The sequence below is a fragment of the Melospiza melodia genome, chromosome 1 (genome assembly GCF_035770615.1).
Source record: "Melospiza melodia melodia isolate bMelMel2 chromosome 1, bMelMel2.pri, whole genome shotgun sequence".
Classification (NCBI taxonomy): Eukaryota; Metazoa; Chordata; class Aves; order Passeriformes; family Passerellidae; genus Melospiza; species Melospiza melodia.
The window spans coordinates 34,316,015-34,453,673 of record NC_086194.1 but is presented as its reverse complement, the minus strand read 5'-3'; the positions used below and the strand labels follow the sequence as shown (position 1 = coordinate 34,453,673).

Here is a 137,659-nt window from a genome sequence, read left to right as displayed (position 1 = left end):
ACAAAAAAAAAACACCCCGCCGGTGTGGAGGATCGTAAGGGATTTCCTGAAGTATGCACTGTCTAGGCGATGGGGAAGAATAAAAATAAAATAGAGCAGATTGAAGGGGAGAGCGCGTGGTTGTCCCGGCCAAAAAGATCCTACGGGACAAGCCGCAGACCTGACGCATCCACGGTGGGAAGCCTGGCTCCCCTCCAGGGACGCGGGGGCTGCCCGGTGTCGTGCCCTCTGACTCCCAAACAAGTCTCCCGGTGGCAGGGAGGTGAGCACTCGGTCAGGAAAGAGATCACACACGCGCAGACACACACACCCCCGATTTCTTTGCCCCTCGCTCAGCTGGCGAGAGGAAAATCCCCTCCGGCAGCCCCCCCGCCCCACCAGTGCTGCCACCCAGCCCCGGAGCGGACGTGGGGCCGGAGGCTTGGGAAGGAGTTGGGTACCTTTGCTGTGCTGGTACTCGGCGCTCCCCGTGGCGCAGTCCGGGGTGCAGCTCACCTCGATTTCCTCATAGAAATCCGACTCGGTGTCCGAGCTGCTCTGCTGCCCTTTGCTGGAGGGGAGCTCCGGGACGGGGGGCTGCTGTCCGGCCGAAAGCAGTGCTGCCGCCGCCGAGCGGCTCTCCGGCACCGTCCCTGTCCCTGGCAGCACCTCCACCTCCTCTTCGTCTTCTCCTCCGCCACCTCCTCCTCCTCCTCTCTCCCGGGACGCCAAGGGGCCAGGTCTGGGGCTGATGCAGTTCCGATGGATCATCTTCTCCTGCGGCTCCGCAGCGGGGCTCCCCACTGCTTCGGACAAATTAGGCACCCTCTTGCCAACTAGAGCGCCAAGAGTAGTCCCCTCCAGAAACATCACCATCTCCTTCCTGGTTTCCATTGTGGCTTTGCTTAAGGGAGGGGAGAAAAAAACCCCAGATCTCTTCACCCCCCTCCCTGCTGCTCCCGCCCCAGCCTTGTACAAACCCAGCAACCCTCTCCTGCCAATGCAGAGGAGCCAGCGGTGAGATAGGGTGACCTTGTGATGCGAGCGCTCCACTCTGCTATGCTGCTCTGGGAGGGATCACCATTGCCCTCTTCTTTCTAAGCTGTCATCCTCAATGGTGCAGTCGTCATTACAGTACCACCGGTGACGCCACACATTGATTGCCAGTGGATAAATAGAAACGTCTGCCATTGGGAAGATGAAAGGAAGAGCCGGAGCGAATGGGCTAAATGCGTGATGCGCCAGGTGTAGGAGCCTGAGATGGAGAGGGAAGTGTGAAAAAGAGATGCATATGGAGCTGCAAAGATGTTGTAACATGCGGAGAGAGTTCCGCGGGGGGAAGCCTTGCCTGACAATTAAATAGCCCTTTGACTGCTTTAAGCCACAACCTTGATGTAGAATTGAGGCGAAGATCCTTAGCTGCATCCTGGAAGTGAGAAGATACGTACTCAAGCCTCTTCCTTGGATGCATTATTTATTGCTGGCAATCAGCTTCCGCCTAACTGCATATATAAGGCTTCTAAGAATCCTTTGCAAACTTGAGGATAAAGAAATGCGCTGCTGACATTTGAATGTAAAAATAGCTTTGATTTCTTGCTCTGGGTCAATATCGGTTCCTATCGGTATAATTGCCATTGCTTTCTGTTTGCTGAGATTAAAATGTTAGTTTACAATTTGGAAATGCGGTTATATATTTATTGCTTTTTACGTGTGAAAAGATACAACCTACTTCACTTGTAACTGTAGTTATTCCATCTATCTGCCGTTTATCGTTTGCTCTTATTTTTTTCCTTTGCTTTTCCCATTTTTCCATTATTCTTGCGTTTTTATCAGGGTTTTATGTCTCTTTTCCTTTCTTCTTTTTAACTAATTGCTTTGCACAAATTATTATCTATTTTCTTTGCGGGGGGGTAGGAAGGGGATGAAGAAGGTCTGCCAAGAGTAATTCAGGCTCAGAAAAATGCAAGTTATCAAGGCCAGAGCTTATGCTAGCTAGCAGATGTTGTTGAAACAGACATGACAAGGGCAACAATTTGGACAGCACTCGTCTGAAAATAAGGGACCTCGTTCCATAAATACAGTGGCACGTGTAATCTTTTTTTGCCTTTATGATATTTCTAATGAATGCGGTAAGGATCTCATCTTTAGTTAACATTGCCTCACATGTGTAATGTCAAGTCATTTTTCGCCATCTGTCGTAACTTGGTTGTTCTAAATTTTTTTTCTCGGAGTGTTATTGGCTAGTCAGGATACAGAAAACATTCAACCAATTACAATCCCAACCCGGTAAGGAATTTACTGGCATATCTGAGGTGACGTCGCTCCGGTGGGGACCAGGCAGCGCAATAGGAAACATGCTGTGATTTTCCGTCTAGCCCTGCGAGCAGGATGCAGAGAGACAAACAAACAAACAAACAAGCAAACAAGATTCCCGGTCTGTTGGATGCATGGATTAAGGAGTGCTCCTAGCAATAAGCATACTGTTTTCAGGGTGATAAACTACGAGTTTTCACAGGGCTGTAGCCACCATTATCCCTTTATCCCTGCATATACACGCACATATTTTTCCATGCAAACACACATCACGCACACATAACACACTCTGGACTGTGCTGCTTTCCACAGCACGTTGTGAAGCATGCACTGCTCCAAAGCTTGAAAAATTATGGGCAACTCATTGATAAATTCCTTTTCCCTTTTCTCCCCTGCCAGCCGCCAGACCGACGTGTGCCCTGTGAGGACCTGCTGCCCACTGCCCATCCCTGCCGCAGCCGGGCTCGGCTCTGCGGGCTGTGGGAGCGCGGAGTCGGGGAAGCAGGACCAGGTCCGGGGGATGGATGGATGGATGGATGGATGGATGGATGGATGGATGGATGGATGGATGGATGGATGGATGGATGGATGGATGGATGGATGGATGGATAAGGCAGTCCGTCTCCGGTGCTGAGCAGAGCACTGAAGGGCAGCGCTGATCCCTGAGCAGAGCGGTGCGGGCCGGAGCTGTGGGGCAAGGCCAGACAAGGCGAGGCGGGGGTGCTCGGGCAGCGCTCTTCCCGTGTCGCGCTGGTGCCGCTTCCCACGGCTGGTGGCGTCGTTTTTGCGCTTTGTTGGAATAGGCAGGGGATCTGTGTTTGTGTTCCTGGCACCTCTGGGGGGAGTGGGAAGGTTCAGCCTCCCCCTGGGCCCACGGCAGCCCCAGCTTCCCGAGAAAGCTCACTTCCAGCCTCCTTCCTAGCTCGGCCAAGCAGCCCTGTGGGAAGAAGCTGGCTGGTATCTGTGGCGGACAGATAGGATTTCCGCATCACAACGAGTTTGGTGGTAGTAAGAAGAGGGATATTCATGTCTGTTTCTAAATTAGACAGTAATCAGGAGCTGAATTCTGAGTGCAAGGGAGCTCTCCCACAGTGGGTGATGGAAAAGGTTGTGGGGAAGTTAATGGGAAATCCTCTCTCTGCCAGACCAGAGCCCTGGGGATAATTCCTGTGGATTATGCTGGCCGATCCCCAGGAATTTTATCATCTTCGTTTACGAGTCACCGCTGCCTCCTTCCTCAGTCCATTCTTAATGCGTTCCCACCAAGAAGTCACCCCTCTTGTACCCCGAGTCGGAGGTTTTGTTGAGCCCGAGACGATGGTCATTGCCACAGAAGGCTTGACGCAGCCCGCAGCGGCACAGGCTGTGGAACACCCCCGCACGGACAGACGGACAGCCCCCACACATCCACATGCGTTAATTTGCCAAGGGTAAACACAGAGAGTTAAAGGCCCGAGTGGAATCTAACAACGGGGAAAAAAAAAAAAAAAAAAAAAAAAAAAAAAAAAAAAAAAAAAAAAAAAAAAGTACTGGAAGTTTTGGGGTCAATTTAAATTGGATTGGTTAAGGCCTCTTAAAACGTCTGTTTTTCCATCTCCCAGGAAAAGTAGCGCCTCAAGAGCCCCTGGCACGCCAGCGAGGCGGTGGCGCGGCGGGCTGGAGCGAGGAGCCCGGTCCCGCTCCCCGCCGCCTCACCGGGAACGCGGGGTCCGGCGCGCTGCCTTCTGTCTAGTGTCTCTCTCAGATCTGTCATGCTCGATTTGGAAGGAGATTCCCTCATTTGGGATTAATTTCCAGGCAGATTGGAAAGTGTATCCCTATGGGTGTGGGTGGGTTTTTTTCCTGCACGTTCCAGACTGAGATTTAATACCCACTCTCTCTCTCTCGCTAGGTCACAGCCAGGATGCCATAAGCATGCTCAAAACTTTTCTAACTTATTTATTTCTCCGAGTTTGCAGCTCTCCTTGCTGGTATATGGCCAAGGCGGGATCAGGACGTCGAATCCCGCTTTAATGCTGTCTGAAATGTAGCCCCCCATACGAGAAACAAACGAAACGCACGCACACCCTTCCCAAAACGAGGAAGTAATAGGGGGACATTAAAACATTGCCAGAGTGATATGCTCATAAATCAGGCATTTTCCTTGAAAGCGCTAAGCCTGCAGAAGAAAAGGCGCATCACGCCCTCCTTCCCTGCGGGGTATTTATTTTTCTTAGCCGGTCAACAGGGTGTCAATAACTTTTGACCGATATTGCCCAGTTAGGACTGGGAACCCACGATCATTTTCTCTAAAAAAACCCTGAAGTCTTGTCGTCTTTTAAAAAGGAAGAAAGTTTTGACATACCGCTGAACGATTTAGTGCCGCAAAAAAGTGATACCAACTTCAAATGGGTGACCAAACCAGAAAACCTATTTTTAAATTTTTAATGGGTAGTGTTAACAATAATGGCGTAATTATCACTGTTTTATTAAGGCTATTTTTTACGACATCATTAGAGGTGGAAGCTTTTGAGAGAAAGCTTTTGAGAGAAGAGAATAATAGGCGCATTATTCTTGTGTGTAAAGACAAGCTGGTACAATGACAGCACGCAACACGTAAGTGGCGTTGAGGAGAGAGAGGACACAGCCGTGAGTGGGATGTGCCCAGGAAAGCATGTAATGGTATTTACAGGATGCGATCCAGGACATATTTCTGCCTCCCTGTACCTCTGAATGCCGGATCCCGGCACCTCTGCGGAGGGCATCTGTCTGTTCTGGATGGATTCTTTTGGGGTTTTTTGTTTTTAACTGTGGGCTGTCTGAAGCATCGCCTCACTGTCACCGCATGAGGTTCTGGAGATATTTACTTTGTTAGACCAAAACCTAGGGGAAGAGGTAATGGGGAGGGGGTGGAAAGTGCACGATTCCCTCTCATAGGACATTCAGGACAAGTTTGGCCGTGGAAACTAAATCTGCTGCTTTACTGATGACAGTGAGTAAATCGTGAGGAATTTGGGCTTTCGATTTCAATTCCTATCTCTCCCAGACTCGTCGAGAGCCATAAAACTGCGGCAGTCTTTTACTGATAGGATGAGCAGTAGAAACATGATCTGTGTGGCAAACTCTCTGATTTGAAAACATAAGGGTATTTAGGAGTGAATTTAATTCGGAGGAAGGCACAGGTAAATGAAAATCGACAGTATTTCAGTGCTTCTCGTGACTAGAGTTTGTTTTGTTGTTTTGTTTTTTTTTTTTTTGTTTTGTTTTTGTTTTTTTTTTTTTTTTTGGGGTTTTTTTTTTTTGGTTTTTTTTTTTTTTTGGTTTTTTTTTTTTTTTTTTTTTTTTTTTTTTGTTAAAGATTTGATTTAACGAGAACTGAGCTAGCAGCCCTTCGTGCTGTGCATTTTCGCGATTTCTCCGCCGCTGGTGACGGCGTCGCCTGAGACCTGGTGCATCTCTTACAGAAACACTGAGGAGTTTCAGGGGCTGCTCCGAGGAGGAGCCGGAATGGGGGATGTGGCATTATCGGGAGAAAACCGCAGGAATGCCAGAGGCGAACACACATTCTTTCACCGCATTTAGTATTTTGGTTTATCCTGCTTTATTAAAACAAACTGGAGGCCCAGAAGGGGCCGAGAGGAGCGGTGCTGCCTGCCGGGATGCCGCCCCGCAGGCTGCCCGCCCTCCCGTCCAGGGGCCGGTATCCCACCGCCGGATACACCCAGCTATTTCTGCCTTTGTCGCCCCCAGGCAGGCGGCAGTGTCCCCTAGGGACGGTCTCCGGGCCCTTCCCTGAAGGAAATGGTGTAAACGGGGGGGGGGGGTTTGCAGTGCGCTGAGTCTGCTGTGAGGAAGAAGCGCATGGCCAGAGCCAGAGGCTCTCTGCGCCCTCTTGCAGCCCTGTCGCTCCCCAGCGTTAGGCCTGGCTCTGCTCCACAGAGACCAGACCCTGGTAGCTTTACTGTGATGAAGATGTTTTTATATGGAGCCTCGTGAACAAGGGCAGAGAGGGGCATAGGTGGGGTCCAGAGCATTGGAGACTGATGCCAAGAGGTGGAAATTCTGCCTAGAGAAAGTGGTTGAAAAAGCCCTAGCTCCTATACTGGATCCTGGGGACCCTTTCCATCCCCGAGGAGGGTGTGAGAAATCCCGAAGGAAAGTTCCTTTGGAGATAAGGGTATCCAAGGGGTACAGGATCTGCTGGGACCTCTCACCACTAGGGAAGTGCCAGGAGAGGATATCTTACTCCAGAGACCCAGGAGTGTGTCTCTTGTAATGAAAGGGTGATTTCCTCCTAGATTTGAAAAGGAGCAGATTTGACCCCATGGGAACAGGCGTGTTGCCTCTTGTCTTCTCTTTACACACGTCATGGGACTCTGTTTAGAATGACAAGGAACAGAAAGCTGTATGCAAGACAAACAAATGAAAAGGAGGAAACGAAGAACAAAAAATAAAGGGAAGAAATGGAAAAGGAACATAAAGAGAAGGGGAAGAGAAAGGAGAAGGAAAGGGGGAAGGTGTAGGGGCAAGGGAAGGGGGGAGGAAAGAAAAAGAAAAAGGAAAGAAAAAGAAAAGAAAAAGGAAAAGGAAAGAAAAAGGAAAAGGAAAGAAAAAGGAAAACTCAGCCATATAGAGCAAGCATCTCAATGGAAATTCTCTCACTCCTCACTGAATCTGAGTGTCATAAAAAATAGCAGTTGTGCTGATGCAAAATGCTGGTTCAATTATGGGACATCACTGTCTCATTCAAACTCTCCCCAAAAGAAACACATATACAACTTCAAACAGGGGAATGGAAGGCATGCTGAATGAAAATTTTGCATAATTTTAACAATGAAGAGTGGAATGTTAACCCCTTAACTTCCAGTCCCACTTTCAAAGAATTTCATCTACAGCTAGCCAAGCTGAGATGGCATCATCTGTTCTCACAGTGCATCCTTAACAGCAGGTTTGGCTGCCTAGTTTACTTTTGGCTAGTACCTCTGTGCATGGCCCCCCAGGATGAGAATGTCAATCCAGAGGCTGGATTTGTTCCATAGAAACAAAATCTCCACCCTGACTCTCTGAGCAGCGGCCAAGCGCTTCAGCAGCACCACCTGAGGGAAATGCCCAGGTCTGTGCTTTGGGGACCAGAACCCCAGTGCCTGACCACTTTCTGTTTGTCCCCCACCTGTGAAATCCATGATCCCCTGGACAAGGACAGAGACAAGGTGAGCATGGAGCAGCAGGCAATGTGCACTGAGCAAAGCCAGAGATCTCGATGAGCTGTGCTGATGGGGATCCTTCTCCCTTGGCCCGTTGTTGCTCTCTGCACTCTCAAAGCACAGCTCTGGGCACACCATGTGTGTCATGTGAGAGAGCAATCAGGGCAAAAGCAGAGATGTAGAAAGATTTCATAGAAAGTCATGGGCTTCTGTCAGAGAGTTCATCCCAGGAACATGTAAGAAATTCTGAGTTTGTCTAAAAAACTTATGCCAAAGAAAATAAAATCCTTGGAAGCAGATAATTTATGATCCTTTCCCCCCATTTCTTGATGCATATTAAAGAAGAGCACAGAAATTTTGCTGACTACTGACTGACTTCTGATCCCATTTATCAGCATCAATAGTTTCCAAGAAACATTTCAGCTGAGCTTTTTTGGTCATCGAGGATCAGAAACGGTGAAAGGATTAAGTGGACAATGAAGCAACCTGAGTTAGCCCCCGCTGTAACAGAAGAGCATTAACCCTTGATGCACATGTAGCAGCAATGCCGAGTGTCACCTCGCGTGTCCTCTCTACTCCTGGGCACAGAGGCGCAGTGCCGGGGGGTGTTTGCACTCCTTGCCTAGGAGGGCTTGTCTTTCAGGCCTCCTGCTTGCAAGGCTGAGCTGAAGGAGGTAAAATCTTTCCTCATACGGATCCCGAGGTGGGCCCGACCTTGACCATGTTGTTTTCAGAATCTCAGAGAAAACTGCAGCCCGCACGGGCGCCCGGTGGGATGGATTTCTCCCCGGGTGACCGCACGGGATGCCCGGCATGCAGGGTGGGTGTGCTGATCAGTGGGAAAAGGCACTGCAGGGAGGCTGGGAGGGCATCCCCACTCTGCTGGGAACAGGGGTCGTACCTCCACGATATTGCGTGGAGACAAAAATCCGGTCGTGTTCGCGTGATTGCCTGTTGTGTTGCCTGAGAACTGCCGTGAGAAAAGATAACATTAGAGGCCAAGCCCAAGTGTCCAGGCTTAGCTGTTCCCAAAAGAGGAAGCGAGTACTGGGAAGACCCGGCAGAGAAAGGCAGGAGCTTGTTTGTCATGCAGGACAGGAGAAGGGCACGGAGTGGAGGCTGCAGCAGGTAGCCATGGCACACACACTGCCAGCTACTTGCTCGCTCCAGGCCTTCCCTGCGCTGCCAGGCCCGCGCTCTGCTGCTCTGCCGCCCTGTTACACGCTCCTTTAGGAGGTGATCCCGAATCCCAGGCAAGTCTCACAGACAAAGAAGACGAGAAGGGGACACGACACAGCCCCCGGGGAGGGGGCTCGATGGAGGACGGCGTCTCTGCCTTTCCCGGCCGGCTCGGGCCTGCGCACGGCCTCCCGTTCCCGCCGGCTACATCCTTCCTCCCCGCAAGGCCGGCCGCGGCATCTCCCCTCCCTCACTCCCTCCCTCCCTCCCTCGCCGACCGACGGCGGTCCCCGGCTGTGATCACCGCGGCCCTGCACTAACTGCTGTCTTCTTGCGCCCCCCACTGCTGATGGGCCGCAGAGATGAAAGGAGACAAGCCAGACCGCTCGCCCTCTCTCTCGCCTCCGGTTTTTTCTTTTTTTTTTTTTTTTTTTTTTTTTTTTTTTTTCTTTTTTTTTTTTCCCCTCCCCTTGTGCCACGAATGAGTAAATGAGAAGGAGCAAGAAAACCAGGCACCTCTTCCGACGGCTCCCTCCCTCCCGCAGGAGAGGAGGTTACCCCCGCCTTCCTCCCGCGGGCAGGGAGGAACCCACCGGAGCAGCGGCCGGGTGGCACCAGCGCCGCCCCGCTCTTACCCTGCCCAGGGCACGGCTCCGCAGCCCGCGGATAATTCACTGGTTCCTGCAGAAATTACGTCACCCTCACCATCAGCGTCCCTCGAGGTCAAGAACGTTTTGCCCAGACTGGCTTAAAACTCTCGGGAAACACGCCCAGGGAGAGAAGGCGCTGCTGCAGGTACAACAGGCGAGGAGCTCCAACAGGTCCTGCTGGGGCGGTGCCCGGGGAAATCGCGGCACACGGCAGCAGCCTGGCCGGACCTGCCGGGTACTCTCTGCTGCTTTCGGAGGGTCCCCTCGGAGGGAAAACCAACCTCTGTCACAAGCAGTCAAGGGTTTAGATGCCTGGAGCCAGAATACCACGAAATAAATATGCCTCCTTGCTTTGATCGCGTTCGTTGACTTCTTCTAGGACATGGTATGCTCTCCCCATTTAGATCCGTGGTGCGTGCTGTATGGCACATCTTACTCCATATGTACATACATAGATATACACGGACACATATTCATGGAATATCTGCCTCTGTTCTTCCCTCCCTTGTTCCTCCATTGAAATTCAGTTTCAAAGAAACTGCTCAAATCCAGAAAGATTGCGTCTATGCGCCGGTATATGCATGTCTTTTACTACGGTAACCTGTAGGGGTTTGTCATTCTCAGTCCACAAAACTCGTTTTGAATGCTTTTGGTCTTGCTGCCAACCAGCATAAAAAAAAAAAAAAAAAAAAAAGAAAAAAAAGAAAAAAAAAAGTATAAAAGTATAATTAATAATCAAAGCATGTGGAAGAAATCCCACGGGCTGCTCCTTTTTCATTTAGCACCTTTCCTGCAATACTTGTAGCCCTGTAGGAAGCGTAAATGACTTCTGGATGAACGTCCTGGGAGGATTCCGTGGGGAAAATTTTGAAACACCTTTATATTTGAGGGTTATTCTCAAATATAAAGGGGGTTGGTCACCCTCTATAGCTCTTCCCTCTAGAAGAGGACCACGGGATTCAGCCCCCATCCATGTTTGGGGAGAGTGAACGGCAAGCCCGGAGCCCTCAGGAAGCGGGATGCTCCCCTGGGTGATGGGGGTGATCCGAGGGAGGAAGGGCTATGGGTCCCCCAGGGGTGGGGGTGACATTTCAGACACTGCAGTTCTTCAGCAAAAGCCAGCCTATCCTATGGAATCGCTGTTTTTCTCGAGAAAAGAGCAAAAAGGCAAAACTGAGGAGAAGGAGAAGAGAGAAAGAGAGAAAGAGAGAGAGAAGATTAGAGAAGAGAAGAGAAGAGAAGAGAAGAGAAGAGAAGAGAAGAGAAGAGAAGAGAAGAGAAGAGAAGAGAAGAGAAGAGAAGAGAAGAGAAGAGAAGAGAAGAGAAGAGAAGAGAAGAGAAGAGAAGAGAAGAGAAGAGAAGAGAAGAGAAGAGAAGAGAAGAGAAGAGAAGAGAAGAGAAGAGAAGAGAGGAGAGGAGAGGAGAGGAGAGGAAAAGAAAAGAAAAGAAAAGAAAAGAAAAGAAAAGAAAAGAAAAGAAAAGAAAAGAAAAGAAAAGAAAAGAAAAGAAAAGAAAAGAAAAGAAAAGAAAAGAAAAGAAAAGAAAAGAAAAGAAAAGAAAAGAAAAGAAAGAAAAGAAAACCCTCACTACTCGGAGAGAAGCAGCAGAACAAAATGTTGCAAGGGAAACGTTTCCTGGCATCCAGGCTGGGTGCAGGAAAGTCACTGGAAAATTGAATAAAACTGAAAGCGTCTGCTCCAAATTACCCCCCAGCGCGGGGAAGGAACATGCCTGGGAATTACAGCGGGGAGAATCGACAGGTGGGAACTCGCAGTGGGAGCTCGCAGTTCGCCCTTTCACGGGCGGCCTCTTCCCATCGCGCGTGGATTTTGGACCAAGATATCAAACCTCAAATCATTTTGGCCGAATAGTAACGAGCTGCAGGCAGAGGGGGCTGAGCTCGCTGCTCGCGGTGCTCTGCAGGAAAACCTCTCCTGGAGCAGCGGGAAGGAGCCGCACGGCTTCGCGGGAGACGGGTTCATGTGCAGCAATTCACCCAGCAGAGACAACCAGATCGTTCGGATCTTGCCCCTGGCCTCGAAACTGGCGGGGTGTAGGCAGGAGGGTGCAATTAAGCCCCTGCCGTGCTTTTTCCCCCCGGGCTCCTCACAAACGCCCTGGGAAAGCGGCTGTGGCGGGCGAGGCGGGCTGAAGGCAGCGCCGCTGGCCCGGCCGGGAGGAGCGGGTGAGGAGCAGAGCCCACAGCATCTCACGGCGCTGTGCGGGGCGATCCATCCTCTTTGAACCCAGGGCCTCATCCTCTAGGCAGCGAGGGAAGCAAACCAACTCTGCAGTGGCCTTTGGATGGGGAATGGTAGGGAGAACTCTGTTCTCAGCCTTTGACCCCTGTCACCCAGCTGTTTCTGGAGCTATTTCCTGCACCAGTCCCCCATCCTGGCACCCAGGGGAGGATGTTTCTGGCTGTCCAGGGCCGTATCTGTCCAAATAGCTAGCACTCCTAGTGTAGAAAAAATATGCTGTTAATATAAGTAAACCTATCAAGGTCCCATTCCCCTGAAGCTATGGGAGAAGCTCTGGGCAGGGAGACAGGATTCAAAACATCTCCCTTTAATGAGATGCATGGCCTGCTTGGTTGGTCAGCAGCATCCTCTTGGCCCAGGAGCACCAAGGGCATTATTCCAAGGCCCAGGTTGTGCAGCTGGTCCCAGCACCCATTTGCCCAGAGCCTATATGGTCTCCATGGGATTTGGGTGTAGCAGCTGAGGTTACTTCTCCCTCCCAGAAGTCCCTCCCCAAATGCCAAAGACACCAAGTCAGAGCTGTTTTGCTTTACGCTGCCCAAGCAAAAGCTGATTTCCAGAACCCTGGTGGGGCTGGAAAAGTTTCTGCCCTTGGGTTGGCGTTCCCGAGCAGAGCGCAGAGTGGAGGTACCAAACCATGTGTCTGAGGTGGCTGCCACACGCAGCACAGAGCAGAACCACCATCCTCCCATTTCATGTTTTTTTTAAAGACAACATCACTGTGTGTGCTTGTATAAATCCTCAGTGATTTCACAGCTCCCCGTGGTAATATCACCAGGCTGACTCTTATGATTTCCTCCACGCCTGCACAGTTTTAGATTTATTGGTCTCTTACATACTCATTCACAGAAATAAAAAGGGTGGGAGTGGAGAGGACTTGATTTCTGGCTGCTCTCTGAGGTTTCCATGCCAGATCCGTGCAAGATTGAGGGCTTTGGAAATGTGGGTTTGTAAAACAACCCCTTAAATTACTGCACATGGGTTAGGGGGTTAGGCACACACCCACACCCACACACTCACACGCACACATGCACATACAAAGTAATGTCTTACAAAGGGTTAAAATCTATTAAAGTAAATGTTGAAAAAAAAGAAATTAAAAAAAAGACCCAAAGACCCTCAGAACCAAAAAACCTGAACACTCTTGAAAGAATCTCTGCATGGTAGATGCATTAATCCATCCAATAATCACTCCAGAGCCTCATAGGTCAAAACTCTTCCAGCTCGAGGAAATTTGAATTTTGTGCAAATTAGGATGAAATCAAATGGGTATATCAGAATGAAAACTGGACAGTGGAAGAGGAGCTGCTGAAAGGACCAAAGAGTCTGATTTTCCAAAGGTTAGGTCCTAATCCAGCCATAGAGAGCTGAAGGGATACCAAGGCATATCATGATGATGACAGAGAATCAGGAAAGAAGTGCCCTCAATTTGATAGTTCTTTGAGTAGGAGTGAATCCTCAGCTCATCTCTTTCCACAGGAATGTTACTTACTCTCTCTACTCCTTAACTCTGTCTATGTGAAGTGTTTTCCTACTGCTAGTACCACACTTAGAGATAACCTGTCTCTACCTCCCCTACAAGAAATGCTTCTGAAACAGATCTCCATGGGGTAAGTGCCCCAAAAGGTATCAAGTTTGTCTTCCTCAGACTTCTGACAGATAGAAGGAAGTCTGCATGTGTTCCAGTGAAAGCAATCTGGAACACAAGCCAGCTCCTCATTTCTGAGACTGGAGCATATGTATGAGATAGGGATGTTCCAGATGAAAATGCGGTATCTTCCAAGCCCTGCGGGGAAATAAGAGGCACCAACATTACATGAATGACAGATGCACTGTCCACAGGCTGTATTTTCCATGGCATCAAGCCTTCACACCAGTAAAAGATCGTTCCTAAAGCCCAGTAATTTCCTACCAATCTACCTGCAGAACTGGAGTTTCCAATGTGTAAGTACCAGATTTCAGATGCACTTTGGGTGCATTAATTAAAGGATTAAGCTGTTCTTCTCTCTCTGAAGCCTGTCTGGAAGTTTTTGCACACCCTTGGTAGAGTAGATGTTAACCAAATCAATTCTCATGATTTGTACACCTCATAGTAAACACGGTGGGCATTTTTATTGGGCTAACAGAGGGTTTGCATATGTAATGATTCCAGAGCAAGCATTGGTTGTCATAGACAAAACAGACAAAATAGAGAAGGTCGATTTGACCTATGAACCATGCAAGTTCACAGAGTAATTTGTACTTTGAAATATGTGGAACTTGGGTGACAGGGCATCAGCATGCAGACTGTTCTGGATGACTGGAGGGTAAAGACTTGCTCACACATGGAAATGCTTAACAATGTCCACACAGGACTCGTTGTTTCACCTCAGATCCACACCCATCTCAGCCCAAGGTGAATTTCCTGGTTAGACAAACCTGAGCTCCAATGGAGATATGGAAGAACACAGGAACTTGCTCAGAACAAGAATGTTCACGTTTGGAAGTACTCTGGGAGGGCCATTGTATTCTGCACTCAGATCCCATCTTAATTTGCATGAGCTTTCAAGAGGAGACGCTCATTAGTACAGTGTGATCCTTTCAATAACTTCCTAGTTCAGTGTGAGTGTCTTCTGTTGGTGTGCACTAAAGTCATCTAATCTAAATCTAAATCTAAATGTAATGAAATGAAACTAAACTGAATTTAGAGGGCTACCATAAATCTACATGCAGATTCTCATCTCAAACCTCAACCCAGACTACTTCTGCACAGGGGTTGGATATAAAGAGATAAAACTAATTCTTTTTGCAATCGAGGAGGCCTCACCTGAGCAGGAAAGAGCAAATCACCCCCACTGTTCCTGACAGGAAGTTTCAGGCACAATGATGCGTTCAGCTGTAAGTTATCACCTCTCAGCTGTGACAGCACAACTGATGGACACAGCACCTCTTGGTCCATTGCAATGAAATTGAAAATAAGATTATAGAAACCACTGTTGGAACACACTAATTAGTCTCTCTAATTCCTGAGCTCTGACAGCTTTGCTGACAAGGCAGAAGAACTAGCTACCTTCAACTGCTTCACTCACAAGCTACTATTATTAATTAACCTAACATGATTTCAGTTTAAATTAACCCACCAGGCTGAGGAATGGGCATCCCATTTTTTTACAGCTGGAATGAAAACAGTGATAACCTACTACAATATATGCATCAGCTAAATCCAAGATGAGTTATCAAACACATCCCTCAGTGAAATGCTGCATTTTGCGGATGTTCCTGCTTATATACTCGTGTCCACTTTTTTATCTCATTTCTGTATAAATAGGTTTTTAATCATCTGGAGGATAATAAATACATTGGGTTTATGACAGCCCAGGAATGGGCATGTCACACATTGAATTGTTGAACCAACCAGTGCTTGTCATTTTACCTATGAAGTTGGATCGACAGTGGTTAGTTGAAGCACCAGGGGGTTTTGCTTTAGTCAAGTCAGGGACCCCTTGATCCAAAATCCATTTCCATGTTGTGCATGCTCTGGCAGCCCTTGTTCTCCCACCATTTCTGGCTTGCACAATCCCACAGTGCAGTCCTTCCATGTATCCTGTTCTGGTTAGTTTATTGAGTAGAGGCCGTGGCTGTGGCGTCTCCCATTGTATCCTGTTGTGCAGGGTATGGCAAAGCTGCTCTGAAACATGTGAAATCACATTCCAGCAGTGCCTGATTTTATGGAGAGTATTTTGGGTGTAACTTCATGACATATTTTAACCATTTGAAAAATTGATATTTTTTTATCTCAGTGAAAAAAGTCCACTGTTTTGATGTCATTGGAGTGTGGATGATAAATTTAGGAGGAGAGTGGGAGCCAGGAAATCTGGAGCTTTCTTCCTGCCTGGCTGCTAGCTCTGTGGCCTTGGGCAAGCCCTAATCTTTCTGACTCCACTTCCTAGCCTGTAAAACTGGGCTAATATTAGTTACTTCATGGTGATGACTGCAGCAGTGATCAGTTATCAGGTTTTTAATGGAAAAACCCCCAACTTAGAATGTTACTGCCTGTAGTGTTTTAACGAACTATGTCTTTGTTACTCATATTGATTTTGAGGATTATAAGAACCACCCATCCCTTTAACCTGATCATCAGTTCATACAGTATTCCTCCAAGGGTCTCCCTTTGGAAGAGGGACAAATCCAGTTTGTAATCCAAATCATCTGCTTAGGAACATCCCAGGCATTATATAGCTGCTGTACAACATCTGAAGTGAAAACAACTCAGTTGTCATTACAGCAGATTTTAACTGGAAGAACAAATAATTATTTAATGGCAAGCTTAATGTTTTCCTCTTGCACTTCTATTTTGTAATAATTTCTTTTTCTCCCTTGTTTTGCTCTTGTTGAAACGTCTTCTTCCTCCCTTTCAGAAAATCAAAGTGGAAATCCCAAAACACCTATTTAAGAATTTCTCATGGAAAATTCTTGCTGTCAGCTCTGTTCCAAGTCACCTGTGCCCTCAAGCAGATGCTGCTCAGGTAAACTACTCTTGTGTTTCCAAGTCTTTAAGTGTTAACCTAGCTCTTCTTTCCCTACATGCAACTGGAAAACTCCGCCGGGCAGGGGGCATCTTGGTGTTCTCTGCTTTATCCACACTGCACATAGTCCTGTTTGCAGTGCCTAAGGAGTGACAGCAATAATAAAGATGAAAAGATACAATTAAGTGATCATTAGTCCTAATAATCCTCAACATTGGAGGAGTGACTGGAAGCCTCCTATTATCAGCCTGCACAAAAAAAGTCTGGATTTGCCTGATCCATATGGAGGATCAGGCCCATTCTGGAAGAGGAGTAGTGCAGGCATTCCTGACCACCCTAATTCTGGTATTTTGTGCAGCTGGGTGGGAATCAGAATCAAAGGGCTCAGCCATAGTTCTGATTCTAGAGGCAGCGAATATTTTCTGTCTGCAACACCACTGCTTGGCTCTGTAGCACTAAGTAAATCTAAAATATAACCCAAACTCTCTATAAAAGTAATGTAAACCTTCAAGATCTATAACCAATGCTTTGCACTCTCTAATGTTTTGTGGCAGATTTTATTGCAAGGCTTCATAGAAAGCCATTTACCTACACCCACATCCTGGGTAGGACAGTGTTGCCTAACAAGTGTCTGTCTAGAGGAAGCCACAGCAAAGCCATCATAGCCAACATTTTGTGGAAAACAGTCTTTCTTATTAATTCTGTAGTCTCTGGTTACTCCCATTCCATTTTCCTGATTCCAGGCCTTCCCTGTCATTGCTCCATGGTGCCCCTCTACACGAGCCAAGAGGCTGTAGCAGAGCTTGCAGATCTCATGTAGCAAGGAACTTCATGGCAAGGAATGACACAGCCCAAGTCTTTGCCTAGCTCTCCCACAGAACTCCTGACATTGGTTTCACAGCACCACGAGCATGGAAGGTCTGACCCTGCAATGCCCAGCCAAAAACCATACCATTTTACACTAACACAAGCCAATCGCTGCAGAAGGAAGGCAACAAAAATAACACATTTGGAAAACACATTGCAGTATTGGGATGTGGCGCACTGATATGTCTCTACCAGCGGGGAAAAGGAACCCTCCCAGGGACAGGAGGTGGGTGCAGAAAGGTGTTTGAGCCTTTGGCCATGACCCAGCTGTGTTACAGGCTGAGGGCAAACATGCAATCCATCCATCATCTCCGTGGCTGTGGCTGATCAGCGTTGCCAGGTTTGCGTTTTTAACAAGGCACACGCATGAGCTGAATATAAAATCGAGACAGGAGAAGAGACAAGCAGCTGCTGGAGCCGATGACCACTGATCCTTTCCATGTGAGGGGGTAACCTTTGGTAACCTTGGCCCCATGTCATGTGACAGGGCCAGGAAATAAACCCTGGGCTCTTACCAGCACTCCTGTGCATTACACCTTTATTGCAGTGATGACAGGTTGATGGCTACACTGAAAGGTTCTTTTCCTTTGGGGAGTCCTGTCCAATGTTCAGCTTTATCCGTCCATAAATGCTAAGTAGTGTAGGGTCGCTGGGAAAGGTTCCTGCCCCCCTTCAACCCCCGCATCTGAAGACTGAGACTGGGAAAGGGGCCCCTCACCTGCCTGTCAAAAGCCACTAATTCATTGTCATCATGGCTGGTTTTCTCCTGCCTGGAAGTGTAGAGAACTTACCTCTGAGGCACTCTTTCAGAAGGTTCTTCCTTCTCTCTCTCCCTTCCATACCTCATCCCAACCCAGTGTAGTAAAATAACGATTAATTTCTGTGGGATTTCCTTGGATGTCAGGATATGGCACAGATGCTCTCATTTTAGATAACTCCTCTGGCAGACAGAAGAATACTGTAAGAGTTTCTCTCCTTAACAATTTTGATAATTACATTAATAAGGGCTCTCAATGTGCTGCAGGCTTACAGGGAGAGCTGATGCCGAGGCATTGGAAACAGAGGAAATCAGAAGTTACCTGAAGAAAAAAATAAACTAGGAAGAATGCTAATCACAACTTGTGAGCTCGCCATTTTTTGAATGCTATTATTCCTTCTTTTACTCCACCCTCCACAGCCCCTAGCTCTCTTTTAATTACCATTCGTGGGAAAGGTAAGCTGACCGGTTTGATAATTCTCAGCACCACAACAAGTGGTACAAACGAGTTTAAACTGGAGATCCTAAAAGCTTTCTCTTTGCATAAGACAAATTTATAGCTTGGAAACTAAATATTTGTTCAAAGAACTGTTGAAGGTGTTTGAGCACACAGGAGAGATGAAATGGCAGATTAAATATTTCATTTACATGCGATATACATAACATTAAGTCCTATCTTAATTCTTCACCTGTTTTCTGAAATCCTTTGACAAACACAAGACATTTCACCTCACTCTTTTTATTTTGAGTGGCTTTCATGATCGTTTAACTATTTGGTGTTGCTGTGTGGAAATATCCTAGGAAGGGTGCAGACTCCAGTCCCTAACAGGAGTGGCACAGGCTGCAGGAGGGTTCATTCCTTCTTTAGCAGACATTTCCAACTTGCTGCTACTGAATAAGGATGCGATTTCACCCAGGAAACCAGATCTGACTCCATGGGGCATACAGATGCTCTGTGGATAAGCTCCATAGGAATGTTTTTAAATAGAACAAACAAGCAAGCAAACAAGCCAATGGCCCTCCTTACCATAGAAACTCAACAAAATTTCTTTGGTGAGAAAAGGAGTTCGGCAATTTTGGGGCTTCTAGGAGTTCAGTGCAGTGTTTACTTTTGCACAGCAAGCCATATGAGACAGTCTTTATCAGAGCCATTTCCACCTCTGTTGTTTGTTTTTGTTTGTTTGTTTGTTTGTTTGTTTGTTTGTTTGTTTGTTTTGGGGGGGGGTTGGCAGCTTGCTGAGCTACCATGAAACTGTGATCTGCAGCTCACTCAACCAAAGCTGCACAACAGGGTGGCAGAGATCCATCCCTCTTGTACACACACTTGTGCGCACACACACACACATGCACACCGTTTGCCCTTTCTCCTTCCCATCAGGACTGTAGAAGAGAGAACACTTGTGTGGGGATGGTGGTCTGATAATCTCCCACAGTCTGCTTTCAGGAGAAATACAGATATTTATCCACAGGTTCAGGTGATGACTTCGGCATACAAACTACTTGTAAACATGCAAATTTGTACTTCATCCGCAGCTTATTAGAGCAAAAGTTATTCCTTACTTGTACTTCTAATAGAAAATATTAAAACAGTACCAAATGTGAGCATAAGTGACTTTCAAAAGGGGTTTTTATTCTTTATGCCCTAGATGGCTAAACTTAACATTTTGACGTAGCACACAAGCTGTGATCATAAAACGAGTTTTACTGGGAAGCCATGTTTTCTTCTTGTGTATCAGACTTATTTTAATTCATTCTGGGTATGTTCCAAGCACTGTGTTAGAGATTAAAGGCAACTGTGCACCCCAATTAGCAGCCAGCCCTTTCTAAGTAAAAATATTTCTGAGGGGCGAGATGAAAGTGGAATAATTTCTGTTCATTAGCAGTAGAGAGCTAGGAGGGGTTTTTTTCACAAAACGGTTATACCTTGATTTTGAGCATCTCAAGGTTTAAAACGAGTGACCACGTAAAAATGAAACTCAGTGCAAAAATACCCCTCCAGGAATCGCTTTCGATAGCGCAGTGGAGCTCTGCAGTAAAAAGCATACTGACTAGTAAAACGTCGCGACTGCTCACGACTCCCAGCTCTCCGGCAGAAAATCTAGCTCTGGGGCACTAATCTCTCCTTTTTCTCATGCAAAACTTTTCAGCTGCAGTCGCTGTGCAGGCCGTAAAAACTAGGGCTTCTCTTGAACCAAGGCAGCAGAAAATTCACGCCGTTCCAGAGGGACAGTCGGCCGCGAAAAAAGTGGCGTTCGGAAGGACTTCACTACCTCTTTCAGGGTAGGATTCCTCTGCGCGAGTGCAAATCCTGCCTTGTGTGCCCTGTAAGAGAGAGAAGTTTTTCCCTTTGGAGTAATATGGAGTTTACCAACTAAAAAATCGAGCAAATAAATGTCTGTATTTCGGGGGTGTGTTTTACACCTGAAAGACTTGTTTTAATTTTCACATTTTCACAGAGGCCTATAAAGTGAAAAATTTCTTTTCACCTGCTTAACCTTCTGAAGAAGAAAAAAAAAAAAAAAAAAAAAAAAAAAAAAAAAAAAAAAAAGGAAGAAAAAATGAAAAAAAAAAAAAAAAAAGGGAGGAAAGAAAGAAAATAAATTAAAAGAGCGGCGTTAGCCACAGTTAAACAGCCGGGTGAACACAGCCCGCCCTGCCCTGACGCGGCGGCGATGGGCCGGGAAAGCTCCGCGGTGCTGCCCGGGCTCCGAGCGGGCAGGGGCTGGCAGGAGCGGGCAGGGGCTGGCAGGAGTTGGCTGGAACGGGCAGGGGCTGGCAGGAGCGGGCAGGAGCGGCTTGGAGCAGGCAGGAGCGGGCAGGGGCTGGCAGGAGCGGGCAGGAGCGGGAGGAGCGGGCAGGAGCGGGCTGGAGGGGGCAGGAGCGGGCAGCAGCGGGCAGGGGCTGGCAGGAGCGGGCAGGAGCTGGTTGGAGCGGGCAGGAGCGGGCAGGAGCGGGCTGAAGCGGGCTGAAGCGGGCTGAAGCGGGCAGGAGCAGGCAGGAGCGGGCAGGAGCGAGCAGGAGTTAGCAGGGGCTGGCAGGAGCGGGCAGCAGCGGGCAGCAGCGGGTTGGAGCGGGCAGGAGCGGGCAGGAGCAGGCAGGAGCGGGCAGGAGCGGGCAGGGCGTTGCCCGGCGCGGTGCCCACGGGCACTCCGGCCACCCGTAGCCTTTCTTGCCACACGGCTCTCCTAAAAGCCGAGCTCTCCCCCGTGCCTCGGCCTTGCCCATGGTATTCCCCCTCCTCCGCCATCTCGGGATAAAACGCCGGCACCTCCTGTTAACTTTCTAACGAGCAGATTCGGGAAGGAGAGTCATCCACTTCGGTTAAACCACCCCAGGATCCCGACAGGGACCCCGACGACTGATTTATTCTCTGCCATTGTTTTACTGGACAACATTCGCTTCCCTAGAAACCGGGCGTCTCGGCTTCATATTGTTTGGAAATATCTTTGAAAATACCCCATCTGCCCCTCGTTTCGCCAATCGTAACACCTCTTTGATTTGAAGGAGAGAAAGCTTAGATCCTGCTTTTTATTGAAACCAGCGGAGGACCCTGGGAGGAGGGGGCGGGAGGGAGGAGAAGATGGGAGGGGGAGCAGGGCTGGGGGCAGCCGTGGGTCGGCATTAATCACGCATCCATTTGTCGGGAGGAGATGGTGCCGATGCGTGCCGCGCACATGTTCCCGCGGCCGCGGTCCCGCATCACCTGCGGCCGGCAGCCGGGCCCGCCGGCAGGGAGCTGCCGCCCCCTGAGCGGCTCCGCGTCCCGCCCGAGCCGAGCAACACGCGGGATCACAGACCAGGATGAGCCTGTGGATGCAGGTTTACCTCCTGCACCCCGGGGCGGCTCGCTGCTCGGGCGGCCAGGGTGAAGTAAAGGGATGCAGACTGGTTTCTGGGCGGAAAGCCTCGCTTGTAGAGTTGAAGCTTCAACATTTCCCTGGAAACACTTCTTCACAAGACATCTTTACAAAGACACACAGAGCCCCTGCCATCTACAAACACATCTGTGGGTGTATAGGCATGTTGGCTTGGACACGTAAATTCGATAATATGCACATCTCTTCCTCGTGTAAGTGAACTTCCTGCTACCAGATTTCCCTTGTTCAGTTTGCCCTTCTCCTCGACATGCCAGGCTCTGCCTTTAAATATCCTCCACGACAGAGTTTTTTGGGGCGAAATCCGCGGGAGACGAATTTATTAATCTGAAGTAGTCCCTGCCCTCTGCACTGAAAATAACACAACGTAGTAATTGCGGGACTGTGGCTTCAGCACAAATCCGAGCTCAGAGCACAGCCCACATCCTGGTCCCTATTCCGGTGCCCCGTGAATCGGGCGTTTGTGTTGGCCTATGTGAGTGTTAGTTATTCCGGGCTGGACAAAAGTCTCCATCAGCTCCTGAAGGCGTAGCACTGGTGGGAGCAATGAAAACGCTTCCTTGTGGGCTCCCTCGCTATTGGTATGAAGGGTAAATTGTCTACCGCGGCGAGTCGCCTTGGCCGGGAAAGGGACGGAGAGACGGGAAGGATGGGCAGGAGACACGGGAGCGAGGATCGCGGTGGGACCCTGCGCCGCGGGTGTCTCGCTGCTCCCTGTGGGTGTACACCCGCAAATGTGGGCGCTGCAGTGCCCGCTCTCAGGACCTGGGCCGGGGATACCCTCTGGCATCCCTGGTCGGCCGGAGGGGCTGCCCTCGCCAACCCAGGCCCGTGCTCAGCAGGATGAGTGCATGTCACTGCCAACCAGGCTTTGCCCGGCCCCGCTTCCCCACCTCAACCGCGCAGCTTAAGTGGGAGAGGGGAAACAGGAGGTCCGACCACTCGACACAGCTAGCATAGAAACTAGCCGGTATATACATACATAATATACATATATATACATCTATATATATATACATATATATATATGTATATGTATATATATATATATATATATATATATATATATATATATATATATATATATATATTTCTTTCAAGGGTGTTGGGACGAGGCAGAAATGTTTGCCTCTTAAATTTTCCGAGCTTTCTCTTTTTTCAGTACTCTGTCCGTGACGGTGTGATCCGTCTTACCCTGATATAGAGAAAATAGCACTAAATTGCGTCTCTTTTCATGGCTTTTCAAATATCTGTCCTTCTTGTAGATTAAACCAGCGGCTGCTGGGAAAAAAAATCCCAACACTGTGAAAGGAATAAAACTCTTAAGTCCATAAAGATGAAATGTAACAAGTATGTTGAATACATAACGCTGCTATATAACAGTTTCAATTAGTTGAGTTAGTCCTCTGTAACGTCTTGTAAAGGTGTAAGGACACGTTTACAGTAAAAGCAACATAATGTTCTCAACTGTACGAGTTAATTATTTCCAGATCCTTTTTTTTTTTTTTTTTTTTTTTTTTTTTAAAGTGAGTTTCACAAGTAAAGGCTCTGTCCGGGTATAAAACAAGTGATGTATTTTTCCAGCATTAAACATCTTGAGTTCATAATGAGAAGCGGAGGAGAGAATGGACAGTTAAATAATTAGACTCGGGGATTTCAGAGACGGAAAAAAAAAAAACCAACAACAACAAAAAAAGAATAAAACAAAAGAACAGCTTTTTGTCTTTCGGGGAGCGGTGATTATGGCGACCGTGTCTCCTTCCCTCCTATTTATGTCTATTCAGTAGCAACAGTACATAAGGCAATAACGCTGCCTGGCACGGCCACTCACGGAAGGCAGTTGTGTGTAACCAGCGGCCGAGAGGGAGAGGGGAGCAGAGATTTCCTCCCATACAACTCACGAAATCCACAGAAAATTCGCGAAAATGCTCATCTCGAACTCAACCCCATCAAACTTCTGGAAACGGGCAGGGTAAAGTCTCAGGAGCGCCGCAAGGTCGTGCACGACCCCAGACCTCTGTGCCGGCAGCCTCGGCCCTCTCCAGCCCTCGGCGCCCCCCGCTCCGCCGTTCCTCCCGCGGGGGCCGTGGGGAGGTGGCACCTCCGCTGTCCCAGGGCTGGGACAGACCCCGGCAGGACAGTGTCCATGCCCGGTTCGGTTCCCTCCTGCCGCTCCTGCAGCGCGACTGTCTGTTCACCCTCACGGTTTTTGTGCTATAAAGGTCGCGACTACTTTGTTCACGAGGAATTGAACTTGCTCCCGCTCCCGAGTGGAGCCGAATTCCCACTTCTCCCCCCGTGATATTCAGTTCCCTAGCTGGACTCGTAAGCTTTTAAACAACACCCTCAAAACGAACTGCACGAACCCACCTCCCCCCTGCTAGTTTTCCCTTTAAATTTACCTCATATTTAACCATATTTTAATTTTCCTAGGTGTGGGTGTAAAGTCTCAGCCGGTCAAAGCGGACATGAAAGGGAAAAACAAAGGCAGATGGGATTTCCCATGCTTAGGCCTTTCCTGTGACTGAGTTCAGGACCTAAAACTCCATGCAAAAGGTTTGGCTTTAGGTCCCTGAGCTCCACAGCTTCCAAGACAAGCGTAAGATGAGGCTGACCAGGGATCCCTTGGTAAAAATCAAGGCAAAACTTAGTTGTCACTAATTTTTATTGGCAATTAAAAGGCCCACAAATTCCTCTCTTGTACGTGTTCACTCAAATTTGTCTGATTTAAAACCAGGTGCTAGTATCAAACAAAATAAAGCATTCCGGATTTCTCTTGAAGATACTTACATTATTTATTAGACTATTTTGTTCATGATGAACCAAATTCGTTTCGGGTTCTCACACTGCACCAAGACCAAAGAAAAAGTCTGCAGATTACCTCATTTTTTTTAAAGCAATCTGTTACAGTATCACTGCAGAAAAGGAACATACACACAAACATATATGTATATATAAAACTTGTCTAAGCTCCTGTAGAGCACATTATACACACACGTACTCCGGGAGAGGTAGAGCCGTGCTTAACAGCAATGAACATTTCCCCAGTCCTGTGGGAAGTCTGGAGGTGCCCGATAGAACTAGAATCCCAGGAGACTTGATTTTGGTGTCTGGTTTTCACTCCTTTTTTTTTTTTTTTTTTTTTTTTTTTTTTTTTTTTTTTTTTTTTTTTTTTTAATAAGGTAACAGGAGAGACGAATTTCCGATATCTGTAGGTAAACTATATTTGCTCTTCTAAGGATGAGAAAACTAGAAACGTCTCTCTGACCTACGACTGGGATCTCAGAACATACTGTTCTAAAGCAGAAATGTCAAAGTAAAGTAATTTACCACCTGGATGTCCTTGACTAGGATGATTAAAGTTCAATCCGAGGTGTGTGCACAGTTTTACCGTGTTATTTAAACGCATCAAAGGTCATAAAAGGATTCCAATAACATGAGTCGCAGACCAGAGAGCTTCCTCTGTGGAGAAATCCGTATTTTATTCTAGCCAAAACTCCAGCACACTCTTGAAAGAAAAAAGAAACAAAGAGAAGGAAAAAAACCCGGGATGTTAGGGGGGAAAGGGATTTAAATTCTCAAGGGGTTGGCAGACTTGCTGGAGGCTGGAGGGTCGGGCTCTGGGGGATACACCCGGGAAAGGACAGAGCTTTCGCCTCTCATTAGCTGTGCAGACATCTAGTGGGAAAGCCTGGCCACTGCAGCCCGGCCCCTCCGCCCCGCGGGAAGGCGCTTACCCGGCTGCCCGGACTCACGGTGCCCTCCTGTCCTCTCCTGTCCTCTCCGCTGGTGTCCCGGTTCGTGGCGAGCGCTCAGCCGCGGCCCCGCCGTGCAGCCACACCGGAGCGCCGGGCGGCGATGGCGGCGCCCCGCGGCGCGGCCCCCCGCGCCCCGATTGGAGGCTCCCGGTGCCAGCCCAGCCCCGCCCGGGTTCTGCTCCGGTGGGACCGGCCCCCGACCGATTTCGGTCCCACGGGGGCGACCCCACAACCTGCCGTGCTGCTCCGCCCGGTGCCTCGCTCCCTTTGGCACGGGCGGTGCTCGAAACCCAGGCGAGGCTACCCACACCCCGCAGCCTCTGGGGCTCTGTTTACACTTGCAAATCCCTGATGGTTATCGTCGGCAGGGGACGGGAGCCTGCCCCGGGGCCACCCGAGCAAGCCGGGACACGCGGGGCGCTGAGACCCGCGGCTCCGGCGGGGCGGCGGACACCCGAGCTTACCCCAAACACTTTTTGCTCCTTTCTGGGTCGCAGATCTCAGCAGGAGAAGGCAGAAAAGAGAGGAGGAGAGATGGGTAAAGCACACGTAGAGCTCGGCTCTAGGCTTCCCCAATGCCATGGCAGAAATTCATGTTCTCATTTACGCCGCGGGGAGAGGACGGAGTATCCGGGGAAGGTGGGGGAGGCGAGGGAGAGGCGTTGATCTTGAGTTTTAAAACATGTACCGGCACTATAGCGACCGATCATCCCCTGACCGGGGGTCCCAGACTGTCCCTGCCTAACAAACAGGTGGCTTCTCTTTGGGCACGACACGCGCTTCCAAGTTACAGTGAGGTCTAGTGCAAGGATTGCTCCTATTTTGCGGAATGTTGTGTGGGTATTTCCTTGACTGGGTGTTCTCCTTCAGTTCCACATTCCCTCTTTTTCTAAGGAGTTCAGAACATCCCAGCATCTTGGTTGCTACCTAATCACATTGCAGGTGAAATGTGGGAAGCCCCATCCCGTGCCCAAGGGATGAGGATGCTCGGACATCTCCGACTTGTGAATGCCTAAACTATTGTTCTTGCAGCCCACAGGTTTTTCTTGTTTTGTTCCTTTAGTGACCACAGATACCACACTTATATTTCCACACTAGGTATCAGAAATCTCTTCTGATCCTAAAAAGCCACCATCTTCCATAACCTTATTTTCTATTCTTTCCTTGACCCTTTCTGCCCCTCAAGTTGCCAGTCACCTGTCGTTCCCAAGGACTTCCCTGTATTACAGGAATGCTCCTCACCTCGGAAGCAAAACTGTCTCTTTGGATATCCAGCAAAGCAAAGAGACATCTTGCAATGTGCACACAGGTTTGAATTATTGGGCTGTAAATTTCGTACCGTGATAAAAGCTTCAGCCTGGTTGTTCAATATTAAAGCTTTTGGCAATAGCATCACTTGGGTTTTTTACTTCCTTCAACCCCCGCCTCAGACCTACATTCCCCTCTCACAGATTTCTGAGAAAATCTTTCATGTTTTGTTTTAATATCGCATATATACGTTTCAGGTTTCTTAGCTGGTGTACAAATAAGAACGGACATATGGCAAGAACATTTGATGTCTGAAAACGAGCAGAAGATACTTGCTAACCGATTTCCGCTGTGGAGTTATATGGGATTCTCTTTTTATATACAGGCAACTTTTATGTCAGCTAGGATATTCTTGCTCACAGTTTTTAAGGTTTCGATCCTGTGGTTGTTGTTAAAAAAAAAAATTAAAAAAAAATAGTACAATCGATAACACACACAACCCCCCAATGAAGGCAAATTAGTCTTAATTCTCTGATTAGGATACTTGTATACATAATTTCGTTTTTCCATCTAAGGGGGATTTGTTTCTCCACTTGACACGGCTGTGCCATTTAAAGAAAATTAGACTTTGATTGAAAGATAATTATGAATTTGCGATTACTTGATTAGCTAGGCTCTGCTCAAACTTCGCAGGAACCTCAGCATAAACTTCTGACCTCTCTTTTAGCGACTCCCAGAGTAGACACAGATCTACAACCCCACTCTCTCCAGAATCCCGCTGAAATTCATAGGTCAAGCAAGCTCCCTCTCCTTTATTTGCCAAATATTTACATCACACAAAGTGGTGATGACGTGTCTGTTCATGCCTCCATCAGCTCACAGTGACATTTTCCCTATGGTAAAACCTCCTGGCGGATTTGGGAGCTGGAGTGGAGCGTTCCCCCAGCAGCAGGTGGGCGGCCGGGCCGGGACAGCGGGATGCGCCCTCATCCTCTGGTCCTTGTACCAGCGGCCTGATCCATTCAACCTGTCCGGCCTCTCATGTCTGCACACAGAGGTTTCAGACAGGATCCACGTCCACACTGCGCGACGGACTTCTCGAGGGAGAGCCCCTGGGCTGAGAATTTGTTGACCTGGCAACAGCAAGAAGCAGCGTTCAGCGGATATAGATACCTCAGTGAGCAGAGGCGCACCAGCCTTTATGTTGCCTTTACAACACGACTTATGATATGTAGCTTTATGTTACTCCCAACTGTTTGAGGGGACGGGGGGGTCGGGTTCTTCTTTTCTCTTTTTCTTTTCTTTTTTATTTTTCTGTTTAGGAGGGCTGTGTGGCAGCGGGCCGCACCGGGAGATGACAGAGGATTTGACACATCCCCCACACGCATCAAGAGAAATTGCAGAGAAATACGGTCTTGTGAAAGTGGATGACAATTGGTAATTGCTGGCAGGCAGCGAGTATCTTCCCCACAATAGGAAGGAAGCGGCTCCGAGCGAGGATATTGGCTCGCTGGCACCAGGGCAGCTACATCTGCAGGAAAATGGCCTCGGGTTGCGTGCGAGGGGACGGGCAAATTTCTTCCTTTAGGTATCTGCCCTAGAGGACCAGGGGGCATGCTCGGCTAGAGATGAACCTTTATTGTTCAGCCGCTCGTTATTTTGCATGTCAGAGGAGTTGCTATGAAACCACTCCCTTTTCTCCGTACCATTATTGGACTAAATATACTTTGGCTCCCGGGACTTTGCGAATTGTCTTCGGAGCGTGGGAATCTTGGCGTGTGCCCTCAGCTCCCCTCCAGTCCCTTGGCACCAGCCTGGCTCCTTCTCCCCGGGCATCTCTGCAAAGGCTCCCAGGACTGCAATAGGGTTGCTTTCGCTGGGTTGGAACCATCCCCGCTCTTCCCCCGTCTCTCCGTCCATGGCGAGGGTGGAAGAGTTTACACCCCCACATCCACGCGTGGGAGCGGCTGTGGGGGCACAGGGTGGCAATGCCAGGCGGTGCCGGTGGTCTGGCTAGCGCCATCCTCAAGGGCTCCAAGCTGGCGTGCTCAGGCAGATGAAGTTCGAGCCCCAGATGAGAAGATCTAAGTCCAGGCGTGGGCAGATGTGAACCGCTGGACTCCGCTGTGTGCGGGTTAATTAGGGTCTGACTCCACTCCCGCCTTTCCTGGTGGCGACTCTCAGTTTTTAGCTGATTCCAGAGTAAATAACATCATGGAAGTACAGTCAGCTGTCGCGTATGTAAGAATGGGATTTAGCCTTCAACAGAGTCACATATGTAACTGCTTATCTAAAGAAGACATAAAATACAATAAGCTTTGGAAAAATTCATGATTCAGCAAAAAGGGAGTAATATGCTTACCCAGAGATGCAAGTTATCGACTAGTCTGCATTTGGCTGGTGTTATGTTTAAAGGAAAACACTGTATAATTCCTATTTAGAAAATGTGTTCACGGTATGGATACAAAGACATTAGTTCCATCTAACATGAAGAGTAGCAAATGTCTCTCGTCATGAAAGACAGCACGTATTATATGTACCTGAGAAATGTATTCTAGGCACTAGAACGCATTTTCTAGACCCCGGGTTTACTGGGATTTGACCAAATAAACTTTTAGCAAAAATGTGTGTGCTTGGTGAAATGTAAAGCTAATCAGAGAAGACGGGATCACATCACGGTATCGAGTAGCACTCTGCTGGTAGGTGGTTGGTTGGTACTGAGAGCACCCACGACATGGACGAAGGTCATTTTACCATGCTGAGGACTCAGCCGAATCCAGCTGCCTCTTCCTGCTCCAAAGTGATCACAGATCCGTGCAGACCTGTGCGTAGCTTTTTGTGAAACGTGTCCCCAGGGCTGTCCCTGCGGGGTCCCACCCACGCAAGAAGGCGGCTCTAGCCAAGCCAGAGGTGGGATGCGCTTAGGGGTGGGAGAGGACGCCTCTCCAGCAGAGGAATGAGCATAGGGCAATGGTGCCAAGGCGGGAGGCACGGGTGCGGTCACACCGACACACCAGCCAGGGCGAGGGGACACAGCGCTCGCTTCAGGTGTGCGCGCCTGCTGCCCGCGGGTGCGCCATTCCCCGCGGCACCGCGCACCTCCCGCCTCACCACTGCCGCTCCGTGCGCCCCCAGAGCAGAGACACCGAGCGCCAAAACCCACTGCCGTCCGCGCTCCAGGGCTGGAAGGGGCGATGAAGAGGGGCCGAGGCGGGACTCGGGGCTGCCCGGGGCAGGAGGCGGCGGCGCGGCCGGGCGCAGGTGCGGGAGCGCCGTGGGGCGAGCCGGGCCCAGGCCGGGCGGGCTCTCAGAGCGGCCGGGCCCTCCCTGCGGGCTGAGGGCATCGGGCTGAGGGCAGCGAGGGCCCCGAGGCCGCGCTGCAGCCGCCCGGCCTGCTGGAGGAGCCCGAGCGAAACGGGATGGCAGCCACGGCGCTTCTCCAGCGCCCGCTCCCGCCCCTCTCCGCAATATTTGACAAGACAGGGGTTTGCCAGATCCAGTGTTTTAGCTTCGGTGGTTGGTGTTGTTTGGGGATTTTTCCCCTCTCCACGGGCAGGATTTCCACTCGTGGCTCAGATACGTTCCAGCCAGAGCCACCCTCCCCTCCCGCCAGTGCGGTGAGTCCCTGTCCCTCTTAAGATATTTCTTGAGAGAGCCGGGAATACAGCCCCGAGTGTGTACAGTCTCAACGGAGCTAAGGGCTGAAAAAGAGCTGTAAGGCAGAGTTAGACATTAGAGATAAACTGCCTCCATCAAGTCAATGTTTTAATCACTCAAACCACTTCTGAAAAGGGAACCAAAAACCCTCTTGAAGAATGTATTCAAACAGCTGTCTTCCAGTAAAGGCGAACATGTCCAATGTTTCCTGTATGATTTTTTTTTTCCCCTCTCTCTCCTTCTTTTTTTTTTTTTTTCCTTTTTTTTTTTTTTTTTTCCTTTTTTTTTTTTTTTTTTTTTTTCTCCAGATACTGCGCACGGTCCTCTTTAACACTGAGAGCCAGACTGTTTCCCTCCCTAGGTGAAGATACGACTTCGAGGTCAGCGTGAATAAAATAAAATAAAATAAAATAAAATAAAATAAAATAAAATAAAATAAAATAAAATAAAATAAAATAAAATAAAATAAAATAAAATAAAATAAAATAAAATAAAATAAAGACTGTGCAGGTTCTTGCAGAGAGCAGCAGCGTCCACTTCTGCCCCTGAGCCCCCCAGGTCGGATGTAATGTGTAAATGTCACGCTATTACAAGAAAGTTATGGTGAGAAAGGGGTTTTGGAAACGCTTTCTCTCGCACTGTAAAGGAAAGAGAGACTTCGGCTTCTTTCCGACAGCTTTTCAAAGGGAAATAAAACAGCACAAAGTGGGCCTGAAGCTCAGGAAGAACTTTTTTTTTCCTTCCTCTAATGAAAAAGGTGGAGGGATAAGTTTAATTGTAATCAGGCTGCAACAATACACCATGTGATCATGTGGTAGCAATTATTACAAGCTCACAGCAGAAATAGAGAGGATATGTTATTGTAGTTTACTGTACCTTTTTCCTTTTTCCTTTCTTTTCTTTTCTTTTCTTTTCTTTTCTTTTCTTTTCTTTTCTTTTCTTTTCTTTTCTTTTCTTTTCTTTTCTTTTCTTTTCTTTTCTTTTCTTTTCTTTTCTTTTCTTTTCTGTGACCTACTGGTAGATAGGGTGAGAAAATAATTTACCCTCAAAATGCTAAATCTCGAGAACCGGAGGGTGAACCAAAGAATATCAAGGAAAAGTAACTTGAGTATAATTTTGTCATCTGCTGCTATCACACGTTCAGAACATTGCAACTAGATGATGGAATCGACCAGATAAAGTACTGCACGGCCAGCCAGGCCTCCTCCTTATCAGAATTTCCTAAGGGAAAAACAAAAACTTTCTCACCACCCTTGGTATGAAAAAGCAGATGTGATGGCAAATAAATCCGTCTCAGTTTGCATGGCAAAATTAATTGAAATTATAAGGGAGGGCTTTATCACTGTGTTCAAGCAGCCTGCGGCTGACAGAGAGACGGCAAAGGCTCCTCCTCATCAGTGCATTTACACGGCAGTGTAAGTAAAATATTTTCTGTGGGCTACTAACATCCAGTGCCAGACTTGAGCTGCTTCCACCCGCCACATATAAGCAGAAAGCTACCGCACACCCCTCTCCCCCGAAAATACTACGGAAAAAATATAAAGCAAAGCAAAACAAATCAGAAAACATACCTCGCCTGCGAGACAGATTTTAGGATCATTCCCATTTTAATTTTTAATCACATTAAATACCTCCAGCGTGTTTTCTGAAGATGAAATACGAAAAAAAAAATCATAAACAAAACACCAAACCCAAAAAGACCCACTGAGCGAAACGATCTTCTGAGACCTGGCTGCATTAAGATTAGCCCGTGTCCCACACTTGGGGTGAAAGTGGTGACATTGTTTTCCAGCACACCTTTTTCATAGGAGGTGCCGACTGAATCTTTGGATCGACTGAAATAGTTGGGTTCCTATCTCGTGTGCGCCTGACGATTTTTAGGACGCAAATTTCACAAAATTTCCCGAACTCTTCCCCTTTTGCATTTGCTGTTACAAATTCTTCTTATTTTATAATTATCACAGCACCCCCCTTAGCACGCAGTGGGAGGGAGAGAGTTAAGATGTCCTGCAAAACCCGCTCGTAAAGCTGCTTACTTCCATTAGAAACACATGAATATCCTGAAAGACACAGTGTATTTAAAACGGACTCAGGAATGTTTATCTCAATCCCTGATGCTTTAGAAATTGTGGAAGAAAACAGCCGTGACACTACTGCTCCAAATTACCCTTCTGGCAGGTAAATTTCATTTGCTCATGAAAATCAAATTCGATTAAGGCTCTTGGTCTTGCTATCACTTTACTCCCGCTTCTTCCAAGAATCCTGAACTCTGCAGGACGATTATTATTAGTGACTAAGATCACCCTCTAGCTCCTCCATTATCAGCTAAGATATTTTAGCGGGTTTAGAGGGATTTAACTCCGTGACAAACATATTTTCAGCAACCAGACGCGATTTTTTTTTTTCCTTCATGCTTATTTATTAGCTCTAAGCAGTGCATGGAAAAGTAAGAGTGGATTTCTTCGGGCAAAATTTGGGGTTGGGCTGGATTTTTTGGTGTCTTTTTCTGCATCCGTAGATTGTGATTAACCTACAAGAAATCAGCGTTCTCCTCAGCTGGGCATTCCCGCGGCAGGGCTGAGGAGGGTGCGTGTGTGTTATCGCACAAAGACGGGTCTGGGAGGGGGAAAAAAGCTTTTTAGATACTGAGCCGACAAATTCCGTGTTTTCAAAACTTGTCTTTCCACTGAAAGGACTTCTTCTGGTTTCTCTAAGAGAAATCTTAGGGCCTCTTTAGAAGTGAATGAGTGGCCATATTCCTATCACGTAGAAAGGTTTAAAAATACTTTATATTTTCATGTTTAAGGCCATATTGCTGCAGTCCTCACTGGCAAGACTATTCTTAGCTTCGTGGCGTCAGGAACACACACAGTGACCTGTTTTAAAGCACTTGTAAGGGCCAAATTCCGCTCTCACTTACACCTGCGAAGTGGGTGAAATGCTTCTGACCACTCTCGATGCAACGAGGTTAAAAAATGCCACCTCAGCACTTTATAATGCCTGAGACGAGCATGGCCATGAACCACGATGGGTGACTACCATCAGTTAGAAATTGCCTGCCTATGAAAAGATTCAGGACCTTTTAAAATCTTCCTACTGATCATGGTTGCTCATAGTCCCGCTCCCCGAGGAATTAATACTCTTTTTAGAGGAAACGATTCAACACATGTATTTCTCTCCAAGTTGTTTCACACTCTATATAAATGCAAAGCAGTTCGGAGGTTTGCATTAGTTCTCCTGGAAATCGCTATGGTTCTACCATGCGCTTGTATGTGCTCTATTTTAACATTATTTCACAAGAAAAGGACAAAAAAATTAATTGGAAGAAGCTTTGATTGGTCTGCTGGTTGCATGTATGGAAGAATTCGATTACCAATTAACTTTTCCAAAGACGCTCAAATCAAATACTGGCTTCAAGTAAACTCCTTGGTTTTGGTTAATTTATCCAGCTCATCCCAAGACTTAGATTGTGAAAAGTAAAAGCTCTTCCACAAGTGGTAGGGAATGGTATATGTTCAAGGCAAGGGGGGCAGGCTCGGGAGTGTTTTTATCCTTGGTGTTGATTACAAGGTCCGCGATTTTTGAAGAACATCTGTTCTGCCCGATGCCGTCAGTCCTCACGGTTCCTTTCTAATATTTAATGGCAGATACCCATTAAGGCAGGAAGAAATTATGGCTGAGGAATGAAAATTCGGTATCGGGGGCATCAAAAATATTTGACGAGACTTTTCTGTTCTCTCGGTGTCAATAATTTATTGAAAATAATCTAAATGAGGAAGGGAAAACAAAGCGCCGAGTCCCGTGTCCAACAACAGCTTTTCTGCACCCTGCAGATGTCATTTTTGCCTATTTTGAGGAAACAGTCCCCTTCCCGAAATCCTCCTCACGTCATGGCAAACAGGGAAAGAGAACTGTTGTATTACTGCTCTTATCATCAGTGACAAGCATGGCCTTCTTCCATAATTATTAAATAGACCTCTAGAGTAAGTAAGAGATGCGGAAAAGGGAGAAAAGTAAGCTCTCCAATCTAATCTCCCTTCTTCTTCTAGCGCACAGGGCCAGGAGGGTAAACAAAACCAAATAACAACCACCAAAAGTCAGCAGACCGGATGCTCCCCCTTGCCCCCCGCCCGGACACCCCACACCCACAGTTTGCACCGGGGCCGAAAGCTACGGCTTCACAAGGCTTCTCCCTCCTTATGGAGAGGAGCTTGAAAAGCAGAGGCAGATAAGCGAGAAACTCTCTGCGGCTGAGGGGAGTTTGGAGATGGGGGCGGGCTGGGGAGGGGGGCAGAGGAGAGCTGGAGACATTAGTGTTCTCATGGCTGCCCTCTTTTTAACAAATCAGACAGATCTTCGGGCTGTGAATGACAGTTCTCACATTGGCTAGACTGCAGCTTTCAACTTGACCTTGGCCTCTAGCCGCGTCTAACCCGTATGTAAAACAGCGCTGCCCCATAGAGCTGCCTCCCCTCCCCACTTCTCCTCCCTCGTCCTGCAAAGCGATTTTCAGAAGCAGCCTCGAGAAAACCGAGGGAAGCAAACCGAACCAACTCATGGCAGTCAAGCAATGTTTGGCCGGGGGAATCCACAGGTTTCAAAACTGGAGCCTGAAAGAAAAGGGAAAATATGCGTGGAATAAATATTTGCTTTTGGCCATGAGGAAAAATGCGGAAAGGAGTGTGCGAAGTTGAAAGTGGGAACATTTTACTGGCTACAATGAAGGAAAAAAGCGGCTAAATGCTGCCAAATTAGTAGGGGGATGACAGAGACTTCAGGTATCCCAACTCAGGGCACGGGAAAAGCACCTTGAAAAAATATCCTTGGGCGCCAAAGAGCTATTCCTCATGGCTGGCAGCTCTGCGCTAGGCAAGGAAAAGCCTGCTCGGTAACAATGTACGTCCCGGGATTGCTCTGCGCTTGTAGCCATGAGGGCAAAACAATGCTACAACGTCAATGGAAAGCACAATAGGATAATAAATACGCCGAGCTGTCAGACTCAAAACAAAGCAACACGCAAGTGGGGGAAAAAATTAGTTTTCAGGATGGGAGTATTTGTGGCTGTTTTGTGCACACGCGTGAGGGCTGAGAGCTGTTAACGATGAGACGAACGCCGCTTCAGGTCAAGTTTATTGATAGCTCAGTGATGGAGGGTTCTGGGTTCAAGGCTGTGGGCGAAAAGCTTGGGGGAGGACAGCATCCGCGCCGATGGGTGGTGGGAGGATGTTAAAAATTGAAATTATATCACCCTATGGAAAATTCATCCCGAAAAGAGGACGGAATTGTTGGGGTTTTTTTTTCTAGCATTCACTTGCAAAGCGGTACGGCCTTCAAAAAAAAACCCTATTTTTCAGCCGATAATCCATTTTGTTTTCCCAGCACACACATACACGCAAAAAGCGCCGTAAGTCTGTGCACACACCATGCAAGCCGACGTGATATTTTACAGCCGAAAAAGATTCAAGTCGAATCGTAGGCCCAGGGTTTTATTATTACGGCAACAAATAATACAGCTGTAACACGATGAATATCCAGTTAACTCTCCCGCTTCCCAAGACCTTCCTAAAAGATAATAATAAATAAAATGGGGATTTCCCGGTCAGTTCCTCTTATCTCACTTCTGAGACTTTGTGGCGAGAGGAGCGAGATGGGTCTTGGGCTTTCGACGGGCGGGAAGGAAGGAGGAAAACACCCAGAAAAGACCCCGGGAGGCTCCGTTTCGACAGCCTTATGCGTCCCAGCGTTGCGCGGAGGAACGATTCTCCTCCCTCGGCTTGCGGTGGGCTCTCCGCGTCACCCGGACGGGGCCCCGCCAGCGCTCCCCGGGGAGAGGCGGCGGCTCGGGCCGGCGGAGGAAGGGGTAGAAGGGGTGCGGCTCATCTTCCCCCCGAGACGAGGGGAGGCCTCCGGGCTTTCCGCGGCGCTCGGGGCGGGGAGGGCCGGAGGAAAGCGGCGCAAGGAGAAACCAGGCGGGGTGCCAAGGGGAGCCCCGCACCTCGGGGGGTGCGCCGCGGCAACAACGGGGCCAAGGAGTTCACGCCTCGGTGGCGAGGGAGGGCCGGAGGGAGGAAGGGAGGGAGGGAGGGAAGGAGAAGGGACGGGCCCCCCCCCCGCGGCGCCCTCGTCCCGCGCGGCGGCGGGACCGCGCCCGCACCCGTGCCCGCGCCCCGGGCCGGGACCCAGCCCCGCGCTGATTGCGTTATTTAATTATCTCCACTTTATTCCCTCAGATGTTTATCAGCTGCTTTGCATATCACGTGGGGGCGGGCGGGCCAATGAGGGCCGGCCTGGCGCGACGCTGGCGCGTCAGCCCTGGTCAAGTCCCGGAGATTGAGTATCTCTTTTTTCAGTCTTTGGGGCTTTTAAAAAAGAGCCACTAGTCTCAATGCGGAGCGGGCTATGACAGCCTCCGTGCTCCTCCACCCCCGCTGGATCGAGCCCGTCATGTTCCTCTACGACAACAGCCTGGATGAGATCAATAAGAACATGGACGGGTTTCACGCCGGCAGCAACTTCGCGGCGGCGGCGGCGGCCAACCCCTGCCGCAACCTGATGGCTCACCCCGCGCCCCTGGCCGCCCCCAGCGCCGCCGCCTACACCTCCAGCGAGGCCCCCGCCGCCGGCATGGCCGAGCCCGCTGTCAAGCAGTGCAGCCCCTGCTCCGCCGCCGTGCAGAGCTCCTCCGGCGCCGCGCTGCCCTACGGCTACTTCGGCAGCGGCTACTACCCCTGTCGCATGACCCACCACAACGCCATCAAGTCCTGCGCCCAGCCCGCCTCCAGCTTCGCCGACAAGTACATGGACACCTCGGTCTCCGGCGAGGAGTTCACGTCGCGGGCCAAGGAGTTCGCCTTCTACCAGGGCTACGCCGCCGGGCCCTACCAGCCGGTGCCCGGCTATCTGGATATGCCCGTGGTGCCCGCCATCGGCGGCCCCGGCGAGCCGCGCCACGACCCCCTTCTCCCCATGGACAGCTACCAGCCTTGGGCCATCACGAACGGGTGGAACGGGCAAGTGTACTGCCCCAAGGAGCAGAGCCAGCCGCCTCACCTCTGGAAATCCACTCTCCCGGGTAATACACCTGCATGGCTCCCCCTGTCTCTTCTTTTCATCCTGCCCCGCTCGCCTCTCCCGGGTGTCCCGCCGGCGGGTTCCGCGATAACCCGACCCGGGCCGGCCCTTCGCCGTCCCCGGCCCCATCCCGCCCCGGCCCGCACATGCCCTAGCGCGGCTGGAACGGCACCGGTGCCGCCCCCTGCCCCCCGCCGGCGCACGGCACATCCCGCCTCGCCTGGCCGGCCCCGGGAGAGGAAACAGCTGAAAAGGGCCGCGGGAAGGTCTGCGCTATTATTTTCCATAGACCACGAAGTACGCGAGCTCTGTAAATCTCTGTAGCCCCTCTCGATCCTTTCCAGAGTCCCTGGCCGAGCTGCATGGGGTTTGTTGTTATTTGTCTGTCTGACAGAAATGAGCCTTTCCCTGCCTAAAAGCTGCCTGCGGCGGCCAGGAGAGAGCAGTCCCCAGTGCTGAGCCGGGCTTTGGTAGCTAAATCGGAGCGGGGCAGGCGGAGGAGTGTGCTCTAACCCTAGTTCTTGTACCTCTTGAAGATGTCCTAACCCGTTCGAGCGATTTCCTAACGCTTCCCTCCACGCTTTTTCTGTTCCAGACGTCGTTTCTCATCCCTCGGATGCGAACTCGTACAGACGTGGAAGAAAGAAACGAGTGCCTTACACAAAGGTCCAGTTAAAAGAACTCGAAAGGGAATATGCTACAAATAAATTCATAACCAAAGACAAGAGGAGGAGGATATCGGCGACTACAAATCTATCAGAGAGACAGGTCACAATCTGGTTCCAAAACAGAAGGGTCAAAGAGAAAAAAGTGATCAACAAATTGAAGACTACCAGTTAATGGATTAAAAATGGAGAAGCAGCAATTCGAGAGTTTCAGAACTTTTTTTTTTTTTGGTGTGTGTGTTCAGATTAAAGTAATTATTAATAATAATTAAAAAGAGAAAAGACAATGAACCTCTTCTTTCAGAGCAAGAGATCTGTATCTTTGGAATTATAGCCTTTCTTTCTTCTTATTCTTTTTTTTTTTTTTTTTTTTTTTTTTTTTTTAATATTGCTGTAGCAAAATTGTGAAAACTGACAGTTCTCCTGAAATCCCAAACAGCCAGCCAGTATCACTGACAGACTGTACATCCCACAAGGCCAGCTCCGAGAGATACGCTTTCAATTAGACACGATTTTCTGAGAAACTTGTAAATACTTCTAGGACCCTGCTATTTGAAAGAAGACCCTTCGTGGCCACGATGCGAGAGCTGGTTAACGTGAGGAGGTCGATGTGGACACATGATCTGGTTTTCTTCCATTGCAATCCAAACTGTATGTTGAATGACTGCTCAGGTAAACCGTAGTGAAACAATTACAATTACTGTATGTTTTAAAGCAATGCATTTATTGTCAAAAAGTAATAATAAACCTCGAAGGTACTGAATAAGGATTTCAGAGACATCAGTAATGAAGGAAGTTCTGTGGAGGATCTGTCTTGATAGTAAATCTAAACATCGCAAATTAGCGAGGATAGAAAGGAAAATATTTGCTTGGAGATGTCTTTTGGTTTTATTTTTTGTTTTCCACAGATGAATTCTGGTCATCTAAACTGGGGTTATTTTGTCTGTTTGGGGGTTTTAATTTTTTTTATCCTGCAGACCATACAATAGATACATTTTAAAGGACTCTGCCTATTTTAAACCTGAAATAATCTTCAATAATTAATATTCTAAGTCCCCGAAATTTTTAAATATTTGAATATTGGCATTTCTTTACAGTAGAAAAAAAAATGGCCTGGGAAAAAATACTTTGAACTGTGAACTGAAATTACAAGAACTTTGAACTGAAATACATTTTTTTTCCCAGAAATATTTTGATTTATGTAATCGATATTTGATCTATAAGTAATTAGTCGTTTCTCCTTGTTTATTGTCTGTTATGAGGCCGCATTAGAATGTTTAGGGATTCTTTTTACAGCACCTTTTAATCCAATCAGTTATTTCAACCAGCACATTATTTTGTTTTTATTCACTATAAGAAGCTATCTTGTAAATAAAAAAAATCAGCGCACTGTGAAAATGTACTTATGCACCCTTTTTTTTTATATATTTCTACTGAAAAAAATGAAAACCCATGACGTGTAGAAGTATAGTAGTATTAATACTGTTAATAAAATAGTCACTGTAATAAAACCTGAAAGGAAAACTCTTTATTTTTTTTCCATTCCTACGCACACTTAATGGAAAAAATTATAACGTATCTGTCTTATGATTGTAATACCGTTGTCTTTCAGTATGTATCTTGTGTATAGATGGTGGATTTTGTTTTATTTTTCTTGGCGGTGTTTGTCTGCGGGCAGGCACGCCTGATAACCAGCGTTCCTAAACTATAAATGTTTCGGTAATGTTACACAGTGGTTTTGCAGCCGCGCTGGGGGACGGGGGGCGGCAGACCAGGATGATACGAGCGCAGCGCTGCGGCCCTCGCCGGGAAATGGAGGCCGGCGGCCGACCCCGGGGATGGGGGCGCGCTGCCCGGCCTGCCGATGCCTCCGCGGGGCGGTGGGGGGCTGCGTGGCGATGACAGCACGGGGAAGGCCCGGAACCTTGACCTTGAGGGGGAAAAAGCCGATTTGTGACCTTGACTTTTGACAGCTCCCGGCGCCGGCGGCATCCGCGGGCCGACAGCGCCACCTCGTGGCCAGCGCGGGGCGGCGCCCGCACCTGGCCGCGCCCGCGCAGCATCCCGCGCCCGGAGCGCCGGGAAAATGCCCGTGTAAAATGGCCCTGGAAGGGCCGGGCAGGGCGCGGAGCAGGCTGTGCTCCCTCTGTGCTCCCTCTGTCTCTGGCGGTGGCAGGGCTGAGCCGGGCTGACGCGGCGCCCAGCCGGTGCCCGGCCGAGGGATGCCTGTGCCGTGCGAGGAGCCGCAAGCAGGCCGGGATCGTGAGCGGAGGGCGAGCTGGTCGGGCACAAAGTTTGCCTCAGCCGCCTGTCTCCTGCGGTGGTCTGTAGCTCTAATTAGAGCTATTGGGGAACCTTTACGGTACATTTAGAGGGTATCATATACCGCGCTCGCTGTGCGCTTCTAGCCTTACATTTCTGAAATTCAAAAGGACCCACCTCTGCAGGGATCAGCGCAGAGCGATTTCCGTCCCTCAGATCTGACTGTAAGGCATTCGTGCGATAACTGACATGAAAACTACCTGCAGGAGCGGGATTTATTTTCCAGGAGGCTTTCGTGTCGGGGGCTTTGCCCTACACTCGGGATTTTAGCCTTCCCGCCGTGTGCGGCCGCGCAGGGGCTGTGAACCGCTGTGGTTTCTCGGGCTGCGAAGCCCTGTGGTTTCTCAGGCCGCGGGAAACCCGCGGCCGCGGAGCGTGGGAATTTTGGATGCATCCCTTCTGAGGCCAGTCAGGGAATTTCTGAGCGAGAAATCCCATCCTGCTGCGAAAATAGCCTAGGAGCGTCACATTATTGGCAGGCGGTTCCCAGAGCATGCAGTTCGGTTGTGCTTTGGGGTGACAGGGTGTCGGCCCCCTGTGACAAGCACCCGGCCTTCCAGCGGCCTGCGACACCGTGCGAGGGACCATGAGCAGAGACCCGCGGGCACAGACACATCCATCCATGGCGGGCAGGGCCCTGGGCTGCCCACGGGCGTGGGGAACCATGGGGGAATAGTCTCCAGGAGCTCCGTGGTAGCCCCGCGGCCTGGAATTTTCAGCGGAGCTGGAGCAGGCAGAAGACTCCGCGCTGGAGCTGTAGTAGCTGCGGGAAGCCCTGATAGCCCGCTCGAAGGTCCGGGGCTGTGGACTGGCGCCGGGGACCTGTCTCCCACCGGCTGTACCTGCTGCCCACGGGCTGTCTGCCTCGGCGGCAGGCACAGGACAGCGCCTTTCCACCCTCTACTTGCGACGTTTTCTGCTGAAGGAGAGAAATTGCCTGCAGAAGGCCACTGGTGAATTACACTTGTTCTTCCTCCCAGTGAATAATTTTGTTCATTTCGTTATATTTCCCAACCTATGTAATTTCGCAGCCTGTGTAATTAATGCACGAGACGCCGCAAATTATATTTACTTCAGGTCGGAGTTGGAGGCGATACAGAGGACTGAATCCTGCTTACCTTAATCAGGATCTTCTATTTTCAGACCTTGCCCCGGAGAGATATAATTCAGGGACGCCTTGAAAGTAGCCCACGATGAGAACATGGCCGACATTAGTATAATTGCAGTTTTTGGTTTTTTGTTTGTTTCTGGGGTTTTATTTTTTAAATTTTGTTGGGGGGGGGGGTTGTTTTGCTTTTGTTTTTTAAGGTAACTTTTAATCGGAGCTAGCGTTTGAAGATTATGTTTTCGCACTGAACTACCTACCGCTCAAATTTGCTAAGCATTTCAAGACTGACTGTGGATTAGCGAATTTAAATTCCCACTACTGTTCAAATAGCTCAGCCGCGTATATATTTCACAGGGTAAAAAGGGGAGCGTTTGACTCGCCATCGCTGGCAGGAGTAAGGTAACATTTTGGATCCGACCCCTGCTACCATGTAAGTCAGCATCGAGGCTCGTGGCTCTCGGAGGCTTCAGCAGGACGAGCAGGTCACGTTTCCCGGCCCCGCAGCGCAGAGTCCCCGTCAGGGAAGCAGGACCCCAGGCCGGGGACGGGGCCCTCCCCATCCCACCGGGCGTCTCCCCGAAGCCTCGGGCGGGCGGCGGAGGCTCCGCGCCCGGTGCCGCGGGGAGGCCGAGCCGCGGCTCCTCCTGGGCCCGGCTCGAGGCGCCTCTGGAGAAATATCCCACTGTGCGAGTGGCCGGATCAGGTGAGCAGGGACCTGAGGAAGCTCCGCGCCCCGCTCTCCAGGGCACCGGGAAGAGGGAGCGGAGGTGGCCGTGGGAGCGCTCCGCGGCCGTGCGGCGGCTCAGGGCACCAGCACGGTGGGGTCTGAGGTTTCCGAGCCACGAAAGGTTCGCTCTGCGCGGGCCTTGCGTGCGCTCCTGCCCTCGCTCCCGCCGTCCCGCGTGTCTGCCGACCCACGGCTGCACCCACGCAGCCCCCGCGCCTCCATCCCTCCATCTCCCTCGTCCCTCAGCCGGGTAGATGCGGCCTCGGAGCGCGGGGGAGAGCGGGCATGTAGGTGTGTGTGTGTTCGCGTTATTTATTACCTTCATTTACCGTCCAAAAGCTGTTGGCACATACATTTTCAAGTACAAATTGCTGTTGTACTACATATTCCCCTCTCACCAATCTGCCGCCAGAGTCCTAAAACACATCCCTAATACGTTTTACAAGTGAATATTATCACCAACGAAAATAATTAAGCAACGTGATGCATTAATTCACGACCTCCGTCCTTGCACATGATTCGAAGATAATTATTATTTATATTCCCCACGTTACAGAGAGTGTTTTAAAATGGTGGTAGGGAACTCACTGTGTCTGGGTTGCTGTGTAGAGTTACGGGTGCAAGGAGTTTTATTTGCAAACGTTAAGAAAATATGCCGGAAGAGGGATTTGGAAGGAAAAGGAACACAAAATTGAAAAACAAAATGTATGTAAACATAGTACAGTCTTTTATTTTCTCAGCTTCCCTTGAGTCAAGAAGGTTAGGTATAATATTTTAGCAAATGTGGAGAGAGATTCAAGGGACAGAGGATGCAAGCTATTGCTATTACTGTATATTTAGTGTATTTATCAGAGCACTAATATCAGAGCACCATTTTATTCCTAGCGCAAAATGCGCAATATAATTTAAGACAAATAAAAGTTCGGTTTCACTTCAATCTCCACGTAGTTCACTTTCAATCTTAGATTCAGAGGCATACATTTTAATTCCCAGTGTCTGGAAATGTTAGTTTATAATCGCCTGATTCTTGGCGTCGTGGGTCTCTCAGTTTTCCCATGAGCAGAAAACGTCCTTATGTCTTTGACGCGGACAGACAGGTATAACAAATGCTACACTTTTTCCCACCCAGCGAATAATCTGGTATTTCATCTATCCCCGCCTAGAGCACTTGGCAGTAGCAAAGGTGGTTTGCTATGGGAAATAAACCTTGACAGGAGCATATTTCCGAAAAAGAATAACTCTAAATCTAATTTTTTTTTCGACTGCCTTTTGCTCAGAAAGATTCCCGTTTAAAATATCCCGGAATGTTGTCCTCAATATTGAAATGTTAGGAAAATCGCCTGTTACTTCCAGAAAAACGAGTTTATACACACACACATATATATATATATGTGTGTGTGTCTGAGAGAGAACGGGTAAGAATCTCGGCCTCTAGCCTATACATTAAAAATATCTACGGCGTAAATAAAATCCCATTCCTGGTGCATTTCAGCATTCTCCGTGGGCAGCATTAGCAATAAAATCAAGACAGCGTTTAATACAAAAAAAATATTGGCAGGCGCTAAAAGGCCGTTTGTCGCCATTCATAACATTTAGATGCGTTTCAATGCACTTTCATGAGGGTCCGAAGAGATGTCCTGGCGCACTCTCGGCCCTTAGAGGAGTCCAAAGAGAGGAGGGGGAGTGAACCAGGGGTGGCATTCCCGGGCGGGCCGGGGGGAACGTGGGGCGGTGGGTGCCGGTGCGCCCCGGCCCCGGCCGCAGGGTCCGGCCGCGGGTGTTCGGCCACGCCGTGAGCCCTTCCCTGCCCCCTGGGCCCCCTCCCCCTTGAATGCAGTTGATTCATGAACTAGGGTACGAAATGCTAATGTTCATTAAGTCTATCCTCCTCCTTCCTCCCTTCGGCCTCCTTCCCGCCCCCGCACCCCCAAAAAGATTTTTTTTTTTCTCTCCAGTGGATGGCTTCAACATGGCGTACTGCAAGGCAGAAGCTTTGCCCGTTCCTAGATCTGAACTGTGATTAAACATCCCCAAAGAGAGCATCTCTCTTCCTCCCGCCGCTTCCCCCTCCCTTCCCTCCCCTTAGCGTAAAGCGCCCTCTTCTACGTAGGAAAGGTCAAGTCCTACAACGCACAACCCACGGTCATTACTGTACTGTGACCCGGGGTGTACTGGGGAGGAACGGCCGGGTGTCTCGTGATCAAAAACACTGGGACTTTTTCTTTTTTTTTTTTTTTTTTCCTTTTTTTTTTTTTTTTTTTTTTTTTTTTTTTTTTTTCTCCTACTCGTGCGATGGGATTCCGTGGAATTAGACAGCACTTTAGCCTCCTGCAACCACCTTGTGTGCAAATCGCCATCGGAAGTCCTAAGGGACCAGGAGAGAAACAGAGAGAGGGGGGAGAGAAAGAGGGCGGGGGGGAAGAGAGAGAGAGAGGGGGGAAAATAGCCATAATAGTAGTAGTAATAATAATAGCAATAATCGTCATTAGCCTGTGATATCGCTGCAGTTTGCCTGAAGCTGGCAGGAAGGACGATGTGCCCCCGTGGCTAGATTTCTCTCCATCTAAAGGCAAACCAACAACAACCAGAACAAAAAAAAAAAATATATAAACCCCCACATCAACAGCAACCCAAGATACTGAAAAATCGAGAAGGAATGTTTGGTGGACGGTGTATATTTAATCTGTGAGAGAGGAAACCAAAAATAAGCAATCCATCCTCAGTGAACTGGAGATCTACAGCCCAGCGCGGGATCCTAACTGTCAGTCTCCGTGGGGATATATTTTTGCACAGGCGAGAGACTTCTGGATGCTGGGGTAAGATTTTCGTGCTCTTCCTGGAGGCGGCTCAATGTTTCTCCTCTCTCCCTGCTCGGTGGTGAGCTAAGCAAACAAGGCAACAGCAAACACGCACCCGGTCCCCTCGCAGAAAGCCCCTGCATGACTGCAGCGGAGCCATTCGGGAGGCCTTTGTGGAGAGTTTCCCAGGCCCCTGCTCTCCCCCCAGCCCACCCACCCGCCCCGCTCCGCTTCTCCCACGGGGTTTGAGGCCGAAGTGCCGCTTCTCCTGCGGGGACCGGGTGGGCTGCCTGAGCTGATGCTATAATAGAGCCGAAAGTAAAAAAAGTGAGACTGTTTCTGCTAGCTTGGGTGCCGGCTCCACCTTCCCCAGGGATGCTGCTTTCCCCTCTAGCATAGGTGGGAAGCAAAGAGGTCTCTTGGCAGGAAAGTGCGCCAGGAGAGGCTGGGGTCAGAGCCCAGGACGAGAGCAGACTCGCAGATAGAGCTGCTGGTTGTTTGGCTTTGTGCAGCGCCGTGCTGTACCGCAGAGCTGGGTCAGGCTGCATGGAAAAGCGTCTCCTGGTTTTTATCTCCGGTTGTTTTATTCCCATGTACTCGCCTCTGAAATTATTTTAATCATTCAAGTGCCGGGGAGGAGGGTGGACGGCTGTGTGTGGAAGAAATATGGGGAAGGATGTTTAACCGGTCTGCTTTTCGCCATTGTTTGTGTGTATCTGGAGAGAAAAATGCCAGTCGGGCATTGTAACCTGTCAGTTTTAATTAATCTGAATTTCGTCGTAATCGCCTTGATTTGAACGCACTAAGCAAATTGCTTTCATTTATTCCTGATCGTATAAAACGACCTATATGGTCGGCTTGGGTGAGGGGTAATGGAAAAGCGGGTTATTTCCATCCTGGCTTCGAAATGCCTTCGGGTAGGATAAAAAAAAAAAGGGAAAAAAGGGAAAAAAATTTGATTTTTGATACTAAGCAATCTTGCATGGACTTCGTCTCCAGATAGTGGCTGGTTTATATTTAAATAAGTGAGGATTTCTAAGTACTGTGCTGCATGACCGCTTGATGGAAAAAATAAAACCGAAAGAGAAAGAACGATTAACACCCGCACTTCGCGTGGTCCCATTCTGGATGTTCTGCCCAAATTCACCCGGGCTCTGCTGCAATGCGGATCTGTCATGCTCACGAGACCCGGGTTCTGAAAGCACTGCTATTGGTACCATCATTTGCTGAAAAGTCGGGAAAGGGAAACAAGCGGGACAGAGAGCGGGCTTCCACCCGGGCATAGGCAAGAGCAGCCATATTAGGCTTAGAGGAAGAGCTGTTTTCATGGGTATCTTTGCTTTACATATGAGAGAGGAGACAAAAAACGATCCTTACGAGCTGGCTGAGTTGTACCCGGGCATATGATCGCATCCTGAATTGCAGCACGTACTTTAGGCTCGTGTTATACAAATAGCTTCCTATTAAAGTTGCACAAGTACAGGTATTTTAATTATAATACAATTCTGAGAGTCCATCAAAATATGAAGTTGGAGCTTTGAAGTCGTTGATTTGACAGTCCCGCTATAGTGATACTTCCTGAACCCGCCCCCTAAAGCAAGCATCGATGAAGAAATGTCTTTAGTTCGGGGGGTTTCACGATATGTGAATAAGGCTCTCCTATAAAGTTAGCAGCAGTACAGTAAAATCTGATGTGTTTCTTGGCGAGGTGGGCAAAATAATTAAATAAAAAATTGAAATACCTTTATAAATCATTGTTAAAATTTAATGTGCATTAGAGAGAACCTTATATCCTATAAAATTCAATTTAGCTTAGAATCCCAGTCAATTACCTTGACGTGAATTTCTGTGTCATAGTGTGGATCTCGGCATCTCAGAAACAGTCTAGCTACGACTGTCTGGTCTCGGCATTGAGGCATTTCACTTTCTGTGGCTTTCTGGACTTAATCTAGAGGGCACATTATATATCTCATAGCTCTTGTGCGTTGTTTATATCATGAACTGGTAGGCAGAAAATGCTTGTTTGCCAGAGGCAAACGCGATAGGATTATTTTTTCCTCTCGGTGAATATATTTCCTGGATTAACAAATCTAAGGTCAAGTTCAAGGCATCGATTCTAGCAATACTTTTAAATGTAAGTCGACACGGGAATGTTTTGGCGGACTTTTTTTTTTTTTTTTTTTTCCTTTTTTTTTTAATGTGTTGAGTAAAGCGGCACTCTCGGTTGCGGGTGAACTTTGCACGGGAACATCGCTTGGGATACGGCCGTCCGCAGGGACAACTGTCGATTACTAGCACCTCAATTTCAAGGGATCACTGGGGATGTTTCCCTAAACCGCTCTGCTTAATTCTTCATAAAATACATTGACACGAAAGGGGACTGGTACCTGCTCGCTACAAACGGTACTGAGGACACGGCGCTTTGGGGGTCTGGGTGGGAGTGGGTGGAAAGTGTCTCCTTTTCTGTACCTGCGCATTATAACCAAGGAAATTTGCTTTCGCCCCAGTTCAGAGCCCGCCGCTGGCTCTAGACACCCCTCTCCCGCAGACGAAGTTTGCTAGAAGTCCCTTGCACCTGTATCTGGACGGACGAGGGGGGAAATAAGTGACTGTGTGTATGTTTTCTTGCGCTGGGAGAGCCTCCGAGAGTGTTCAGGGCGAGAAAAAGAGACATTTATAGCAGCATCGTCAGTCAATCAATTTCTGGTACACTAGTTGGTCTGAGGAAATCTCTTCCTGCGACCGTCTGATTGCCAAACCCCGCAGCATTGTCTTTCGGGACTAGGCTCCGAGCCTAGTAAATGTAAACATTTTAGAGGTGTGCAGAGCCCCCAGACCCCGGAGCTCCGGGCTGGGAGACCGGGGGTGAGGAGACGCGACATTGCGAGAGACTCCCCGCGCGTTGGGAAGGCGCGGGAGGCTGTCAGAACAGCAAACCGCTCGTCTGCTGGTGAGCAAGAGAATAGCTGCCGAAACGCCAAGTTTTCTATCTAGAAGTAGCTTCCTCTCCTGAAAAAAAAAAAAAAGCCCGCAATATTTCGGCTACTTGCTGCTGTCAGAGAGCCCTCGGATGTTCTTCAGCTCAGAGGGATGCAAAATATCACGATTGGCGGCCAACAACGAGTATATCTCCGTAGGTCCGTAGTTGCTGAATCCTAAAATTCAAACTAGACGGGAAGCTTGGTAGGAAAAATACCCATTCACCCTCTTAATATCAGCAACTTAAAAAGACAGACAGAGGGTGACAGAGGAAAGGATTTTGCTAATTTATGTTAAAAATTAATCTAAAGTATTCTAGCCAGATGAGTGCAGCCTTTTGAGGTGTTCAAGCCCCTGAAATAATGTAATGTGGTAAAAATTAAAAAAAAAAAAAAAAAAAAAAAAAAGAGTCAGAATTAAACTGAATCCTCTTTACATCTGCTCGTTCTCTTTACACGTATTCTGCAGTTTCCTAGCAAAATCACAACCACGCCGCCTCACGTTTTGGAAAATAAAGAGCCATGTCACAGTACGGGGCTTCCACCTTATCGATATACACACATACACAAGTACATACAAGAATTCACCTATTATTTAAATTATTTAGCTAGCTATTGTAGCACTTCATTCTATTGCAATCTTATGGAAACATATTTAGTTAAAAGAAAGAAAAAAAAATAAGGAGAAGTATGCCTATAGCTTTTTTGCATAACAGACAAAATGGCAAACAGAAAATAAATGCCTTTTAAGAACTTCTGAGCCCGAGATATTTAAAATCCAAATAATTAACAGGTTTTTCTGAAGCTGCATTCCTGGCAAATTTTGCGACGAATTATCGCCTTGTGCCCCTATTTGCTTTGGTAAAGGAGGAAAGACGGTGCGCTTTTTTTTTTTTTTTTTTTTTTTTTTTTTGGCAGCGACATTTCAAATTCCCTAATGCTACGTTTTCTAATAAGCCTTTGTAGACTGTAATCAACCCTCAGTTTTACAAAACACTGCCCTAACTCCTTAGATATTTTCTCCTGCTCGAGTGGTAATACCCTTCACCCTCCCTGTGCGAGAGAAGCAGCAGAGATTGAAGCCAGCGATCCTGTAATATTTTAATTAGCTCCTCTTGACGCAAATTCCTTCTAGCACACGTTCCTCCTGTTAATTAGAGGCACCCACCCTACTGGCAAGGTAAATGGTCGGCTTCAAATATTTTCCAAGCAGAGCCCGGTACAGAAAGACAACAATTTAGATACAATAGAACTTGACCTTTTGGAGAAGCAGTAGCGAGTTAAACAGTTCCCCTTGCACACCATCTGTATATGAAAAAGCTAGACTATCGAGGCGTCCTAGTTCTGTTTATATTCCTCCCAAGAAGAAGAGATGTAGCTTTTTTCTCCTCCCTTTGTTTAGCTTAGCTATGGGTAAGAGTCTCCCCACCTCTTGGCCACGCTTCTCCTTTGCAAAACCGTCCTGCAGCAGAGGTTCCAAATTCAGAGCGGTTTTACCCTCTCTAATCCGGTCGAAATACATGGGAAGGCGTAACGAATGCATTTTGCTTCTCCAAACGAAATGCCTGCCTTTGTTTATGTTGTTCTCAGTGAGGTTAGCGAGGGGAAGGCTCGGTTTTCCCCCTTCCTCAACGCGGAAGTCCCAATTACTGTATTAAAAGAGCAATTCAACATTAGACCAAATAATCAACATTGATAATTGTGCTGAACACAGCAACTTAACAGCAGGCTCCCTGCAATTACCCACACATTCCGGGACTTTAGGCGTACATTATCTCTTGTTTCACTTAACAGCAAATAAAGCAGAGAACAGCCTGTGCCTTGGCTGTCTACTCGCTACCAGACGAGCTGTGCCCCCCTCGGTTTCCCCATCGCCCTTCCCGCTTGCTGTGCAGGCGGCACCCGGAGGCGTTTTGGGGTCCCCCTGCGTTACAAACCCGCTTGCAGAGAAACAGGCAGCTCGCTTTGGAGAGATGGGGGAGAGAGCCCGAGCGATCCAAAAGCAGGCATCGGGGCTGCACGTGTGCGTGCTGTGCAAGCACATATATGCCCAGACACACGCACACCCACGCACACACACACGCTCCTATTTCCAGTCGCCTTCTCGCCCTTCTTGCCTTAATTTCCCTTTGTTTCCCAGAGGCAGCCCCGACCTCTGGCACGGCGGAGCCTCGCACGGCGCCGCAGCCCCCGCTGCAGAGAGGAGCGGCAAAGAGCCCCATACAAACCTGTGCCAGCTCTGCTCCCCATTTCTAGCCCCAAGGTTTGAAATTTATTGAAATGCAAGAGGGCGGCTGCAGTGAGTCCGAGGAGGTGGCGTCCCGCGATTAAGTGTTGGGCAGCTCTGTCATGTCTGCTCTGGCACAAGCTGAAGTTGACTGCCAAAGTGCTATAAAACCGCAGGTCAGTCTAGAACTGTTTTCGGTTCCCCTAGACGCGCCGTGTTCAATTATAGCCTTAAAAGCCCTAATACAAGTGCAAGAATTTGTTTGCCATCACACAGAGGCGGGGCGAGGCTCGGCAATGGTGGCGCCTTTGTTATCTCAAAGTCACTGAAATCCTTATACATTCCTTTTTGTTCGAAGGGAGGAGTGTCTGCGTGTGTGCAGGGTGTGGGGAGAGGTTTTCATCGACGGAATTGAACGGTGCGGGTGTACAGGGGAAATAACCAATGCTCGGACACCAAAAGAGGGCTTCCGACCCCCCAGTCCACTCCACCCACCACCCCACCACGACCACCCCCTGCAAAAAACCGGGGGAAAGTAAATGCGAGCAAAATTACAGCGTTGAGGAAAAAGCCAACCAGAGCTCTGGCACACCCCTCCCCACCTCAAGTTAAAAAAAAAAAAAAAAAAAAAAAAAAGAAATTAAGAGGGAGAGAGAGGGAAAGCCCCCAAACCTCCCAAACCTTTTTACAATCCCTAAACGACATTGCAGTCTTCTGCTAGCGGTTTTGACGACATGCAATCCTTTTCCATCCACTTTCTAGCAAATATGTCAAGCTGGAAGATTAATTCATTAATTTCAAGTTCAGCTCACAGACGTGCAGTAAGCATAAGAAGTTCTTGCAGCAAACCAAAATAAAGAGTTCATTACAGGGATACGTGCGGAGCATTTGATTTGTGAAGGGTAACCCTTGTAAAATAAGAAAAAGGCATATAAACATTAATGCTAATAAATTAGTTTACTCCACTACAAAGTAATTACTTGATAATCTTGAATTTACAGCTTGAATTCAAACGCAATAGTTAACTATAATGTAGGGGAAATACATAATGAGAATATTTTCTCTCTGCATAACATGATTAGATTTGTTATTTAGTCGGTTGCGATAAGGCAAGCAATAAATAAACAAATCGATGTTGACATTTAAATACCGAGGATCTCCAGAATTTAGTAGAGAACTTTCTCCGGATATATAAATACTTCCACAGCACTGCAGAGGAAGGGGGGGGGGGGGAAATCCAAATATTATTTCCCTAACATTTTCGTTTCCCTTCCACTAGCCTCCCAAGTCCACGGGGGCACGGATCTTGAACTACGTCTGATTTCCTAAGAGTACCGACTTCACAATAGCCGTTTGCCACCCTGTTTTTCTATTTTGATAAAATCCAGCCGGAACTCAAATATTTCTTTTCTGAAATCGAACATCAGAAGAGCAAAAAAATACTTTTTCCGAGAGCTTAGGGATGTCCGTGCCTCAAAAGGTGCTGTATTCTTTGGCGTATTTCTGTGTTTTCTTTGGCTCTGCTCATTCGGAGGGGTGTGCATTTTTATTGGCAGAAAAAGTACTTTTTCGTCTCTGCCCTGTACAATCCGCTTTCTATATCATCCCTTTCATGCAACAATAGTAAAAGTTTAACCAGGTTTTTAAAATAGGTCTCCCTGGGTGTCAGCCTTCAGCGACGACACAAAGCTAAAAGGAAAGTATCTCGGTACGGCGAGTTTGTTCCTACGGGTTAACAGTATGTCAAATAATTTTAACTAGGCTTCTGGCAATTAAACTCGGAGTATTTGTCAAGCTGGGGTAGCCCAATATCCACTGGTTTTTCAAGCATTTAGTTGCAGAGTTGAGGCGGAGAGATCAGCAAACAGCCTTTAGCTCCGTGGTCTGCACTTTAAAGGGCTTGCTGGCTTTCTGGCGTTGCGACTGAGGCAAGGGATGGTTTGGAGAGGGTGAGGAGGGGAAACCTGCGTCCCGGGGACCCGACACTGTTAACTACCTCCAGTAAAGCTTGGCTGAAGCCGCGCGGGGTATTTGAGGTTAATATGTAAGTAAGGGAAGGAAGACACTAAGCGCTTCGGAAGTGAACATGAATGCAAGCATGTAATCTATTCACCATGAAAATCAGTAAAGACTTGACCCTGGCACATTCTTCCTCGTAAGGTTTCCAGAAAAACCCTGAAGAGTGAGGGCTTTTTTTCTTTTTTTTTTAGGGGGGGAGGAGGGAAAGCTTAAACCGATAAAAAAAAAAAAAAAAAAAAAAAAAAAAAAAAAAAAAAAAAGGAGAAAAAATAAAAAGGGGGGAAAAAAGGAGACGTTTTCTTCAGGAGCGTTTTCCTCCTCCTCGTAAGCGGCTTTCCACAAGAAAGCGTGCGTGCATCTCTACTACGGTGCCCTCCTTCTCGGAGCCTGCCGGCGAGCCGCCGAACGCCCCAGCAAGCCCACAAACAAACAGAAAGGTCTCACCTAACCCCGGGGGGAATTGATAAGCCTCTCTGCTGCAGAGCCAGAGGGTGCCAGGGCCCGGGCGGCTAAGCCGGGGCAGTGGCAGGGCGGCAGCGTGTCCCCCCGGGCTCCCCCCCGGCCCAGCGGCGCTCGGCTCGCCCCTGGGCGCTGGCGACGCGCTGTTGCTTTCCCCCGCGACGGCCACAAAGGCAGCGGGGCCCGGGCCCGCCGCTCGTCAATGTCAACGTCGGGCCACGTGACCGCACCTCCCTGCGCCGCCGGGAGAGCTCTCCACGTCAGCCTACGTCTCCCCATCCCTTACTTCACGGATCCGCTTCAAAGGGGCAGCTGCGCTAGAGAATCATGTTAAGCTCAGCTAATGCGGAGAAGCCGAGGTAGCCCTAATGATGGATTTTGATGAGCGTGTTCCTTGTTCCTCTAACATGTATTTGCCAAGTTGTACTTACTACGTCTCGGGTCCTGATTTTTCCAGCCTCCCTTCTTTTTTGCCCCAAACCCCGTCTTCTCGCCCTATGACATACTCCTACTCCTCCAACCTACCCCAGGTCCAACCTGTGAGAGAAGTTACCTTCAGGGAATATGCCATTGATCCCTCCAGTAAATGGCACCCCAGGAACAATCTGCCCCACTGCTACTCCGCAGAGGAGATCATGCACAGAGACTGCCTGCCTGCCACCAACACTGCTAGCATGGGCGAGATGTTCGGCAAAAACACAGCTAACGTCTACCACCCCAGCACCAACGTCTCCTCCAATTTCTATAGCACGGTGGGCAGGAACGGGGTCCTGCCCCAGGCTTTCGACCAATTTTTCGAGACGGCTTATGGCACGGCGGAAAACCTGGCCTCGGCGGACTACCCGGTAGACAAGAGTGGCGAGAAGGCGCCCGCGGCCGCCGGGGCGGCGGCGGCGGCAACTTCAAGTTCGGAGGGCGGCTGCGGCAGGGCGGCGGCGGCGGCGGCGGAGAAGGAGAGGAGGAGGCGGCCGGAGAGCAGCAGCAGCCCCGAGTCATCTTCCGGCAACAATGAGGAGAAATCCGGCAGTTCCAGTACGTATAAAGGCAGCGCCGGAGCGCTTTTAGCAAAGGCAGCTTGAAATCTAGCGCACCGCCGCTGTTAAATTTTTATATGCTGTTTTATAAGCATATAAGGTTTATGAAGGGCCTTTAGATTTCCCCCAACAAAACTTTGTTATAAAAGGCGAGATCACGTGTTTAGTGCTGAAATTGGCCGTGAAATACCCACCGGGCAATGGATGCCTAATTTTTTTTCCCCTTTTTCTTCTCCTTTTTTTTTTTTTTTTCTTTTTTCCTGCTTTTTTTTAAAAAATAATAATAAAAAACCAGTTCCGTGGTCAGCTCTTGAAAATATAATAACGTTCGTTCTGTGCCTGTAAATTCGGCAAAAAAGGAGATCCTGACTCCTTTGATATCAATGTAATCCAGTGATTTTATAAAAGCCATGTGTTGCACCAGAAGTCTAGTTAGGAGCTGAATTCAAAGCCCTCGCCGTTTTAACGATTGCGCTAGAATAGCGTTTAACAGATAAAGTAGCAGCCTGAACTGTAGCAATATATTAAAAGAAGCAAATTAACCTAAAGCTGGCCTTTTTGTCTAAAGGAAGCCATTTTACTAAGGCACTGTGGCAATTACGTGTTGCCTTCTGTCCAACAGTTTGTTACTTACAATTGTTATTCAATCTGTCAAAGTCTGATTTTTTTATGTGAGCTTTTTAAAAGGCAAAGCTAGTATACGGCCGGGGGGAAAAAATACCTCGACAATGAACTGTACCAGAAAAGGAAGTTTTTAAAGGGATAGCAGCTACGTTTAATGTAAAGAGCTCCTGAACCTTGAAACCTTTTATATTCTGCTTAATGAACTTTAAAACCGTAATGGCTAATCGAGAGGAGAATACCTCGATGCGGTGGAGAACGTGCTTGAAAATAGCCGGCTAGGGGGAGAGGGAGCAGCCTCAGCCTTGGGCTCGGGGGTTTTTCCCCTGCTCGGGACGCAGGACGGGATCAGGCCGGGCAGGAGGGCGAGGTGCGGGCGGGCAGGGGCTCGGGGCGGGCTGGGCGCGGGCCCCCCCGCCCGCTGCCGGCAGCCAGGTGATGGCCGCTCCCCGGGCAGCTCCCGTGCGGGGTGGCGCCGGGCCGAGCAGCCCACAAAGGCTTTCCTCCGGCTCGTGAAACCCGCGAGAGCCCCCCGCCACCGCTCCTTCCTCCAGCTGCCCTCCCCGCGGAGGAAGCGCGGCCGGATCGCGGCTCTCGGCGGGGGTTTCGCCCTGCGCGCTCCCGGGGCCGCGGCGCCGCAGGGGCCGGGCTGGGCCGGCGGCTCCGGGCCCGGCCGCACGCACCCGCCGCGGCGGAGGGCTGGCGCCAAGCCCCAGAGCCACCGGCTCCCACCCCGGAGCGGGCAAAACGCGTCTTTTCCACGTTAACGTGCTTTCCCTGGGAGCACCCCCGTCCCTCCTCAGCCCCCGCCGCCGGCCACCGCCGGGTCTCAAACGTTTCTGCCTTTTTTCGCTCCACAGGTGGACAACGTACGCGTAAAAAGAGATGCCCATACACCAAATACCAGATTAGAGAGTTAGAAAGGGAGTTCTTCTTCAGTGTCTACATAAACAAAGAGAAACGCCTCCAGCTCTCCCGAATGCTCAATCTGACCGACCGTCAAGTCAAAATATGGTTTCAGAACAGAAGAATGAAAGAAAAAAAAATTAACAGGGACCGATTACAATATTACTCAGCTAATCCACTACTTTAAAACTCATAGCGTTTTTCAAGACGAGATTAAATTCAGATTTCGCCCTTGACAAGGTCAAGCCACGGGGTTACGTGGAGGAAGGAGGTGTGTATCTGACGGGACTAGAAGAATCTAAGGTTTTACACGCACGTAAACCTTCTCTGGAACTGCGATGATGATTTTTTATATATGTATTTACATATCAACTGGAATCGATTTGATTTTGACACACATGGGATCCATTTCTAAACGTGCACGTCACCTCTGAGTGCAAAATCCATACCTCTTACCTTTCCAGGCACTGCGGCTCACCCTGCCACGGCTTTCGGCAGGCACGGGCGGGGACGGTCCTTCTCCATCCCCGGACTCGCCCATCCCCGGCCCTTCCTCGCCCCTGTGCTGCTGTGCAACATCTGTCTGGAGATCGCCAGGTCGAGCTCACCCAACCAGGACCACTGCAGAATATAAACTCTGAGAAATAATCTTTTGTTCTTCCTTAGGAAAATGTCTGGGTCAGAGGCAGTGTTCCATTGCTCATGGGTTTGAAATAAGATTTGAAGGACGGAGACACACACACACACACACACACACACACACACACACACACACACACACACATATACACACACATATACACACACACACATACAAACAGAACTAAAGAAAGGGGGGGATGTCATGTCCACACCTTCCTGGGGCCAACCGCGAGTAGTTGTAATATGGATGTAGTGATGGTTATAGTAGTGTTTCCTTTGGGGGTGTGGGATGGGATGGGGGCGAGGGGAAAAAAGACCGAAATGAAAAAAATTACTTATTTACTTTTAAAAATCAGGTATAAATTCGCCATATGTCGTAAAGAAACAATCACTAAAAATAAAATTAGAAAAATTTAATTAGCTCTTGTTTTATTTATGACAACAGACTATGCGTTGCCATCTTTTTGGAGACAAATCATATACAAATACTAAAAATAAATCGGCAAAAGAGTGTGAATTTCAGCGTTTTAAAAGAAACAGCTCCTTAAAGGAAACTAACCTTCTGGCTTCTGGCTCACAAACTTTCTTCAGGAAATACCTGTGGAGAACGACAGTTTAGCAAATACCACACAACACTTAATTGAAACTTGGAGTTGTGCAATGCACTAACATTGGATGATTAAAATAACTCTATTGCATGTTCGTTTAAAGGTGACTAGTGAGGAGTTTAAACAGAAGCCAAACAATGTAAATATGGTAATTTTGTTGTTGTCTACTTTAAATGTCATGAGCTCTACTTTGTCGCCCAGTCGACGTATGCAAAGAATGGAGAGTTGTTTGAACTTATTTTAAATATCTATAAATATATATATTTCCCTGCAGGAACCAAAGTGTGAAAAAATGCAATTAAAAAAAAAAAAAAAAACAAAAAAAAAGAGGAAAAAGAAAGGAAAATATTTAAAATTCTATATCAGTTTACAAAGGATACCGTGTTCTATCGTTGAGGTAATTTGCTGTTGAGAATATCTGAATGTATATTTCATACAGGAATGGTGTTTTACAAGACTTGTAAATAATTAAAAAAAAGAACCCATGACCTATTTTGTTCGAATGCCCTTTTTTTTTTCCCCCTGGTTGGTTTTTTTTTTCAGTGGTGGTTTTTTTGGGGTTTTTTTATTGTTCCTTTGGGGCTAAAGGGTGTGGGATTTCTTTACATGTGCAACAAAGTGGTGATAAGAATGTTTTTGACTAATAAATTTTACCAAATGGATGTAATTTCTTTGTCACAATTCACAAAATGCAATATCTTTTTATGACGTCACTGTTTTCAATCTGTATCATCTATATGTATATACAGTTTTCTTTTAATAAGCGCAAGTATTTGGTTGCATGTATACAGTGGAACAGCGCACAAGGAAAATAAAATTAAAAAAAAAAAAAAAAAAAGGAAACTTTATATTTTTACTCTGGTGTTACGTTACTGCATGTTCTTTTCTCCAATGTAACTCTGGGACCCGAAATTCCTCGTGACCTTCTTCGGCCATTTGGGGTGAATTACTCTTCTTTTGTGAACTTCATCGTTAAATCTTCAACTCTGGAGTTAACAAGTGAACCTGGGCTTGTTTGAGCATACTTCCAGCGGGTCACAGGAAAAGGAAAATTAAGTGTGTACATAGCTCGCTACGTGTTAGGCCTTCTCCTTCTCCTGCCAGCGCCGGCGGGGCAAGGTCCTGTGCTCCAGGGCTGGATGTGCCATTGCCGCTTGCTCCCCGCCGCGTGTGTCCAGGAGAAATGCCTGCCGGTAGCATTTGGGACGCGTTTTATAAGCTGGCACCAAAGGGAAGTTTCAAGCCAGCTGATGGATGTGGCCAGAATTTGAGAGCCCTAAGAAAATTGTTGTCTTTGGGGAAAAGAATCCGCATGGCAGCGTGGTGGAAATGGACTGTTTGAAATTGTCCTTGATCTCCAAGGCAGGGAGGGGGTGGACTGAGGCGGGCAGCGGGGGGAGGAGGGCTGGAGGGAGAAAGTTGGAGAGGGCAGGGGGGAGAAAACCCCAAACACCAAACAATAGCTGAGATAGGAATGTGTTTTGAGGAGAGTATTTGAATCTTTGATGTTGACCCTCATCCTAATCAGGAGAAGAAAGTGGATTCTGTTTTTGCATTGTTTACTGGCTTTGAACTTCTGTATTGCTTGGACATCACCCATAACCTTGAGGTGAAGGACTTACTGACTTCGGGCCTTTGTTGACCACCGCCACCCAGCCAGACAACGTTTACCCAAAGGGAATGTTGAAAAGTGAGGGGGAAAAGAGGGGACTTTGTTTGTTTGTTTGTCTAGTATGCAAGGGGAAATGCCAGTTAAAAGGAGACAGACAGATGGATGGACAGACGGTGAGAGAGGGATAGAGGGACGGATGGAGAGCTGAATGGCAATGAAAGTTAAGCCTGCGAGCTTCCTTTCCTGGTTAAAAATTAACTGGTATTCAGAGCCAATCCTAGAGACAGTAAAAACATGGAGTTTCTGTGGTCGGGGTTGGATTTCCTAGCCCAATAAAATCGCATCCTCTGTGTTGCTGTGACATTGCGGCCATAAAAACTGTCCGTGACTCGTCCGCTCGCCTGTACCAAAGGCATCGCTCTAAAGGCAGCCGAGGCGCGCCCGGAGGTTTTTACACCGGGAGGTGAGCCACCATCGCTCCCCGCCGCCGTCCGTCTGTCCGTGCCCCCGCCCGCCCGCCGTCCTGCCGCGGGGCCCCGGCGTGAGGGCGGGCGGGCAGACGGACGGACGGACGGACGGACGTCGGCCGCGGTTTAGGGGCTGCTTTGCCACAAGATGGCGATCTTCAGATCAATGTCAAAGCCGCCCGGGGCAAGGGGAGCAGCCCTGCAAAGGGAGAGGGAAAAAAAAAAAAAAAAAAAAAAAAAAGAAAGAAAATCTTGGCCTTTGTTCACTTTGCATCCCTGGAGCCACACGGGTAATTATTGCACTTACCGGGCTCCGCTGCACAAAAAGCCGCTCGGGATGCCGGGGGAGGGGGGAGACGCTGGGGCTTCTCGGTGGAGTTAAAGCCTCTGGGCTTTGGGTTAGGAAATGCGCGAAGGTAAGTGTTTTACACATCTATCCGGCATGGAGAGCGGCGAGGAGTGCGCGGTGACCGGAATGGTACCCTGCCATGCGGGGTGGCCCTTGCCCTCACGGCTGAGCACCGCGGAACAGAACCGCAGGGAGGGGAAAGGATGCAAAAAGTTGGTGATTAGGATGTGAAATAATATAGAAGGGACTTTCTAAGCTGCAGTTGACCTTTAATTTTCTCTTAGTTTTGGCCAGCCACGTGGAAAATCCACGTTATCTGGAAATATTTTTTCAGAGTAACTTGTAGCTTTCTTCCACTTATTAAAAAGAAAAAGAAAAAGAAAAAAAAAAGAAGAAGAAAAAAAAAAAGAGTGTAGCATTGGAAATATTATGAAACTTGACATTTATGTGTGGAACAGTAGGTGTCTTCAATCAAATAGATCTATGGCAACACAGTCTGCAAATGACAGACAATTCTGACGATCTTATTAGTCTTGAACTATAGTTTAGTTAGGGTCGTTTGGTAACTTTAAAGGGTAGTCTGCTTCCTTGCAGCTGGACACAGATTGTGGTAAACAACTTTTGACATACTTATGCTAAAAACTGTTTATGTGATTGCATATTAAGTCAATGTTCGTGCAAGACCAGATTTAGACTTCGATTCTTTTCTTTCTTTCTTTCTTTCTTTCTTTCTTTCTTTCTTTCTTTCTTTCTTTCTTTCTTTCTTTCTTTCTTTCTTTCTTTCTTTCTTTCTTTCTTTCTTTCTTTCTTTCTTTCTTTCTTTCTTTCTTTCTTTCTTTCTTTCTTTCTTTCTTTCTTTCTTTCTTTCTTTCTTTCTTTCTTTCTTTCTTTCTTTCTTTCTTTCTTTCTTTCTTTCTTTCTTTCTTTCTTTCTTTCTTTCTTTCTTTCTTTCTTTCTTTCTTTCTTTCTTTCTTTCTTTCCTAATCAGCACATGTGCTGTAAACAAACAATAGTCACTCATTCTCATGTGCTCGGGGCTGCTCTGGATTGTAGCTTTGAAACTCTATCCTCTCTACGAGTACCCCTAACTCCAGGTTACTTTTCATGCCCATAAAATTTTCACATGTTTTTCTTATGTCTCCATTTGAGAAGGGTGGGCGGGAAGGTGGTATTGTATGGAGAAGATACTGGTTTGTCTACATGCTTTAATACACATGTTTCTTAGGGCAGAGTTTAAAATATCTGTCCGAAAAAAAATTAAAATATGATTTTATCCTTTATCTTCTATGTATATAATGCCTGTTGCCTGCAGTATTTTTTAAACTGTGCTTCCAGGGGACTGTTGCAAGTGTAGTTAAGAGCACATGCTCAGTCGACAGAGAGCACTTTCAGATGATTATTGGAACCTATCGATTTCATCAAAGATGCTCCATTAAAAGCTCGGGGATGTTGATCCCTTTTGACTTCCCTCAGCAATGCCAGGACGCAAGAAGCCACGTGAGAAGCAGGGAGATTTGAGGGTCCCTTTGCAACATTTCATTTTACACCAGTCAAGTTAAACTCCACATATTTGATCAAATATTTATTTTTCCCCTTGTTGTTTCCCTGTCCCATTCAATACTTGGCTGAATAAATCAAAGGGACCCCAGCAGCAGTTAAAGCGCCCTCTGGTTACGAATTGTTTACTGACGGCCGCGGTCATAGGATAATATTTTAAAAAAACAAGCTTGTTTCTTACAATAACTGTTTATTATTTCACATTATTTGGGTTTGCGTGTTTTGGAGGGAAGAGGGGAAGCCAGCTCAGTGTCTACACTGTGTTTAATTAATCGTGTACTCAACTTCAGCTCACATACCACATCCAAACCCCTGGGAGGCTTTTTCATAAGCTCATTGGGTTTGTGTTTTGTTGTCTATATTTTTTTTTAATTTTTTTTGTTTGTTTGGGTCACAATCTTTTCATTAAATGTGCTGAAATCGAAACTTCTGGCCGACGTGTGTGTCTGACAGCCAAGCTATACCGCAACCAAAAAAAAAAAAAAATTTATATGGATTCAGATCTTCTTTAAAGGGAAGACAGCCACAAAAAAAAGGAGAAAGGCTACAGTTTCAAATGCTTAATAGAGCTGTGCGGTGCATCTCTGGCAATAGAAGGGGTGCACTTAAAAGACAGACTTGGGCATGGAATATTTTCCCCACACATATATAACCCGATACCGTTGTTGCTTCTGCATGGTGTTTGGGGCTCTCTGGACAATAGAAAGCCCCGTTGTTCTCGTCAGTGCCGGAAAACGGCGAGGAAATAAAGCCCAAATGAATTGGTTTGGGTGTATTTTGTCCTGCCGCACACCAGCATTTGAAACTCGTCAGAATTACTTGCAAAATATGTTCCTAATCCAAATAAGTAAAACGATACATGTATAATATAAAACATAGTTAGGCGAGCAAGCCTCCGGATGGCTGGAATAAAATTAAATCGCAGCCTAATTTTTAACGAGATAATCCGCCAAAACAAGCCAACCTCCCCAGCAGCACCACCAGCGTGAAAGAATTTCTAGTAAAGATAAAATTAGTGGGGCCGTCATTTGTCACCTAACTTGGCACAGACGCTGTTCCTAAACCTCCTGTCTGAAATCCGCCTTCTTTGGAGCAAATCCAGAAAAAAAAAAAAAAAAAAAAAAAAAAAAAAAAAAAAAAAAAAAAAAAAAAAAAAAAGGAAAAAAAAAGAAAAAAGAGGAATCTGGCACACACACACGTTCCAGGGAGCTGACAGTTCCAATATTAAATAACTATAGTCTGATCGCATTAATTTTTGGAGCTGTATAAAATGCAGTCCACGGCTGCACTCTCAGATAGGCGGCGCATGCACTCCCGCACAGACTGCAAGGCCGTTTACGTTTTCACAAATTGCAGCTTGCCCATGTCTACAAATAAAAGCATATTTTAATTAGCTCGCAAAATGCGTCTCTGGATTAACAGCGCTGATCTTTTGGGTTATACGGGCCAATAATAAAAAGATAAATCACGGTTTAACACGATACGTTTTGAGATTTCCAGTCAGAGTTTACTTAGGCTGAGCTGTCGGTTTTTATTTATTCCCTTTTTGTTTTTAATTTTAGTTCAACCAATAAAACGGCTTAACGACGCTATTAATGCATCTATTATATTTTTCTTAGATCAATAAAATTTTATTTTGATAGTATTGTCTATGTACGCCATGAATTTAGATTCTCCACGAAAACACCTTCTCGCTGGCTTTGATATTTATCAGAATTTTATTTGCTCGGTTTTATAGACCCTCGGATAGCTTTACTTACAGAAGTAGAATTAAAAAGAAAGTAATTCTCGTCCCCTGGCGTCCACAATATTCTTTAAAATTTCTTTTAAATAGGGGTTAAGTTCCAAGGGACACATTGTTAAGCGCTGGTAACGCAGTAGCTGCACTCAGCGCATGCCAAATTAGCTCAGTTTAGTCAGAATTGACCATTATCTTTTATAGTTACGAATCAAGTGAACATTATTAGTTTTACTTCGCTGGGTTTGATGATGCTGGTTACTATTTGCCTTGGCCTTGTTAGCGATTAAAGAAAGCGGAGATAATGCAGCGCCGAGCTGAGTTCATGATCTAGACGGGGCCGGTGCCTTGACCATCAAACCGGCTCCGTTTACTGCGGTCACCGCAGGAGCCCACGGCAGCTCCCGCGGGACCTGACACGGGGCTGGGGTAACCCACTGCTGCAAAACCCAAACGGGGAGGCCAAAGAACACCTTCCAAAATTCTCACCGGCCTCTGTGCTTTTTGTCTGACTCCCCTGCACTAGATCGCAGAGGGAGGAGAAGCCAACTCGCGTCTCATCGATGCACTCGCAGTCATTTCGGCTGACGAAGATTGCAGCGTACTTTTTATAGTACTTTCCTTCACTTTAATCCAATTTTTAAAAGGGAGCTGCTTATTTTAAAAACAGCTTTGGAATGATTTCAAGCGTTTCTCCTCGGTTCCGTATGGCTTTTAGATTTGCAATCCGTTTCTATTTAATTTGGCAAATGCAAAATAAACATACCGCAAGAGCAGACTTCCCCAGAGTAATTTTTATACCTGACTTGTGTAGAGAAATGTATTTGGAAGGCGGCGCTGGGGCTCACGTTTCTTTTTATTTAGATCTGTATTTATGAAGCTAAGCCTATTGATAATAGCCTTCCTGTATATCAGCCAATAAACCAGTTCCTTCTGTGGTATTAATTTTGTTAGTAATGATATGGCCCTCATAGGAATCTGATAAGGGTTCGTCCATCGCACATTAACACATCCGAAGTTAGTCGGGTTGGGAAATCACAAACAAAGTCACAGGAGGAAATGCGGGAAGGGAAAAAAAATCGAAGGGCTTCTACAGGCTGGGAGATCTGCCCCCGTCACCGCATCCCACGGGCCGGTCAGAAGGAAACCGCGATGTGATGCTCGCCCCACCACGCTGGAAAAATCAGGCGCCTTTCCACAGAGATTTGATGGGTGTTCCAAAGTTGTAGCATCCCCTGCCTGCCCTGGCGCTTCCCGGGGGCGCGGAGGGACGCTGGGGAGGGCCCCGCGGGAAGGGACACTGCCCTCCTGCCGCAGGGAATGTCACGCTGTGGAAAAAAGCTTTTCCCCGTGGCAGGCAAATATTGCGGGACAAGACCACGTGGGGCTTGACAGATCCGTGGGGCGAGGGGAAGAAGGGCTCCCTGGGGGTTTCGAAGGCCGAGGGTAGGGCCCGGGGAATTCGGGGCGCCGCGCCTGCTCCGGCACACCCCTCCCCGCAGGCAGCGGCCCCAGCACCGCCGCCGGTGCCCTCCCGGCCACGGCAGCCGGTGCCCGGCACGGACTCTGGTCCCGGCCGGTGGTGACGCCCGGTCGGCGGCCGCTCTCACCCGCCCGACCTGCTGGAAGCAGAAAGCGGCCGATGGCCGCTCATCCCGGCGGCGTGCGGGAGAGAGGAGCGAGTGATGCTCCTCAGGGATGGGCAGCGGGAACCGGGCAGCCTCAGGCTCCCCTTGAACTAAAGTGCCCTCGTTCCGCGGCCCAGGCAGTGAGGCGACTTCAAAATGGCATAAGCGAGAGATGATGGAAGTGAAAGCAAGTCATCATTAAGCATTTCATTACGAAATCTATCTGTCTCTCTGCCTGCGTCCCTGCCTGTCTGCTCTCTGTCTGCTACCTCCGCCACAATTACATATCGACTGGACCGGGCTGTCTAGTATCTCGGTATTTATCTAGCTACTCTTATTTCTATTATTTAGTGCATTGCTTAACGGAGACGATGCTTTTGAAGAGGCGAAAGTGAAAAGACCCAAATGGAGCGGGAGGGAGGGGAGATATAAAAATGATCGTCCAAATATAAACACATCAATAAACACGGTGCGCAGCATCCTGCGAGGATCCATTTGAACTGCTCGCGTCTGGATTCTTTCTGTGACATATGTCTGGCTTTATATTTTAAATGGTAATCAGACCTCACTAAGAATCCAGCGTTAACTAAAGCATTAGAAGCTGCAACCGCACAATCAATCCTCCCAGAGTGGCATTGCTCCCTAAGAGATTCCTCAGCGCAGCGGCGAGCATTTTATCTCCAGGAAAATTAAGCCCAGCCTGGCGTCGTGGCGGTGATGTTAGGCTGCAAGCAGCCCCCTTCCTCGCTAGTTTAACGCGGGAGGCACCAGGCCCCTTTACGGTTTCCAATGATCCGTGATAAACAATAACACGTCTTTTATTTCTTAAAAAAACGAGACAATCAAATAAAATGAGCAGAGGCTGAGCATAAAACACCGGGCGAGCCGTGGCTTTATTAATTTCGTGTGACACATAGCTGCGGAGGGAGGTGAGCAGGCATTGCTGCTGGAAAGCCCGACCGCGGGGAGAGAGGAGCGATAGTAAAAGCTTCATCTGGACACGGCTTCAGCCTAGGTATAATAAACATCAGGACCGCCGGGCTATTTTATAGCGGCGTGTGTGATAAGAAGGGAGCAAACTTGGAGCCAGTACCAGCACAGCCTTCTCTTTCCCCTTCCCCTTCCCCTTCCCCTTCCCCTTCCCCTTCCCCTTCCCCTTCCCCTTCCCCTTCCCCTTCCCCTTCCCCTTCCCCTTCCCGGGAGCGCGGCTCCCTCCTGGGCGCAGGCGCTCGCCCATATGGTGGAAGTGCGCGCGCCCGTGTGTATGGAAATCCATATTACACATTAATATACATCTATCTTCCAAATTCAGAGGTCGACCTGAGAGCAGCTCTGTGCATACGAAACCAGACGGGGAGGGGTTGCTGGGGAGGCCCGGGCTTCCATTGGCTGCGGGCGCCTGCCGTGGTGCGGGGGTATCTCTCATCATATTCAGCATGTTTTGCACAAGAAATGTCAGCCAGAAAGGGCTATCTGCTCCCTTCGCCAAATTATTCCACAACAATGTCATGCTCCGAGAGCCCGGCTGCAAACTCCTTTTTGGTAGACTCCCTGATCAGCTCGGGCAGAGGGGAAGCGGCGGGAGCAGGAGGCGGAGGCGGAGGAGGAGGCGGCTACTATCCCAACAGTGGGATCTACCTGCCACAGGCGTCCGATCTGTCCTACGGGCTGCAAAGCTGCGGACTTTTCCCCGTTCTGGGCAAACGCAATGAAGGTACTTCTCAAAGCATGGTCCCCAACTCGCACTCCTACGTGTCAGGGATGGAAGTGTGGCTAGATCCTCCCCGGTCCTGTCGCATGGAAGAGCCGGAGAGCCAGCAGGCCACCTCGTGCTCCTTCGCTACGAGCATTAAGGAGGAGAGCTCCTACTGCCTCTATGACTCAGAGAAATGCCCCAAGGGCTCGGCCGCCACCGAGCTCGCTCCCTTCCCGCGGCTGAGCGCCGAGGTCAGCCCAGCCAGCGGCGGCGGCGGGGTCCCCGTGCCGGGCTACTTCCGCCTCTCCCAGGCTTATGGCACTTCCAAGAGCTACGGCGCGGGGCCAGCCGGGGCTGCCCCCTTCCCTCCGCAGCCCCCCGGCCGCTTCCAGACGCCTCCATCTTTGCCTCCCGTCCCGGAGCCGGGGAGGAAGGAGGATGAGGAGCGCTCCCCAAGCCCCTTGGCGTGCGTCTCCCAGAGGGAGGACGAGACTCAGGCTTCATCTTCCACCGCAGAGGAGCTCTCTCCAGCTCCGTCAGAGAGCAGCAAAGCTTCTCCAGAGAAAGAGCCTGTAGGTAAGCGAATGATGGTGATGATGGTGGTAGTGATGATTAAAGAGAGAAAAATAAAAGAAAGAAAGTAAGAAAAAAAATAGTCGTTGAGGATCATAGTGGCATTGAAATGCGAAAGGAGGATCCCAGCTGCCCCGCGGGGCTGCCAAGAAGCGCTGCTCAGACTGACCTTCTGAACTTTGTAATATTCGGGCATGGGGTTGCCGTAAAAATTAATGTCCATCCTATAGTTTAAAACCCTTAGAGCCTCCGCTATGGGCAACTTTAGCCTGCATGCTGCTAAAATATATAGAAAAACAAGATCAATCTCTCCCCCGTGATGTGAAGGTGCCTACCAGATAACAGAGATGTTTGTAAAGCATCCAAAATAAGCAATAGGCAGTGCCAATAAATAAACCTATTAACGCGGTAAGTTATATTTTACGATCCAGAATGCTTTTCGGAATAACAACCGCGCTGAAATGTGCCATCTATGAGCTGCTATCAAATTAGACTGATGAATGCACGGCGAATATCCTTCAGCATCTACACTAGATAACACAGCTGTTATTTATACTTTTCTTTATTTATTTCCCTTTCGTGTCCCCATGGCAAAAAATAGCTCCCCTTCCCCGGACGGCAGATTTAGCAGGAGCTTCTCTCCGTCCGCCTTTCGGACGCCCTTTTATTCCTTTTAGGCGGCTCGTTGGAAAGTAGCATTTAAAGAAAAGGGAAAAAAAAAAAAAAAAGAAAAGAAGGGTCAGCGAAAAACTGTTAGAGAGCCAACCCCAAACCACTAACCACTCTTGAGCCATCAAGGGATTGGTGTTACCTCTTTCCCAGTCAGTTCCACTGATAGAAATCACCTCAAAACCTTTTTATTGTTGTTATGACCGCATTTTTTCTCTCCCGAAATGGTTGGAAATGAGAAGGCCATGGCGAGGCTCTCCGGAAAGGCAGGGGCTGAAGGCAGGGAGGCTCCGGCTCCCCAGCTCACCTTGTTTTCCACCTCCGTAGCACGCTTACAAAATCCGGATCCGGAGGCTTTGTTTTTTTGGAAGCAGGTGCCTGGGGAGAAGGAAATGAGACTGCAGGCCCTTCAGCAACTGCCCCCAGTACCAAAGGGCTCGGAATGGCCGACAGGGAGAGGGTAGGAGCTCATTTTGGAGGGTCGGAGATAAACTACAAATCCGGGGCACGCTGCCCCGCCAGAGGCTGTCCGGAGGTTTGTGAGCAGTGGCAGTTCTTACCCGGACAAACCCAAAACCTTTGGGAAACCGTTCTGAAGCTCTCGGTTCCCTCAAGGACACCCCACATTCCAGTTCTCCGCAGCTGGCGGAGCGAGCCCATCGCACACACAGACACAGGCGCACGCACAGATGCTCCTTCCTTCTCCCCCACAGCTCTCTGCCTCCTACCCGATGGTAACGTCCATTTTTTACTTTCTCAAAACTAGGCAATTCAAAAGGAGAAAATGCAGCAAACTGGCTCACGGCAAAAAGTGGCAGAAAGAAACGATGCCCCTATACCAAGCATCAAACTCTCGAGCTGGAAAAGGAGTTTCTATTCAATATGTACCTGACTCGTGAGCGTCGCCTAGAGATCAGCCGCACAGTCCACCTCACAGACAGACAAGTTAAAATCTGGTTTCAGAACCGCAGAATGAAACTGAAGAAAATGAACAGAGAGAATAGGATTCGGGAGCTCACAGCCAACTTTAATTTCTCTTGATGAACCTATAAACACATCTTTATGGTTTAAAGAGCCAGTATCATTTTCCTAGGCTGTATTCATCCGCACCTGTATGGATTAACGATTTTAGGCGCTCTCAATATGTCCTTAACCTCTTAAGAGCTACTTTGGGGGGTGGGCGGATTAAAGTCACGCTAAAGCACAAAATACCGTGTGTGAACCTCCCCTCTTCCTTCAGCCTTTCCCGGGGCCAATTGGTTTCCTCTAAGCTTTGAAACACAAAAATACCATTTCAGGAGCTGCAAATATGTTTCTCCCTATCCGTCTCTCTGAAAAGTAAACAATCCTAGTTAAAGGTGCATTCATTTAAAATATAAGTGCTGTAACTTGGACTGTACGTAGCTGCACAATGAAGAATTTAAGTGTTGCCATATTTCTATATATTGGGAGCTTTCCCCTTCTCTGTTTGCCTTTTCTCCCCCTCCCCCTTTTTTCCTTCGAAAAGCGGGACTTAAAATAATGAAATGCAGGCATCCTTTAAAAGGGTTTCACGGGAACGGGTGTTAGGAATTATTTTTCTTTTTTTCTTTTTTTTTTTTTTTTTTTTTACACTTTACCTTAAAAGCCAATATTACAGCTTTAAATTTGGCCAGGAAAATGAAATATCTTCTCTTTAAAGGTATAAAAGATTTCGTTTTACTCATGGACTAAATTATTACACTTACCTCTGAATTTCTCTCGCTGGTTGTAGATATTTACTTAATGTAGTTTTGCTTAAATATGTGAATTTGGTGATTTTCTTTTGTGTCTATATATAACGTTACCATTGGTAACGCATGACAAGCACACAGAAATTCCCCCTTGAAAAGAAAATAGTCACTTTTTTCCTCACTAATTTCACTGAAAGTATATATCCTGAACATCAGATGGACTTTCTGAGCCAGAGTCTGAGATTGCGAGGGAGAATATGTTCGTCTTCCTTTATACTGTGAAGTTACATTCATTAAAGGGTCAAACATATAGGTCAAAAAATTTAAAAAAAATTAAAAAAAAAGAGAAAGAAGGGGAAAAGCTATAAATACAGATATGGATAAATGTCTATTATTATTAAAATGCCGATACTGTTTTAAGCAAATGCATTCTATCGTTATTATAAATGTTAGTTCTAGCTATATCTAGTTCTTACCTTAAATCGGAATAAATTAATATTGTAATGCTGCTGTGCGTGAAAAAGACGATGTTTATGTTCTCATAGAAGAATAAAAAAACCGTGGAATGAATCCTTTTAATTTTACCTCTTTTTGTGACTGTTTATCCTCAGGTTCTACTTTATGTCTTCGAGAACTTTTACAACAGGAATAGTTGCCTAAACCCCCTGCAATTACTTTAGGAATCTATTTAAATATTACCTAGACGGTCGTAATTTGTCTGGGCCATATAGCGATGGTGCTCTAAGGTTTGTCGGCTTTTGTTCAGTTTTATGACTTGCTAGTATATCTGGATTGTTGCTGTCTTGAACGAGTGGTTTCAGTTGACTGAGGAACTGCATAGACTGAGGAAGCAAATTACTATTTCTTGAGGGTAGGGAAACGATATATTTCTTCTCTTTTTTTTTTTTTTTTTTTTTTTCCCTTTTTGTTAATCGAACACCTACAAGTGTGCGGAGATTTTTAACTCCAGAGGACGTTGACAAAATTCTAGCTTTATCTCAGGGCTGAGAAGAAATCGTAAAGGTGAGATCATGGAAGGGGGGGGGGGGACGCCAGCCTCGCCTCCCTGCCAGCGGGCCCCTCCAGACAAGGCTATTCCCTACCTGGCTGCATGTGGAAGAGCTTATTTCACACAGGCTGCCTTTTTTTTTTTTTTTTTTTTTTTTTTCCTTGTCTTTTTTTTTTTTTTTTTTTTTTTTTTCCTGCATCCTTTCTTCCTCGCTGCATGTTTAGCTAACAGGGTCTTGCACAAAGGGAACGCAAAAGGAAGGCTGGAAGAAAAGAGACAGCTAATGCTTCCTTGCAAGGGTATATGTATGCCGGGAGGAGGGGGGGGACAGACTTTGAACCCGGGCTGGCTTCTTGGGAGCCGTTAGCTTTTCGTGATGTAACATCGTCGTGCACGGCCCTTTTTCCCCCGATTACATCTGCATGGAAAGGCGAAAGCTGCCCGCTCGCGTGTGTGTGGGTGGTTGTTATTATATTTTATTCTTGTTTTCATTAACCCACCCGAGGCTGGCCGGGGGGCGCGGAGGGGCGCCGGCGGGGTGGGCGGGAGGGCGAGAGGCATGTTTTAGTCACGTTTCTGGTTTTATTTTCGTAGCGGGATCCTTGCGTTAAGGACCACGGCAATGGGGAAAGTAATAATTAGCGCCTGAGAACTGCTCTGTGGTTTAGGTAGTTTCATGTTGTTGGGGCTCCACCTTTCTCTCTACAGCACGAAACTGCCTTAATTACTTCAGTTGATATCATCACCAGGTATGCTTGGTGCGAGGGTCCTTTCTACCCGAAGAAATCTTAGCGCTGAAGTGAACTGTAGGCGTCAAGTCCCAATGCCATTGTTTCCCATCTGCAGCGGAGCCTCCTTTGATTCCTCAGATAAACACGGCAGCCGAGGGGGGAAGCTTGACAAGTTCTTCAAGGTTAGCTAGCTCCTAAGCGAGTCCCTGCCTGCTTGCGGGTTTTTAATATATCTCGTTGGCTGCATTCAAGGTCAGGTGCGTTTTTGCATTCCGCTCGGCGTGGGTCGAGCTCCGGGGGCCGGGGGGAGGTGGGCGGCTGTTTTATTTTTCAATCTGGATGTATTAAAAACCGAAAGACCTGCAAGCGTGCCTAGGGGAGGGGGTGGGGAGAGATCAAATCTACCTGCCCCACTGCAGGCGTCATCACAAACTGGGGCCCGGAGCGCACCCACGGGCGGCGGGGTGCTCCGTGCCGGCGGCGGCGCTCGGCCCCGGTGCAGGGCAGGCCGGGGCTGCCGGAGCCTGGCTCGGGGCTCGGCCGGCTCCGCGCCTCCGCCGTCGGGCCCGCTACCCCGGGGCTGCCCGCGGCCCGCAAGGCCTCGGTTACGATCACGATTGCAGTGCGGGCTCTCCGCGGCGGCGGAACGGGCAACAGCGACCTCTCCGGGCCCGCTGCCGTCGCCGCCACCGCCGCCTTTTGTGTTCGCAGCGCGACCGCGGGCAATGGGCGGGCTCCCGCCGGGCTCTCCGCCAGCAGCCAGCGCCGCCGCGGCCGCGGAGCGGGGCACCCTCCGCGGAGGGAAGGAGGGCGGGGAAAAGGACAGAAAACTCACTCGTTGCTCGTTTAATTCTATTTATTTTTTAGCGGTCGTGATTATGTTTGCCTTTAAAAAATAGCAATAGTAAAACCTAAGAAGTTTTTCGAAAGTTCAGGCTGGGCTGCAGGAGCTCAAATGAGTTTGGATAGCGGATTTCAGCCGTACTCAGAAATGCAGTCGTCCCCGGCCGGGGCAGGAGCTGAGCTCTGCATTGCAGTAAAATTTAAGTGCTTGTGTTTGCCTCTCCGCACAAGGTCTGACGGGCTATCTGCAGTGTCTGTGTACATTTCGGGGAGTGTATTTACAGTTCTGTGTTTGTGTGTGTGCCTGTATGGCGTCTTTTGCCTCTGCCCTTTTGATTCCCAGCTGAATGGCCTCATCCTGATTTTGGACTGCTTCCTCTAAATTCTGAATCATTTTTTCTCTTCACTGTGCCAAAACCCCTCCGTGGCTTCGTACCACCACTGGTTCCGTGAGAGAGGTCTGCAGTGGCAGGAAACCCTGGGAAAGGCGATCCTGAACTTCCCGTTCAGGCGAGATCGCCAACGCCCGCGAATTCCTGCCCCGCGCCCGCGTACGCTGAGCGCCTCCGCGGTGCGCGGCTAATGAAGCAGCGCCTGAAGCTGCCCCCCCGCTTAAAAACCGACGGGATCCTTCCTGATGCAGCCGGGGGCTGGAGCTAGCGGAATGGGAGCTCTGCTCGTTCGGCTGCGTTGGGATGGAGGACAGGGAGTACTTTATTCGGACACGATCGCTCCGGCGCTGCATCGTTCCTGGGAATTCTGGTTTCATGTAGCATTTTAGTGTCAATGTCTGTTTCTGCCCTGTTTGGGGTATTTTGCCCCCCAAGGTGGAAGTCACCAAAACCTTAAGTAATTTGCAAAGTAAATTGATGAAGCGAAATCGCCTACGTGGCTCGTATGAAAAATGTACTTTGGGTGAAAATGGATCTAAAACGGCGATAAAAGAGTCGAATATCCCAGCGTAATTGTCAGCAACGTGACCGCGTGAAAAATATCTAATTATTTGCTGTATTTCTCCTCTTACTTTCTGTACAACCTCTCCTGCCCCTTGGATGTTGGCAGCGAACAAATGCGGAATTTTACAGGGGAAATAAAAACGCAGTCACGTTCTTTTAAGCGCTATTGTTATTGTTATTCATTTGCTATTAGTTTTGGTGACGAACCAAAAAAATAAAACCCGCTGCTGTAGTTGAGAACCCAAATTCGAATATAAACATCCAGGACTCCTGCAGCTAAGATTATTTTTTCTGAATGGAAAAAGGAAGTTCTACAATCACATTTCACCACAGCTGACTCTTAATAATAAATACAAATGACGTGGAGTTCCGTCTTTCCAGGAAAGAAATACAATTATTTTTTTCTATTACGGAGTGTCTATACAATGGGGAAGAAAAAAAAAAAAAAAAAAAAAAGAGAGAGCTTTATTTGCATTTTTAAAATTGTTAGAAAATAACGGGCCTCTTGTTTATTGAGATCTTGAACTGTTCCACGATTTTCGAACTCTAATGGGGGATAATAGTTTCATTATGAGCCTTTGTAATTTTGAATGTGGGAGAGAGCGGTGTTAAAATAGGCCCTCTGTAAGATTTCGGATTAAACTGTTGAGAAGACATGAAAAGAAAAAGAAAGAAGGAGAGCGAGAGAGAGAGAGGGAGAGAGACAGCCCACATAGCGATGTAAAACTAATTAAAACCACACTTTCGCATGCACAATATTTACACGTGATTCTAATCATTACTCAGTCGTCCCTGCCGTTTGCTGGGCTCTCTTTTCAATACAAGATATTTCGAGTAAATTGAGCCTCTCACGGAGATTTTTTTTTGTGCCCCCTGCATCTTAGTGACCGCGCTCCTTCGCCAGCCACGGGGATAAACAGCGTGAATGTCCGCCAGGGAGAGAGAAACCAGGGAGTCGCAGGCATGTTTGCCAAGAGCTCAGCCACTACTTTAATTCCTAACACTGGACTTGGATCTGGCCGCCTCTTACTTTCCCCCGCGCACCCTCCCCTCCTTCTGCGGAGGATTGTAACCCTCCGCTCGGCTTCCGATGCCGCTAGCGTGTGTCCTGCAGTCACAGGAGGTGCCAGCAAATAAATAACTATATTTGCACATAAATTTGATTCACCAGAACGCCGGACGGCCGGCTGCGAACGCCCCTTTGATAGCCGCCTGGAGAAGCAGGGTGCCTTTCGGCAGAGGGGAGACGGGGCATTTTCTGCCCTTTCCCCCCGCTGCTTCCCTGCATAGTTGCAGAATTAATTGTGGTGATAAATACCGCCGCCCGGCTCTGCCCGCACTCCTTCCCTCCCGGCCGGGACGGCCGCTCCCTCCGGCCACCGCCGCCCAGCCCCGGCTGCGCTCCCCGGCCTGGCGAAGGGCTCCCCGGTCCAAGGGCAGGGGCGGCGGGCAGGACGAGGAGGGTGTTTCGGTCACTGCCACACCGTGCCCGGCGGGCTGGGCTGGTGAAGTGCACTTCGGTGCGGGCCGGGCTAAATACCGAGCCAGCGCCTGCCCCTGTCCTTCTCCGGCCGGGCGGGGAGGGCCGGCTCTGCGCCGGCCTTTCGGAAAGGGGATACGTTGAATTTGACTTTCCGCTGCCAGCTCTGAGCCGAACGGAACGGTATTATTTACAGTGGGTTCCCAAACTAAACACAATAGTATAATTTAACCTTTCCAAGCACTCGTAAATTTTTACTGCTGTGAAACACAGCGATGCAAATGAGCGCGCTCATAGTTACTGACTTAATAACAACCCCGTGGCTCCCGAAACAATAACTCCTTATGAAATATAATAAATGTATATTTAAATACAGTATACCGCAACTACTATTTTGCTCTTTTTATTGCTTCGGTTATTGTATCGTTTTATGTGAAGGTCTCCGATCACAAGGGTGGCGGGATTTTTTTCCGCGGAGAACACGACCCACTGATGGGATGATTAATTTTGATATAAAATAGTCCGCTTAAACGAAAAAAAAAAAAAAAAAAAGAAAAAGAGAGAGAGGGGAGAGAGAGAGGAAGAGAGAGAGAAAGAGGGGAGGGGGGCTGTAATACGGAATCTGATCTTTTAATCTCAGTTGGCCGCAATTAAAACAAACCCCGCCGTATAACTCAAATATCCCTTTGCATAAAAACATATGGCCTCGCTATAAAAATTATGGCTGGAAAACACTGACCCATTAATAGCCCGCGGACTGATTTATACTTTATTGTTCTGCTCCCCCGCCACGTGACAGGCGCAGCCAATGGGCGCCTGCGCTGCCCTCAACTTATTACTGACTCTACTTCTCCGCCAGCACCAAGTTGTTACGTGAAACCCGCAGCCCCGAACCGCGGCGGGTCCGCCGCCGCCCGCCCGCCCGCCCGCCATGTCGGCTCCCGGGACCCTCAGCAATTACTACGTGGACTCCTTCCTGGTGCCGGAGGGGGACGAGCTGGCGGCGCCCCGCTACGCCCCCGCCCCGCTGGGGCCGCCGCCGCGGCCGGCGGCGCTGGCCGAGCACCCCGAGCTGGCCCCCTGCAGCTTCCAGCCCAAGGCGCCCGTCTTCGGCCCCCCCTGGAGCCCCGCGCACCCCGCCGGCGCCAGCGGCGTCCCCGCCGTCTACCACCCCTACGCGCACCACCAGGCGCCCGTGGCACCGCCCGACGGCAGGTACATGCGTTCGTGGCTTGAGCCTGTGCCGGGCTCCTTGTCTTTCCCCGGGTTACCTACCAGCAGGCATTACGGCATTAAACCTGAACCGCTGGCGGCCAGGAGGGCTGACTGTACCACGTTTGACACTCACACTTTGTCTCTCTCTGATTATGCTTGTGGTTCTCCTCCAGTTGATAGGGATAAGCAAAGCCACGAAGGCGCATTCTCTGAAAGCAATGGAGAAAGTGAGGCAAACGGAGAGAAACCGCAGATCGATCCAAGTAAGTGGGACGGCGAGGGTAATGGACTTCAGGGCTCCGCGCCGGCCGCGGGGAGGTGTCGAGGCGCTGGGGCTAATTACGCGGCCGAGCACCGGCCGCCGCCGCGCCAGCCCGCCGGGCTCTGCCATCTGCAGAAGCCAGTGCTGCCTTTCTCAGGCTCGAACGGGATCTAGGACGGCTCTGGCTTTCCGGGGTGAAAGGAAACAAAAAACCCACCCAACAACTGCAACTTAAAAAAACATTAAAAAAAAAAAAAAAAAAAAAAAGAAAAAGAAAGAAAAAAGAAAAAGAAAAGAAAAAAAAAAAAAAAAGGGGAAAAAAAGAGAGAGAGAGAGAGAAATGCAATAGCCGCCCATCCTCACTCCTGCCACCCCAGCAAACTCAGCAGGACGTGCTCACATCCTCCTGCCTCGCCGCGCTCCCAGGCGTGGGCAGACGCCGGGGACAGGGGTGCCTAGAAAGCACTGGATGTGAATCAGATCTTTTTTGAGACGGCTCTCAGGACAGGGCGGCTATTGCTGGGCTGAGAGCAGAAACCTCGCCGTTGACTTGGTTCCTCCCCTCCCCCTTTCGTCTCCTCGGTGGAAAACCCCGGGCTGGATGCTCCCAGGACTGCGAGACTGGTGGCAGAGCGCCTAGGGATTACTATCGCGATTAACGCCGTGCGAATAAGGGTCCTAAGAGGGCGAGGGTTTAATTATGCCAGCTGTAGATTAACTCGCCAGCTCCCTGGGTTTTGCCAGGGATGACACAGGAGAAGGTAGAGATTAAAAAGACAAACAATTTCGATGACATGTTGAGCTGGCTGCTTACTCCCCGGGCTGGCAGTTTGAGGCGTGGGGAGGCCAGGAAGGAGGGAAGGATTTAGAGAGTGAGGAAGAGAGAGGAGGAGAAAGTATTTAAAAATTGTATTCTCTCCAAACAATAAAAAAGGCGAGGGGAGGCGGGGGCAACGGGGCTTTGCCGCGTGTGGTTGCGTGTGACCTCCCCATGTGTCCGTATTTTGGAGTCCATTGTGCCTCACGAGCCTCTGTGCCTGGGGAAATGAGAGCCACGTCCCAAACACGAACACCGGGACACCTGATGGGCTCTTTCTGCGTGGATTTCCCTCCCAGCCCCCTCCCTCCACCTCCCACCCTCCCCCTCAGCCTGAACTTCTGTTGTTTTCGTTGTAGATAATCCAGCTGCAAACTGGCTCCACGCAAGGTCCACCAGGAAAAAGCGATGCCCTTACACCAAGCATCAGACACTGGAACTGGAGAAGGAGTTTCTGTTCAATATGTATCTCACTAGGGACCGTAGATACGAGGTGGCCAGACTCCTCAATTTAACAGAGAGACAAGTGAAAATCTGGTTTCAGAACAGGAGGATGAAAATGAAGAAAATCAACAAAGATCGAGCGAAGGACGAATGATGGCGACACGTGGGTTAAAATGAAAATGCGTAAAGTAAAAGAAAAAAAAAAGAAAACAGTTAAAACAAACAAAAAAAATTCATCCCCTCAAGCCCTGCCATGCAATGCGTCTGGGTCCAGGCCTCATTTTTCCCTTGGCAAATTCTGATTATGATTGTACAATGATAGTCACAGAGGCCAGATTGCCAGGAGAGGTACAGTAAGACTTTTAATTTTCTAATAGGAAAGAAAAAGGGGGCATTAGCACGAAAAGGCTGTATAACTGGCTTGTATAAATCTACCTGTTTCTTCACTTATGGAAAGAAAAAAAAATAAGAAAAAACTACCTTTTCATAATGCACAACTATTTACGGACTGTATAGTTTAGTCTACGTAGTTAATTTTATTCGCTTTTTTGCGTGGCAGAGAGATCTCTGCTCTAATACTTGAACACTGTGTTTTATTGTGGTAATTATGTTTGTGACTCAATTTATGTGCTTGGGTGCTGTACCGGATGTAATGGTGTAAGCTAGAATTCAATTTGAACTCAGGTTGTTTATTATAAAAATTGCATAGAGTATAGCTCTGTAGTGTATTAAGTCTTTTCTGTATAATTAGACAGTTAACCTTTGATTGTAAAATATATATATTATATATATCCCAATGCAAAATAAAAAAAAAAAAAGGTAGAAAAAACCGTTCGTTCGGGATGTCTGGGAATTACGGTTCTCAAAATATGAAGCAAGTCATTTTAGTATGCACAGTTGATACATATATAGTACTGTCTTTGTCGGTTGTATATATAATCTATATATTAAAAAAAGTAAATAAACAGACTAGCTTAAATATTGTTTTTGCACCAGTGAGCAGTTAGCAGATTTCGGAGCTATACGTATATGTGAAAAGGGTAACTACCTATGGTTTATGTTTGAATTTTAATCGAATGATTTGATGGTTATTGTAATGAAGGTTAATTTTATTGATAATAAATTATACATTATAAAAACCTACATTTGGTTATTGTAAATTTGTATTGATTAAAAAAAAAATCTGGGAAGTTATGTTAATGCAGAACATACACTGTCTATTTTGAAACAGTTACCTCATGGCCTACTGACCAAATCGTTGTGTTGAAATGATATTTAACTTTTTGCCAAATAAAATATATTGATTCTTTTATATTTTGTGATGTTTTAAGATTACTGAGGAGAGATTCTTCCACGGCACACCGAGTCTCGCCAGCAGATGTGGCGGGGCTAGGGCAGCTGCAGAGGCGAGGAGTGGTATTATTTTCGAGCCAAGGCAAACCCACGGTTTTATAAACGCAGCCCCCAGGTGATGGAAATTTGTTCTTTATTTTTATCCGAAATGGACACATTCGCATCCTAAATGCCATAGCTTCTCTGAGGGTAGGGATTTCTTCCCCCCTTCGGGGGGTGATTCGGTAAGCTGGTGCTTAGCAGTGCGCGGAGGGAGCCCTGGATGGCAGCGGGGCACGGTGCCGAGCCAACGCCGTTTTAATAAAATTCGCCGCCGGGGCGGGGGAACCAGGACCAAACCAAAATGTCCGACGTTCTTCAGCGCGGACAATAATGTAAATCTGCTCAGACGGCGACATTTAAACTGAGATTGTTAATTAGCCTCCACCAGAAAATGTCCAGCACTAAGTGTGCTTCCACAACCCCGGTGAGAAGGCTCGCCTTACCAGGGCGTTCATTTCAAATTCCTTGCTTGAGATAATTGCCCATGCAAAATATGTTATTTCAAACGTCATCCACTTTTTTCCTTCCCGTGTCTTCATTTTTGTAATTTTTTTTCCCTTTTAAATGTCCCGTGGCAAATAAATACAACCCGTTGCGTTTTACTAGCGCCTCAGATTATATATGTATTTATAGATAGATATAGAATCAGATAAAATTTTACTGACAATTATGGTAGAATTTATGGTGTCAATTTTAGTCGCTGATTTAGCCGAAGGAAAGCGGTGGTCTGGCCACAGTCTACAGCAGAGAACACGAAATTGTATGTATTTATTTTTTAAAAAGAAGAATGATTTCTTTGGAGTGGAAGATTTCCATACATCCCCTCCCCATTTCATCTACCCCTCCCCCGCCGCCCCAAGCCAAACCAAGCTCAGCAACAAAAGAAAATAGCAAAGTCTATGAGCTTGCTGAAATTTACCCTTGTTTTGGGCGGACATCTTACTGCTCACGGTGGATATCCTCCATAACATGAATCGCAGCACAGCTCTACACCACACCGACCCTTGTTTGCAAATATGGCGAATAACAATAAAATCCTTCTCGTTTTATGAAGGTACCTTTACACATATATACATATATATATGTACATGTATTGAAAGCAAAATAGGACGGAACACGCTTATGGTCTTGGCAGAAGTTGTTGTTAGGAAAATTCAGAGCCATACTACAGTGCAATAAAAGAAAATGACTGCTGTAACCGTTTATGGGGTGTAAAACGCTGCAGGGCTGAAGACAAAACTTAGGGAGCCGGCAAGAAGTTTACAGATGTGCAGAACTGCGGGAGGAAAAAAAAATGCTTTCGACTTCACCTTAAAAAAAAAAAAAAAAAAAAAAAAAAAAAAAAAAAGGAAATAATTCCGAGGTAAGATTTGATGAGTTCTAATTAGCAAAAGGGAGCCCGTTCTGGCGTGCACACACACAAAAAACCCCCTAATTGATCCCCGAGCCAGTATTTGGGGATGCTGGGACGCCCTCTGTTGTTGCAGACAGAGGCAACTTCAAAGAATCAGCATTAAGAGTGTGTAATAAATGACGGGTCTGCAAACTGTCTGGAATTCGGCTCTTAATGAGTTTACAACTGTCCAGCCACAATTAAGATTTTCTACAAAAGCCTTTTCATTTGTTTTGTCTGGCTGTTTTAGATAAAGCGGGAGAGCGGAAATAACAACCTTTTATTGGCCTTCCCGTGCTTAAATCCAGGCTGGGAGGTGGACATTTATCTTGCCGCGGGCTGGCGGGCCGGGGCGCGGGCCGCGCCGGGCCGGGCCGGGCGGCGGCGGCGCCGCAGTGGCGGCCGGCCGGCGGCAGGTGGCGCTGTGAGCCCGCGAAACGGAGCCCGGCCGCCCTCCGCCATCAAGCGCTCGGCCGCCTCCCGACAGCTCCTAAAATGTCGACTTTATGGGAGCATAACTGGGCTCGGGAGCGCTGAGGTGGTTTTGACAAAGGCCGGCGGGTTTGAGGGTGCTTTTGGACCCCCTTTATCCCCGAGTTTTTTCCCGCCTTATCCCGCCGAGCGGGCGCTGTCAGGGTGGCGTTTGCCGCCTGGCTACGCTCAGGGCACTCGTGGAGAAAGTGATGCTTGATCTGCACCAAGGACACACTGTGAATTTCTTATTCTCAAAATACCGAGACATTTCCTATTATGTGATAGAGACGGATTGAGCCCTGGCACCCAACTGCCAGCTCCTTCTTTTCTCCCTTGCCCCAAAGCTTTGCTCTCCTCTGCTTAAGCTCCGAGCCTGCAAACAGGGTATCCTGATTTCCCGAAGGGCTGGTGTGAAATGAAATATTGGGAGAAAGGGGGAATAGAAGGGTTCGGGCAGGATGTAAGAGGGTCTCCTCGGCTCAGCCTGGGAGGAGAACGCCCGAAGATCTTCACCCTTGGAGCTCTGGGGCCAACCGATGGATTTTCCAATGCCCTTGTCCGCTCTGCGCGGCTGAGACAGCCATGCGGGGAACCGGCAGTGCTGCAAAAATCTAGTTGGAAAATTATTTACCGGCCGGTGAAATTTTTCAACAGCTGTCTTTGATACAAATAAAAAGCCCTGCTTGTGTCCGAAGCAATTTCAGCTCTGTGGGACTCATTGTGATTATATTACACAGATGTGAGAAGGCTGATGCTCTGCAAACTTGACGTGTCTCTCAAAGTCATTCCTAACTTGTTCTCGCCGTCTATTTTGTTTCCTCAAATAGTTTTCTTTTTTTCCCTCTTTTTTTCCCTTTTTTTTTCTTTTTTCTTTTTTTGTCCTTTTTTTTTTTTCTCCTTTTTTTTTTTTTTTTTTTTTTTTTTTTGCCGCTTTGCTTTTGTTGGCTCCCGCGTCTTGAGAATGAGGTTTAGTGTGGAGTTGTGGAATATTTTCAGATGGCAATTGCCAAAAGAGACGGAGGAAAAAAGTAATTGGAAGGAAAATAAATGCAGGAGGAAAGGAAGCATAAAATATGGGCTGAAATATAAACGTTTTATTTCGTGAGTTTAAGCCGGGCAACTAAACAAATCCCTGCATAGTCCTCTGTAACAGAGCCACTTTCTCTGCATCTTACTTACATTTCCTAAAATCAAAGATCAAAGTCATTCTCTTTATATCGAAATTCAGCACTGGGAATGCAGTGAGCTAGTTTTTTTTTCCCGCACTGATTCAAAGACTTAATACTTTCTAGGGATAAGGATCAACAGCCACTCCCTGCTTTCTAACAAGAGCCTTCCTATCAAATGTTTGTCGACAATGGCGTTGCTAAACTTATTATGAGTAATTATTTTTTCCTTGGGCAGTAAAATTATATTGAAATTAAAAAGTGTTTATGCATCGTCATACTAAGTAATAACTTGGCACAGCATGTTCCATTATAATCGTGGATAAATTATGGCGAGAACAGATTCCAAACCAGCAAAATCTTCTCTACTAAGAACCACATCAAGATACTGCTTAGTACACAAGCCATAATCATGTAGTGCTCCCAGGTCGCTTATAACTTACGAGCACCGTTTTATCACTACATTTTACTTCCCGGAAAGCTCAGTGCCAAAGAGGAGTAGTCCAGAGCTTGCAAGGAAAAAAAAAATACAATTAATCCATCCTAGAGGGTTATTTTTTAAAGCGTGCGAGAATATTACCATGACCAAAACCTTGAAATCTGTGCCTGTTCGCCCTTTCTCGTTTGGAAAAAAAATAAATTCAAATGCAAAGCGGATTTACAGGCACGATAATCCAGCCTGATCCTGTAAGCGACAAAACAGGAGATTTCAGAGGGTGTTTCAGAAGCAGCGTTATGCCCAGCTCGCAGAGGGTGCGGGGAGTCAACAAGGTGGCAGGGACCCATGTCTAGGGGTCCTTCTAGTATTTATTCAGTGAAGGCTTTTTGATAAATCTAAACGGCTGCCAGGGGGAAATAAGCTGCAAGCAAAATACATTTTAAAAATCCGTGGCGGCGACAAACACACGTAAGCAAAGAAAAATACACAAACGTGCAAATTGTGGAGAATCAGAGAGCTCGAAATGCAACCACACAGACAATCTATTCGGTACTACGCTATCCATATTTAAGTCTAGACATTGGTTATATTTGCTGTTTCTTTTTTCTTGCATCTTGGTATGTTGTCACCAGAGGAGCAATTTATTGGTCTAATGCCATCTACTTCAGCCTCTTTGATCTTCTTGGTCGTCGTTTTGTTTGCATCGCATTCGTTTAAGTTCTTGGGCCTCTATTCCCTTCCAGCAGCCTCTTCTGCCGGCATGCTCCCGCACCGCGGTTGCGACCGCAGGGATATTGTCTAATATTGGTGAATTGGAAGAAATAGCCGAAGGGGCTCTTTCGGCGCCTTCTCCCTTAATGCCTGCGAATAATAACTGCGTTTTCACATACTTAACACTTGGCAAACATTTACATACGTCCAGCACATCTGCATGCTCCGAAGCACTAGTATCTCAGGGATCTGGTGATTTCATGAACTGACTTGCTTCTGTCAGTAACCTGTGTTCATGGGGCTGCAATAACCACGCATAAAGGGTGCCAAAGGGTGCGCGGGTGGGTGTTGGAGGTGTGCAGGGGGGGGGGGGGAGGGTGCTCCACGTTTAAAACCACAAAGTTTAGGGTCCGTGCGAAATATCGGCAAGAACAATTTTAACTGGTGAGAAAGTCTTTGTACACGGGGCACCAAACTATAATTGAAAGGAGAATTTCCGGGGCAATTCCATTGTGCTTCTTCCAGTTTATGATGTGCAATACAGGCAGGCAGTAAAAGCTGTCTTTACCAGGACTCCCTGTCTGAGGGAAGGAAACTCATTTTACGATCCGTTTAAAGGAAGGGCACGGAGCAGCATCCTCAATGGAGAGCCATTCGCATTGTTGGGGACCCCAGTGTTTAGAAAAGCAGCAACTCTCCCCGTCGTGCGGGCGTACCGCTGCCGCCTAACGCTCTGGACTGCAAGGTATGGAGGGCGGAAAGGTAACTCGGGCAGGAAAGAGGCGGCGGCGATTTGAAGCTGTTTGCAGGCGATTCCTTCAACTCTTAGACTTTCGGTTTATTCTGTATTTTCTTCCTGAGACATTCAGAAAGTTGAGTCCTCTTTTTTTTTTTTTTTTTTTTTTTTTTTTTTTTTTTTTTTTGCCATTATTTGTAGTGGGTGCTAGGGGTTTTTTGTGCATTCTGTTGTTGGGTGGGACTTTTTTGTTTAGTTGGATGTCGTTGTGTGTTTAGGGGTTTGGGGTGTGTTTTTTCAGGTTTTTCCCCTCCTTTATTTTCCCGGGGAGGACGACTGTGATTTTCGCCCCACTGAGGGGCTGGCTGCTGGGAAGCGCCTTGCTTTCCGCGGCTCTGGGGAGCGGCGGGGGTGCCCTGGCACACGCTGCGCAGGGTTACCGCCTGCTTCTTGCCATTACAGCGCGCAAACAACGCGGGGTGTGCGTGAGGGGGGCCGAGAGGAGCCACCTCCTTTAAACCGGGCGCACACAGATAACTCCACGCGTACACATTTAAAGCTCTGAAACCTGATTTCTCCCAGCGCCCCGCGGTCCGGCAGCGCCCGGGCGGGGCGCGGTGTCCCCGGGGCCGGGCGGGCGGCGCTGAGGGCGCTGGCGGCGGCTGAGGGCGCTGGCGGGCGGGCGGCCCCGGCCCGTCCATGGCCGGGCACCGTCGGGCCCCGGCCGGCACCACCTGTGAGGCGGGCGGGGATTGGCGGGCGGCGTCACATGACCGGTCACGTGCTGCGGGCAGCTCGGTCCAAAAGAAAATGGGGTTTGGTGTAAATCTGGGGGTGTAATGTTATCATATATCACGCTACCTCGTAAAACCGACACTGAAGCCTGCCGGACAACAAATCACAGGTCAAAATTATGAGCTCTTCGTATTATGTGAATGCGCTTTTTAGCAAATATACGGCGGGGGCTTCTCTTTTCCAAAATGCGGAGCCTACTTCTTGCTCCTTTGCAAGCAACTCCCAGAGAAGCGGCTATGGACCAGGCGCGGGTGCCTTCGCCTCCTCCATGCCCGGCTTGTACAATGTGAACAGTACCATATATCAAAGCCCGTTCTCTTCCGGATACAGCCTGGGCTCTGATGCCTACAACCTGCATTGTTCCTCTTTTGATCAGAACATTCCCGTCCTCTGCAATGAGCTAACCAAACCCAGCTGTGAGAAAGCGGAGGAAAGCAACCTGCACAACCAGGCTGAGCCTAATTTCCGGATATACCCCTGGATGAGGTCTTCAGGTAGGGGCGAGCGGAGAGGGCTCGGAGCCGTGGCAGCCAGGCAAAGCGTGTCGCCAGGATTACTGTCAGCACAGCCTTTATGGTTTTAATTATAGCCGAGGCGCCATTGCGTAGAAAGCCCGTGGCATTGTATGTAAATGAGTATCATAAAACTTTTTATTGCCCAATTAATGGGTTCTAGCCTCGTAAATTTATTTAACTCCATTTGCTATGGAATTTTTAGCATTGAGTTGATTTGCGCTGTTTGCTATGAAAAAGCGGAGAGCTGGCTGCGGGCTCCCGGAGCCCCCACGGATTAAGCTTCTCCCCTGCCCTCTTGTCGAAGTTGGGGGGGAAAAAAAAATGCCGCTGGCTGGGCGAGGCGGAGGGGACAGAGGCGTTCGGGAGCGAGGGACGGCGTGTCGAGGGCTCTGCCAGCTCGCGTTGCCGAGACGTGCCACTCTCGTCCCCCCTTGCCCTTTCCACGCAGATAAGAATCTATAGAAATGTACTAAACAGGAAAGCGGAGGGGGGAGGGGGGCACTGGGGCACGAGAGTGTGTGTGAAAAAGGAGAGCTCTCTTCTGGAGCTAAATGCTATGTATTGTTTACGATCCAGGCGGGATGGGTGGGGGGAGCCCACGACATTAAAATAAAATAAATACAGCCCAGCCTTCCAGCTTTTTATTTCCCCTTGCGAAACGTGAAAGTCTGGAAGGTTTTAGGGAAATACATCGCCTGGGGGAAAAGTTCCTCCTCCCAAAAGCAATTTCCTCCCCCACCTCCTCTCCTGAACGCTTTCTCTTCACTTTTTCTAGGTCTCGAGCAACTTAATTTTTGCCCTGCCTGAGCAGGGCAGGTCGTGTGGCTGAAATGTCTTTGTTAGGGCAAAGTGGGGGGGCGGGTGGAAATCGAAGAAGGGGATCGTTCACTCTGGCTCGGCCACTTTTCTGTTTGTATGCTTGTTTATTTATTTATTTATTTATTTATTTATTAAAAATATCAATAAGAAAAATAAAAAGAGAAAACTTTCCACTTCTCTTCTTGTCTAACTCCTGGCCGTGTGTGTGCCTGTTTTCAGGTCCAGATAGGAAGCGAGGGCGCCAGACCTACACCCGCTACCAGACCCTGGAGCTGGAGAAGGAATTCCACTTCAATCGTTATCTGACTCGGCGGCGGAGGATAGAGATCGCCCATGCCCTCTGCCTGACGGAGAGGCAGATCAAAATCTGGTTCCAAAACCGGAGGATGAAGTGGAAGAAGGAGCACAAGGAGGAGAGCTCCAGCACCCCGGCTCCCAACGAGCCCACGTCAGCAGCAGCCTCTGTCGAGAAAGTGGAAGAAGACGAAGAGGAGGAGGACTAAGGAGTCCCACTCGAGGAAGTGATCTCTTAGAATAGTGTGTGCACATGACAGTTGGAAAAGCTCCCTTTAAAGGAGAAAAGAAAAAAAAAAAAAAAAAAAGAGAGACTTTTTATTAAAAAAGAAATCAGTTCCCATTAATTATCATCTTGAAAGCAAGCGTTTGCAAACATGAAAACATTTCTTGGGCTGGTCTTCCAGCCTTCTCTCCCATTCTCCCATACTCCCCAAACCTGCCCTATGCCGAACCTTTCGGTAATATCTCCTAAGAGCATCTTACAATCAGCTTGGTTTCTTTTAATCTCCATTAACCCAAATCTGGGTGGGCTTCTTCAGGGGACGTTTCAGTGGGAGAACTGCTGCTTGCACAGATAGTAAACCGTGACCTTCCGAAGTAACTACCTGACTCCATAGTCCCAATCATGTGTAAGGGGAAAAGTGCATTAGGCTCACATTAAGAAAAACTACCTAATTTTGAATAAGGAGCTCTGCACTTCTCTTTTTGTTTTCTTTTTTTTTTTTTTTTTTATTGTTGTTAGAAAAGTATCTTAAGTAACAGCTACACTAACAAAAGGTTAAACAGCAAATAAGGGGGGGAAAATGTTCCACAAACCACTACAATCTACAGCAATTATTTGTACTACCTATTTTCCAGACTACCTACCTATATATCTTGCTCTGCCTACCTATCTTCGAAAGTATACTGTATTTTAGTAGTCAAAAGGATGTTACAAGATTACTAATGTGAATCGCAAAACGCTTTTAGACATGTAAGTGTAGTCGTTCGAAAAGCACGCATCAATAGCTTTGGTATAGAATTTGGTACCGAAAAGTCTGAATATATTTAAATTTAAAATAATATATTTATTCCAAAGCAATTATAAATGAAAACCATATGCTGCAATATATCTTTGTTCTCGATTCTTTGCTATTTCGAGAGAGGAAGAAAACACACGCCAATATTGTACAAAGCGGTTTAATATCTCCCGTTGGCTTCTACCTTCAGCTGCTTCTGCTAAAGGCCGTTTTCTTATTCTGCGTTGATCTTACTTAATATAGCGGAAAGTGTTCTTTGAAAAGTGAATTTAAATGAACATGTAACCACCTTTAAAAAAAAAAAAAAAAACAACCACAAACTATTTGTCCTGATTATCTGAACGTGTTAATATGTAATACCATTAATTTTCCTACAATAGCAAGTATTGTAATTTTTTTGTCATTTATATTCGTCTTGAACCTCATTTGTAAGATCATGTCATAAATTGGGAAGTATGTAATTAATTTGGAAACTTTGTAGCATGATGTATTGTTAAGAACTCTGTATAAATCCGTCTTGAAGGTTTGGCTAAAGTTTATTCACAAATTGTATGTTACAATGTGTTTCGGTGTGTTCGTTGTGAACATTTGGATATGCCGTGTAAGTATTGGAAGTGGGAAAAAAAATGTTTGTGAACTCTCTTTGGAAGTGATACCGTGTTCAACTATCTCCCACGATAAATGTGTTTTATGTTACACAGAAAATAAATATGCTTGTTGACAATGAATTGTGTTTCTTTATTAAGGAACAAGTTCGAAGGAAGCAACAAAAATATATTACATAGACTAATAAAGAAATTAGACCACCTAAACATTTTTTTCGGTAATCAGAAAGGGGAAAAAAAAACCCCCAACAACAAAGTGATGAATTGATAGGAATCAACCAATATCTCTAGCTCGACTTCGTGATTTTTTTTCCCCTAGCGTTGTTGATTAATAAAGCGGAAAGCCTTCTTTATGGGAGAGCTTCCTTCCACCGTGTTCCCGTGTCCTCTTGCAGTCATTACCCCAGTCCAGACGATCGGCGATCAAGTCGAAATCTCATGCCGTGAAAGAATATTTTGTAATGAACAGAAAGTGAAAGACGAAACTTCCAAGTGTAAATGATCTGATGGGGTACATATGTGGTTCGTGTGTGCGGTTTTCGGGGGCCAGGGGGCATCACGGTAGCACGAAAATGGGGGAAAACTGCCCCGCTTTAGAAAACGTCTTATTTTTGCCAGGTACCACGTAGTATCAATGAGATCTAATATTACCCCCCTCCCTTTTTTTTTTTCCTAATTAAAAGAAAAAAAAAATATCGAACCTGAAAAGTCCTTTTATTCGGCCGGGTAAATACAGGTAAGACTTGGAGCATTAATTGCGCTGAAGTTCCCTTTTTTCTACTACACTCCGTTCCTGGTCAACGCACTAATTGTAATTTTAATAAAATTAGTACAAAGTCCAGGTCTTTTAAAAAACTCCAGGGCTGCCTCTGTGGTAAGATGGCGCCTCTCTAAGACCTGCCTCTTCTTAGTGATGAGGAAAAGGCCATAAATCCGTTGTTGTTTATGAAAATTTACAACTTTGCAATACAACTTTATGAGTTGTTCGGTTTTTCCATTGGTCGTTGTCGGTCATGTGGATGGTAACCGTGAACATGAACTTTTTTATAATTTCCCTTGCGAGAATAGAGCCGCATTCTTTTGCTGAGCTCTGTCCTGCTTCGGATCTCTCTGGCTTTCAATCCCCATTTCATTTGTTCTTTGTAAGGCAATAGTGAACAAAGTGTGCTGAGGTTCGGCATAAGCAGCCGCCTAGAACACAGATCCGGGATGGCAATTTCCAGTTCCCCCGCTGGAAGGTGTGGCATATTGGATTCAAAGCACTGGCGTGGCAGATTTTCAACTTGCAACCTGGCTAATTTCCTGCTTCTTCTGGCACCAAAAGGAGGGCGATTCGTCTCCTGTGCAGCCAAAGCGACAGCTGTCAAAGTCGCAGGGGCTCCTGTGAGCCAGAACCTAAAAGGTGAGAAATGTATATGACACTACTGTAAGCAGGGAAAAATGGTTTAATACCTTTAAATATTAGACATGTGCAATTAAACCAAATGGAAATGTTACCGGCCAAAAATAGAGATGGTTGCAGCTCAGCTGATTTTAACTTAGGCAGTGCATGCATAAATATGCCTAAATAAAATGCTTGTTTTATGTGATTTAGCTAAGAAGCGGTGGATTTTTTTTTTTTTTTTTTTTCACGAAGTTGATTTCTTTTTGCCTTCGGCAGGGGTATGTTGTGACGTTCAGGTTATTTTCTAATAATTCAGTTTTACAGCATCAGTGGAGGGGATTTTTTTTCCCCAGCACGGGGGGGAGAAAGTGATATCCCCAAACATTTTTAATATTAATTCGCAGTATTAACTCATTAGCCTAAATTTCATTTGCGGTTGAAGAAATTTAGATGTGATTTATTTTTTTACTATTTCATTTAAAAAAAAAAAAAAAAAAAAAAAAAAAAAAAAAAAAAAAAAAAAGGAAAACAACAGCCGAACAGCACAATGTCTCCTAGCTTCTCTGCCATGTCCGGGAGGTTATTTCTAGACGGGGGGAAACGGCGCGAATGTGGCTTAGATTTTCTTTATCAGATCGAGCGCTGCCTGCATAAATCCCTTGCCCGGCCGTGGGTCCGCTGCCGGTGGTTCGCGGCTTGCGCGCCTCGGGTGCGCGGAGCGGGCTCGGCGGCGGCTGAGCCCATTTCAGCGCCGGAGACGGAGCTTTCCCCCCCCTTGCTCTCCTTGTTGTGACTGTTACGGTGCGGCGCTGGGGCGGGGGAGCGGCGGCCGGCGGGCCGGTGCCCCGCGGTGTGCGCCGGCGGGGGGCAGCGAGCACCCGCGGACGGCGCCCCCGGGAGCCCCCGCCGCTGCCGCCCGGCTCCGCTGCCGCCTCCTCACGGCGAAAGAGCGGCTCGGAAGGCTTTAAACGGCGGCCGCGGGTCCGGCTGTGCCGCCGGGCTGATAAAGCACTGCATTTGCATTGCATTGCGGTATCCGCCGGGCTGGGGCTGCAGCGAGCGCCGATTATTTATTGCGGTGGCGGGTGCTCAGTGCTGCCACGGCGTGGCGGGACGGCGGAGGCGGGCGCCGAGCGGAGCGGCCCCCGCAGCCCCTGGAACAGCGGCGCTGGCAGCCTGCGCTGCTCGGGGGAGCCCAAATAAAAGACCAAGAGGGGACAAAAAAAAAAAAAAAAAAAAAAAAGCGGCTTAGCTTTTTCTGTGGGAGTATCGGAGCTCGCCCCCGGGCAAAATATTCCGGCAGGACCGGCTCTGCCCACTCCCCTTCCCCTCCGATTCTAGCTCGGTGTGTGCCAACTGCAAGTTACCACGGTGGGAGCCGCCTGGGGAGGACCCGCCCGCGTCCCCCCGGCCGGGCTCTCTGTACCCCGCCAGTCTAAACAACGGTTCGCCTTTCCCAAACTGTTTGGATTAGGAGCTATTAGTTAAAGGTTGGTTTTGATGACGCTGGAGAGCACGAGAATGATTTGAAAGTGGTTTTATATACGAAGAGAAGGAGGCTTTTAAGCTTAAGAGGGTAACTACTCCCGCACCTGTATCCGAAAGTGGCTGGGGTCGCGGACGCGTTTGCGGCGGGAGGAGGAAGGCGGAATGTTCTGCGGAGGAGGTGCTGGGGGTGCGTGGGATTACGAAAACAAATAAACGGGGTATGAAATACACAGGTACCGCCAAGTGTGACTTTGTTGCGGTGGCAAAATGCAGCGACTGGCTTGCTTTCTGCTTTCCAGAGTGGGGGCGGGAATGGTGAAGGAAAACTGCGGTGAAATGTGTCCAGGCCGGACATTTCCTCGGCAGACTTGGGGGGCAGCAGATTATTGTGATTCGGGGTTTTCTGGGGTAGGGGGAGGAGCGGAAAGGACGCCTGAATGTGACTGAAGCAGAGATTGCGGTGCAGATTGCTTGGCTGTCACTGTAACTACTCGAACACGACCCAGTCAGGCAAACGTGCAGATTTAATTCCTTTTCGTGTTATGGGATCGGCGAATAAATATTTTCGCTGCCTGCGATCGGGCTTTCACAACTTGGTTTGGACGCAAACAGTAACTTGAAAAACGGGAAAGAAACAAAAAGAAATGGAGGGGGAGAAAATCAGACTGTAGCCCATGCTACAAAATGTAAATATAACTAAGCCTGGAGCGATTTTTATTTTAAAATTTGTTTTGGTGTTTGTGTGATGGATTAAAACAAAAGATCGTCTGCCCACAACTTTTTGGAAGTAAGGCCGGTGGGGTTTGTTTGTCCCGAGTATTCTTTTTTTCATGGTGTGTTTTCGTTCTGACTTAAACTGGCGATAATATGCTCTTTTAAAAGCCTTTTCGCATTTAGCATGCTGTGTATGAGTGCTTGCTTTCTGGTGTTTCCTCCTTTTTAAACTCTATTCTCACCGAGTAAAAGACCCCTTGTTTTTCCGGAGAAATCTGCTTTTCAGGAAATACATGTTTCTGAAATGACCTCTCAAAGCATGCAGCTAGCTAGTGAGCTGTAATTCTACCAGGTGTGTTTGTTGATTAGCTGGGCTGAAGAGGTTAAGGAAGTTGAAAAAAACCCGAAGGCAATCAACATCTGAATGTGAAAGTCCAGCTGAGACTGCAAACAATACAAACTATTGTGGAGCGATGTTTTAACTCACTACTGTTTTATAGGTATCGTAATCTGCCCCCGGAAATGAGACAAATAGTCTCCCAACAACAACAAAACTCTCCTTTGAAAGCTGCTTTAGGAAACGCTGCTCGTACGAATGTCACTTTACGTGACAGAGCGCGTTTAAAATTAGTCTATTCAATCTGTTGTAATGGGCAGGGATTATGAGTAAACACATATTGGAATGAACAACCCCATGTTATCTGCAGGAACTGCAGGGTTACGGCTGAATTAAACCCGCATCAGCGAATTTCATCAGAACAGTTACTGTCCGAGCCCTGGGCCGAGAATTATATTTCCGCTATGGGGTAACTGCCATATTGAAAAATGGAGGTGGAAATGTTTGTTTCGTGTATTGTTCTTCCCCTCTTAAAGACACAAATCCGCGTTTAATCAAATTATTCCGAGCAACAACGAAACCGTTTGGCTTCCGCTGAGTCACTAGCGGGTTGTATTAATTAGGAATAGTCCTACTGGCTCCTTTTTGAATTTGAATGTTTGATACCCTCGGCTCTACTCTGGCGGGAGGAGGGTAGACTTGGGGAGAACAGACACATGGAACTTCATCTGGGCTGCCGGGGGGCGCCGGGAGCCCATGCGGCTCTTCCCGAGGCCTCCTCGGGCACTTGGTGCAAATCCAAAATCCCACTCCCCAGAAGGCCACCGCCCCGACCGCCTAATTATGGGGATGTTCATTAAGATACGAGACCTCTTCCACTGCAGGACGCGTTAGCCTCTCTCACAACAGCTGGATTCGGCGCTGGGACGGGCTCCCTGAGCTCCGAAGGGAAGCCTTAGTGGAGGGGCAATTTTCGACTGAATGGATAAATAAATACATTTTAGAATAGTTTAAAAATCCTTGGATGCAGTTGTGGCACCGCGACGGCAAAACGGAGAGAGGCCGGGTCCCCCCTCGCCCCTCGGGCTGCGCGGCGCTCCGCTCCCCCTTTCACGTGCTCCCTGCGCTCCAAAGTTTCCCTTCGCAGCATCCTCCGCCGCCGTCTCCTTCCCTCCCTCCTCCTTCCCTCCGCCGGAGCGCCGGGGGCGGCTCGCCCACCCTTCCCACGGGGCCGCGCGAATCCTCCTCGCGGGGCCTCCAACTTTCAAGGGCGCCCCCTCCCCACCCCTCGGGCAGCCGGGGGGTGTCCCCGCCGCCCGCTCCCGCACCGCCCGCGCTGCCGGGAATTATCGCCGCCGCTGTTGTTGTTGTTATTATTACGGGAGCGCTTTCCCGCGCGGGGCGGGGGCGGTGCCGCGGCGGGGGCGCGGCCGGTGCCGCGGGGAGCGCGGCGGGCGGCGCGGGGGGCGCGGGGCGGCGCGGCGGGGCCGGGGCTGCCGGTAAGTTGGCGGCGCGGTGGCGGCGGCCCCGGGGGAGCGGGCGCCGCGCGCGCTCCCATTGGCCGCCCCGCCGTCAGCTGCTCCTATTTTCTGCTGTCGCTTTTGGCGCTCGGCCATCCAGAAACAAACCACTTCGATGACTCCTAATAGTTATCGCCAGATGTACTAATACACAACAAATCACGGTCCGGGAGAGGGGGAGAGCAAATGAGTTCCTATTTTGTGAATCCCACTTTCCCGGGGAGCCTGCCCGGGGGCCAGGACTCCTTCCTCGGGCAGATCCCCCTGTACCCGGCGGGCTATGATGCTCTCAGGCATTTTCCGGCTTCCTACGGGGCAAGCAGCCTGCAGGACAAGACTTACACCTCACCTTGTTTCTACCAACAGTCCAACACCGTCATTGCTTGCAGTCGGGCTTCCTATGAGTACGGAGCCTCTTGTTTTTATTCGGACAAGGACATTAGTAGCTCCTCTCCTTCCGGCAGTGGCAAACAGAGGGGGCCCGGGGACTACCTGCACTTTTCTCCCGATCAACAGTACAAAACCAGCGGCGGCCAAGCCAAAATTATAAATGACGAAGGCACCGACCGGAAGTACACGAGCCCTGTTTACCCCTGGATGCAGCGGATGAACTCCTGCGCTGGTAAGGCATCTCGGTGCAGTCAAGGGCGGAGAGGGGAGGAAAAGGAAAAGTTTCTTTTTTTTTTTTTTTTTTTTTTTTTTGGCTAGATAAAGTCCAGATTGCTGGAGAAACACGGTTCCTGCAGGGCAACATGTAACATGAAACCTTCGCAGGTTTAGACCTGGCACGTTGGCACCCAGGGAATGGTGGCCAAGGTCCCAGTATGATGTAGGTTTACTGGTGAAAGTTACAGGGGAATCCTTGGAAAATAGGGGGAAAAAAAAATGGAACAAAGCACTTTTATCACTCTCTTAAAGCCATCCCAAAGCCTCTGCTCTGCTTCTTCATTGTCAGAGAGCGATGCATGGAATATGCCCTCTGTACTGAGGATCCAAAGCATTTGTGGTACATTCCTCCTCGCCCCCCTCCCCCCGCTCATTAGCCTGTGAGTATTGGATATTGAGAGCACGTTTCTGGGGCCGTGGGCGCACTTCCATGGCATCGCGAATTTTTTCAGACTTAGGAGTGAACTTCACATAATTGAACTATTCTGTACAGGAGTGGTGCTGGGGGAATGGGGGGTGGGGGTGGAGTGGGAGGGTTGTACCGGGGTGACATTTATTTTTTATAATCCCAAATTTAAACGTTTACTTCAAGTGTTCGCTAATGACTCGCCTTCTCTCCCATCCTCCCGAGCTTATGTTTGCAGCAGGGTAGGTCTCACAGCTTTTTTTTTTGAAAATTAAACTTTTAGCAAGACCATTCCGATGCTGCTTTGCATTCAAGAGCAATAAATTCCGGAGCAAATGGCAAAACGCTCTTCTATGATCTTTAGCTGATGTCTATAATTATACTTAGAGACCTTCTGCAGTCCCAGCCATGGCAATGGCTGTGTGTTTGTGTCAACACAGCCACATGTGCGTGCACACACACACGCACAGAACATGCGTGAGGCTTCCCGGGCAGCACACGTGTGCCTGTGCCTGTGTGTGCGCACAGAGCAGCCTCTGCCCGGCCACTCGCACCGTGCTGCCTCCTGCACCTTCCCCAGGTCCACCTCAAAGCCTCTTTGTATCCCACTTACCCCGTAAGCGCACTGCACATCTGCATTTACAGCTCGTCAGGCAGGGGAAAAGGAAAAGAGAGAATTTAAAAAAAAAAAAAAAAAAAAAAAAAAAAAAAAAAAAAGGAAAAAAAGCCTCCAGGAAACCAGAGCAGCTTCCCCCACTCCCCGTGATTGTGCCTGCAAAAGGAGGCAGAATATTCTAATCGCTCTTTCTGGTCTGAAATCAGTGGGCCCTGTCCAATGCGATCGTTTTGTCTTTACTTCTACAGGTACAGTATATGGAACACATGGGAGACGAGGGAGGCAAACTTACACCAGATACCAAACGCTAGAGTTAGAGAAGGAATTTCATTTTAACAGATACTTAACCCGAAGACGACGTATTGAGATTGCAAACGCTCTCTGCCTTACTGAACGCCAGATTAAAATATGGTTTCAAAACAGGCGGATGAAATGGAAAAAGGAAAACAAATTCATAAGTTCCACACAGCCCAGCAGCGAAGAAACAGAGGAAAAGTCAGGGGAGTAGAACCACGTTTAATAAACGCTACCAGGCCTTTCCTTAGCGCTTACTACTACTATTATTATTATTATTTACCTTGTGTTCCTTCTGCTACTGAAATCCTATAGGTTTGTCACAGTCTATTAATCCCCAAAAGGCTTGGTTAAAAGATGTATATTTGCAATCATCTGTGACTTACTCTAATATATGTGGAAGCCCCAGCTTTCGAGCTACAGGCATCTATGTATGTAACCACCTTCCTAAAGCGTATATGGCGTCGGTTAAAGCACTAGCGAATTGGCCGAGAATTTAAAATGTTTGAGATTAGCATCTCAAATGGGTGAGTGGGTGGGTGTCCCTGGTGTGCTTGTGTGAGAAAAGATAAGCAAATTAATTTTTATCTTTTTTTTTTTTTTTTTTTTTTTTTTTTAATTAGAAATGCTTATATTGTAGAAAGACAAGAGATTTTAGAAAATATTTGGTTTATGGTTTTGCTAGCTCCCGCTACGGCGGGCCATCACGTTATTCTGTGTTTGGGAGTTTATGATCCGCAGGGGAGAAAAAAAGTTTTAGTTATGTATAAGATATTTAAATAGCAAAAGGAAGAAATTTTCTTTTAAAAAACCTTGTATAAACCCCTGTGTATAAAATTTCAGTTAAAGAAAAGATGAATTGCAGGGAGATTTTTTTTTTTTAATGCCGCTAAACTGCTTAGTCTGCACTATAGAATTAAAGTAAAAACTCGGCGTTAAACTTCAGGGGAAGCGAGGGAAGAGGTTTCGAAGCGGGCAATTTTCTGTGGTTCCCGTTGAGCTTACGCTAAGGTTTTGGTGAGCTCAGCTCTGCACTGAGGGGGCTCTGAATTATGGACTACATTTCTTGGAGCTTCGTGAGCTTAGATCGATCTTTTTTCCTTTTATCTTTCTTTCTCTCTTTCTTCCTTCCTTCCTTCCTTCCTTCCTCCCTTCCTTCCTCTCCTTCTCATTTGAAGAAAAGATCTTATTAACTTGGGGATTTTCTTTCCTGCTTCTGCGGTATCTTAATTCACATTCGCATTACTTAGCACTGGAAAAAATAAATTGATACTTTGAAGAAAAATAGCTGCCATAAAATGCTTCCACTTCGAGATTTGTAGAAGTAAAATAAGGGCAAAAAAATATTGATTAATATATGTGTTATATCTCTCTATATTATAATGCGTGTGCATGAGTGTGCATGTGAAGCTGTGTACAAATGCACTTGTATACGCATCGAGGCTCTTTTGTCTGGAAGGCGGCACAATTTGGGCTAGTACTCTAAATGTTTTAAAAGCCAGATCTGGAGAATATAATGCAAAATGGCTACCACGGCATTTAGAGGATTTTTTTCTCTCCGAGAGGCGATAAAATAGCGGCAGCCGTAAAGTCGCCTGGAATCTGACCCCCTAGTTGGAAAAAACGCTGCACGATATTCATCTTTAATAGATATCTGCCATTTCACATCGGTAGGACCCGGCTGCCTCTCGAAAGCTCCGGCACGGGAATAGGTGTGGGGAAAATTATAAATCTATGTATATACGTGTAGAAGGGACATAAGCCTTGCCAGCACCCGAGAACGGATCGCATAGGATTTGTGAACCGGTGTAAAAAAGCCCCGCACGGAGGAGCAGGCAGGCACAAAGCGGAGCGCTCCCCTCACACCCGGCTCGGAGGAGCAATGCCCGCCGGCCCCGCAGCCTCGCCGCCGCTGCCGCTGCCGCTGCCGCTGCCGGTACCGGTGGCGGCGAGCCCCGCTCCGCTCCGCGCCTCTCCGCGCGGCTCCGCGCCGCCGTCGGGGGCCGTCACCCCGGGCCGACCCCGCGGAGCCGCCGCCATCCCCCGCGCCGCCAGCGGGTGGCGCTGGAGGCCGGCGGACGGGCGGGCGGCGGCGGCGGCGGCGCGCACGGGAGGCGCGCCCCGGGCCGCCCGCGCCCTCCCAGCTCCCCCACCAGTGCACGAGTTTACCTCTAGAGGTCATCAGGCAGGATTTACGACTGGACAACAAAAGCACGTGATGTGAAGCCGTACCCCATATTTGGGTGCCTACGTAGGAGGGAACCAAGTACATGTCCCAGTCATTTCCATAATTCATCATAAATTGTGCAAGGGTGCTATAGACGCACAAAACGACCAAGAGCCACAAATCAAGCACACATATCAAAAAACAAATGAGCTCTTATTTTGTAAACTCATTTTGCGGTCGCTATCCAAATGGCCCGGACTACCAGTTACATAATTATGGAGATCACAGCTCGGTGAGCGAGCAATACAGGGACTCCGCCAGCATGCACTCCGGCAGGTACGGATACGGCTACAATGGCATGGACCTCAGCGTCGGGCGCTCTGCTTCCACTCACTTTGGTGCCAATGAGAGACCCCGCAGTTACCCGGCCAACACCACCTCTGCCTCGACAGAGCCCAGGTACAACCAGCCCGCGACGTCTTCCCACTCGCCTCCCCCTGACCCTCTGCCCTGCACCGCCGTGGCCGGTTCGCCTGTCAGCGAGAGTCACCACGGGGTGAAAAACTCCCTCGCCAACTCCACCAGCACTTCGTCCAATTCCAGCAGCAACACGCACATCAGCAGAGACGGGGTTGGCACCTCGTCTGGGACTGAGGAAGACACTCCAGCAAGCAGCGAGCAGGCAAGTGCCCCGACCGACCAAAGCACAGCCCAGCCTTCACAGCCCCAGATCTACCCCTGGATGCGAAAACTGCACATAAGTCATGGTAAAGCAAATACCCTGTTCTTTCTTTATTTCTCTGGAGGAAAAGGAGGATTTAATGTAAACCGGGTGGCAGCGCCGAGCAAGGTCGGGGAGAGGGGGAGAGGAGGGCGTGAGAGCGGGCAGTCTCCCCGCACACCACAACTCTGCTCGCAGGGAAGCACGCTCCCTTCTCTGGGCGAGTCCCCCCCGAAAGGAAAAAAAAAACCTCTCGGCCCCGAAAACACCGCCCGCCTGGCTGCCAGCGCCGGCGGGGGGAGTGCAAGGCGCCTTGCCGAAGGGAGATCGGGAGCAGAGGCTGCTCCCGGCTCTCCTCTGAATGGGGGCTCTTCCAGTGGGAACGGCGCGGCTGACCCCATTTATTTTGCTTAGACATATTAAAAAGAGAATAGGAAAGGGCGAGGAGGGCAGTTTTCACTGCTGGGAAGCCGTGGGGGAGGGGGCAGGGCGAGTCGCCCCAAACTCGGGGTAGAGGGCTCGAGGGGCAAAGCGGGGGAGCAAAGCAACTTCCAGCCCCGGGTACCTGCCCTGCCCTCGCTGCCGGGAGAGCGGCCGGAGGCTCGCTGCCTCCCAGAGCCTTCCCCAGCCCGGCCGTGGGAAAGGGCTGCACGCTTCAGCTTTGCTCTCTCAGCTCTGAAAACCCAGCTATCAGCAGAGACATCCTCCAAATCAGCTTATCTGGGGGAGGCATGGGGGAGAACTAACCTCATAAAAAAATTATATTTAAAAAAAATAAAAGAAACTGAAAAAAAAAATTAAATTAGAAAAATTCGAATCGTAAATCCAAGCGAAAACTTACCGAGACTACCAAATCCCCCTCCCCCAAGCCTTTCCTAAGAGGGGCTGGAGGGGGAAACTTGTTGAGCGTTTATCCAAACCAGAAACAAAACCAAAGCAGGACTGAGAATAACGGTCCTGGTTGCTGGTAGCTGCAATGAGACACGAAGGCTCCGAGAGGCTGCTGAGAATCTAAATCATGTACTTTTCTCTTCCAGACAACATAGGGGGACCAGAAGGGAAAAGGGCTCGGACTGCTTACACCCGCTATCAGACCCTGGAGCTCGAAAAGGAATTTCACTTCAATAGATACCTGACCCGCAGAAGAAGGATTGAAATAGCACATGCTCTTTGCCTCTCAGAGAGACAAATAAAGATCTGGTTCCAAAACAGGAGAATGAAATGGAAAAAGGATAATAAGCTGAAAAGTATGAGCATGGCAGCTGCAGGAGGGGCATTCCGTCCCTAAGCGTTTGATCAATTAAAAGTACTGAGCAGTATTAGCTGACCCTGCGTCGTCTCATGTCAGTACTAAGTTGACTTTCTAAAACTTCCTTGTGTTACTTCTGTGAAGAAACCCTGTTCTTGTCGCCCTTATTCATCTTTTAATCATGAGCCTGTTTATTACCATTCTCTCGCGTGTATAAGTAGATCTGCTTTTATCGTACATTTCTTTGTCTTGAATGGCTTTGTCTTGAAAAAAAATAATAGATGTTTTAACTTATTTATATGAAGCGAGCTGTGTTACTTGAAGTAACTGTTAAAACAAAACAAAACTAAACAAAAAAGAACAAAAAGGAAAAAAAAAGAAGTTAAAAAAAAAAAAAAGGAGAGAGAGAAAGGAAACCCTCCCCCGGTTTAGTACAAATGTTATGTGTTGCACTCAACCTGCTTAACTGTGCATGTGTGGTCAAGTGTTAATGTCTGTATAGCTCCAAGCTGTTAAAAATATTTTTATTCAAACTACCTATATAATTCCTGTGTAATTAATGCTGTTGTAGAGGTGAAATGATGAAATCAACTGAACTTGTCCTACGTGTAGTGAATAGTGAATCTGTGACGAAAACTGTGATTCCAAGCAGTATGTCCTTGCTGTGCCTTTGTATATGACTCTTTGCACGAACTCTTAGAAGTGGCTCTTATTAAGCGCAGCTTCTGTGATGTATGTTTTTTGTGAACAAAGTTACAAATATAGTCAAAGTCTGGCTGTTTGAGCAAACTGTGATCAGCTTTTTTTTTTTTTTAATTATTATTATTATTTGTTTTTAAAAAAACCTGACTGGAAATCAACAAAAAAATAAACTTTCTATTGTAAAGTTTTTGTGATCTGATTTGTGCAAAGCAAGAAGTTGTGCTTCCTGATTTGCCTCTGAAAAAGAAAAAAAAAAAAAATTAGCCCGTGCAGAGTTTGTTGTAATATTTTACCTGGCTCCTGCTGCACGTTGCATATGGTGGATGCTGCAATTGTCCGCTACCAGTATTTTTAATTGAAAGTTTGACCATAAGTTCTTCCTTACTTGTTTCTCGCTAGGTGGAAAGCTGCATCGCAGGACCACAATCAACACTCTTTGTGGCTGAATCAACTGTTAACTGTTTGCTGATGGTTGAAATTAAAAAAAAAAAAAAAAAAACCCAAAAAAAAACCAAACCAAAAAAAAAAACAAAACAAAACAAAAAAAAACCAACAAAACCAAACCACCACCAAAAAAAAAAAAAAAAAAAAAAAAAAAAAAAAAAACCAAAAAAAAAAACCAAACCACAACCCAAACCCCAAAACATGTGCTTTGTTAAAATACGCTGCGAACTCTAGGGTGTGTTTGCATCGCTCTAGAATTTCTCCTGTGGTTTCATTAAGTATATTTTAGGACAGCCATGTCCAAGCCCTCTGCGCCTATTAGTAATCCTCTCTAGCCACATTCCCACTCTTCACCCTTTAAAGATTTTTGGTTTTCTTCGCTAGAATTAGTTTGCTATAAACGTAATGTTACTTACCCCATCAGAGCTTGAATGGTTAACTCTTCTGAGCTTCTAAGAGCAACTAAAGATTTGCACATTTACTGACTGGTTACATTGATGCCTTCCCTTAAAAGTTATAAAACAGTAAACTTTATAAGCCCCAGTTCCGGCTATATGACATTTGGGTGCCAAATGAATAGGGTTTTGTCTATGAATTAGATCGTAAAATCATCCATAGCACAGACAGATAGGCTCACTGGCTATAAAAAGTCACGTGGTGCCATTAAAGTAAGTTTTATGGTTTTGGGGAGTTGACATCCAACATTATATACCACATAACATATAATCTCACTGACGCTGGACTTCATTTGACTCTTTTGCAGGCTACGTGTGCCTCCTGGCCATTCAAATTGTCAGGTTTAGGGACAGAAGTATCCAAACCACAAGTTCTCAGTACTATGTGAAAAATGGCTCCTTGCAAGTCAAAGGTAAGTTTTGTGCACAAGTTCCTTAAAGTTTATTTGTACAGTGGGGAAGCCGAGGCTCCTGCTCGCTCTCGCTGCCTCTCGCCTCTCTCTTTTCTCTTTCTCTTTCTCTTTCCCTTCCTCTCCGCCTGGAGGTTTTCAGGACGGTCCCACCGAGCCCGAGAGGCAGGATCAAGCACTAATGATCCAGGTTGCGCTGCAAATACCTCCCCCCATCCCTTCACTCGCAGCAGCTAGCTCTCTATTTTAACCATCAAATCAAAGTAAACCACAATAAGCGACTTTGGCAGAGATGGATTTTGGGGCCTAGCTTTAATCACTTTGACTACCGCAGAAGATAATTACTTCCTTTGCTCCAATAGACTCTCCAAGTTTGGAGAGGTTTTGTTTAGCAAAGAGTAGTTACTGCAGGCGATTAAAAAAAGGGAGAAACAAAATAGATTGGGCTTGATATTATCTGGGCAGTATCTTATGGAGGCATGATAGAGTTGGAGGCGTGATGATATGGTAATAATCTTTGGATTGGTGAAATATGCTGCACATCAGAGCCAGTATTAAAATGGCAAAGACTGTACTGGAGTGTTTAGATACATATTTTCTGCATTGGGTTGTGCAGAAAGCTTTAGCTGTGTGTATATGTACATCTGTGAGTGCATAGTGTGTTTTGGGGATGCGCTTTTATAACACTGCTGTAACTTTTTCCCAGTTCTATACGTAACTGCAGAAATAGAAACGTATTTAAATTATATTCATGTGTGCCTGCATGTACAAATCAGTTTGTACTTCTGTATAAAGCCGTGCAGATGCCTATATGAGTCTAATATTGGTGTATTCATGTACACAAAGGGTGTGTACGTGTGTACACATATATATGTTCCTGTGACTTCCTTTTTTTTTTTTTTTTTAAGCGAACCAATTGACTGTAACTTGTAGCATTAATACAAGAGACTACAGGTCATTAGAGTGCTGCAAATTATGAAATACGGGCTTGGTTTATTGAAGATTGTAAATATCCCCCTAGCTCTGCTCTCTCCCTTTCTGCCTTATATTGCTGGCTGCCATTGTGGGGTAGGCCCCAGCTGCGTGTTTACTTCAACATTCTTTTTATTTAAGTGGACTGTTCTCACTAGAGTGTGATTACTCAGCAATAAACTTTATGGCCGGATTTAACTTCAGTCTTTGAATTTCCAGGACTTGAATGAAAGGGTGAAAGGAACTCTATCTTTCTCTGGGTAACATTAAGGCCTGATCCTTATCCTCAGAGCTGTTACTTTGGCGAGTGATCTCGGGGGGTATAAACAGACTAGTCAGGGGCTATGGTAGAATTCTGAGAATTGCCTATTTATCTATCTATCTATCTATCTATCTATCTATCTATCTATCTATCTATCTATCTATCTATCTATCTATCTATCTCTCCAAACCAGCTGTGGGTACCTCTTTCTCTGCATAGGTTTGGAGTAACATTGATTCAGCAGATTGCATTGTTTTCTTTTATGTGTCATAAAGTCGGGTTTGCAAAAGAATGGAGTGGTTTGATGTGAGACAGAGATGGGCTTTGTTTTATTTCGCTAGTGCTGTGCCATTTGAATGTTGTAGTTTAGGCTGGTTTGGCTACTGTGAGCGAAAATGGGAGAAAGGTGCAGGGTTTTAGGAGGGTGAGGTTGTTGTGTACCTCTGCAAAGTCTGCATATTGCTGACTGATTCTTATTTTTAATTTATTAGTCTTTAAAGAAATGGTAGTATCTAAGGTAGGTTCATCCCAAAGAGCTCAGTTTTAAAAGCATTTAATATTTAAAGTCAACCCTTGCGGAAGATAAATAGAGTCTGATGCCTTTGTGTCTGTCGATCCTTCCTGTCAGCACTAAACAAACATATCTGCATATATTTCATATTAAAAAAAATGAGAAAGGCTTTAAAAGAGCATATCCAAATGCACATTTGAAAATAATTTCCTTTTAAACAGCTGGAGATTTTATAGTACTCTACTTGACACATTTTCGTCAATAGGAATATCAGAAAGTTGTATATGATAGGCGTGTATTATATTATACTACATGCTATAAAATTTTATAGTTTGAGGCAAGGCATGAACAACCCTTAAAAGTTTGGTCTTCATTTATATATAGGTCGTTTTCCAAAGAAAATCCTTTGCTTGTAGACGGGAATTATACCAGACACAAACAGCTCATGATTACTCAGTATTTAACAACACTGCCCTATTTGAATTAACTGGCTAATATACAAGCACGCACGGACGCCCGTTGGACTAATATTTTAGGATCCTGGATATCATCCTGGATTGTAATTTTTCATTGCCTAGAGTGAAAAGATTTGCTACTGTGTATTTTCCACATTTTTGAATGTGGCTTCTGGACCATATCCCACACAAAACAATGTACAGTCGTTCAAGAACTATGGAAAAGAAAAATATCCCTAGGTCCAGAAGCATATGAACCCGCCTGTACTGCAAAAAACACTAGCAACCAAAGAAAGTTAGCTAGAAATCACAACTTCAACCTGTTTCTGGCCCTGCCCTGTATTAAGCATCACAGTTGAAACCATTCAAACACAGAAATGCGTTAAGATTTCCTAATACGCTCTGAAATTTGAAATTCAAACGAGCCCAGACTGCCGAACTCTGCGAAAATAGTCCCAGATCCGAATTGTTTTCCGAGGGAAAATGTCATGGGAAATTATACCTGAGAATCAGGACAGATGTTTTATCTGCGCACCTTATTTTTCTGATGAGTTTAGGGGATTGATAAGTGCAAGGGTTTTTCTATTTTAAGAATGGCACGTTGCGTTCTGCGATTTGAAACACAGTTTACTTAATCCTTTGAAAGAAATACTTGCGTGCAGTGTCTCATGTCTAAGTGTAAAACCAATTAAAGATTAGGCAGCTCTCTTAATGGGTGGAACTGGTGACTTTGCAAGACTTAACTTTCTCTAAACCAGGAGTGTAACAATCCAATGGAAAGTCATCCGTAAATTACAGCTCTGCAGCCTTGTCTAAACTATGCAAATGCCCTAATTTCAGAACAAGGAAATTATTATTCTGCCGTTTCCTTACATGTAATAAGTGTGTATCTGTGGAAAGGTGACAATAGAGGAGTTTGCAATTTGCTCCATGGGAAATTGAATGGAACCGATCATGAGGGGGGAGATCGGGAGGTTTCGATTTCTAACGCTGAATACGGGAGCAATGCGTTTTCCCTCCCCGTAAATACAGATTTGACGCATTTAATGCAGACACGAGTAAATCTCCTGACCAAGTTAAGATGTCGTTTGCTTTCTTAGTCCTTTCTCTTTCTGCCCTCAAAATCCCCCGGATTTGAGGCTAGGGTTACTAGCTAGAGCGGAAAACCACAGTTCCCACAATCTTCTGGTCATCTTTGAAGATATTATCCCTTTCAAATTAAAGCATCTTCACTAATGTCTCTCTGTAAGGCAAATACTCATGGACCACCCCGGTCACATGTTCCTGTAGCTATGCGCACAAACATTTTCAAATCTGACACAGAGATCGTGTAAAATTTGCATGGATTTTGCCTTATAAGACGCAAAAGGAATCTTTTCTATATCCCCTCCCCCCAAAAAATGTCTTTTCAATAATAATATTTGCTATGAAGGTTATTGGGTAATTATTGCAATTTTGTGGAACAGTCCTTGCTTGAGGTGAAGTCTGTCTCCGGATAATAAATGGCAGCCCGTGCAGTTCACTGCCAGGTTAAGTAAATGCAGAAAAGATAAATCTGCACACCCTAGGAATCACCAGCAGAGCTCGCTTTAGACCAAGTTCACAGTCAACTCGTTTGCCCAGACAAGGCTTCGCAAACAATTAGACTTGTTTCTTTATGTTTAAATCAAGGAGAAATGACTAAAACCCTTCAGCAGAGAGCTTCAGCTTTTCCCCCAACGTTCGTCGTTCCATTCCTTCCAACCTCACGCCCGGAACTTACCCAGCAATTCACCTGCAATTGTAACCATTTAGCGCCTTTGAGTAACAGGCTTCCCTCCAACGCTGCCGAAAGGCTGTGCAAACTGATCTAGCAGCATTTTACAAAGCTGAGAGATTAAGGAAAAGAAAAAAAAAATTAAAAATGCAAAAGTATCCGATTTCTCAGCAGCAAGAAGAAAGAAAAAAAATAGCAACAATAAAAAAGAGAGCCCTTAGAAAGCTGGGGGAAACAAGCAGAAGTATTGAAACAAACAGTGCGAGTCTCTTACTCCTAAAAGAAGCTGCATAGCTTTTGTATATCTTTGTGGTTAAGGGCGTTACAACTGCAGGTCAAAAAGTTGAGGGTCAAAAGTTTACGTTTTGCACCACTCTTAGTCATTCGCCCAGACAGAGTTTGATGTCAATGTTATAGCCGAGATCTTGACTATCAGCACAAAAGATAAAATAGCTTTGAGTTACGTGTGTATCACAGTATGGACTCCAGGTGAACCCTACTGGCTGAATGACCTCAATTACCAAGGAAAGGATAGAAAATTCCTCTTTTCAAGAGTAATACACGTTGTATTTCATCTTGAATTATCAGCCACATTTGTGTCTGAATATCTCGGGTTCGGCCGCGGCAGGTAAACACGCGTGTTACCCCCACAGAAGCCACTGATGCTGCCTCCTCCAAAAGTCAGGTAGCAAAATGCCTCACCCTTGTTTATTATATAATAACCTGCTCTAAGAGGTTTAATGTTAAGCCTTCTCACTTTGCAAAATGGCAGGAAGATAAGATAGGAGCGAAGCTATTAACGCGTGTATCGATCCTAGCCGCGTCTTTGTTTTTGCTCTCATTTCTGTAGCGACCGCTAAACTGTGCTTAAACAGGACATGCCGGAGATAATACGGGCTATATGTTTGGTCCGAAGGAGCTCGTTTAAAAAGCGGAGCGGTGGGGCCGTGGTGCGATACCCATGGAAAATATTACGGAGAAGCTGGCGCCCTGCGCCTCTCCGTGATTTGGAGGGTTCTCACAGCCTTCTGGAATTACCCGAGGCGGCAGTTCCCAGCGAAATTTGGAGTAGGGCGCGTTGTTTTTTTCCTCTTGCCACCCACCCCTCTTCACCCTTCCAAGAAAAAGTTTAGTGGAATTTCTTAGCGCTGAGAGATTCCCGCATTGCTGGGATTTTTTTTGTTCCCAGTGCCGCCTCTGAGTAAAAGCTTTAGCTCCTTGGTTAGACGTGTCTGAGGGAGAACTAGCCAATATTGCTCAAGCAACTTCATTTTGGAGGACATCATCGCAGACGGGATTCAGCTTGAAATTTTAAGGCTGAGGGGTCGGTGGAAGAGGGAAAGATACTCGAATATAGTGATAATCAGACCTGAAAGGTGTGGAGGAGGCGACAGTGCGACAAGGAAATCCGAGAAAGAGCGCACCTCACCCCTAGCCACGCATTGCTGCCTTTCCACCCCCAAGGCAGCAGCCAACACCGGCCTCTGTGTAACTGGTACGCGTGAATTATTTGCCAGAGACACAGCTGGATCGTGGCAGGCGAGCGCTGTATCTTGGGAACAAGTACGCGAGAGGTTAGATATCAGATTAGCCAAAGTGATTATCGGAGATTGTGCCTAAAGTACCTGCTGAAGCCTGGAAAGTGTGTAATGCAAGTGTTTGCTCGGCGTGTAGACGCTGTTCACAAGTTGTTGCTGCTGCTCACTTGTAGCGAGCCCTGGCACTGCGCGTTTAGGGAGCCTGCCCGCTCTGGAGATAGTATATAACCTTTCACATCCAGACTATTTATTTGGTGTAAGAGCGAAGCCTGATAACAAGCTAAAAACCGTAGCCAAATATCTATTTTGTTAGAGAATAGCAGGCGGATTGTTTCCAAGAATAACAATGCGTCTTTGATATACCCAGAATGAAAGCTGTTACTATAACCGGCTTACTCAAGAGTAGGTGACAGAAATCCATTTACTTCCTCACTAAAACAATTAGTGGTCCGAATTCCGTATTTTAAATCTGGTTTAGAATAAAAATATCAATGAGAATAATTTCAAAGAAGTTGAAACCGCGACTTACATAAATATTGACTCTTTTCAATTATTGTTTAAATTGTTTCCCCCTCCCCCCCCTCAAAAAAAAAAAAAAAAAAAAAACAAACAAAAAAAACCAACGGGCTAGAACAGGACAGTTCAGTTAATAATTTGAGACGAACTCTTTCTGTCCTTTCACTCTCTGCATTCAGCACGCTGCTCTCTGGCGTGGAAGGTCTGCTCAAAAGACCATTCATTTAAAATCCGGGCACAAATCACATTTTACGTGTGTTTATTTAAGCGCATCAGGACAGGGTGAGCAAACCCCGCCAACCATCCAGTTGTTAAGAGGAGTCCCAGTGCCAGGGAAACCATCGCTTTTATCAAATGCTGAACTTGGGGCAAAAATGCCAACATTGCCCCGGCAGCGCCCATTGGGAAGGACGCTCTCATCCGCGGAGGCAGGAGCAGCCTCGGGGCTGTATCATTCCCAGGAACAAAGAAAGGAATACAGTCGATACATTCCATAACGTTTACATTTTCCCTCGATTTTTTTTCGTATTTTTCCCTTAGAAGAAGTGACCTGGGCAAAGCACCCTGCTATCTAAAAGACACTGTTATAGACCTTTTAGAAAAACTAAGTCCAAGGCCGAGGTGAACTTCAGGTCACCGCGTCTAACAAATATGAAAATGTCGCCTGGTGAAGGGCACGCCTTGTTATTTAACAAAGACTGTCAATGTGTAAGATTAATAAGAAACAAAATGCACACGGTGTCACTTTTCGGTCACTTTGAAACTTGGGACAGCCTCGCATTCAAGAGGGGAAAGCTGGGACTAAATATATTCAAAATGGTTCAAATCAAAGTCAAACCAGGCTGCTAGTGCGATTCTTCCTCCTCCTACCGCTCTCGGTGGAGGATGCCCGGCACGGCAAGAGGTTGACTTGAATTACTATTATTATTATTATTATTATTACACTACTATTATTATTATTGCCGTTGTTATTATAATTTTCTCTTTCGTGGTAATTATGTTTTAGCTGCGTACGTGGAGGGTAACAGGAATGCTTGCCTGTTTCACAAGAAAAAGAGGGATCCCCTTTTTCTCCCTCTTTCGGTATGTATTGAGTTGCTTCTTCTTGGTGCATGAAAATTTACTCTCTCCCTCTCAACTTCATTCCAGTGCTGTCCCCATCCCATTCTCGGCCAGCCTCGGCCAGGAAACTCTCGCTTCTTTATTAATTGATTGAAGTCTCCTTCTCCAGTGAAATCGAGCCTTTAGTCCTTCTAGAAAAATAAGGGAGCTGGCCTATTTTATCCTATCCTTTTCTTTCTTTGAGAACTTAGGGTGATGGTACAAGTTTGTTAAAGGGAAGTACTGGGGGGGAAAAGGGTTTGAGATTGTTTATTACAGCCATAAATCTTGCAGTAAAATGTCGAAATGGCCGTGTGCAAGATAACACTTGGTGGTCTTGGCTGGGTTCTTGTTTATGATAACAAAACCAGAAAGACACGGAACAGGCCTTTTGGAGGTCCTGCCTCAGCACATCTTCACAGACCGAGAGAACCACACGAAAAAGTCAGACTCGAGCTGGGCAGCTCAGGTCACCTTGCAGATTTACACTCGTATACAAAACCGAGTCCTTCTCTCTGTAACCAAGCGCCAGAGCCCTCCTGTAGAAAAGGGCACTGGGAAACTTTGAGATCTAATCGCAGTAAATAATATGAAGCTGAGCCCGGCCAACTCTCCCAATATAGCGCTGATCTGACAAACAGAGACAACTCTTCTCGTTGTGTTTTACTGTGGCGTGGGAACACGGCAGCCCGCCGTAGTGCTCCGGCCACAGAGCCTCAGGACTTATGCCGAGGATAATATTTACGATACCCCAGTGTAATTCATCTGGTGCTAGCCGGCAGGTATTTGCATGTATGCGTCTCTGTGTATGCATGTATCTCTTTATACCGGGAAAATGCTATCGTGGTGGACTTCGGCGGTCTTTTTTTTTTTTAACAGTCATGCAGATGGGAGCTTTTTTCCTTTTAGGAAATGGGTTTGCTGTTGTTTTGTTGTTTGGAATCTAAATAAAACAATCTCCCCTTTTCTATCAAATGTGTGCTGTTGAGCAGTTGCGGCTGTCTCTGTGTGTAACCGCGTGTGTGTAACCGCATTTCCTCTCCACGCAGAGTAAATAGAGAAACTTATCTATTACTCTAGTTAGAGTTCCATAGATGTGCTGTTGGAAATGAGTAAGTAAATGTGTTTTAACTCTCTTTACAAATTAGACATTCGATAGTAGGAGGAAATGAGTGATTGTTTAGATAAGTACCCCAGTATACCCAAGTGCTGGAAATGTTCTAACATATTACAAGCCGCATGCAATGTGCGTGCCTATGTGTCTGTGGATAAAATATAAATCGATACGCTGTGTGTCTTGTTAGATAGAATATATATTCAAATAGAATTTTATTGCATGTATCCATTATCTATTAAACTGCAAAAGACAATAATCTGAATTTAAACCAGGGTAACTGTTAGTGTAATATCTTTAGGAAGGCAAGATCTAAACTGTATCATATTTACGCTTGATATATTAGAAGTATTTTCCCATACCAGCAGATGAGATTTAGCCACTCAGCAATTATATTCTCTAAGGGTGTGGTAAATATTTCTATCTGCTTATATTCTTTCCTGTACAGATAAAAAAAATAATCTGAAAAAGTTCGCGCCTACTCCAAATGTGGCAGACTAACTGACTTTCAATAAGTACTTTTTGTCCCCTTAGAATAAGAGCGTAATTAGTTTAACCATCAAATTTCAATTACCTAAGGTCAGGGCGGTTGCCTCGTTTCCCCCTGAGCTGCAAATCCCGTTAACAGTCTCAGTTTTAGCAACCTAGAAGTGCCCGGGTGCCCTCTCCCTCCTACACCAGGGTTTGCGAGCTACTGCTGCGAAGGCGCTAGCGATTTCTTATGGAAGTGAAAATTAAAAATAAACCCCAGACGAGGCACACCAAACCAACGGACTTAAATTCGTAGTTCAGAAAGCTCTGCTCCGCGGGGAGGGATGCTCCCAGTGAGCCCTGTAATGGTCGGTAGGAAGTGTTTGATACCGTCGTGTCCGTCTTCCCCTCTCCCTTCCCCCTCTGTTCCCCGTTATTTTCAGGCTCTCTCTATGCCTTGCTCCCCGCAAGCCCCTCGAGGAGTCTCCTCGGCCTCCCCGCAACCTTCGTTCTAACTTTCCCTCCAATTAGCCCAGCTTCAAAGGGGCACAAGAGCCCGGGCGGTCCGCAGCGGCGGGGCGCTGGGGACAGAGGCTGCAGGGCGGCCGGTGGCCTGTGCCCGACAGCCGCTGCCGCCCTCTGCCTGCGCGCAGCCCCGGCGTTTGGGGATGGGCTCGTTCAAAGGGATTGTGCAACGCCTTGTGCAATGCCTGCCTCCCTCTGGATCGCGCAGCTGGGCTGCGCTTCTCTTCCTCGCCCCGCTTCCTACACTCTCCCACGGGAGAACGAGGACACAAAAAGTGCTGGGGCGGGCGGGGCGGGTGGGAGACTGTCAAAGCCGGATTAGTTTTATCTCGCTTGACACCGCGACTGCAGGACGCGGCCCGGGCCGGCCGGCGGGAGGAGCCGGGGATGCCGGAGAGGAGCGGACGCGGGGCGCTCCCTCGCCAGGCAGCCGCCGCCCGCGGGGGAGGCGCGGTCCCCGCCGAGGGTCCGCGGGCGCGGAGCTGCCCTGCGGCCGCTCGTCCCTCTTCCATTTCCTGATCCGGGGTCCGCGGCCCCGCGCGGTAATTGGCGCTGGCGGTCAGGTGGTGGCGGGGCGGCGGGGGGCGCGGGTGTGTGTGTGCGCGGGTGTGTGTTTGTGTGTGTTGTAGGCGCTCCAGGGGTGGGAAGAGAGGAAGGGAGGGGAGTGCAGCGGGGAAGGGGGGGGGGGGAAGGGCTGGAGGCCCAAACTTTGGCAGCGGCAGCACTTGACAGCAGCGGGAGGGGGAGAGGGAGGGAAGGGAGGGAAGGGGGGGGGGGGGAAGGGGAGGGGCCTCGCCGAGCCCAGAAAAACGACAACGCGAGAAAAATTAGTATTTTTGCACTTCACAAATTAATGACCATGAGTTCGTTTTTGATAAACTCCAACTACATCGAGCCCAAATTCCCTCCCTGCGAGGAATACACGCAGCACAGCGGCAGCGCCGGCAGCTCCGCCAGCTACCACCCGCACCACTCGCACCCGCACGCCCCGCCGCCGCCGCCGCCGCCGCCGCCGCCGCCGCACCTGCACGCCGCGCACCCGGGCCCGGCGCTGCCCGAGTACTTCCCGCGGCCGCGCCGGGAACCGGGCTACCAGGCTCCCGCGGCGCCGCCGGGGCCGCCGGGGCCGCCTCCCGAGGCGCTCTACCCCGCGCAGGCACCCTCGTACCCCCAGGCGCCCTACAGCTACAGCAGCGCCGGCAGCGCCGCCCCGGGCCCCGAGCAGCCGCCCCCGGGCGCCTCGCCGCCGCCGCCCGCCAAGGGCCACCCCGGCCCGCCCCAGCCCCTGCTCCCAGGCCATGCCCTGCAGCGCCGCTGCGAAGCTGCCCCCGCCGCCGGGGCCGGCACCGGGCCCGCCTGCCCGCTGCTGCCCGACAAGAGCCTGCCCGGGCTGAAGGGGAAGGAGCCGGTGGTCTACCCCTGGATGAAGAAGATCCATGTGAGCACGGGTGAGTTGCCCTTGCCAGGGGGAGGTGGGGATGCGCCTGCAGAGGAGGGAAGGGGGGAGGGTGCTCCCGGGACCGGGATGGGTCGTGGCGTGTGTGGCTTTTTTTTTCCCCTCCTTCTCCCTCCGCGTTTCCTAATAGTAAAAGAAAAAAAATTCAAGAAAAAAAAAAAAAAAGAAAAAAGAAAAGAAAAAAAGGAAAAAAAAAAAAAAAAGAAAAAAGTGAGAAACCTTTTGTATCCGGGGTCCTTTATCAAAAGATTTACGAGACGCCAAACTGTTAGGGCAGTAATTATAGCCCCCATAAATTTAATTGCCCTGCAGTGGCTCTGGGCCATGTGTCTTTGAAGCTTTTCTTCTAACCCAAATGCCCATCACCATTTTTTATTGCTCCTCGATTGTCCCCACTGTCGATAGGCTGGGAAACAATTTTTCTTGCCGTTTATGTATCTTATGTGAACCCGGTGTCAAGTTATTATATAATGATTATGTTCCATCCCTTCCCCTCTCCTTCTTTCCTCTCCGCGTGTGTATGTGTGTGCCTGTGCGTGCACGTTTCAGTGAACCCCAATTACAACGGAGGGGAGCCCAAGAGGTCCCGCACTGCCTACACCAGACAGCAGGTCCTGGAGCTGGAGAAGGAGTTTCACTTCAACCGCTACCTGACCAGAAGGCGACGCATCGAGATCGCGCACACCCTCTGCCTCTCCGAGCGCCAGGTCAAAATCTGGTTCCAGAACAGGCGCATGAAGTGGAAGAAAGACCATAAACTGCCTAACACAAAGATGCGCTCCTCAAACCAGTCCACACTGAGCCAGCAGTCCAAAGCACAGACACAGGGCCACCCCCATCCGCTCGATGGGGCTACACCCAACGCAGCTGCGCTATAAATACGGTTTTTGGTTTGAGTCTTTTTGGTCTTTTTTTGTTTGGTTGGCTTTTTTTTTTTTTTTTTTTTTTTTTTTTTTTTTTTTGTCGTTGTTGTTGTTGTGTTTTTTAAAATATATATATATACCTATCTATTGGGGTTTTCAAGCTGCCTCGAGGTGGAGGCTGGCCTTTTGGACCAAACTGTGTAAAACAAAACAGGAGCAGAAAAGGAAGACGAGACGTGTCCAAGAACGGGCACATGTTTAAACCAAAACCCGGACGATTGTCTACATTGTATATAGATAATGGTTCCATGCCCATCATTTTTTTCTATTTATGGAAACACTCTCTTGCCGTCGGTGTAAGAGAGGGATGGATGCTGTCATGGACGAATTCTCTGTACCTAAGATGGACTCTTTTTTTTTTTTTTTTTTTTTTTTTTTTTAGGGAACGCATTAAAAATAATAATAAAAAAAAAACGTTTAAAACAAAGCAAAGAGCTCGTGAGACACTTGTGTAAAGCATTGACTCGAATAGCGCTGTTCTGTGGTGTGTTCATGGATTTCTCTGTGTGTGCTTGTGTGTGAGATGGTGCACAGGCACGTATACACACACAGACCAACATGGGAGAACGAACACGTCCACAAGAGGTTAAAGACTTGTGAAAAAGTCCCCTTACGCTGTCTAAAGGAAAATGTTTTATGTATCAAAGGTAACTTAACTGGTTTTAAGTGTAGTCCCCTCAGTAGCTGTGATCTATTAGTTTTTCTCCACATTCCCTATTGCATTTATTTAAAGAAATATTGTTATAAAAGCTGTTGCTGTCTTCATATTTGGCACCGTCTAAATAGTTTGGGTCCATGTACAATTTGTGGATTTTTGGTGTAATGTATAACAGTGCCAAATGCTAGTAATAAAGATTATTCTGTACAAAAGAATTAAACGCTTGAAACACAAGTCCACTACGCGCTGTTTCATCCACCTTGTGCATGGCTGGTGTTGGCGTCAGGAATGGAAACCAACAGTTTAATGCATTGTTTTGGCTTGGATTCATCTTGTCAATAAGGTAATGGTTATTTTAAATGTGGTGAAAAACCTCCTGACTCCTACTCGCCTGGCTGGGAAAAATTGAGTTGCAGGACGAGGAAAGGTCTCGCTTCATTGTATAGGTGAGTGGTGCTCTCTTTAGCTGACTTAGGCAGAATGAGCCCGACTCCACCGCCGGCCGTGTGACTGTTTTCAGCTGCCTGACAAGAGAAACTGTGCTTCTTCTGGGAGCCAATAAGCTCCCATGCCGTGATAACACTTTAAATCTTTAGCCAGTCCTGGTTTATTCATTCATTTTTGCCTGATTATGATTTCTTAGCTGGCTAGCACTGTTTAAGGGGAATACTTGAACGGTAACCTAAAATTTCTTTTTAAGCTGCCTTTTCTGTTTCTATTTCCTTTTTTTTTTTGTTTGTTTGTTTTTGTTATTGTTTTTAGATTATTTCAAAGTGTGTTGAGAAAGCCTTGGTAGACACATGAATTTGGATACAACTCATGAGGCTTTTTTGACCGAGATTGTCACGACCACTGTGGCAAAATGGGATTCAGCTGGTTCCAGCTCAGGCTGTGCATCTCCCTGATTCCAGGCAGCTAAAGAGTTCAGGCAAAGCAGAGCTGCAAACAGAGCTGCTTGGGGCTTTCACAACACAGTGTAGCACTGAGCTAGGCAGGAAAGATCTTGGAAAGGAGCTCAAGTGCTACCAAATCTTCCAGGGAAGACCTGCAGGCCAATAGTAATTTATTTTCTCAGCCAAATACACACAAGATGGATTCTTGGAATCAGCTCTTGTCTTCACCTAAGTGGGGCCACCAGGACCAGGGGGCATCATCATCCCTGGTTGAGGTAGCACCAGGCTCCATAGGCTGTGCCAGCATCCCTGCCTAGCCATGGAACATTTACCATCCCAGAGGAAAATGGAATGTGCCACTGGCAGAACACGTTCAGCATCAGGAAGGTGGCAGCTGTAAACACGCTCAGCAAACACGGCTGTCCCCATACCTGACCAAGGAGCAGGCCTGAAAAGCACACTTGTGCTCACATATTGCTATTTGCTAAATCCTGACTCGCCAGTTGTCTCCTTATAAAGGGGAAAAAATATAGCTGTGTGTCAGGTAACTACTATCTGCAAATGTGTAGTTCTTCATTTGGTTTATTGCTTGAGAATCCCTTAATGTGTTTAGAGCCAAAATTAGCACAACTGAGCAAAATTCCAGCTGAAACGTATTAACTGGCAGTGCAGGATTTTAGTGTGCAGCCTATGCGTACAAACCTGGTTTGCTCCCATTGTAAAGAGAAATGAAATCACGCTGCAAATAGCAATTTTAGGGAGAATCATTAATCACCTCCTACAATAAATACTTCTTTGTAATTCAACAGCGGTTCTGAAAGGCATTCTCTTGGAAAAGTCTGTGAAGACGCAAAGGATTTTCCTGGGGGAAAAAAAAAAGTGGTCATGTGTAAAGACACAGCATCTTGGCTGTCTCCTAAAAAAATGTACATTCTCTTGCTGGAGATTGAGCTGCGGACTGCAAAATACCCCATGGCCGATTATCATCGTTTAAGGTAAATTCTCCTTCCTTCTCTTCCCCTTCTGCCTGTGCTGGGAGCAGAATGCTGCTCCCGGGCTGGGAGCCCTCTGCTCCCCGTCCAATACCTCCCGTCTTTACAATAACCTCAAAAATTACATCGTCCTGTTTAAATTCTCGCATTGTGCTCCCTTTGCTAAGGCAACCAGGAGTTCACCGAGAGGACAAATTTTCTATCCCATTAATTGTTTTTTTTAGAGGAGCAGACTGACCCTTCAAACCCTTGACCTTTAAAGACAGTATTCTTTTTAATCCGGCACTTGGACCTAAATGTCTCTGCCCCCCTTCCTCTCTCTCGCTCTCCCGGTGTCTCTCACACACGGATTTATCTGCTCTGGCCACAAAGGCGAGCACAGCTCCAAACGCTGGAAGTGGAAGTGTGTCAATATTTCAAAGAAAGACCAAATCACCTCGGAGTCAATTTGCTGTCAGCAGGGAACGCCACTCGGTTAACCCCGGCACCCACCTCCCCTCCACCCACCAAGAAAAATACTTCTCTTCCGAGATCCCCATCCTCGTTTCTCCCGCAAGCTCTTGCTATACCTGGTGTTTCATTACAGGAGGAGCTGAACTGTGACAAGCGCCTTGTGGTATTTAATAACCAGGGCCATCCTGCACGGAGGGATTACGCAATGCTAGGATTTTTTTCTTTATTTCTTCCTTTTTTTTTTTTTTAATTTTTTATTTTCTTCCCCAGGGTGCTTGCAGTCCCATGGCTTCCTGTCCCGTGTTTGTAAACGAGGAAGGGGTGGGGGGAGCCCTCACGCAGGCGGAGATCCCGACAGGCTTGCAGTGAAACTCCAGCTCTCCCGGGCCCCCCGCCCGGCGTCGGGGCCGCGTTCGGGCCGCCCGGGCTCTCCCGCCGCTCCCGCTCCTCCGCCCGGGGACCGCGCGTCACCCCCGAGGAGGCGGAGGCTGCGCCCGTGCTCTCGGGGCCGGGCCGGGCCGGGGCGGGACCCGGGTGTCCCTGCGGGGCTGTCCCTGCTGCGCGGGCCCGGGGCCCGGGTGTCCCTGCGGGGCTGTCCCTGCTGCGCGGGCCCGGGGCCCGGGTGTCCCTGCGGGGCTGTCCCTGCTGCGCGGGCCCGGGGCCCGGGTGTCCCTGCGGGGCTGTCCCTGCTGCGCGGGCGCCCAGGCCCGGCCCACGGGCGCGGGTGCGGCGGGCCCGGGGCAGCTCCGCCGCCGCCTCCCTGCGGCCCGGGCAGCGCTGCTGGCTCTGCCCGGCCGCGGACCGGCGGCGCTCACCCCCGACACACGGCCCGGGCAGCGCCGCCCTGGCGCTCTCCGTGCCCCTGGCAGCAGCGCGGAGCCCCCTCCCCGCCGCAGACAATGACGATTTGGGTTCAACTGATTCATTTGGAGGGCGGGGGGAGGAGGGTGCGAAGCTGCCCCGGCTCTCCGTGCAGAGCGGGACAAACCCTTGTTAATAATGCCCCAGAGCTCTCCCTGGAAACCGAGGAGCTGTCAAAGGCAGGAGAGATTAGGGGACCCAAGTACGAGCATCCCTGCGCTCGCAGATAAAGGTGTTGCGTCTGTTCTGGGGGAGATATTGAAATTTTAATCTTTAGGGTCACGTGACTCATTAAATAATTAATGCAGATAGTCAGGAATGGATCTGTGGCCGTCAGTCCTCACTAGGAGTGATTCTCTCAGAAGTGAAACTCAACTCCTTGTTACTGGAGTTTGTTTTTCTTTCTTTCATTTTTTCTTTTTTCTTTTTTTTTTTTTTTTTTTTTTTTTTTTCATTTAAAAAACCCCCACCTGATTTATCTTGAAAGATTCTAAACTTCTTAAGCAAGCAATAGGGTCTGTGTTGGTAAGTAGGCAGTGTGTATTTCTAGCTTGATGACTTTAATTGTTTGTGCTTGCTTTGTCTGCTGAGCATTTGCTTAACAAGTTTAATATTTAGAAATGTTAAATCTTTGTTTTAGCTGCCTTGTGGTCACATTATGGCTTTTGGTGATTAAGTGTTACGGAGGCAAACACACTTGATAATGTTCTAATTCACACTGTGGAAGGCTGGGTGCCACAGTGCAGGAGGACCTGCTTTGTTCAATTTTCCTGGCGTTAATAAATCACCGTCTCTTAATACATGGCCAAAAAAGCAATGGAAAGGCAGTGAGCATTGCAAAGGAAAAGTCATGGGCGAATTTCTCTATGACTCATTAGTCTGAACGATTTATGTACGAACTTTGAGTGCCGCGATGAATATTAGAGCTTGGGATAACAACTAATTAAAAAAAAAAAAAAAAAAAAAAAAAAAAAAAAAGAAAGAAAAAAAAAAAGAAAAAAAAAAGACATAGTTTTTTTAAAGTGCTTTATTGCTACTTAGCAACTCTTTCAAGAAACAGCATACTTTAAAGGACCGTGGCAGTGTAAAATATGGTAGCGTGACCTAATAGCTCCAAAATAAATAACAGAAAGTCGCTGGCACCATTTTCAGATACACGCTCCATATTTAACACGAGTGGGACAACCCAGTCACGACACGCTTGATCGATGATTATTGCTGTTTGTAACATGATTATTGATTAGGGATCAAAACAGCTAAGGTACGGCTTTGAGGCTAAAATGCCGGGGGGTTCCCCCTGTGCTGGAGCCGAGTGGAAGGAAAGGTAGAGCAAAGGATAACCACAGGAAGCAGCTCTGTGATTGCAGCTCGAACTTTCCATTTTCTTTTGTGTTTGCCAGTAGATTTTAACAGTCAGCGCTCGCAAATTTATGAGACAGCAATAAACAGTTTAGTAGGCTATTATTGCATGATTTTATGTAGACTGGAGTTCAACACCAAATTTAAAATTATTAGTGTAATTATGGAACTACTAAATTACCAAAGCAAAGTATCTGCTCGAAAAGTTGTCCCAAGACAGACTTAATATTTCCAGGGCTCAGATAACACCCTTCAGCAAGAACGGTGTTATTTAATTATTAGCACTTGCATTTACTGACGATTGTAAGATGCGTTAGACGGGTTTTATTAGCAAGACGGAATACAGATGAAAAATATTAATTCATATGTAAAAGTGATTCAGTAAGTGGCATGCAAATAACCTAACTATTGTCTATTTGGACCAGCAATACTGTTTATTTTAGGGGAAAAGAAGCAGCCCAGATTTTTCCTCTCAGTCAATGGCTTTCATGGATGTCGGCTTTTTCGTTGCTGGTTTTTTTTTTTTTTTGTGTGTGTATGTTGTGTTGGTGAATTTTTAATTTTTTTTTTTTAAGCATTTGGGCCCGATCCCGCTTCGCTGAGGTCAATTGTTAGTCTCTAAGTGAGCTTGTGGTGGCAGGATTGGGCCCGGCTAACCGTTTGAATAAAAGCCCAACCACAATACGCCCCGCATTTAAACTGAAATCCTTCCCGAGTTTTATTCAGCAGAGATGAACACCACGACTTGTGTTTAATGTCTGTTCTTGATTAAATGATCCTAAACAAAGGTTTCCCAGAGGAAAATAAAGCAGACATTCATGTAACAAGAGTTAGGAATGACAATATTTCCAAACACTTGGAGACAGAAGGCATAGCTGTCTACAGGGAAAAAAAAAAAAAATAAGGAAAAAAACCCAACCAAAACAACTGCACGCTTTTATTTCTCAGCTCCCCGTGCTCCTCACCCGGGTGGGAATCCACGCTCCTCGCGGGAGCCCGAGCCCGCTCCATCCCCGCCCGCCCCTCTCCGCGCTCTCCCAGCGCGCCCGGCAAGCCATGTATTGCCAATGAAGGAGCAAAATACCTCCCCCTGCACTCCCCGGTAAGGCACTGTTTGTTGCTTGTTTACAGGGAGCCCCGAAACGAAGCCGCTCGGCCGGGGCGGTGGAAGGAGCCGGGAGCGCCTCTGCCCAACCCTGCGCAGCTGGAGGAGGTAAGAGCCGGGCAGCGGCCGCTGCTTTTGCGCCGGTGGCGGCTGTAAGAATGCGATTTGCCTGGTACCTGCATGAGGAACAAGACTGCTGGAATGAGATTTTGTTGTTGTTGCGATAAATATTTAACCTAGCTGGATTTTTTTTTTTTTTTTCTGGATTGGCTCTATTCATCTTCCGTGGGTGGTGAATGCGCGTGTCTGGGCAGACAAAGAAGTGTACGGGACCTGAGTGATCGCCATCCTTATAAAGGCATTGGGGACAGGAAGGATGCAAAGTCATCTGAAGAGCGAAAGAGTTAGAGAATTTCTTTGTCCGTTCTTAGCTCCTTCCGAAATCAAAGGCACAAGGCGAGGGAGAGAGGGTTGGAGCCAGTTCGGTGTTGAATGGCTGCTTATCGCGGCTTGTCTGCTCGCCTCCTCCTCGAGGAGTTCCGCAGCCAGTCCTGGAAACGAGAAGTGCATGTGGGGATGCTAGAAAACCTGATTTTTGTCTGCGCGCATACAACAGAATGTTTCGCGAATAGATTTCGGGTGTTTGTCCGTCCTGGCCTGCTTTGCGCTGAGTGGAGGTCGGTGTCTGGTGGTTCGGAGTTGCTGAAGTCCTTGATGTGCTTGGTCCTCTGGCAGGAGAAAAGAAATGCTTTCCATAGTGACAAATTTTTTTTTATGCCGGCCGTCGAGAGGGGAGGATTACATAGAATTAGCTCAAATTCCTGCTAGATTTACCTGCTCCTTTTTGGATGTTGATGTACAATTAGTGTATTTTACTACCTTTTAAAAGCGGCCATAAATTACAGGACTACAAGGGCTCTTTGTGTTGGCTTAATGAGCTGCTTAAATCTTAACTACAAAAAGGCGCTGCAAATGTCCATTCACGCTTGCGTTCGGAAATTGAAAGCGAAAACACGGTGCGAAGGAACCTTCCTCCGGTGGCATGTACCCACAGCATGGCGGGCAGAGATATTTGGGATTCCTTAGCGGACCCAACGCCGGCAGGCTCAGCTGACTCTGAGCAGAACTTCTCTCGCAAGGGCACAGTCGATAACGCTGCTCTTTTTATCTACTTGGGAATGATCAAAGACCAACTTTATCAGGCGCACGGATGTAGGTAAACAGCTCTGCACCCCAGCAGATTGCAAATCTTTCGAGGTAGCGAGGAAATAAGTACTTATATCGTAGGGGTGATTCCCATTTCATCTCCACATGGGAGAGATAGGCACACCTCTTACCGACTGGCATAAAAGTAAACTTGAAGCACAGTAAAAGTTCTAACTCCAGTTATATTGAAGGTAACTTCAAATAGCATTAATGCTAAGATTGGCTATTAATGCCAGAACGGGCACAAAGGGTCTCCCTTAATGAAGGCACGTTATGAACTCAGATCTGTTTGTTGTTACTGAGGCTGGAATTCAAACTCAGCTCCAAGGCATGTGTATAAAGCACAGAAAAATCAGTAGTACACCTACTGATAAAGTCCACACTTTTTTCTACTAGAAACACTCTTTCGGGTCTCCAAATCGTCAAGGTAAACAACGTTGAGTGTCCAGGAACAGGAACAAAGTAAGAAATGGGGTGGCGAGGGAAGTCTAGCGCCTGCGACTCGCAGCATCATTTGAATTTGCATCTGAAACCTCGTAATCACGCTAATAGAGCAAAGAAAACTTTCTCCAAATTCGGGGGAAGAGAACAATTTTCAGCTGCAGTTCAGGACAGCACAAAGTTGGGCAGACTCCCCCTTCTGCCTTCCCAAAGCACATTCTGTGAAAGGTATTCACACGTCAAGAAGTTACTTTTCTTAAGAATTAATTAGTTTCCCCACTATATACACCAAGTTAATTGTTAAACAGTAGTTTTAGGATTAACTTGACCATAAATACCAATAAAGATGTTCACAGAAACAAGGTTTTGAAGCCAATAGCCACAGCTAGCGTTAAGGCATTTCAGATGACTTATGATTGTGATTTATTGCTTTTGTAGTTTCTATTTGCTCAAGACTGTAACTTCTAAAGCCATCTTTCTACTTTTGACGCAAAGCAGTCAATAACTTTTTACAGCAGCCCCAAGAAAGTCTTGCTTCGCTTTTTTCAACATCTGCTCCATTCCCCATTAATTTCAGTTTCATTGTTGCAGAAGAACTTCTCTGTGCGTTTCCTCTATGGGACGCAAACTCACCAAATTTAAAAGAGCCGAGAATCCACCTCAAGTAAATATCGGCCTTGGTTTACAATAAGTATGAGAGCTGTGGAGTTACCGGGCAAGCTGATAGTTACAGACTCGGGCATGTCGAGAGTGCCTAATGTTCCCTCTTTTCTGGGGCATTTGTAGTTTCCATTCCAGTTCCCAGTGAGGGATAATACATGTATACCCTGGTACTAGCTTAGTCACTTCCATGTGAAAAATTGTGAAGTTTTCTCCTGCTGTAACGTCACGCTGACTTTGCTGCAATGCCACTACTGTACACTGACAGAAATGGGTTTACATTCCAGTGGGCCACTTTTACAATTCAGGAGAGAGTATAATAAGGCTTGTCACTAACAAACCTTACACTAACACTAAAAGTCATCTTTAAAAAGAAATCTCCTTCCATTCTGTTCAATGAAGTGTAGGTGAAACAGTAAGAGGGGATATGTAGTTAGCCTCTTTGAGCTCATGGGAGACGGTGGAAAGATTTGGGCAAGGGTGTGCACAGGATGATGCACCATGCTGGAGCCACAGGACTGAACCAGGAGCACGGTAAAAACGTGAATTATCTGATTTACTTTGACTCCTTCCAGAAAAGTTGTGTGAGTGGAGGGTTTCTTTTGTTTGTTTAGCTTATTGTGTCAATAGCACAAGTTAAACAATCTTACAGGGAAGATGTGATGGGTTCACACACAGGCGAAGCTGCCTGGCTCAGGGGCCACATACAACTTTGGTTTTTTTCTTTTTTCCTTAATTTTTTCCCCTTAGGCAAAGAACTCCCCCTCCCCAATTTTTTTTTTTTTTTTTTTCCTTTTCCAACGCTAGAAACCTATAATTTTGTGCATCACTCAAACTAGCTGTATAGGAAATGCGTAAGCACAGGTTTAACAGCAAGGTCCCAAAAGATTTTGCAAAATTCAGAGGCACGCCAGTGAAGGAAGGTGTATTCTTCATAGTGTGTTACGAGGACAAAAATCAACTAGCCTCTTAGAAGAGACTCTTTTTTGCCTTTGTCAGGTAATTATAGGTCTTTTTAGTTTCTACAGGAGCCCTGATGTAGCGTGTGGGAGTTGAGCAAGCCCTGTACAATGGCAGGGTAGAGGGAGCTGGGGGTGGGGGGAAGGCTGGTGATCGTCCCGTTTAGAAGGGGGCTGGAAATAATAGCATTAAGATTTGGGCTTTCTTCGGGGCTTGCAGAGGACATGCGACGACGTGGAGCAGAGCGCCGGGCCTCGGGAGCCAACGCCGGTTAATTGGGCTAAGTATCAAAGTGCAGGATTCCTCTTACCTTCCAAGGGGTTTTGTGTAAAGAAATATTGGTGTGGGAGGAAAGAGAATCAGACCAACCTCCCCCTATAGTCATCTGCATCTCTTAGATTTTTTTTTTTCTCCTCCCTTAAAACTCTTCTTTAACATATTGGGTTAAGGCTTTAAAAAGCGAAGGCTCGCGCTAAGAAACCCTGTTCCTTCAATGATTCCCTATTTCAAATAAAAGGATTTAAGTTGACGTATGACCACGTGAGCACATAATACAGCGCATTATTGTGGCATTTGGAGTGGAGACCCGGTCTGGCTCCGTCTGCGATTACGCTTTTCCAGTTTCTGTTCAGAGCAAGCACTGCTTTCTATTATTTTTTTTTCCTCCTGCCCCCATCACCGTCCCCACAAGAGCTGGCCATTTCGCTGACAGCTTTCGTTCCTTATGGAAAGGTTATTGTCGAGCCGAGAGGACGAAATGCTTCGTTAGAAAGGATGGATTTTATTTTAAGGTATTTCCGTTGATTGTTCATTTATGTGGTGAGTTATTGCTGTTCGAGGCAAAGGTCAGTAGCAGAGGCTGGAGTGAGTGCGTGTGTGTGCGTGCGGGTGTGTGTGCACCCGGAGCCAGGCTGCTTCCCCCTTTGTTTCAATTTGCTGTGGTAAATATTCAACTCTACCCTTGCAGCGAGCAGAGCAGGCAGAGTTTGCTTCTTTATTTATTTTTCTCCATAGAGATCCCACACTGCTGCTGATGGCCAGCTGCCTCCGCTACAGCCCCTCGATTGCCATTTTACCATTATTTATGACCGGCTGGAGATGGGAAGCCTCTTTTATTGCCGCGTTTGAATATTTTCCCCCCCCCCTTAATTTTATTCTATTATTTTATTTGTGCGTTTGTGTGTGTGTTTGTTTGTTTATTTATGTATTTGGGCGAGTAGGAGAAAGCGATGTGGGGGGCGTGTGATGCTCCTCTGTCGGGGTCGTGCTCGAGTGTGCGGCAGCGGTTGTTGTTTTATGGGTGTTTGTTCGGCCGCTGCCGCTCCGTAAATCGATGACTGTGCGATCGTGCTGCCATTTTATTTATGATGCTTTAGTGGTACTTTGTTTATTGTGCGAGGAGCGCTGCATGAGTGCTCAGCTCTATGGCAAAGCTTCCCCTTCCCAAATGAGCCAAGGCGCTCCTCTTTATTTCTCCGCGGTGAGAAGGAGCTGAACCAAGAGCCAGCCACGGCTTCCAACAATAAATCAGCCTTGAAAATGTGGAGGTTTATTCTGCCTCTCTGAATGGGGATCTGGAAAGAGAGAATTAAAAGGAGAGAAGTGGAAAGTATCTTCCAGGAGAACAGATACTAGCTCTAAATTAATATCCATGCCGTCGCATACATAAATATAGATATATCCATATATATAAATATCTAAGTATTTGTGTATACTTATCAATGCGAACGCATAGATATAAATGTACTTTAAATGACAAAAATGAAAGATTGCTTGGCTATCCAAAGAGGACAAAATGGTAAATGAAACCCTGTTTCCCCGTTCTGCCCCGGCTTTGGGAAAGGTTGGAGCCCCGGGACTCGCTTTCCTCCAGTTTGTTCCATGTCTCTCGCTTATTCCTGTTGAGCCATTTTGTGTCCTGTTCCGCGCTGTTTGTAATTGCTCGTCTTCATAGGGGTCAGAGAGAGGGAGAGAGGGACAAAAGTGAACTATGATGAAAACTCCGCTGAGAGCACCAAAAAAAGAGGTTATTTCCACTCGAAGCTATTCGCGGCCGTTCTGCAGAGACCTTCAGGGTGATGTTTGGGATGGTCTCACTTTTCCCTACTCTTTAAAGCGGCTCTCGAAGCAGAACTGACCCAAATAAATTTTATTTCCCCTTCTCGCCACACTGAAGCACTTCTCTCTCTTCAGCAAGAGAAGGAGAGCTCTTTTGCTCCCATCCGTGTGTCTAAAAGCCAACATTGGCGTTGCCGTATTTTGAAATGAGCCAAAATGTGCCTCAAAAATAAAATCCAAGCTTTAATTGCAGCTAAATTACTTGGCAGTCTTTCCTCTGATTTATGACCCAGTTTGGATGCATATTGACCTAGTTAAAACACTCATAAATAATACAGTCCTGCTCTAGAGTAAAAGAAAGCAAGAAGAGTTCTGGAGGAAAGGAGGATTTCGGCGAGTTCTGTAAATAACTTCAGTCTGTTGAGCAAATAGCAAAGAGTGCGATGCGTCTCTAGCGTTAGAAAATATAAACAACAATTTAGATTGACCACGGCTTGCTTCGATTGTCCAGTCCTTCCCTAATTCAGCTGATATTCCCTTCTAACTCTCTAGCGACTGGGACAAGCACCACTTCCAGGACTGGCCCCCTTCTCCCTCAACTCCCTGCCCTGCTATTTCATCTCTGGGAGCTGCCCCAGAAGCAGCCCTGAATTATGGTGCTGCCTGCTTCCATTTCGGGGCATCCAAGGACAAGGCGCTTTACAAGCATTATTTTATTCGGAAAATAGTAATTCGGGGGAGGTGGGGGGGAGGGAGGGAGGGGAGGGAGTGCCACGGAGTGGGACTCTTCGGGGAGAAAAGGCAGGTCATTTCTGACTCAGAAATCAGCCCCAAACACTGCCCGTCCCCCCTTCCCCCCCGAGCTGAGCCCTATCTCTCTCCGTGGAATGGAGCAGAAAGAAAATATTCGGCCTCTGGGAGGGAAAGGCAGATAAAAGCAGCGGGGATCTGTGCGTTGGGACACTTATCCCGACATCATAGGAGACATAAAAAAAAAATAATCATCTTCTCATGTTTAAAATTACCTCTTTGGGGAGAGGGGGGGGGCGTGGGGAAATGGGACTAATTGGAGAAATCTCGCAAAATACTCTTTGCAGGCAGTCAGATGAATGGAAGAAACGCTTCCATATTCCTATGAACCACTTCGGTTCTCACGATTAAAGTCCTTACATATCCTTTCATTTAAAAAAATCTCCCCCCTCTTCCCTTTCCCCGTTCTTAAATACAGACATTTTGCCAGAAAATCCCGCTGGAGATGGCTCCCAAGCTGAAACGCGCTCTTAGGAAAAACTCGCCCGGCTTTCGGCGGGGCCCCCCAAACCGGCAGGCTCCCCGGTGTCCGCAGGTTTCGGCAGTCCCCATCTTTTCTCTCCCTGTCCAAATCCTCCTCGCCGGTCCGGGGGGCTCCGTCGGGGCGCAGAGCTGCCTCTCTCAGTATTCGGCCGGGCAAGTGGGCGAATGGCAGATCAGCAGTTTCAGAAGAAAGTGTGGGGTTGATTATTGACTAAAAAGACTTTTTTTTTTTTTTTTTTTTCTTCCAAAGCAACATTCACGGGATTGTTTGAAGCAAAACGCAAACGAAGGATTTTTGCCTCTTCTCTCCTCCTACGCTGGCCGCTTCCCCTTTCATGTGGTGCCTTCTCACTTATGCCATAAGGAGCAAGTGTTTTCTGTTTTAGTGCTCTGTTTACAGCTTTGGTGCACGAAGTCATAAATCTTGCATAGCCATAAATGACAAAAACCATTGGTATGCGCAAGAGGCCACCCCAGCCTTATAGTGCTTTTTATTTCTCGCTTCCCCCTCGCTTTGTTTGTGTTTAAAGATGACGCTGGGTTCCCTCGTGCTTTAAACGGACTAGTTATATTTATAACGCCTTAATTAACGAAGTAACGTCAAGTTTACACCTAGATTTTATTCGCAGGCTCCGCTTAGCGCTCGGAGCCCCGAGCCCCGTTACCGCCTGCCAGGCGGGCAGGATCCGCAACTTTGTCTAAGTTCTCGTTCGCACGGTCGCCGCCGCGTTTCTGGTGCGGGAAACCGGGGGGACACCGCCACCCCCAGAGCCCGTGGCGCTGAGGAAAGCGGCCAGCGCCTTCCTCGGCCGTGCCGCGGAGAGAAGGCGAGGGCGAAGCCGTGAGGCAAAGCCGGGCCCGAGTCCACGCGAGGCTGCCACCCACGCGTCCCCACGGGGCGCTGCGGGCACCCCGACCCGTCTGCGCAGCACATGTGCGTGCGTGAGCGCCTCTGTGCCCGTCCCGGGCGCTGGGGATATTTGAGGGGGGCAGGGGGGTGTCTGTGTGTACATCTGTGTGTGTGTGCGCTCACGCATGCATGAGTTAATAATTAGTAACTCTAATGATTTCCAGCGTGGCTCTGAGAGCATTGCCCAGAGCGGGGATCCTGGTGGCCTTCCGTTGGCTCTCCGGACCCAGCCCCGGCTCTGCGGGCTTTGCTCCCCTCCCCGGGGCTCAGCCGTGGCTGCGCGGGGCTCCCGGCCGTGGGGAGCGGCACAGGGGCTATTCTGCAGCTGCCCCCCAAGCCCACCGGTAAGAGGGACAAACTCAAACCCCCACAGCAGCACCCTGGAGGCTGGTGAGAGCGACCCTTTGTGAGCGCCGTTTGTCTTCATTAGCATAATTTTCCTGGACTTCGGTGACGCCCGGGTGCGGGGGGGCCGCACTCCTTCACTGCCGTGCTCCTGCGCTCCCTCCCCAGCCCCCACCCTGCCCCGAGCTTCCCCAGACGGCCGCCTTTCTTTCTTCCTTCCTTTTTTTTTTTTTTTTTTTTAATATTTTCCTATTTTCCTCGCTCCAACTCCCCCCCCCCCCCACCCTCCTCCTTCCCTCTTTCTCCTTCCCTTCCCAGAGCAGCCCTGGGAACCATCCCCGTCCTCCGCGCCCCGCGCAGGGGGAGCACGGTGCGCCGAGGAGCGGCTCGGGGTAGGGTGCGCAGCTGGAAGCGTCAGGGGAGCGGGGCAGGCGGGCGTGCGGAGCCATCCACCCCATCCCGTGCGGGGCAGGACTCGCCCCTCTCGGCCGGGGGGAGCTGAGCCGGTGCCCACCCCGCGGCCGCAGGGACCGGGCTGGGGCAGACAGCCCCTGCTCTCTCTGGGTTGTGTCGCCTCCAAAAAAAAAAAAAAAAAAAAAAGAGAGAGGGAGTGAGAGAGAGAGAGAGAGAGAGAGAGCATGCTGGCTTCCGCCTCAGTCGTCAGAAGTTAAGGTAAGCAGGCCACAAATACGCTGCTATCAGTCGTGAATGGCGGAGTTTATGTCCCAGTGATTTATGACCGTAGACTTAAATGTCGGTTCAAGAAGAGTTCACAAGCTGGGGCTTCCTTCCAGGCAGTGACTGATACCCTTACACTTCGTGTTCAGGCAGCTCTCTCTCCTCTCTTCCCCCCACCCCCCACCTTCCCTCAACTTTGTCTTTATCTTTCAGGAAATCTTTCAGGGGGGCTGCCTGGTTTTTCGTCCTAGAGTCAGAGTTTGGGCCTCGGTTGGGAGTTACAGGGTAAAGATCTGGTGTGCTTGGGAAGGGGGGAAGCGCAGGGAAGGACAGGGTAGGAGAGAGCTGAAGTGGGGAGTGGGGGAAACCAAGCAATTTTCCTGTGCTGTTTCTGGGCTGTCTGGGTGGGGGGAGAGAAGTTGGTAAAGTGCAGAGCCGTGTATTGCACAGACCGAGACGGAGCCGATAAAACAGGCATTGGAAAGATTGGGGGCCCATTTGTGTTTGTAAGACCTGCCTTTTTGTCTTGGAAGGGGAGAGGAGAGCTCTTCCCATCCCAGGCACCGGCTGGGGCGGTGAATCCACCTCCTCTCCCCTTTCCCGTTAGGACGCTGCCGGGATCGTTGTCGCTCTTAATCCCGCTATTCCCACTTTCTCCTGGAATGACCGGGCGCTCCTCAGGTTACCCCCGCTTGCTTCTCTATAACTTTGTAGGAAGTGATTAACTTGGCGAACCCAAACTCGGGATCTGATTTTTTTTTTTTTTTTTTTTTTTTTTTTTTTTTTTTTTACTTGCTGGCAGACAGCCGAAGCTCCAATAATATTTTGCCTTCCAAGTAAAGTTGCCTATTGTCTGCAGGCCGGCAGCTATGGGAGCAGAGCACCCCGCGCCCTCGCTCCGCGCTGCCCGTCCTGCCAGCGCCACAAAACTTCGCAGCGGCCGAAGGAAGGTGAAATATTTGGTGTCGCGGTCATGAAAGGCGGGTGCCTTTGTGAAATCACCGCTGGCTGATTGTTTCCTCCTTCTCCTCTGGTAGCGGTGTCTATGGTCTCTCTTTCAAAGGAATTGAGAAAAATCACACCAGGCCTCGATAGCACAGGCAAGGAGAGGCGAGGAGCTGGAAATTGTGTATGTGCCTCAGATCTCCACTGGCTTATTAGCTTAATAGCAACCAAAGAGCTTGATTAGTGCAATAACAGGGAAACCGCCCTGCCGTAGGTGTGTTACCTTCATTTTGTTACGATCTAACAAAGGGAATACTGTTTTCTAAGAACTTGTATAACTTGAAAGGCGTAGAATGAGCTCGTTTGGTGCTTGTGTTGTGTAAGGCTTTTCGCCCTAAGCATTTGTCCTCGTTAGATGTTTTTGGGGGAAAATACCCAGCTGCTGAAGTACAGGGAAAGTGGTAAAAGGAAGGAGGCCCTTCTGATCTGAAAAGACCTGGTTATTTGCCAGCAAGGGGTTAGGAGGATGGTGAGAAACACACTTCAGTTTCTGAGAACAATGTGAGTGCGAGTGGAAACACCTCCTAGATCGGAGGTTATGCACAGGTCTCCTCTCTCATTAATACGGGCGATTCTTTAATGGGTTATTTTCAGGCAGGTGACGAGTAGACTTTAATTTGGGCGGGGGGCGTGGGGGGATCCCAGAAATAAAGGAGGATGGGTAACACAAAAACAAAAAAAAAAGAAAAAAAAAAGGAGGGGGGGGGGGAAGGGATTCGCCCGGGCAGGAGAAGCATTCTCTGAGTTTGTGTCCACCCTCTCCCCAGCCAAGTGACCCTCATACATCAAATTACATAGCAGTTTCCAAGACAGAACCTATTATCGCTAAGTTGGAAGGAAAGTTCAAGCCGTGGTCATGGAGATGAACGCTGGTTTTTCAGGTTTCTGGTGTGTTTTTTTCGCCCAATCCATCATGTTTTAACAGGTAGGATCTGGCTGATTCCACGAAAAGTTAGCGTCTTGAAAATAACTGCTGAAAAAAACAAACCAACAACCGCCCCTGCCGGCCCCTCTGGAGGGGCTGTGAGCGGCGCCGGGCGCAGCTGGGGCCGGACCCACTCGCGGGTGGGAGGCGGGCTCGGGGGCTCCGTGGAGCCGCGCTCCAGCACCGAGCGGGAGCCGCTGCGGGCGGCGGGCGGGGCTCGCCCGGGCAGAAACCGCTGGTGCCAGGGTGCGCGACCTGGGCGGCTCGGGGCGGTGCGCGGGCACGGAGGGGAGAAGGTGCTGGCTTGGTTTATTTTCCTATCGAGCTTTTCATAGACAAGCCAAAATCCATCACTTGGGGTCGGGGTGTTTAAATATCCCTGCCTAGGAAACCTTTCCACCCTGCTCCTGCCCCCTGCCACACGTAGACAGGAACCATCTCATATATTTCTTTGAAGTTGTATGAGGAGCCGTAACCAGGAGAGAAAGGCTAAAAATAAAACAACGCTGGTTAAAGCAGAGGGTTTGATCTTAGAGTTGGACTGAAGTAATAGCCCAGCCCCTTTGCATTACCAATTCCTCGATCACCCTTATCTCAGAGACCGGTATTAAAACAGCCTCTTGGTGATAAACGATCAACCCGCTTGCTCTGTTCCTTAACAAGAAAGAAATAATAATAAAAAAACAAACCTAGAAAGCCTCTATCCCGGTGCAGCAAAGCACATATTTGTAGCTGCCAGTAAATCCAGGCAGCTTTTATATCGAAATGCTCCACGCCTGAGGCCAAGTCATGCTGCTAAATATTGCTGACCACTTTTTCTTTTATGGCTTTCATGTCACTTAGCTATTGAAAGTAAGATGGATTTGTACCATTTCTTCACCCTGCTCTGCTCTCCCCACACCCCAGGTCTGCCCGGAGAGGCCATTGGAGGAAGAGCGCCACGTGACAGAGGGGTGCCAATGTTATTCTCCAAGGGTGTCAAGACCCTGTCAGTTTGCGAAATAAATATTGGGAAACAACGAAATGCAAAAAGCGACCTACTACGACAGCTCTGCAATCTATGGTGCCTACCCCTACCAAGGAGCAAATGGTTTCACTTATAATGCGAGTCAGCAGCAATATCCTCCATCTTCATCACTTGTGGAAACTGAGTACCACCGCCCCGCGTGCTCCCTCCAGTCCCCCGGCAGCTCTGTGTCCCACCACAAGGCCAATGACATCAGTGAGAGTTGCATGAGGACCCTCCCCAGCCAGACTCTCCAGCCCCCCAGCCTCGCTGACCCACAGGCTCCACCGCAGCCGCCTCCAGCCCAGCAGTCACAGCCTCCACCTCCGACCTCCACCTCACCATCTCAAAATGCCAGCAGCAACCCTGCCCCGGCCAACCCCACCAAGAGCCCAGCTCTTAACTCACCCACCGTTTCCAAACAGATATTCCCATGGATGAAAGAGTCTCGGCAAAACACAAAGCAGAAAAACAGCAGTTCCAGTTCAGGTATGAAACGTGCTCCCCCTCTCCCTGGGTACTCCTGGGCTGACTGTGCATCCCGTGGGGAGGAGGGCCACCTTATCCATCTTCACTTCAGGGAGGGGAGGGTGGGGGCTTTTTTACCCTCTGAGCTGACCCCATGAAACTTTAGGAAAGGGCTTGCCATCACTCAGCTTATTCACTGAGGGGAGCTCGGTGAAAAACACACCCCATACAAAACTTTCCCAGTCTTGCAGAAGGGATCTGAACTGACTTTGCTTCCTAGTGGCAGAACCACTTGTGCCCTCCAGCATCTATCACATTTCTTAGGTAATCCCCCCTTCAGTAAATCATGTCAGTGTGGAGCAGCCCAGGCCTTAAGCCAGAGGCTTGTCCCGAGTACTTTGTTGGCATGGTGCTGTTAGATTAATAAGACAGTGACCTATCTCTGCTGAAGTGTAACGGGAATAAAATAGCTCATAATCATGTGCAGGCAGGATCAATGCCCTGCATGCAGTCAGAACCTCTTCCTATTTTAATAAGCTGATTGGCAAAGTTACAAGCCTGGTAAACAAAAATCATTCAGGAGTGCTATAAACTTCAGCCCATAAAACATTATTTGAGGGTTGGAAGTGTATATCAACACTTTTATTACTCAAGGAAACCCAAACTGATAACACCAGTGCTAGCTCCAAAGCCCAGAAGTCAGATTATTCTGACTTCTTCCTCTTTTTTGCTTAAATGTGCCTTGGAAATAGAGTTCAAAACTTTAGCAAATGTTTTGCTGGTCTGCTTTTTTAAAGCTGTGGTAAGACTGCTGTTTTCAACCTTCCATATCATGTATTTATTTAATTAAAAAGCAGTGAGATTCAGATATATCTCCATGCCTATATGCAAGCCTAGCTACTGTATGTTCTGCTTTATACATATTATACCTCCCCATCACTACCATATGTTCATGCTATATACCAGACATGATAAAAAAATCTACTATACTGATAATTCTGTATTTCTATGTTAAAATTTTTGTGTTGTAGGTATCTAGCTTTCAGGCATTTGTAGCTGATGTGTATATATATATATATATATATATATATGGAGAACAGCTATTTTTTGAAGACTCTGATTCCACTATGTAGCCACGGGTTCAGTTTCAGCGCTTCTAAACCTCACTGTGTTTCCCTGAACCTTCCTTGCTCCTCTTTACCAAGCTGGAGCTAGGTTGGATGCTGTCATTCTTAGGGGAAGCGAGTGCAGTCACACAGTGACACTAATGAGGTCAAGGCACTCTTTCGAGGCTTGGAGCTTGGCACAACTGAGCTCATGCCTTGGGGAGTACTCGTTGCACGCATGGGCATCCATCTCGCCTTTGGGAGCTGAAGTCCCCAGGTGCTGGTGTTGTTGGCCATTTTCTCATGTTGCCATGTGTAGGTTTGCCATGCTGATTGTGTTCTTTGTGTGATTTACATAGGTGAGAGTTGTGCTGGTGATAAAAGCCCTCCAGGGCAAGCCTCCTCTAAGCGAGCCCGTACAGCTTACACAAGTGCCCAGCTGGTAGAACTGGAAAAGGAGTTCCACTTCAATAGGTACCTTTGCAGGCCACGAAGGGTAGAAATGGCTAATTTGCTCAATCTCACAGAAAGACAGATCAAAATCTGGTTTCAAAACCGCAGAATGAAATACAAAAAGGATCAAAAGGGAAAGGGTATGATGACCTCTTCAGGAGGACAGTCCCCAAGCAGAAGCCCCGTCCCTCCAGCTGCTGGGGGATACCTAAACTCTATGCATTCTTTAGTAAACAGTGTCCCCTATGAATCCCAGTCGCCTCCACCATTTAACAAGCCTCATCAAAACACCTATGGCATCCCTGCATCGTATACTGCTCCTCTTAATAATTGCCCACCTCCTCAAAAGAGATACACGGGGACAGCAGCTGTGACGCCTGAATATGATACTCATCCTCTTCAAGGCAACGGTTATGGGAATCCACACATACAGGGAAGCCCCGTCTATGTAGGGGGCAACTACGTGGAGACCATGACCAATTCTGGGCCTTCCATCTTTGGTCTAACTCATCTCCCTCATCCTCCCTCTGCCAACATGGACTACAGCGGGGCTGGGCCAATGGCCAACAATCACCACCATGGACCTTGTGATCCACATCCAACATACACAGACCTTACCGCTCACCATCCTTCTCAGGGAAGAATTCAGGAAGCGCCCAAACTCACTCATCTGTAAGAGACAGGAGTCACTAAGAGGAACAGCAAGCCCCCGAGTTTTGGAAAGTACTCATCCCTTCCCTTCTCTCTCCTCCCCCCCAACATGTGCCCTCCCCTTCCCTTCTCGTTTCTTTTGTTCGTTTTGGTTTGTTTTGTTTCCTTTCGTAAAAGCGTTTTCTAGTTTATGTGACGTAGCAATATTTGTTGCTTGAATTGCTCTATAGTTTCACTAGTGGATATTTATCTTCTTGAACTGTAGCCTTGTGTCTCACTTTGGGAGTATGCAGAGGCTTTATACTTTACCTTCTACACTTTTATCAAAACAGGGTATATGAACAAATTTTCTATAAAAGGAATTCTTAAATGTGAATTTGTTCGTACATGATTGATCCCACGGGGAAGCAATTTTTTTTATTGCACTTCTTTTAAATAGCAAGAAAGACATCAAAAGCGCTTGGACAGGGACTTCCTGGACAATTATTGATACGTGTAAGTCTTTCAATGTGTGTATGCTGGTGAACATTCAGATTTATTTATATTTTTTTTTTCGCAAACATTGAATAATCTAAGTGTTTAAAATTTTATTTATCCCCATTTGTTCATATTTATATATATATAAAAAAATCTGTACCCTGAGTATTCAGGAGGCCATATATTAGATGGCATATCGGCACGTGTTAGAAATATCATTTGAAAGGAAACTATTAACTCCTTTTATTAAAAATAGTGATAATAATGATGATGACGATGCAATAAAATCTGGGAAAAAAGATCGCGGTTTGAATACTTTACGCTTGTAACATCCAGCTAGGTAAAAAGTGTGTGAAGCTGAAAAGGCTAGATTTGTTTTGAAAGTTATACATTCCTTGCTGCTCACGTTCTGGAAAAAAAAAATAAAGTTTTTATTCTGAATAATAAAGAGTTAAGGACATGTTCTTCTCAGCGCAGGGGAATGGAGAGCCCTTCATGACGTGGGGAGCTAGGAAACTCGTCTGTAAACTTACACGAGGGTCTGCTCACCCGAAGGGCCCCGCGATGCCTTTTCAGCATTTCATAGGCAGGAAGAGAGATTTTTTCTTTTCCCTTCTCTCTCTCCCTTTCCTTTTTTTTTTTTTTTTTTTTTTTTGTTTTTTTTTTTTTTGTTTTTTTTTTTTTTTGTTTTCCCCTTTCTTCCAGCAGGGTTTCAGGGCCCGCGGCCGCCTCCTCCTCCCGCAGCCGCTGCGCGGTGCCCGGCGGGCGCGGATCGCCCCCTCCCCGCGGGGTGCGCAGGGGCTCGGCCGCGGGGCAGCGCCGGGGGTGTACGAGCGTGCGTGGGAGGCGCGGGCGGCGGCGCCCAGGATGAGGGCACAAAGCCCCGCGTGGGTGCGGGCGCGGGGGCCTCGCTGCGCGGGGCTGAGCCGGGCGGGGAGGGCTGCGGGCCCCGCCGGCCCCGGGAGCAGCGCGGGCAGCGGGCTCCGGGTGCGCCGGGGCTGGGTGCGCGCACCGCTGCTCCTGCCTCTCGCCAGCCCCGCCGCTTTCCCCTTTGCCTTTAAGAAGCGGGTTTTACCTTTCCCTGTTTTTCCCTGAATTATTATTTTTTAAAAAATATTTTAATGGGGTTGATTTCATCTCTGTTGAGCCGCCTTTCCTCTCACGGCGGCCTGAAGGTGTGGGGGAGGGGAGCGCTGTGCTCCGTTTCTTCCCGCGGGGGGGTGTGGATGTGTGTGCGGGTGTGTGTTTGTGTCGGGGGGCGAGGGGGGCACACGGTACTGTAGAAGGGCGACGGTCCCGGCCCCAAACCGGCACACGTAGGGGTCCCCGGTCCGAATCGGCTCGAGGTAGAATGGAGAAACACGCAAGCTTGTGCTTAAATCCTATTTTTCTTCCTTTCAGGCAAAATGTCCGTAATTTTTAGATTGAAACTCGAAAGATAAATCAAAACGGACCTTAATAGACTAGGTAAAATATACCCCTGCACGTTTATAAAGACATATTCCTGCGCTGTGTAGGTAATAACGCACGCTGTTCACCATCTGTATCTTTTAGAGCACAGAAAAAAAATGTCGCCATTTTGGTCTCATGCTGAAATATTATTAATCTTTGGGCTTTACCTTGTTCCCAGAACCATCCTCGCCTGATGCTGAAACATTGTCATGCATCCGTGAATCTATATAGAGCTCTTCTGCATAAATAGATAAAGCATGCCCAGTCAAAGAAAAGGATAGCAAATAGATTTATACCGTGCTGTTTATTGTATATATAGACATGTAACCGTGGAAGGAAAGGCTATGTAGGCTAATATTTTTCACTGAAATCTGATTATTACACAATACAGACCAGCGACTGATTATTACTTTTGTAGGCGAAAGAAGCATTTTTTTGCAGCATTGCAGGACAATGCTGGTTTCAAAGGAGAGCCCGTATAAAATTCCAGCCGCCCCCCCGCCCCCAGCTCTCGGATCAGTTAGGTTAGATACAACAAAAGGTAACGGTACAGTCACGATACTTACTGCGTGGTTCCTTTAGCACCACGAATTGCATTTAGGAAAACGTTCAAATAGAAGGAAGTTGGCGTTTCACTCCCCTCCCACCCCGAAGAAAGAAAAAATACAGGCGATTTTCCCCCCTTCTTTTCATAAACCGTATTCAATCCTCTCTTCAGAGCCTGTAGGTTGCAAATAAGAATTTGTAATTTTGCATTTAAGATTCGTCCGATTAAAAGATGCCCCTGGAGGCAGAAGTAATTGATTCTCCCAAGAATTTCGCGTCCTCTCTCTGCAAAGGTTTTGTTCCAGGTGGTTTTTGTATTAGACTGACCACAAGAAACAAATGTGCAGAATAGAGACACCCACACAGGTTTTACTCACAAAGCCTGGGTAAAGTCCAAACCTCTCTCTTTATTATTTGTCATCCTGCTCTTAATCCCAATATTTTCCAGAGGGGGAAAAAAAAATAAAAAGAAATCAGAGAAAGGAAAAGAAAACGTAGGCATCAAGAAGGAAAATAAAACCGGACTTTTCCCACAAGCAGCCCAGTCCTCTGCCAGCAAATTTTAAAAGCAGCTTTTTTCCTTGTTTACTTGCGTTTCTTGCTCTGCCTCTTTTCACGGCCACATTTGATCTTGGAAAGAGCAAGAAGCTTTAAATGTGTTCTTAAGGGCCAGTAGCTGTCAAACCTTTTGGCGGCCAAGATTGATCGCGGGCAGACACCACCAGAGCTTTGTTTGGACTAAAAGCAAGAAAATTAAACCCCTTGCATTTTCCAACAGCATCGATATTTGTAAGGCATCCCTTTTGAGGGATTAAATGACAAGTCTCGTTCTATATTTTATTTAAACAAGCAACCACCAAAAAGCCCATTTAAAGCCTCTCGGCCCCTCCCCTCCCCCTCTCTCCAATGCCTTCGCAGATATGCTATATCTTGTGGGTGCATTAACTTAAAACCGATTTTTTAAAATGCACTTCGTGCAGACTGGACGCAGACTGATCCACTGAGTGCTTTGAGTCTTGTTTTCTGTTTCCCCTCCCTCCACCCCCCCGTATTTTTTTTCTTTCTTTTTTTTTTTTTTTTTTTTAATATAATTACGAAGACGGTTGCCGACCCCTGTTTGGCAACTCCGAAAATAAAGCGAGACGGCACCTCATCGCGCTGGCGATGGTTCCTGGCTCCTGGAGGACGCGGAGAGCGGCTCGGAAGCGCCTTCCCCCGGCCCCCGGCGCACCCCACCCCGCCGTGCACCCCCGGCTCCGCGGGCGAGCGAGCCCCGTCCGGGCTCTCTAGGGCGGCTGTGACCGTAGGATTCATCGGGTTGGTGATTGTGGCCATCATTGTCATCACTCTCCCTGTCGCCTCAGTATGGTTGGAAAATTATGCCAAAAGCATCCAAATTCGGGACTTGCCTCGACCTGGCGGGGGTGACTGGAGGCGGCGGAGGCAAGAGCCAAGCGTCGGAGGCGAGCGCCGTCTCTCAAGTCAGAACCCCGCAGCATTTTCGCTCTGTCTGGCCCCTTGAAAACAAACCCGCTACCAGCCCATATATTTCCTGGTAATCGAAAATACTCACCAGACCCAGCCTACTACGGTTATTAAGCAAATTATGCCAGCAGACGGGAGTATCGTTTGCAAGCTAAGGCACGGGATATATACTTTTTTTTAAAGAGGCAACAGCCAGACGCGTTTGCAGCCTCGCGATTTGGCTCGCCCAGAGAGGTTCTCCTAGGGTTATGTGTTACGGTCCAATCCCGGGAAGCCAACTGGAGAGGGAAGTCATGAAGCGCCCGGGCTGCTGCCTATGTGACTCTTCCCCTCGAAGCAAGGTTGCTGAGGAAGATCCTGATAAACAATGGCTCAGCACCGGCGACCGATTGTTCTCCATACTGTATACCCGATAGCCACCAAAAAAGAAGAAGAAGAAAAAAAAAAAAAAAAAAAAAAAAAAAAGGGAAAAGAGGAAAAAAGAAAAAAAAGGGAAGGAAAAAAAAATTCAAACAAGAACACAAAGCCAAACAAACAAACAAACAAAAATACAAAGGAGCCCATTGAGGCTGAGTCGGGAAGGAGAAACTAGTTTTGGAGGAAGTGCTATTCCTAGGAAAAATTCAAGACCCTCTGCTTCAGACTCCTGCCTGGGTGCAACTTCTTATGCGGGGGCCTGACGGTGTCAAAACTTTGAAGATTAATGGATTACTTTGTTAATGACTCAAGGCGTCAGATTGAGGTGCTTAAATGATTTGTGAGGTGCAAAGCGTTTTCCTGACAGTCCCAAACAATGAGAGAAGAGTGTGCGGGTGGATGCGAGGAAGGCAGCAGGCTGCAGGACAAGCAGCCACACACACACGCACACACACACACACACACACACACACACACACACACACACACACACACTCTCGCAGCCTCTCTCGCAAACATATCCACGCACACGCACCCTCCTCCCCACCCCCGATCATTTCAGATTAGGACGCCAAGGGGATAGATACTCGAGATATCATTTCCCCTTTTAAAAAAAAATGTAAATAAAGCCTTTCTGGCCCCCAATGAGGCGTTCCTTCCCGACTTTTTTGGATCAATCAAACAGACAGTGGCTTCTTTTGATTAAAGCCCAAATTGTCATTGGGCAGAGGCAATCATGTGACAGCCAATTCGGTCCAATTTCAACCTTGTCTCCATGAATTCAATAGTTTAATAGTAGCACGGTCCCCATACGGCTGTAATCAGTGATTTAGAAAAAAAACACCCCACCAGCGATCTTCTATGCTATATTTTTTTTCTCCTCTCTCTCCTTTTTCCTGGGCCTTCCCCTCCCCCCGAGGCCCCTGAATCCGAGGGAACTTTTTCTCCGCGGGGGCTGCCAGTTGAAGGCCATGAATTTCGCATTTGAGCGAGAGATCGGTTTTATCAATAGCCAGCCATCGCTTGCTGAGTGCCTGACATCTTTTCCCCCTGTCGGTGATACATTTCAAAGTTCATCAATCAA

At 47.7% G+C, this 137,659-nt stretch overlaps 11 protein-coding genes and 3 long non-coding RNA genes across 21 annotated transcripts in view; 10 read left to right on the top strand and 4 right to left on the bottom strand.

Moving 5' to 3' along the window:
* Nucleotides 1-1,153, bottom strand: part of EVX1 (even-skipped homeobox 1) — a 3,842-nt gene extending 2,689 nt beyond the window's left edge. Inside the window, exon 1 of the mRNA XM_063176762.1 lies at nucleotides 441-1,153. Within this exon, the coding sequence (XP_063032832.1) occupies nucleotides 441-873 (433 nt within the window). The 5' untranslated portion in view covers nucleotides 874-1,153. The remainder of the gene's footprint in view (nucleotides 1-440) is intronic.
* Nucleotides 1,154-36,610: 35,457 nt separating this feature from the next.
* Nucleotides 36,611-38,245, top strand: HOXA13 (homeobox A13). Its single transcript, XM_063176752.1, has 2 exons — nucleotides 36,611-37,304; nucleotides 37,899-38,245. Exons 1-2 carry the CDS (start codon nucleotides 36,632-36,634, stop codon nucleotides 38,141-38,143), a joined length of 918 nt encoding a protein of 305 aa, XP_063032822.1. The 5' UTR covers nucleotides 36,611-36,631; the 3' UTR covers nucleotides 38,144-38,245.
* A 14,607-nt stretch (nucleotides 38,246-52,852) lies between these two features.
* On the top strand, nucleotides 52,853-57,203 carry HOXA11 (homeobox A11). 2 transcript variants are annotated; one of them, XM_063153542.1, is made up of 3 exons: nucleotides 52,888-52,965; nucleotides 53,064-53,638; nucleotides 55,122-57,203. In XM_063153542.1, exons 1-3 carry the CDS (start codon nucleotides 52,934-52,936, stop codon nucleotides 55,352-55,354), a joined length of 840 nt encoding a protein of 279 aa, XP_063009612.1. In that variant the 5' UTR covers nucleotides 52,888-52,933; the 3' UTR covers nucleotides 55,355-57,203. The 2 variants fall into 2 exon arrangements, with proteins under 2 accessions (XP_063009606.1, XP_063009612.1); XM_063153536.1 differs by having other exon boundaries at nucleotides 52,853-53,638.
* Nucleotides 57,204-65,164: 7,961 nt separating this feature from the next.
* Nucleotides 65,165-68,988, top strand: HOXA10 (homeobox A10). The gene is made up of 2 exons (XM_063153516.1): nucleotides 65,165-66,040; nucleotides 67,473-68,988. Exons 1-2 carry the CDS (start codon nucleotides 65,221-65,223, stop codon nucleotides 67,745-67,747), a joined length of 1,095 nt encoding a protein of 364 aa, XP_063009586.1. The 5' UTR covers nucleotides 65,165-65,220; the 3' UTR covers nucleotides 67,748-68,988.
* A 3,896-nt stretch (nucleotides 68,989-72,884) lies between these two features.
* Nucleotides 72,885-77,487, top strand: HOXA9 (homeobox A9). Its single transcript, XM_063153564.1, has 3 exons — nucleotides 72,885-72,900; nucleotides 74,367-74,915; nucleotides 76,091-77,487. Exons 2-3 carry the CDS (start codon nucleotides 74,369-74,371, stop codon nucleotides 76,327-76,329), a joined length of 786 nt encoding a protein of 261 aa, XP_063009634.1. The 5' UTR covers nucleotides 72,885-72,900; nucleotides 74,367-74,368; the 3' UTR covers nucleotides 76,330-77,487.
* Nucleotides 73,825-74,999, bottom strand: LOC134416943 (uncharacterized). The gene is made up of 2 exons (XR_010027474.1): nucleotides 74,786-74,999; nucleotides 73,825-73,962 (listed from the first exon to the last, which is right to left on the bottom strand). It is a non-coding gene; the product is annotated as an uncharacterized LOC134416943 (long non-coding RNA).
* Nucleotides 77,488-83,267: 5,780 nt separating the features above from the next.
* On the top strand, nucleotides 83,268-86,662 carry HOXA7 (homeobox A7). Its single transcript, XM_063153563.1, has 2 exons — nucleotides 83,268-83,778; nucleotides 84,838-86,662. Exons 1-2 carry the CDS (start codon nucleotides 83,403-83,405, stop codon nucleotides 85,119-85,121), a joined length of 660 nt encoding a protein of 219 aa, XP_063009633.1. The 5' UTR covers nucleotides 83,268-83,402; the 3' UTR covers nucleotides 85,122-86,662.
* LOC134416936 (uncharacterized) lies at nucleotides 86,649-92,605 on the bottom strand. Its single transcript, XR_010027473.1, has 2 exons — nucleotides 92,332-92,605; nucleotides 86,649-87,934 (listed from the first exon to the last, which is right to left on the bottom strand). It is a non-coding gene; the product is annotated as an uncharacterized LOC134416936 (long non-coding RNA).
* Nucleotides 92,033-109,401, top strand: HOXA6 (homeobox A6). Of its 2 annotated transcripts, XM_063153562.1 has the most exons (3): nucleotides 92,033-92,604; nucleotides 100,011-100,115; nucleotides 107,129-109,401. In XM_063153562.1, exons 1-3 carry the CDS (start codon nucleotides 92,169-92,171, stop codon nucleotides 107,236-107,238), a joined length of 651 nt encoding a protein of 216 aa, XP_063009632.1. In that variant the 5' UTR covers nucleotides 92,033-92,168; the 3' UTR covers nucleotides 107,239-109,401. The 2 variants fall into 2 exon arrangements, with proteins under 2 accessions (XP_063009632.1, XP_063009626.1); XM_063153556.1 differs by lacking the exons at nucleotides 100,011-100,115; nucleotides 107,129-109,401 and adding an exon at nucleotides 93,919-95,866.
* HOXA5 (homeobox A5) lies at nucleotides 96,113-98,987 on the top strand. Its single transcript, XM_063153547.1, has 2 exons — nucleotides 96,113-96,898; nucleotides 97,890-98,987. Exons 1-2 carry the CDS (start codon nucleotides 96,337-96,339, stop codon nucleotides 98,138-98,140), a joined length of 813 nt encoding a protein of 270 aa, XP_063009617.1. The 5' UTR covers nucleotides 96,113-96,336; the 3' UTR covers nucleotides 98,141-98,987.
* A 718-nt stretch (nucleotides 109,402-110,119) lies between the features above and the next one.
* Nucleotides 110,120-112,604, top strand: HOXA4 (homeobox A4). The gene is made up of 2 exons (XM_063153525.1): nucleotides 110,120-110,781; nucleotides 111,339-112,604. The coding sequence occupies exons 1-2, from the start codon at nucleotides 110,187-110,189 to the stop codon at nucleotides 111,665-111,667; spliced, it is 924 nt and encodes a 307-aa protein (XP_063009595.1). The 5' UTR covers nucleotides 110,120-110,186; the 3' UTR covers nucleotides 111,668-112,604.
* A 3,405-nt stretch (nucleotides 112,605-116,009) lies between these two features.
* Nucleotides 116,010-133,123, top strand: HOXA3 (homeobox A3). 6 transcript variants are annotated; one of them, XM_063153498.1, is made up of 4 exons: nucleotides 116,010-116,094; nucleotides 118,060-118,141; nucleotides 129,421-130,009; nucleotides 131,454-133,123. In XM_063153498.1, exons 3-4 carry the CDS (start codon nucleotides 129,538-129,540, stop codon nucleotides 132,221-132,223), a joined length of 1,242 nt encoding a protein of 413 aa, XP_063009568.1. In that variant the 5' UTR covers nucleotides 116,010-116,094; nucleotides 118,060-118,141; nucleotides 129,421-129,537; the 3' UTR covers nucleotides 132,224-133,123. The 6 variants fall into 6 exon arrangements, with proteins under 6 accessions (XP_063009568.1, XP_063009565.1, XP_063009582.1 ...); XM_063153507.1 differs by lacking the exons at nucleotides 116,010-116,094; nucleotides 118,060-118,141 and adding exons at nucleotides 127,381-127,534; nucleotides 128,357-128,514; XM_063153488.1 differs by lacking the exons at nucleotides 116,010-116,094; nucleotides 118,060-118,141 and adding exons at nucleotides 127,381-127,713; nucleotides 128,357-128,514.
* LOC134416930 (uncharacterized) lies at nucleotides 122,062-125,046 on the bottom strand. Its single transcript, XR_010027472.1, has 2 exons — nucleotides 124,589-125,046; nucleotides 122,062-122,874 (listed from the first exon to the last, which is right to left on the bottom strand). It is a non-coding gene; the product is annotated as an uncharacterized LOC134416930 (long non-coding RNA).
* A 3,540-nt stretch (nucleotides 133,124-136,663) lies between the features above and the next one.
* The window catches only part of HOXA2 (homeobox A2), a 3,036-nt gene continuing 2,040 nt past the window's right edge, over nucleotides 136,664-137,659 (top strand). The window contains exon 1 of the mRNA XM_063153480.1: nucleotides 136,664-137,659. This exon is cut by the window's right edge and continues 269 nt beyond it. Coding sequence (XP_063009550.1) covers nucleotides 137,547-137,659 — 113 coding nt within the window. The 5' untranslated portion in view covers nucleotides 136,664-137,546.

Coding starts and splice junctions, on each gene's coding strand:
- HOXA5 (XM_063153547.1), top strand. CDS start 96,337: ATGAGCTCTTATTTTGTAAACTCATTTTGCGGTCGCTATCCAAATGGC. Junction 96,899..97,889: donor AAAACTGCACATAAGTCATG/GTAAAGCAAATA, acceptor TTTCTCTTCCAG/ACAACATAGGGGGACCAGAA.
- HOXA13 (XM_063176752.1), top strand. CDS start 36,632: ATGACAGCCTCCGTGCTCCTCCACCCCCGCTGGATCGAGCCCGTCATG. Junction 37,305..37,898: donor CTGGAAATCCACTCTCCCGG/GTAATACACCTG, acceptor TTTCTGTTCCAG/ACGTCGTTTCTCATCCCTCG.
- HOXA10 (XM_063153516.1), top strand. CDS start 65,221: ATGTCAGCCAGAAAGGGCTATCTGCTCCCTTCGCCAAATTATTCCACA. Junction 66,041..67,472: donor TCCAGAGAAAGAGCCTGTAG/GTAAGCGAATGA, acceptor TCTCAAAACTAG/GCAATTCAAAAGGAGAAAAT.
- HOXA3 (XM_063153498.1), top strand. CDS start 129,538: ATGCAAAAAGCGACCTACTACGACAGCTCTGCAATCTATGGTGCCTAC. Junction 130,010..131,453: donor AAACAGCAGTTCCAGTTCAG/GTATGAAACGTG, acceptor TGATTTACATAG/GTGAGAGTTGTGCTGGTGAT.
- HOXA7 (XM_063153563.1), top strand. CDS start 83,403: ATGAGCTCTTCGTATTATGTGAATGCGCTTTTTAGCAAATATACGGCG. Junction 83,779..84,837: donor CCCCTGGATGAGGTCTTCAG/GTAGGGGCGAGC, acceptor GCCTGTTTTCAG/GTCCAGATAGGAAGCGAGGG.
- HOXA11 (XM_063153536.1), top strand. CDS start 52,975: ATGATGGATTTTGATGAGCGTGTTCCTTGTTCCTCTAACATGTATTTG. Junction 53,639..55,121: donor GGAGAAATCCGGCAGTTCCA/GTACGTATAAAG, acceptor TTCGCTCCACAG/GTGGACAACGTACGCGTAAA.
- HOXA9 (XM_063153564.1), top strand. CDS start 74,369: ATGTCGGCTCCCGGGACCCTCAGCAATTACTACGTGGACTCCTTCCTG. Junction 74,916..76,090: donor GAAACCGCAGATCGATCCAA/GTAAGTGGGACG, acceptor TTTTCGTTGTAG/ATAATCCAGCTGCAAACTGG.
- HOXA4 (XM_063153525.1), top strand. CDS start 110,187: ATGACCATGAGTTCGTTTTTGATAAACTCCAACTACATCGAGCCCAAA. Junction 110,782..111,338: donor GAAGATCCATGTGAGCACGG/GTGAGTTGCCCT, acceptor TGCACGTTTCAG/TGAACCCCAATTACAACGGA.
- HOXA6 (XM_063153556.1), top strand. CDS start 92,169: ATGAGTTCCTATTTTGTGAATCCCACTTTCCCGGGGAGCCTGCCCGGG. Junction 92,605..93,918: donor GCGGATGAACTCCTGCGCTG/GTAAGGCATCTC, acceptor TTACTTCTACAG/GTACAGTATATGGAACACAT.